This window comes from Molothrus aeneus (assembly GCF_037042795.1).
Source record: "Molothrus aeneus isolate 106 chromosome Z unlocalized genomic scaffold, BPBGC_Maene_1.0 scaffold_33, whole genome shotgun sequence".
NCBI lineage: Eukaryota > Metazoa > Chordata > Aves > Passeriformes > Icteridae > Molothrus > Molothrus aeneus.
In genome coordinates this window covers 3,247,260-3,391,438 of record NW_027098761.1, presented here as the reverse complement: position 1 = coordinate 3,391,438, position 144,179 = coordinate 3,247,260, and the positions used below count along the sequence as shown (strand labels likewise).

The 144,179-nt window shown below is 47.0% G+C and overlaps 1 pseudogene; it reads right to left on the bottom strand.

Annotated features, from left to right (window-relative positions):
- Positions 1-36,551: 36,551 nt before the first annotated feature.
- LOC136569490 (serine/threonine-protein kinase PAK 3-like) lies at positions 36,552-84,792 on the bottom strand (annotated as a pseudogene).
- Positions 84,793-144,179: the final 59,387 nt, after the last annotated feature.

Sequence of the window (144,179 nt, the reverse complement as noted above, 5' to 3'; positions counted from 1 at the left end):
TTGTGGCCATTATGTAATAGGCTTGAGAGACCCTTTTTTCACCCTTTCTGGGGAAACACAGGAGAAATAAAGGCAAGTAATTTTATTCAGAGATGATGAATGAAGTGGCAATCTCAGCTGAAAATAGCTAAAAGCCAGACAGCACCAAGGGGGAAAAGCTAAACCCAAACTGAAAACTGGGGAAGACCAGGTCCAAGAAATAAGAGTTATGGAAAGAGTAACCATTTATTTGGTCTGTAGGCAGCAGGGGAGTCATTTGGCTTTTTTAAAGCTGGTAAGATTTAATACAATTTTCATGGAGACCACACAGAATGAAAGCAAGAGAATAAGCACTTTTTGTAAAATCATTTAAGGCTTTCATTAAATTACATTGGTTTGTGTGGCAGCCAGAGATAAATAAATCTGTTTCTTCCAGCTTTCTTATTAAATATCCACCAACAAAATATCAAAGTGGAAACACCTACACATTAAAAACTTACTCAGAGGAGAAACTGACTGTACAATTAACTATTCTGCTTAACTGAATCAGGGGGTGGGGGGAATAAAATAACCAAAACCATACCAAGCACAAATTATACAACAACACAAGCATTACAAATTAAGGATGCTATGGAAATGAAAAGTGTATTAGAGCATTAAAACAGAGAACATAATATTAAGTACTGGCAAAAAAAACCCATTAGACACCTTTTTGAAATAGCATTTTATGCACAGCTTCTGAACTCACAAGGCAATTGGTGGAAACTCAAACATATGTATCAGAAAACCTTAATTTTTTTGTCTCAGTATAGAACCAAAAACCCTAAACAAAAAAAAAACTCCCAAAAAACACACAAAAAAACCCCAAAAAAACCAAAACAAAACCAAAACCAAAAATAAAAAACCCAAAACCAAAACAAAAACAAAAAAACACAAAAAAACCCCACAAAAAACCCCAAAAAACAACAACAACAAAAAAAACCCACCAAAAAACAAAAACAAAAAAACCCCCAGCCATCCAGTGACAGAACTGCTGAATTATTACTATGTTAACCACTTCATTTTGGTTGTCTACTTAAACATTTTCAAATAAAATAGAAACTAGCCTTTTTTGTTCTGAAACAAAACCAGCCTGTTTTGTTTTCAAACTAGAATTTTTGTTTCTGTCAAAATTTTGTTTCTGTTACTTTCTTTAATTGTCACAGCATGGCCAGCAAATGCAGTACTTTATGAAAGCTTCCTACTACCACTTGCAGGAGATTTTTCCGTCCATTTTCATGTAACAACTAGAAGTGCTACAACCACAAAGCTCTCAGAAGATACAAAGACAAAACCATACAAACTCCTGGAAAGTTTCAAAGCATGCACAATTTGCAGTCTAACAAAATTCAGAGTGTGTTTTCTACTTCCATTTTCATATATTACTAGCTCATCAACCCTTAGTTGTGAACTGAAATACATTTTCTACAAGCTACAGCTTTTATTAAGACACCATTTTTAGCAGGAGTCTATGAATCTTCAAGAAAGCATTTGAGAAGATGAAATAGCTCCTGAGTTCTGTATTGCAGAAGGTATTTTGGAGCTCAGAAGCTAAATTTTCAGTGTTCACTTCCCAAGTCTGCTGGATACAGCCAACCTTGACCATTGCAGAAAAGCAACTTTTCACTAGCTTCAATTCCACAGCTGGCAGAAAATGCAGAGTAGTTTTGCAACAGGGAGAAATGTTCCTTCGCTTACTAGCTAGAGTATCATTTTGCTAAACTTCTGCACCTGAAGGAGCTGTCTGCAGTCTGATTTTCTAACCAAAGTATGTATTTGTGGAATTTTGTTGTTCGCATATAACTGGTAGTTTTGTACAGACTAAAGAGAGACAAATAGTTCATGCCAAAGATCAAACTCTTACCAACTTATAAAACACAGGGGTCATGGTAAGACTTAAAGCCAACCTCTAACACCTCAATTAATGTGGAACACCCTCCTGTGCCTCCTGGGCAGTGCTCCTGCTTGCTGGCAGAAACCACCTCTACCTCCTGATGACTCTATGACAGCTTGCATGTGTGACACCATATCTGGTTCTTCCTCAGCCTGAATTGCATCATTTCAGGCATCCAGAAAATAAATAAGCCACAAAAGCAGGAATTAAACTGCTACACTTAAAAATCCAGAACTGGACCTCACCGGATAGCTTTCCTGGAAGTGATGCTGTTTGAAGAGGGGAAACTCATGGTAGTCAAACTGCAGTTTTTTAAGTCTTACAAACTGTGGAGAAATAAGAACACAGTTAACCATGTATACTTTTACTTGATGAGCTTCAAAGATTAGTCTCCTATATCATAAAACCATTAAGGCCTCTAGCAGAGATGTGCTTTACTTTACTTGTCAATCTACTAAAATAGTTTTTTTTTTAGCCACTCACAGTACCATGTCATGTGAACAATTACCACAGCTGCAATTTGACGCTGGCTTTAGAAAATGGAATTGTACTGCTAGTCCTCTAAGCCTGAACATTGTAGAGAAATATATATATATATATATATATATACAGTAGAATATCAACTGTCAGAGTTATCAGAACATCAATAAAAAAATGTTATGTTTGTGTAGATTGAGATACATTCTCCTAAGCCTCCTAAGCAGATTGCAAAATCTGCTTCTCTGCAAAACAATTGTAAGGGCGATAAATGAAGGTACTATGATTTTTTAAGTAGATCAAATATCCAAGGTTGCCAGTCTAATAGAACACTTGCTATGTTAAAGGCTGCTAAGTCTTTCACAAATTGCACAAAATGTTTGCATTAAGAAGTAGCCCTGAGAACTAAGAAATTAGTTTTACACAACACCATTCTTTGCAACTTACACCAAAATCTCATCATGAACAGCAAATAAAAATAAAATTTTTAAAAAATTGTAGTTTCATAAGAGAATGAAAATGTTTTCTGTCACATCCACATCACTTTGAAGTTTTAAAATTCTTTAAATTACTCTGAAGTCATAGAGGAAAAGAAAAAAACTAAATCTGAAGACTGTCACCTGGGAATGCTAAAGATTTTGAACATGCAATATTCCTCTGTAATAAAGCCTCTGATTTGGCCTTATCATAAAGCAGAGCACTAGGGCTCAGGAGCTCAGTCCCTGGGTAGAGACTGGGTGCCCGAGGCTAGCTCTCTCATGCCAACGCCGCGGGGCTACCATCTAGCAAGCATGGTGATTATCAGCTCTATAGTGATTGAAAGCTCTCAGGATTTCAGCTCTGCTTGCTAGGTAGTGGTGCCCTGGGCTGGAGGCTGCAGCAGACGGAGAGAGAGGAGAAGGAGACGGCGCAGGCTGTTCTACGGAGATGGCTTTATTTGGGGAGGTCCGTGAAGGGTCTCTGCTCTTCTTCTTTCTCCCCTAATGGGGTACAGTATGCTTCTTTTATAGTGTTGGGAAGGCTCCAAGCTTGACCAATGGGTAAGGGGTTAACATGACATTGCCTTATAGGGTTACAGAGATAGGTTAAGGGTAGAGGACAGGGAAACAGGAATTTTCTTTTGCTGTTTCAGCATTCCTATTGTTCATATTCTCCATGGTGCTTTTCCTAAATCTATGGGGTTTACTACACCTCTGTTAAAATCCACATCAATAGCTCACTAGCACATAGAGTGATAAATGCAAAAAACATGCTATTTCTTAGGAAAAAAAATCCAGTGCTATGGACTGGCATGGGGGAGCACCATAATTAAATAAAACAGCAGAAGAAGTTTTTCCTTGGGGAATTATGTTTGATGTATCATTAAAAACTTGTGTCAGCTTCTTCTTGCAAACTTCTGATTATATGCTGAATACTTCAGAATAGGCCACTGATTTAGATGTGAGGAAGAAAATCTCCTCAGTGAGTGGTGAGGAGATGGCATTCCAGGTTCGTCTTCTCCATGGCTGTCTCCTACATCTCCCCCTTTTTTGTTTATTAACTAAATATTTCCTTGTGTTTTGTCAATTGTTTTTTAAAAATACATCAGCTGCTTGAAACAATAACAACTATGAGAAGGACCCGCAATAAACTCTTAAGAATGGGGGCCACCCACCCAGGAATGCCCCACTGCATGAGCATTTTGTTCATCATGTCCACAACTTTATCTTCAGTAAGAGGAGTCTTCATTTGCTCTTGCATTTGTTTGATGTTGGCCTGGATCGATGTGCTTTTTGATGACAGGTTAAAACAACAAGGTCCTTTGAAATCCTCACAACGATGGCCATGGGAGAGCAGCAGGAAGTCGAGTGCCACCCTGTTCTGAAGGGTGGCTTGTCTGGTGGTTTCCTCCTCTGCTAGAAGTTCTGATAGGACAGCGGACGTAGCGTTGGTCTGCTTACTAAGCCAGCACTCCAGGTGAGAAAGCTCACCAAGGGCCTTCGCAGCTGCAACCTGTGGTAGAATGATGGAAACATCGACCATCTGAGTCTTGCCTCAGTTATAAATTTGGTCATCACAATTTTGATCCAGTTGGGAGTACGATCTTTTTTTGCGCGCCAATTGAGTTTCTCGTTTCCAATGTTTAATTTGGGTAGTGTTTGGAGTGAGGGTAGTAAGCTGACCAAGGCTGCAGGGGCCCCCTTTGATCTTCAAGGGGATCCCTGCCCACACCCTGTCACTGCAGATGAGAAACACTCCCTTGGGAAGCACTCTGGGAAATGGAGAGGACATAGATAATGTTTTGGCAGTATAATTGCACCACCCAACAACATTGTATCTCTTATCATTTGGTGATATATCTTTTCTCACTATCATCTGTGGTTTGAATTTCTTATGCCAATTTTGTTGGGGTGGCTCATAGAAAAAGTTTACACAATTAGTAGCTTTTGAGGAGCCCAGCAGGTCTAGCTCCGGGGGCTCCTGTGGTACATGTGTTATGATCTTCGTCCACTCATCCCAGGTGTCTACTGGGCTGAGCTTCTTACCTGCATGGGGATATTCATTTGGTGACAGGGGGATTCCTACCAGACATGTAGACAGCGGGTCTTTTACACCTCCCATGGCCATGCAAAAGTTATCTTGTTTGAGAGATTGTGACAATGTGACCCATACGTTTTCTGTTGGTTGTGACACGACCCATCCAACCACTGTTCAGATGCACAGGAGGACAATGAAGGTGGCAGCAGCAGTTAAAGGTGTGTTGGGGTGTCCTGGGAGTGGCCATCTGGTCCTCAAGTAAGTCAGTTATCGACTGTTTGAGCACTGATAGAAATGTGAATGGAAAAGCTATTTGTCGCTGTAATTTTCTTTGGTTTGTCTCTACTATGCATTAGATCTTTGGTTTTCCTATCTGTCTCTTCCTTGTGTTTAACTTAATAGGTTAAAGAAACATATAATGGGGTTATGGGGGTAATGGGTAGGGGTTATGGGAGGGATCAAGGGAATTGGTATGAGGAGAATGGTAGTGGAATTTCAGGAGAGAGTATAAGGGGATCTCTAGGGTTACTGGCTATGGGGAAAGATCTCCGGGAAATTAAGAGACTGGTGATGATATTTGGCTGGGTAGACTTCTTTCTTCGGTGTCACCAGGCAACAGCGTCCTCTGAAGCGTTCTGCGGCGGGGGTATGTCGAGGTAGTCTGTTGTAGTTTTATCATCTGTTGCGGCGTTCAGGTAAGTTTGGACAAATTTTCCTGAGATCCACTGGGGGCCTTGCTCTGTGGAAACACACCCATACCCTCTTCCCCAGGTTATCAGGGGATACAGACCTTTGATACATTTTGAGTCAAGGTCTTTTATTAAAACAGGAGGTCTCTCTTTTAAATGGACATAAGTGTTGTTACGGAAGTGTCTGAGAATGGGTGGGTTTGCCTCCTTTGGAGAGCAGTTCAAGAAGTTCACGACATGAAATGCTTTGCAAAGTCTTTCTGCTGGGGACATGGTTAACTCAGCATTGTGCTGTTGTTCAAGCATTCTTTTTATTTCTTTGTGAACTCTTTCAACCACTGACTGGTGGGTGGGGTTATGAGGAATGCCAGTACAATGGTTGATGCCACATAATTGTAGGAATTCTTTAAACTTTTTTGAGGTGAACCCAGGGCCATTGTCTGTTTTTATAACTTTTGGGACGCCTAAGGTGGCAAATGCCATATAAAAATGCTTTATGATATCTTTTGATTTTTCCCCTGTATGAGTGGAGGCGAACACTGCTCCAGAGAACGTGTCTATTGGCAGGTGTATATATTTCAAGCATCCAAATGGGGTATAGTGAGTCACATCAGATTGCCAGAGTTCTAAAGCTCCCGAGTCTCTTGGGTTGACTCCTGATGTTATGGAAGGGAGGGCGAGGGATTGGCAATTGGGGCAGGTGGAGATAGTTGCCTTGGCTTGGTCTCTGGAAATCTTAAATTGACATTCCAAAGCTGGGACATTCTGATGGAAGAATGCATGGCTTAGACAAGCCTGTTGAAAGATGTGGTACAGTGGGGGAAATGCGAGTGGCACTCGCTGCCATTGCTAACAAGTCTGCTTTCCAGTTGCCCTCAGTGATGTATCCTGGCAGCTCTGTGTGAGGCTGGATGTGCAGGATGTGATAAGGTTGCTTTCTGTAGGAGATGAGGCAAATTAATTCAGAGAGGAAGCGGTATAATTTTTTATTTTGGACTTCTTTGAGCAGGGCATGCTCTGCCCGCTCTGCTATCCTGGAGACACATGCAGAATCTGTGACTAAATTGAAGGGTTGTTGGAATTTCTGAAATGCTCTCACAACTGCAGCAAGTTCTGCAATCTGGGGGGAACCTTCAACAACTTGGACATCAGACTCCCACTTCTGAGAGTCCGGGGCTCTCCAGGTGAACACTGACTTGTGAGATTTGCCTGAACCATCAGTGAACACTCTGATAGCATTTTTAATATGAGTTTTATTTTTATAGGATTTTGGGGCCAAATGCAGTGAATCTTTAAAAAGTCTGTGCTTAGGATAATGAATTGAAATTTGTCCAGGATAGCTGTCTAATGAAATTTGCGGATGTTCATTTGTTTGTAATAGAGAATCCAATTGTCCCAAAGTATAAGGGAGGTAAATGTACACTGGATCGCAAGCTGCGAGGGTCCGGAGATGATGTCGGCCTTTAATAATAAGTTTGGCTACAAGTTCTGGTGGGGTGGTAACTGTTTTATGTGGTTAGTGCGACAGAAAAAGCCACTGGATGATGATGAGTAGGTTTTTTGAAGTATCATCCTACTGAAAGAGCAATGCATGGAAGTTCGGGCACTTACCAAAAATACCAAGGTTGAGGGGGAGGGACTGGTCTATCCGATGTGCCTGGCGGTGCTTGATGGCGTTGGCGACTCTCTCCAAAACTTCACAGGCTTCCAGCATTAATGACGTGGGGAAGCCAGGTCGCTGTCTCCTCGTAGAAGGTTGAAGAGTGATGTCAGCTCTTCTGTGGTGAGGCCCAGGAGAGGTCGGATCCGCGTGATGGTGCTGCACAGCTGTTGCATGTCTCTTAATGTCTGGGGGTGCTTGTTGATGGACAGAGTTTGAGGCACAATGGTCCTTCCCGTAATTAAAAACCAGAGGTACTTCCACGGTCTCGATATTTGGATTTTTTCCTGAGCTATCTGAAACCCCACGCTTTTGATAGCTGTGACAGTCTTGGAAATTGCTGCGTCTAAGTAAGACTTGGTGGAAGCACAGATTAGTACGTTGTCCATGTAATGTAGGATTATAGCTTCAGGAAACATCTTTCGCACTGGACATAGTACTTGTGTGACAAAAGTCTGGCAGAGCACCGGGGAATTTTTCATTCCCTAAGGCAAAGTGACCCAATGGTACCTTTTGAAGAGTTCTTTACGGTTGACAGATGGGACAGAGAACGCAAACCTGGGAGCATCTCCAGGGTACTGCGGGATGTTAAAAAAGCAATCTTTGATATCAAGGATTGCGAGCTGCCAATCTCGGGGAAGCATGGAGGGAGACGGGAGGCCGGGTTGTAGGGGGCCCATGTCCTTGATAACCTCATTGACCTTACGTAGGTCTTGAAGCAGGTGCCCCTTGTCTTTGCTAGGTTTTTTAATAACAAAGACGGGGGTGTTCCAGGGACTAGTGGATGGTATAAGGTGTCCCAGGCACACTTGCTCTTCCATTAATTCATGGAGCGCAGACAATTTTTCTTCTTGGAGGGGCCACTGGTCCACCCACCCACACTGGTGTGTTGGTCTTCCATTTGAGAGGTGGGGTGGTGTGCTCTGCAGTGTCCCATACTAAAAATCCCACGGAGGGTCCGGGATATCGAGGCGGGCTCCCACTGGGAGAAAGCACCCCTACCAAGTAATTTGATGTCAGAAGAAACAACCAAAGGCTGAGTGGTGCCTATATGCCCTTCGGGCCCCTCCAGGCTTACCAGGTGTTTGCTTCTCAAAGAATAGACACCTCCCCCAATGCCAGGAATTGTGGCACAAAGGGGCACCAACTCCCAGTCACGAGGCCACTCTGCCTTGGGAAGGATGGTAATGTCCATACAGGTGTCTGCCACCATGTTCAGTTCTATAGACTTTCCCTTTTGGGAAACAACAGAAGAAATGAGCGATCTTTTTTTACTTAAACTCTTAGAAAAATAGACATGAAAGTCATGATCATCATCGAAATAGTCTTGTCCAGATAGGATATACATTTGGGCAAAGGGGGACCCTTTGCACAGGGTATAGGGGGAGATGGTAACATTTTACTGTAACAGTGATTTCATTCCCAGGATCCATAGTTACTACTTCAGGGAGGATGGTAAGCTCGTGTGGTGTATGACGAGTGTCTCCGAGGAGGAGCACGGTGGTGATGCGATCATGGTGAGGGGGACTGAAGTATCTTGCAGAGACCCTTACCAGATCCTTGTCGGCAAATAGCAGCTGGATGGAGCTATATGAAATTCGACGAGTGTCTTGGTTCAGGCTGCAGGTTCTCCCGAAGAACCTGAGTCCCTCTTCATGGTTCCGATCCTGGGAAATGAGCCATCGGGGAATTGGGTCTCCTGGATGGTCGGGAGACTTTGGCGATAGGGCCTGCCATTTGGTGTCTCCGCGCGGGGCTGCTTTGCGCTCTGCCATCTATTTCCTGGACAGTGTGGGGGCTGGTAATTTCCAGGCATTCTTGGAGAAGGCATACATGGTTGATTAAAGTGTGTGGGGGGAAAATGAGGGCAGTTAGCTTCGAAATGGCCTAATTGGCCACAGTCAAAACACCTCACATTGTTTATGTTCACCACTGCCTCCCCCACTCCTTTACTCCTTTACTAACAGCCAATGCCAAAGTGTGTTTGAGAGACAAAGCTTTAGTGCAAGCATCGACCATCTGGGAGATGGTCGGCTCAGGCTCTTGCGGGAGAGCTCTGAGGATCTTTTTCATTTCTACGTTAGCATTGGTCATGGCCATTTTCCTTTAAGAGTGTATCCCTGGCCTCAACATTATCAATTTGGTGCCCAAAGGCTTCTCAGAGGCCGTCAACAAACTTAATAAATGTCTCGTCAATCCCTTGGTGGATTGAAGAAAAGTTCTGGAGGGGGCTAGTTCCATCAGGGATCTTTAAAAGAGCAGTCTTTGCAGCAGCTTTGACATCATCTAGAACATCAGCAGGTAGCATGACCTGGTCTTCTGGTCTGGAGAACTCCCTCTTCCCCACTAAATCCTCAAGGCCTTCTTCCCCTTCTCCTAGCACAGTGCTTAAATCATATTTAGAAAGAATGGGCTTTAACAGCTTTCTCCATTGCATCTCCATAATAAAAATTCAGTGGGAGAAAGTAACCCAGGGGCAATATATCCTAAGTCATGAGGGATTAAGACATGTCCAGTAAAAATTAAGTCCAGAATATTTTTAAATTAAGGTGAATTGTGGCCATAATCTTTGGCCACATTTCCCAACTCCTTCGCCTCGGTGTAAGGTATTTGCTCCCATTGTGGATCCCTCCCTCGTTTTACAATGCCCGGTACTGCAAAACAATCAAGGTCTCGCACCAAGCCCAAATCACCGTCCCGTAAGGCTTCCTCCCTGATCTGCGTCCAGCTTCCTCCCGGTTTGATCATGCTGCCAGGGGTGTTGGGGGTGTTACTGTTCCCATCCTCCTCAGAGGATGAGACCGGGCAGGCTGGGGCGTGGAGTCCGACTGACCGGCAGGACCTGGTGCCTTGGGTCCCGGCAGGCTAAGATGGCCTGCTTCCGGCCAGGCCTACTTCTGGTTCTGAAGGTGTGGGATTTGGAAGAGGCTGAAGAGGGAGCGGCATGGCCTGGTGGTAGGCCTGACCCACCCACTGGGGTGTGGCCTTCCTGGAGGCCAGCACAACCCACAAGAGGTTCCCTCCAGGGTGTGGTGGAAGGGACGGAAGGGGTGGGTCCCAACAGTGACACCATCAACGCATTTGCAACCAAAGGGAAGGGACCCGATTCAGGGGCGGGGCTCGGCGCACAATAGACGGGAGGTGGAGGGGCCAGAACATGAGGGGATGAAGGAGATACACCAATTTGTGGAAAATATTCTGGGTGCCTGACCGTGTGGTTGGCGCCATTTTGTACCTCACTGTTAACACTTTTAGAGCTGGGGATTGAACTGGGAGCCATGGAGTTAGGGACAAGAGCGTGGACAGGGCTCAGGTTGGAGTGGCCAGGTCCAGCACGAGAGAGGGACTGAGTGGGGTGGGAGGCAGCAGGGAGTAAGTGACAGCCCTGTGCCTGTGGGCAGGATCTGGCTCCCATCCCACTCATAGGGGAAGCAGGGTTAGGATCAGGGAGGGAGGAACACAGGAGAGGAAAACCAGGGACCCTGTATTCCCACTTAGATTTTACTAATTTAAGAATTGAATCTAAATTAGGATTAAACTTGCCTACCTTATAAATCCCCTTAACTTGTATATTATAAATGCTTCCCCCAACTTTTCCCCAAAATGAAAGCAGAGAAATGTCATCCTGAGGAATCTTGGGAAAATGTTTAAACAAAAAGCAAACAATAGATTTGAGGTCCCTCTTTGAAAAAGAAACATCTCCCAAAATCAGGGTAGCTTTAACTTGGACATAGAACTTTCATTGGGCTGGGGAGAAACGATTACCCATCTTTCCCCAAAACCCAAAATCTTCCCCCCACAAGACAAAAGAAATAACTTAAAAGGACAAGGCCGTGTGTGGTGCCCTCTCCCAGCCCTTGCTGCAAGTACTCACCAATTGAAGACACACAGGTGAAAGGAAAGTGCCTCGGAGGGGCTGGGGGGTTCCTGTCAGGCCTTTGGCTTCTGGAAGCCTCCTCCGAAGATGCAGTCTTCACTCAGAAAAATCCAAAGAGCTGCTGCCAACAGGCCAGGAGTAACAGTCCTCACAAAACAAAGGAAAATCTCCTCCTGGAGCTGGCCCCAAATGGTGCTTTTTTAGTGACAATCCAGCATCACAGATCCATTGACTCGAGAGAGACACTCTGCCAGACTGGACACCTGCCCATGGTCCCTGTTTGGGCGCCAGCACCGGGTGGCCAGAGTAGCTTTTCTAGGCAGGTGCTGTTGGGGTGCCTGCAGCACTGAGAGTGTCTGCACTTCAGGCTGCCTTTACAGACGTTTGAGCCCACATGGTGAAATCAAAGCCTCACCAGAGTGACGAGAGGACTCTTCGCATGGCAGATCCAGCAGGGTTTATTGAGGGAAAATCCAAGGGTCCAGGTGAGGTGAGGGTGAGGCATTCCAGGTTCATCTTCTCCATGGCTGTCTCCCACACTCTGGCTTACTGCATGACATACTGTGGGTCAGGTCAATATATTTTATTTCTTCTTGTGTCTCCTTCCTGCGGTTTCACATGCTCTGATAAGGGTTTAGTATGTCCTCCTTAAATTTAACATGGTATTCTCGGATTGTTCTCTGGTGCTCTGGTTTGTGTCAGGGTTATCTTATCACTTGGACAGGTTGGTCAGTGGATGGCCTTACACTGGTTTTAGTTACACACAACCTTTTTTTTCCCCCCTTATGATTAGGGTCTGTAACACAATACACTCATCACACAATTGTTTCCATAAGTGATGCATAGATATTCTAGTCATTACACTACTATTTCTATGAGGAGCACAGTGCACACTTAAGCTGATAGATTCTATTACTTTAACAAGCAGCTAAAAGAGTTCTAACTGATGCTATTTCTAAATACTTATAATCACCAACAACATGCAAAAGCTAATACATAAATGTCAAAGCCAATATTATCTGGTCATTTGTCACCCAGCTGTTCATCCCAGAGCTGCTGGTTGTTTTGGAGGAGCTGCTGCTCACTGCAGAGGGCAGGTTGCACATGGCAGGGAATGGTGCTAGTTCATAACTCAGCTCCCAGCACCTTCAGCTTCAGCCATTTCAGTGTGGACTGAGGTCTCTCTGTCAGCACAAAGAACAAGGCTGGGCTTCTTTGTGGCAGCTGGGACTGTCTGTGTTTCAAGCTCTCGTGGGTGCACTCTTTGCAGTGCAAGGGCTTTGAGTGTATTGGGATACTTCAAAACTTCAGAAGTTTTGAACACTTGGAAGGAGTCTGGCTATTTGAAGAGCAGGCTTCAAATTATCAGGTGAGAGTTTGCCTTTCCAGTCATCTTTTACAGTCTTTGATAGAAGGACAGTTACTTCCAAAGGGACAAATGATGCACAGAGGCCAATATTGACCCAGCGTTCCCTTTGCTTCCCAGATTTGCACCTGATCTGCCTTGCCAGGATGGCTGCCCTGCATGGGAAGAAGGATCAGAGGGAGAGCCTGTGACCATCAGGCAGGTGGAATCCCTTCGTGTATACGTGGATTTATAGATTTCTATAATTCTATTTCCATATCCATGTAGTTACATTTATGGATTTTTAGAGGTGTGTTTATGTCTGCATATATATACATCTATATAGTTAAAAAGATCTATATTGTTACAGATGGGATAGTTACATTTTTAGTTACATTTATAGATAGTTACCTTTATAGATATGAGATTTACATTGAGTGTTACATTTAGACATCTGCATTTAGATGCTTACATTTAGACACTTACATTTAGATGCCTACATTTAGATGCTTAGATATAGATTTAGAAATGTGTGTAGTCATTTAGTTAGAGGTATGTGGAAGTTCAGATGCATAGATTGAGCTGTGTAGGCCTAGGCTGAATTTGTACCTCTTTCCCCCCTGGGCTACCTTTTTCACCTCTTGCTTTCCCCCCGGTGCCCCCTGTGTCCCCCGTCCCTGTGCTGGGTCCCAGCTGGCGGCCGGGCCGGGCGGAGCAGCACTTCCAGCCCCGGCTGTCCCTGGAGTGGTGGGAGCTGCTGCTGGCCCCGGGCACTGTCCCCTGAGGAGCTGTGGAAGGACGGTGAGACAGAGGGGGCTGAGGGGGCTGAGGGGACGGTGACCCTGAGCTGCTGCTGGGGCTGAGGGCTGTGGGGCAGCCGACGGCCATGGTGGCACTGAGGTGACAGGGAAGGGCACAGGCTGAGGGGCTGGTGGGTCTAAGGGGACGGGATGGCTCAGAAGGGACTGAGGGAGGTGAGAGGACTGTGAGGGGCTGAAGAAACTGAAGGGGGCTGGGGCTTCACCGAGAGCATGGCGGGGCTGACGAGATGGAGGGGGCCAGCAGGGATCACAGCAGGGATTGCAGCTGTGCCAGGCCTTGCAAGCAATTCCAGAGCCTCCGTTTTTGCCACAGCTGCAAGGAAGATCTTGAGGAGAGCTGGAGACTGACGGGAGCCAGCAGGGAGGAGCTGAAGGCCGGCAGCAAGAGCAGTGAACGGGGACCGGCTGCTGCCAGCCTGGAGAGAGCCCGGCTGAGGCCACAGGCCCGGGGAGGCAGGCTGGGGCTGAGGCTGGCGTGGGCTGTGGCCGTGGGCACTGCCCGGCGGGGCAGGAGCGGGCCCTGCCCGTGCTGGGGCTGCTCAGCGCAGCTGCTGAGGCTGGCACAGGGGCTGTCCTTGGGCAAGGCAGCTGTGCCGGCAGGGCCCGGCAGCTGTGCCGGCTCTGCCGGGCTGCCGGGGCTGCGGGACAGTCCCGCCGCGGCTGCGCTCACCACAGCCTGGCCCGCTCGGCTGCTTTCTCTTTCCGACCGTCCTGGGGAGACTCTGACATTTCCTCTTCCCTGATGGAGGTGCAGCTGCTGCCAAGGGAAACGTCCCCATACTCACTCTGTGTTCCCTTTGCTTGCCAGATGTCCCATCTGCTGTCGCTGTCCAGGAGAGCTGCTCTGCACGGGAGGAGGAGACCGAGGGAGAGCCTTTGAAGATGCGGCAGCTGGGATCCCTCTGCTTGGAGCTCTGTTTAAAGATACACGGACTTGCGTGTGACAGGGATTGTTATATGGATATATACATATGTAGCCTGCTATTTGTACAGGCATATTTCGATATATATGGCGTTATATTTATGAATGTACTATGTATATATGTCTGTACAGGTACCTGCATACATACGGGTTTGCAGTTACATATTTGTATGTATATGTGACATTGCGTCCAGGTCGTGGGAGGCGTACGGCAAGCTCACCAGGAGAGGTCACATCCTGCCTTAGCCACCGGCAGGAAGGGTCGCGGTACGGCCACTGGCTGGGATCCTAAACCATCGGGCAACTGCTAAGCTTGTACCCAACGCAGAAGGAACAAGGTAGAGGAAAAAGGAAGGACTCTGTGCTGGAAGGACTTCTTCAAGCTGCTTTCTTTCTTTCCCACGCAGAAGCAGTGCCGGGGCAGTGCCGCTTGGAACCAGCAGCGTGGCACAGGAGTTATTCCTTCCTGCGGCGGGCACAGTGCTGAAGCGAGGCAGCTCTCTCTCTCTCTCTCTCGCTCTCTCTCTCTCGCTCTCTCTCTCTCTCTCTCGCTCTCTCTCTCTCTCGCTCTCTCTCTCTCAGCACCGGGGAGGGAGCGTGGGAGCGGTGGCGGCTTTCCCGTCGCTGGGACGGGGCAGCTGATGCCGCGTGGGCGATCTTCTCTCTCAGCAGAGAGCGGTGCTGGCTGCAGAGGGCTGCGCTGCGGCGGGTGCCGGTAGGCTGCGGGAGCAATGCAGCTCGAAGGGGGCAGCAGCAGAGAGTGGGGAAAAGAGGAAAACAGCGGCTTTTATGCAGGAGGGGGAGGAAATCCGAGAGGGAGCTGTCTGGCTAGCTGTAAACATAACCTGAAGAAGGAAGGACATAGACCGATGGCAAAAAGGAAAAATCCTAACTGACAGGGAACTCTCCAGACAAAGGGACAGGATCTTTTAGGATAGACAGGGAAGAATCTTGAATTATTAACTGCCACAGCAAGACTGGGGGAAAACAACTTCAGACAGAGACCAAACATCTTCAAACCACCAATGCCACAGGCAGGGAGAGACCGAACATCCCCAAACCAACACTGCCGCTGAGGCAGAGTGGAAATTTTGCGGAGTAGAAATCCATTTTGATTTAGGTGAAATGTACATCTTTAAGTCTGTAGCTTGCTGTTTAGTCTGACTGCCTGTTCTCACAAAGGGCCTGTGCTTGGAGGGACTGCTTCAGCCAAAGGACAAGAGACAAGGGGGGAGTGGGGGGGCAGACAGAGCAGGGCAACCTGACCCAGGAATTCTTCCTGATAAAGAAGAATTAGCGGCAAGCGTCATGCCACAAAATCAGTGGAATGAATTGGTATGAACCTATTGTGAAATAGCATGCATATGAATTTGAGAAGGAAATAAAAGGGGATCTGGAGTTCCCAGAGGTACGCATGTCATTTTAGGGGAATGATTCCCCCATGCATCCAGGGCTGTAATAAACATACCGGCTCTACAACTTCCACAAAAGTTGTGGAGTTTGTTTGCTTCTGCAAATCACCACAGGCAGGGCTTCAAACCCTCACTGCCACATATATGTATCTAGTTCTTTATGTATGATGTAAAATCTATGTTTAGATTTCCATATATTGTATATAGTTGTGTAGGTATCTATTTGTATTGATGTAGTTTTCTGCATATGTCTTTTTAAATAGCTATACTGGTATTTGTATCGGTATATATGTCTGGTTTTATATTTTTAGCTGTATCTTGATCTATTTCTAGAGATGTTCTATTTACATATATATCCAGATGTAGAGCGGTATATTTGTATCAATGCAGTTGTACAGATATTTAGATTGGTAGTGCTTTTTGTCTCTTTATGGATAGGTTTGTTTTATGTATCTGTTTCTGGACTGTAATACATAACCTTTAATCTATATTCACATCTGTATATTGTGGTGGTTATATATGTATTCAGTTCTATGTAAATGTGTATGGAGTTGTATAGTGATGGAATTCTATTTGTTGAGTTCTTGGTATTGCAGAGATGAACTGATATTTTTTGTATTTCTATATGGGCTCTATGCTTGTCAAAATATGCAATAAATTAAGTTCTGAACTTTCCATTGATCTTTGTGTATAGTGAGTGTTTGTAGAGGTTTGCAATAAATTAGTTTTTGTGAACAGAAGTTGATGTTTGTATGTTTTTGAATAGTGTGGTGTAACAATGAAATAATTTTTTTTTTTAACTTTAACTGAGATCTGTAGAGTTCTATGTTGTCAGCACTGGTGTAGCAATTTGTAAGAAATGCCATTTGTCAACTGAGATGGGTGTCTTGCAATTTGTGCTATCCAAAGCCATGAGCAGATGTAAATGCTGGAGGATTTTGGCCATGAAAATCTCCAGCCATGCCCAGCACATGCCCCACCTGCACTCAGGCTGGGCAAGGGAAGCACAGATTTGGGCTGGCAGCAGAGCCACACACTGGCTCAGAACTCACTGCAAGGGCCTGCTGGCTTTGAAAAAGATCAAGGATACATTTTATATATTTTATTTATTACAGTATTATATAGTGCTGTAGTATCATCTATTCTATTTATTACACATATAAAAATTTGTATTATGTAGCATATTGTGGGAATCCTTAAAATCAGAGGGTTTTCAGAAAGCTTCTCCTCAGTTCTCAGAATCTCTGCTGGTCAGAATGACCCTGAGATGTGTTAGAAAGTCTCTTTTCCCAGCCCAGCAGTCAAAGAAGGAGTCAGGATTTTTTCTGTCCTCATTCTCGAGGTTGTTTATTGTTTCTTATCTATGAAATCCTTTCTCTGACCCACCGAGGTCTGTCTGGCAGGTTGGGTTGAGGCACACTGCCCACCTCAGAGGCGGTGTTATCTTTTTATACTAAAATCTACGTGTGTGCATTATTTACCCTCGCTTCCCAATAACTATCACCTATGTTAGACAGTGAGTTTCTACTCTAAACCAAACTAAAAGTGCCAGCACCACAGCAGAAAATGGAGGCCAAGAAGAAGAACAAGAAAGGCTGGACATGCCCAGATTCCCCAATCTTTCCTCCTGAAACCCCATTCTAAAAACCCCAAAAAATCTATTTTTCACTCTGTGATAAATTTATATCATTCTACTTAAAATTCCATGGCTTGTAAATCCTAAGATAAGGTTGGTAATTGTTTTTCCCATGGGTCAAGATCAAAGACACAGGGCTCTTGGGCTCTGTGCCAAGGTCTCCGAGCCCCCTGACAGGGTTTTGAGTCCTCCAGGGCAGTCAGAGGAATTTCTTGGGTTCCGACACTCAGTGGGGAGGATTTCCAGCCTAGAGGAATATAAAAATAAAAAAGACAACTATGGACAGTGCCATTGCCGGAGGTCCAGGCTGTTAAAACGAGGAATGGATCGTCCCCTTCATCGTCTGTAGCCGATACCCTTGTAAGTAATAAGTAGCTACTCCAGGGGCTCCTGGGCAACAAGATGGGAAACAGATTTGTAGAGAGTTCTCAGGGCGTGACAGGAGGCCCACAAAGAATGCATCTGTATGCAGACTTTGAGACAAGAAATGCTGACTTAGATATGCCATGGAATAGGACAGATATTGTTGAGAGAGAAATGGAGCTAGAAAAAAGTTTCAAAGGATGGCCTTGCAAACGAGACTAGATACTTTAGAAAAATAGAACTTTGAAAGATGCATTGTAGTGGGATCCACGAGGGAAGTTTTTGGTGATTGGCTTTAAGGCATGGTGTGGCAAAAAGCTGATAGGCCAAGAAATGCTTCTAGTGTATTGGAATTAGGAAATGGTTGGCTTCTGATTGTGATGGCATCAATTTTAACATCTGTATTGTCTCACCTTTTTCATGAGACTAAAAATGGAATAGAAGTTTTTAAAACGCCTCTCAGTTGCCCCATCTCTGCGTCAGGAATAGGGTATTGTCCCACAGGGCTGGAGACAAATCTCTTGCCACAAATTATTGACAAATAGTGGGCAAGTTTTTCATTCCTTGCGTTAAAAAGACCCAGTGATACCTTTGCAGTGGTTCTACTCTATTGATGGCTGGAACCGAAAAGGCAAACGAAGGAATATCCTCTGGATGAAGTGGAATGTTGAAAAACCAATCTTTTTAAGTCAATGACAAGAAGAGTCCAGTCTCTTGAAATCACTGAAAGAGAGGGAAGTCCAGGTTGCAGAGGCCCCATGTCCCCTATGATCTCATTGACCTTTCTCAGCTCATGGAGCAATCTCCAAGAATCGGAAGTCTTCTTATGAATGACAAAAACTGGGCAATTCCAGGACTGTTTGTAGGTTTGATGTGGCCTTTTTGTAGTATATATTTACTAATTTTTTGAGAATATTCAATTTTTTCTGCTCAAGAGACCATTGATCAATCCAAATTGGCTGATTGGTTTTCCATGGTAATTTCAGAGTGGCAGGCGTTGCTGTGGTTTTTGTCAAAAATCCACTTCTATCTTTGCTCCCCACTGGGACAACACGTCTCTCCCCTGTACTGTGATGGGCTTCTGCACCACGAAGGGACGGATGGTTGCCGTCCTTGCCTTGGGACCTGTAACAGTAATCATGAGTTCACTCTGCAGACACAAGATAGCTCCTCCAATTCCTGTGAGAGCACCCATGGCTGTCACCAAATTCCAATTGCACAGCTGGGATGCACGAGAAATCGCAGTGATGTCCGCCCCTGTGTCCAGCATACCTGCAATATGAACGGTTTGACCAAGGTGTGTTAGACTGCACGTCAGCTCTGGTCCTTCATCGCTGACATGTTTTATCCAAAGGACATTAGGCACCAGGCCAGAACTCTCAAAAGGCATTTCTCAGCATACAACTTGCTTATTTCTGTTCATTGGTAATGCAATAGCTATTGTCATTTTTGGTTCAATTACCATTGGAGCATTGTAAGCAAGAGTTGAAATCATCAGCTCTTCATTACACTTTGCTGAGATGATAACTGGAAAAACTGAAAGTCCAAGAATTTTATTACTGTCCTTGCCTATAATGAAAAAGTCTTGTCTTTGTTGTGAAGTAACAATAACTCCTGTGGGAATGCATTAATGGCAAAAGTTTTTAAAAAATACATTATTTTGGAATTTGCTAGGTCACATTGTGCCCCTGGAGGTAATAAGTTGGGGTCGCTTGGGAGATTGCTGGTGACTTCACAGATTGCATCTGGCCCAGGTTTTCCCCAGGTACCTTCAAGTTGTTTGAATGTACTTGTGATTGAGCTGCCATCATTTGTTTCTTCATGCGACGGCACTGCGCGCTCTTTTTTGGGTTTCCCATCTCTCTCAAATCTGGAGTGGCAAACATTGGCAAAACGCCTTCCTTTCCTGCACCGAGGGCAAACATTAGGTGTTTTTCTATTTTTTGTAGCCTCAGGACAGTCCTTTTTCAAATGTCCAAGCATATGACAGTGAAAACATGGGCCTTGAACTGAATCAATTTGCAAAGCAGTGAGGTTTTTCTCAGTAGCTTTTGTTTGCCTTTCAAGGGCTTTTGCAAGCTGTTACCCCAGCATATTAGCTTGCATCCTAGCTACATGTCAAGTTGTGCCAGCTTACTACAAGCAGACAGCATTTGGGGAACTGTGGGGAGTTGTTCTGGTAGAGCTAAAATTGTTAGCGTTCAGAAACACATAATCATGGAGTGATTATATGCAGCTGCTTTTATTGAAGAGCTCTGAGTGTCAGGGGTACAGACCCAAATCTGACTCTGACATGGGTTCAGGATGAACACGTTTTTATACCCTTATTTTTATATAACTACCTATTATTTGTTGTTGTTCTAGTATTTCTCTAGAGTCCCATGTTGTTATTAGATTTCTAAAGTCCATACCTCTTTGGCATGTTCTCATGGCTGCAGATCTTCACTGACTCCTTCTGCTGCATGCTGTTCTCTCGCAGGCCAGGGCTCCTCCAAGGCTCTCCCTGACTGGCTAACCCACCCCCTTTTGTCCCGGTCATCTTCATTGGTTACAGCTGAAGCCCAATTAAGGACATCACAGCTGCAGCCCATCAAGGGCAACCGGGACCTCTGGGGAAAAGCCTCTGTACAGATATTCTAATACATTTCCTCTACTATAATTATTATTGAACTTATATTGTGCTATTGTATACATTGATTTCATCCAAGCATGGATTTTGGAATTGCCATCAAACCAACCCCCAAACATCGTTTCTCATGATTCTTGTTATGATTCAACAATAATTATTCCAATTACCAAACAATCATCACATTAATCAATCATATCATTTATCATAGTCATTAAATGATTATACAGGTGCAGTTTCACATGATCCAGTAAAGCCTAACATTTTCCCAGGGCCTACTGTAACCAGGGCCTACCAGGCCCAACCTTTCTTTCCAAGCCCCCTGAATATCCCATGATTTTAGAAACATTTTATCCCTATACTATCAAAGCGACTTTTTTACAATCATCGTTTGCGTTTGCAAAAGCAAGGCTTTTAATTAAAACTGGATGGGCTGCCTCATCCAGACATTGCCTCTGAACAGCCTGGATTAAACAATCCAGAAAAGAGCCACAGGATTCAGTTTCTCCTTGCCAAATCAGAGAATAGGCATTCTCATCAGTTCCCACAGGCTGTACAGTTAAAAGGGCCCTCCAGGCTGCTTTCTTAATATCTCCGAGAACAGCCCAAGACAAAGCCTCAGCCTGGTCTTTGGCTCTGTCATTTGGAGCATCACCAGCTAATACACCAACTGTGAGCTGAGCATTAGGACCACCAGCGTAACTCTCCACCAATTTGTTAAGATGCTTTCACCATTCTAAATCCCATAAAATATACTACGAGTTTGTCAAAATCAACAGAGAAAATATCATTACAATCTGACGGTGTTAGGTCATAAGAGTCAAATCTACTTTTCACCACATAGTTAAAATACAGGGAACTCAAGCCACTATCTTTGATTTCTTTCCTTAACTCTTTGATATCATAATGTGAGACGGGCTCCCATCTGGGGTTAGCATTATTCCTTCCATACCTCACTGCATTACAAGCAAGTCTCCGTTAGGTGAATTGACATCTTATCTCAGCCCAATCAGCCAGTCTCTTTGAATTCTTTCCCAAATCAAAATCAGGTAGACCAAGCTCCCTTTCTGGTTTTGCAGGACCAGCAGCTAAAAGGTTAACGTCTTCTTCTGAAGACTCACTGGAATCACTAGAGTTACTGTTCTCCTTCTCCCCCATGACCTCATAAATCACAGACTGTCTCTGAGGAATTTCAAGGTGACCAGAGCCTGTTTGCTTTGTAATGTTACCAGAGAAATCATCCTCCCTTTTGCTAGCAGAGACACCGGTACTGAGAAATTTTCCCCTCTTTCTCTCCTCCTCCTTTTTCTCACAAGTGGCAAAGAGTTCTCGTTCTGGGGGGGCAAAGGGGGGACCCTGACACGGCTCGGAAAATGGTGAAAGTTGGGGGCACATTGCCGTGGTAGGGGTGGAGGCGTCACAGCCCCAGGCTGAATGTCAGGGTCTTGAGTTACAGCTGAAGCAGAGGGGGGCCTGGGGACTCAGCCTGAGTGTCAGGGGTAGGCGCAGACGCAGCTGAGGAAGTGGAGGGTTTAGTAGAATGTTTAAACATATCAGTCATGGTAGGATACACCAGATGCAACTTAGCAGCTGTTTGATCTCTGTTTATGGTAAAAGCATTGTATAGTTTCAGTCCTAATAGTTCTCAAAGAGGGAGTGAAAACACAGAAGCTTCATCCCAGCTGGAAACTGCTTCTGAATGCATAATAGTAAGTCATTTAACTCAGTTTTTGAAACGCTACAAGAATTAGATTTGACCAGATCTTTAAGGTTTTTATAAACATCTACATCTCTAGGCAAATTGGACATCTTGTGTCCTATCATGTTCCCTGAGGCTTATCTGATCTTGAACAACAGGCAAGTATTGTCAGATCTCTGTCCTGATCAAGCCAGCAATGAGAGTAGAAATCCAACTTCTCTCTTCTTGCAGGAATTATAATCTCAGGATTCGTGCTTCTTTCAGCAGCACTTTACAAAAAATACCTCAGGTCTTTCCTACAAGTCAGACACATTTGCCAATTTATCTGCCTCAGCTGGGGCACCAATTTCTTGGACAATACCCAACAAATTATGTGACTTTTTGAGAATGTTTAGTTTCCCCTGAATGATAAAGAGACCATCTTTCTGGTATTTAATCTGGTAAGCTTCCTCTATATGGCCTTCAGCTTCTCTAGAATAAGAGCTGAGATGTCCAGAGGAGCTGATGAGACCCATGACCCAGAAGGAGATGCAGGCATGGAAAATCCTGAGTGGTGTGGAGAATGAAAAAATATAGGCCCAACCCTGAAAGAATTTTCTGATCCTGTAGACTGAGATTTTCCATGTGAACAAATCCAGAACCCAGCTGAGGTGGGGAAATACCTGAAAGAGAAGTGCCGTGATGACTCTAAGGAGAAAAGGCTCATTGCAATAAGCTGAGCCCTGGCCTATGCTTATTGCACTCTGTTAGATACTGTAGGGCAGCAGACAAAGGCAGGAAGGCAGGGAGGTAAAGCAGCAGCTACCACAGTCACTCAGGTTGCAGCCAACAGCCCAGGCTCAAAGCCAGCAGCCAAACCAGATAGTGAGCCTAAGGCACTGGCAATTGCTGCAGGAAAGAAGCACACGAGCAAAACCAATCGGCCAGTGACCGACGATGCTGATCCAGAGGAAAGACCCTCAAAACCAATTACTGATACAAAAGTCAAAGTTAACACAATTGACACAGCATCAGAAGCCACTATCGAGTCCTATTCCCTGGAAGACCTTGGTGGCTAAGAAAGGATTACACTCGAAGACCTGATGAATCCATAATTAGTTGATTAGTCCATCTCTAAGATGCTGCAAGTGAAGCTACAGTTTTAGATGGTAGTGAAGTGAGGCATTTAAGATCCCTGTCACATGATCCTGTCGTTGACCAAAGAATGATGAGAGGGGCTAACCCTCACAGCCTCTGGGCACGGGTCCTGGGAAGTGTAGCACAAAGATACCTGTGTGCAGACCATCTCTATTTGCAGCAAACCCAGTAGAAAACCACAGAACAAGAGATTCAATGCTTGAAAGAAATGGCAGTGGCAGAGATTGTCTTCTCGGATGACGTAAACACTGTAAATCCAGACTTAGTACCATGCACCTCTGTGATATACGACTTAGGCCACAAGAATACGCTTCTGCTTTAGCAATAATGAAGCAAGATGACAGTTAGGAGACTGTGCTTGATATGGCAAAGAAACTCTGAGCATATGCAGATGCTGTACGTGGCCCAGAATCACAGCGGTGGAAACATGTCTGCACAAATTAGAAGACAACATGGAGAATCACAAGAAACTGAGGGAAGAGATTAAAGAGAGCTTTCTCCAAATCTTGGCAGTACAGATCAGAAGTTCTAGTACCCAATGCAGATGTTCCCAGCATGGAGAGAGAAGGTACACCCCATGAGCTGAGCTGTGCATCTTCCTGTGTGATTGTGGAGAAAACATGGGGAGATGGGATGGAAAACCTACTGCTGCTCTGGCACAACGAGTGCATCAACTGAAGACTCAGAGAAGTTCCAAAAGACAAACAGCTCCAGTAACCAGTAACTGAACTGTCATATATGATGATAATGACAATATTTTCCATTGTCTTGAAAGAACCTCCACGACATATGCCCAAGGAAAGAAGCATAACCAGGCTTAGAGGGGCCCTGCCTCTAGCCAGGTAGAGGCTAAGGAAAACCATGTTTTTTGGACTGTGTAGATTCGTTAGCCTGGCACATCTGAACCACAAGAATACAAAGCTTTGGTCGACACTAGTGCGCAGTGCACATTAATCCCATCGAGACATGTAGAGACAGAGTCTGTTTTTATTGCTGGTGTGACAGGGAGATCACAAGATTTTACTTTAGTAGAAGCTGAGATGAGCCTGACTAAAAATGAGTAGAAGAAACACCCTATTGTGACTGGCCCAGAGGCCCCATGCATTTTAGGCATAAACTTCCTCTGAAGTAAGTATTTCAAAGACCCAAAGAGACTCAGATGGGCATTTAGAATAGCTACTGTAGAAACAAAAGGCGTCAAGCAGTTGAACAGCTTGCCGGGACTGTCAGAAAATCCATCTGCAGTAAGACTCCTGAAAGCAGAAGAGCAACGAGTGCCAACTGCCACCTTGACAGTGCACCGCCGGGAGTACCGAACGAATCGAGATGCCGTGATCCCCATCCACAGAATGACCCGTAAGCTAGAGAGCCAAGGGGTGATCAGCAAAACCCACTCACCCTTCAACAGCCCCATTTGGCCTGTGTGTAAATCTGAAGGAGAATAGAGATTGGCAGTAGACTACCGAGCATTGAATGAAGTGACTCCACCACTGAGCACTGCCATGCTGGACATGCTGGAACTGCAGTATGAGCTGGAGTCCAAGGCAGCAAAGTAGTATGCCACTATTGACATTGCTAATGCATTTTTCTCCATTCCTCTGGCAGCAGAATGCAAGCCTCAGTTTGCTTTCACCTGGAGAAGTGTGCAGTACACCTGGAACCGACTGCCCCAAGAATGGAAGCACAGTCCTAACCATCTGCCATGGACTGATCCAGAGTGCACTAGAAAAGGATGAGGCTCCAGAACATCTGCAATATATTGATGACATCATTGTGTGAGAGAAGACGGCAGCAGAAGCGTTTGAGAAAGGAGAGAAAATCCTCCAGATTCTCCTGAAAGCCAGGTTCGCCATCAAGAAGAGCAAAGTCAAGAGACCTGCTCAAGAGATCCAGTTTCTGAGAGTGAAGTGGCAAGATGGATGGCGTCAGATTCCCACCGATGTCATCAACAAGATCACAGCAATGTCTCCACCATCCAGCAAGAAGGAAACACAAGCTTTCCTAAGCGGCATAAGTTTTTGGAAGATGCATATTCCTGAGTACAGTCAGATTGTGAGCCCTCTCTACCTAGTCACCTGTAAGAAGAACACTTTCCACTGGGGCCCTGAGCAGCAACAAGCCTTCACCCAGATCAAGCAAGAGATCACTCATGCAGTAGCCCTTGGCCCAGTCCAGATGAGACCAGAAGTGAAGAATGTGCTCCACTCTGCAGCCGAGAACCATGGTTTGTCCTGGAGCCTTTGACAGAAAGTGCCTGAGGAGACACGGAGTCGACCACTAAGATTTTAGAGTTGAAGCTACAGAAAGTCTGAAGCCAACTATATTCCTACAGAGAAAGAAATTTTAGCAGCCTATGAAAGAGTCCAAGCTGCCTCAGAGGTAATAGGCACTGAAGCACAACTCCTCCTGGCACCCCGACTACCAGTACTGGAGTATGTTGCAGTGTGATGCCATTTCCTGTTTCAGCTAACCCAGTAGTTTCCCAGGTGTGGCAATGCCTTCTCCCTTCCCTTCCCCTCCCCCTCGCCTCCTTGCTAAGTGCTGTCAGTCAATCTTATCATTCCAGCAGGGGCGTCCTGTGATTGGCAAAAGTTCAAAAGATGCCCCTCAGCCCTGGGGTCATTGGCTTGTCCAAGTGTCATTGTCCCCTGAGCCTTCCCCCCCTCCCACCTGGTTGGTGGCTCACCTGTCCCTTCCCTCCCCCTGCCCCCAAGCTTAAAAGACATGGAGACCATGCGGTCAGGTTTCTGTGGAGCTGTTACAAGATTCAGACATATGTGACTTTGGAATAAACTCTGGATTAAACCCCCTGCAGAATCTGTCTCCTTTTCCTCTTCACGTAGCCTGGAGCCTTTCCACCAGAGGTAAACTGAGTTTCTACCATGCCTGGACTTGTTCTGAGTGCCTAACTGCAACTTCCAGCCAGCCAAAGGTGTCTCTGAGGTGAAATACCACAGCTGCCGCCTTTGGCCCAGCAGCAAGGGTCAGACGAGCCCAGGCACGTTCCACCTGGTAATATTGGGATAATATTCCAATAGAGTAGGTGTTCAAAGCAAAGATTCCCTCTACACACCATGCCAACAGTGCTACATAGAGCAAATAGATTGCTCTTATCACACAGCGTGCCCGTATTGGAAAACTGAATCACCCTGAAATTCTGGAAATAATTACAAACTGTCCAGAAGGTGAAAACTTTGGTCTCGCTGATGAAGAGGAACAAGAAGTGACATGTGCTGAAGAAGCTCCACCATACAACCAACTGCCAGAGGAAGAAACACGATACGCTCTTTTTACTGATGGTTCTTGCCGCATTGTGGGAATGAAACAAAAATAGAAAGCAGCCGTATAGAGCCCCACACGACAAGTTGCAGAGGCCACTGAAAGAGAAGGTGAATCAAGTCAACTTGCTGAACTCAAAGCTGTTCAACTGGCCCTGGACATAGCTCAGAGAGAGAAGTAGCCAAAGCTCTACCTCTACACTGATTCATAGATAGTAGCCAATGCTCTGTAGAAATAGCTGGAGAGGTAGAAAGAGACTAACTAGCAGCATAGAAGAAAACCAGTTTAGGCTGCTGATGAGTGGAAAGCCATTGCTACCAGAGTAAAGAAGCTACCTGTGAAAGTCCGCCATGTAGATGCCCATATCCCCAAGAGTAGAGCCAATGAAGAGCACCAAAACACAATGAGCAGGTAGACCAGGCTGCAAAGATAGAAGTGTTCAAGATAGACCTAGACTGAGAAGACTAGAGAGAGTTATTCCTAGCTCGATGGGCCCATGATGCCTCAGGCCATCAGAGTAGAGATGCCACCTATAAGTGAGCACGAGACCGAGGGGTGGATTTAACCATGACAGTATTTCTCAAGTTATCCATGACTGTGAGATGTGTGCTGCCATCAAGCAGGCCAAGCAAGTAAAGCCCCTATAGTATGGTGGGCAGTGGTCCAAGTACAAGTATGAAGAGGCCTAGCAGATTGACTACATCCCACTGCCCCAGACACACCAAAACAAGTGCTATATGCTGACCATAGTAGAAACCACCACAAAATAGTTAAAAACCTACCCTGTGCCTCATGCTACGGCCTGTAACACCATCCTGGGCCTTGAAAAGCAAGTCCTGTAGAGACATAGTACCCCTGAGAAGATTGAGTCAGACAACGGGACTCATTTCAAGAACAGCCTTATCAACACCTGGGCTAAGGAACATAGCATTCAGTGAGTGTACCATATCCCCTACCATGCACCAGCTGCAGGCAAAGTAGAGAGGTACAACAGACTGTTAAAAACAACCTTGAAAGCATTAAGTAGGAGATCTTTCAAAACTGGGAGCAGCATCTAGCAAAAGCCACCTAGTTAGTTAACACCCGAAGCTCTACTAACTGAGTAGACCCTGCCCAATCTGAGCCTTTACATAAAGTAGATAGAGACAAAGTCCCAGTAGTACACGTCAGAAGTTTGTTAGAGAAGACTGCGTAGATCAATTCTGCCTTGAGTACAGACAAACCCATTCGTGAAGTTGGTTTTGCTCAGAGACCAGGTTGCACATAGTAGATAATGCAAAGAGATAGAAGAACACGATGTGTACCTCAGAGAGATCTGATTGTTAGTCGAGACCTATGTGTAAATATCACTGTTTGCTGAATGTTACTACCATTGTCCGCGTATAGCTGTATATTAGAAGTATCATGTATGTGTTTGTAAAGTTAGAATATATATACTAGTTTTAGTAGTAAGCTGACGATATAAGGATAAGGGGTGGAATGTCCTGGCTTGACTACATGATGCTTTTATCCCCAATCATCTGTTCTGTTTATGCTGAATAATAGGCTTTGCACCTTTAAAACTTGTTCCAGAGAATGAAGAGAGGAGAGAAAAAGCGCACAGTTTATTTTCAGACACGGCACTCATTCCTGCACGTTCCTGCTCCTAGACTGTGTTGTCTGTAGATAGACAGACAGCGAGACAGAGCTCTCCTTTGCTTTTAGTTTAGCTAGCTGAGGCAAAGAAGTTCCCTGAACTGTAGATGTTTTTTCCTTTTTCTCTTTCCTTTAGACCTGTTCAAACCTGCTCTGGACTGAACACCAGAAGAGCTCTGGTAGCTCGCACCTGTGGCCCACCGGGCCGGGCCTGGGCCACGGCATTTCCAGCACCGGAAAAACTGATAAGAGACTGAGTGAGCTGAGCTGCAGCCTAGGGAGGGGGCTTTCTGAGTTTGTCATCTCTTTTGGAGCAGCAAGGAGTTTTATTAATTAATATTGTTTAGGTTTTATTGCTTAATAAACAGGTTTTTCCACTTTTCTCCAAAGAGGTATTTTCTCCCAGACCAGTTGGGGAGAGAAGCCAATTGAATCTGCTTTCCTAGAAGAGCCCTTTTAGAAGTTCTTTTCCAAATTGCCCTGAGCCAAGACATCCCCCTATACTAAAAGATATGCTTCTAGTTTGTAACAGGAAAGTGCCTCTGACGAGTGTTGCTGAAGACACCAGACCAAAGCTGCTGCCAAGACCACCACAGAGAGTCGCCGTTGGCAGCCCTGCGCCCATTCCCTCAGCACAGCGGCACACTGGGCAGCAGCAAAGACCAGCAATGCTTGACCCCACAAGCCATGCCTGCTTTGCAACAACCTTGGGCACTGGAGTAACCAGTGCCCCCTGAAAACGCAGTTTGATGAATTTAGAAATAGCAAGGGAGGAGAACTACAAGCGCTCTCTGGGGGTCAACAACAACAAAAATCTGAATGTGGAGTGCCAGGCAGGCAGACACAAAAAGAGCAGCCCAAGGGAATAAGGGAAGCAAAAAAGACCAAATGTGCGGTAACATCCCTATGTCTCTGAGTGAAGCAGATTCTTCAAGGACCAAGTCTGCTGGTCCACCGCTGAAAGTGAAACCAAATAACCTTGGCTATGACTTAGGTGAACCTATGTTAACCACAACTTCTGTTACTGAGCCTTTCAGGTTGCAGCTGACAGAACCACTCCACCTGAAAGACACTGACTGGCATTTTGTCTCCATCAGCCCACAACAGCAGGGTACTTGGCACAGAATTTGCTCTAAGTACATCATAATCGGGGACACCAAATACACACCACAAGAGATCAAAATTGCTCCAGGAATGACAACATCAGATCCTGAGCAATTCGTTCTCGGCCTGCACTGTTTCCACCCACCCCTATTTCTTCCCAAAGGACAAATCCTTGCACAAGCTATCCCAGTGCCAAGTTTACCTGAGGGCACCGAAAAACAAGGGCCCACAGTCACCCTGGTCCAAGCTGTTGGGAAGGACAAACCCAAAATCTGGTGTAATGTCAGTGGGGGTGGAGAGTCAAAACGCTTTGAGATGCTCGTAGACATGGGTGCTGAGTGATCCCCTGCACAGTGATCCCACCACAGGACTGGCAGGCACACTGGCATTTGCAAAACATGGCTGGTCACATTTGAGGTGTAGGGGGCATGCAATTGGCGAGACAATCCAAAAGTGTCATCCAAATTGAGGGGCCAAATGGACAATGGGCAAATATACGTCTGTTTGTGTTAGATTATCCGGAACCCTTGTTAGGGAGAGGTTTAATGGCTCCGTGGAAAGTCACAATTGATATTCCAGACTCTCCACAGGATTTTTGGGCAGCGGTCACAGAAAAGCACCTTGCCCAAAAACTGAATTGGAAGACAGACACACCAGTTTGGGTAGAACAGTGGCCACTCAGTAAACAAAAACTGAAGGCGCTCAAGGAGCTAGTGGAAGAGCAACTAAAAAAGGGTCACATTGTGGAGACCACGTCTCCGTGGAACTCTCCAGTGTTTGTCATCCAGAAAGCTGACAAAAAGAGGTGGCAGCTCCTCCATGACCTCCAACAAATTAATAATGTCATTGAAGATATGGGCTCTCTCCATCTCTCCAACCTGCTATGACATCCCCAGCAACAAGATTGGAAATTGGCTGTTATTGATATAAAAGATTGTTTTTTCCAAATTCCCCTACACCCTGGCGATGCACTACATTTTGCATTCTTGGTCCCCACTATCAACAGGCAAGCCCCGATGAAAAGGTACCATTGGACAGTTCTTCCTCAGGACTCAAAGCCTCACCATCGATCTGCCAGTGGTATGTCTCTTCCTTGCTGTCCCCAGTGCATGCAGCCACAGAAAAGGCCACCATCTATCATTATATGGATGATATCCTTGTGTGTGCCCCCAGTGATGATTTACTCACCCATGTGCTTGACCTAACGATCGATGCATTGATTGTTGCAGGGTTTGAGTTCCAGGAAAGGAAAATTCAAAAGATGCCACCTTGGAAGTATTTGGGAATATTCCAGTTCCTTAGAAATTGGAAATAGGACCATTGTTCCTCAAAAATTAGAAATCAAAACGAAGATCGAGATCCTTGCAGATGTCCACAAGTTGTGTGGGTCTTTAAATTGGGTAAGGCCCTGGCTATGTCTGACCAACGAAGACCTTGCCCCTCTTTTCAATTTATTGAAAGGGGGAGAGGACCCGAGTTCTCCTATGGCTATTACCCCAGAGGCACAGAAAGATCTAGAAAAAGTTCAGACAGCAATGTCCACAAGACAGGCCAACCAATGTCGGCCTGACCTGCCATTCAAATTTATCATCTCAGATAAGCTGCCACACCTCCATGGAATCATTTTCCAGTGGGAGAAAAAACAAACCCCTAAGGCAATGGAAACACCTAAAAAGGGCCAGGACCAGAGGGACCCTCTCTTGATCATAGAGTGGGTTTTCCTCAGTCACCAAAGGTCCAAGAGAATGACAAAGCCCTAAGAGCTGGTAGCAGAACTGATCCGGAAAGCTAGGACCCGAGCTTTTCCACCAACATGCACCTGGCCTGGGTTGTCAGTCTCACATCACTCAAGAACAGGCCAAAGCAATTGTGGCCACATGCACCAATTGCCAACAACATGCACTCTCTACAATGAGTGCAGGAGCAAACCCAAGGGGGTTGAACAGTTGTGAACTGTGGCAAACAGATGTTACACACATACAGTCATTTGGACAACAGAAATACGTTCATGTTAGTGTAGATACCTTTTCTGGAGCGGTCTATGCCTCTGCCCACACAAGAGAATCATCTTCCGATGCCATAAAGCACCTCTTACAGGCTACTTACAAATCCAAGGAATTCAGGAGTTTCCTGCAACAATGGGGAGCAGAGCACAAAACAGGCATCCCCTACTCCCCTACAGGTGAAGCCGTAGTAGAAAGGACTCACCATGATATCAAAAGAGTCCTGGACCAGCAACATCGGGTCCTGAAAGTAGAACCTCCCCACATCCGGTTGCCCAGGGCACTGTTCACAATCAATTTCTGAACTGTTCTTTTGACAGCCTGAATCCGCCCATCATACGCCACTTTGAGGGGAGCAGTCAGATGTCAGTGAAAGAAAAGCCTTCAGTCTTAGTAAAGGACCCTGAGACTTGGAAGACAGTGGGACCTTATAAATTAGTTACATGGGGACGTAGATACACCTGCGTGTCCACCCCCTCTGGTTCAAAGTGGGTCCCTTCCAAATGAGTAAGGCCCTATGTCCCCAAGGCCTCAGGGAAGTCTACAGAAGCGCCCCAGGTTGCTAATGCTGCCTGGAGAAGGAAACACCACGGGTGTTCCCTGGAAGAAATTTTATTTAAGCCTCCTATCTGGAATAGTTTGCAATATATGTTTGTCTTAAGTTCCTTGTACCAGTTTAGATCCCACTGTTTGTGTGCAGTCTCGAGACACCATGAGACCGAGTCTGCTCTTCTCGATCATTGCACCAGCAATCTCCTGGATAGTCCATCAGCCCAAAGCAAACGTATGGACCACCCTGAAATTATGACATCAAGAGAGAAACAGACAACTGGCTGATAAGACTGTTCAAGGGCTGGGGACTCTCAGGCTGGGTGGGATCTATTCTGAAAACTGTATTTTTAGTATTGTTTATTCTAGTTATTGTTATTGTAGTCGTTACCATTGTTTTCAGACTAATCAAGCGCATGGTTCACAAGTTAATTTCAAGCTCATGTTCCCCTCCTGAAGTCCACCATTTGGAAGCCCTTAGTGCTCCAGTAAATGACATGGAAGCCGCAGAAGAAAACACTGACCCTCCTGAAGAGGAGGAACCAATTTACCAACCATGGTTTGGCAAGAATTTTGCCCCCCAAACCCAGTCCTCTTCATTTTAAACAAAACAAGGGGGAGATATTGCGGCGTGATGTCATGGGTTGCCTCAGATACCTCAGGTTTCTCCCTGTAGATTTCTTCCCCAGGTGTGTCAATCACCTCTCCTTTCCCCCACCCTGACCCCTGCTGAGTGCCGTCTGTCAGTCCTGGCATTCCAGAAGGCCATTGAGTGATTGGTAGAGTTCAAAAGATGCCTTACACCCCTGGAGGACATTGGGCCATCCTGGTGTCATTTGACCCCTGAGACTTCTCCCCCTGCACCTGGTTGGTGGGAACCCTACCCCTTTCCTCCCCCTCTCCCCGAGGATAACAGGAACAGCAACCACGTGGTTTGAGAGGTTCTGTTAGAGCTGTTACTGCATTCAGAGGCCTGTGGGCCAGGAATAAAGCTCTGGATTGAAAACCTCTAGCAGAACCCGACTCCTTTCCTTCATCCTCGCCTTAGAGCTTCTCTGCCAAGCAAAACCTGAGCTCCTGCATGTCTGAACTTGTCTCTAGCGCCCAGCTGCAGCATCCAGCTTAGCCAAAGGTGTCTCTGAGGTGAAAACACCACAGCTGCCGCCTTTTAGTCAAGCAGAGAGAGTCGGACAAGCCCAGGCACGTCCCTTCTGGCTATATTGGTAATTCCAATACCCACAGATTGACCAATACACTGTTTCTCTTTCAAAGGTTAAGTTCCTACTCATTGAACAATACACTTTCATCATTTCTCATTGACCTGCTCAAACATGGATCAAATATGACAGGGCCCAACTCCAGTCCCTGCCACAGTTGTTTGCAAAATATCCCACTCCTCAAATTCTCCTTTGCTGGTCAAGAGCCTCCTAAAAGCACTTTCTTTCCCTTAAATGCATTCCAGCTACCTTCTTAGAAAGAACACTCTCTCCAATCTCGATGTTAAGATAGCCACTTGCACACATTAAGTACTGCAATGGGGGAATACAGGACTAAGCACTGCCTGCTAAAGCTCAAGGAATTCACAAGACTAAGTCCCATTTCTTACACTTAAATATTTTCCCAGCGCCTCTCCTTCCTATTCTGGGAATCAAACACAAACATTTTGTCATAAAGTCCTGCAAGTGCTACTGATGAGTGAAGACACATTACAACTTTCTTTCTGAAATTAATGAATAAAACATAGATTGCCTACTGAAATTATTCTGCTCCCTTCCAAATCACTACTCAAGCAAAATCCTCAGGCACATCCCTGATTCCCTCTCTCCCAGCAGCTCAGAGCTGCATTGCACAGCGCTTGCTGTGTGCCAGACAGCAAAAAGCAGGCTGGCCTGGTGGCCCTGAATATTCCTGCAAAATCCCTACATCTCACACCTTTACTCTGGCTCAGTGCAGAACTGCAGGATTGCAGGCGCTTTCTCCCAGAGCTGTGTGAGGCGCTGGCTCCTGCAGATGTGCCCTGCCAAGCTGTCCCTGCCTCACGCTGGCCTCAGTTCAATGGTGGATCAAAACGCTGTGCATCTCATCCTTCTCACCCCTCCACCCCAGAACCAGGCCCTATATCTCCTGCTCAGGAGTGGAATTTTCCCAGTTACAGCATCAGCCCACACATGGTCAGCGTGTGAGATGAGGCCATGATGGCTCAGGATACCAACTCCCTGCCAGCAAGGGCTCCATTGCGCACTGTTCCCCTTTCAAAGCTTGACTGCCCACCGATTGACCAATACATTGTTTCTCTTTCAAGGGTGTCCTGGCTTGGCTATATCATGCTTGTATCTCCAGTCATCTGCTCTGGTTTTGATGAATAATAAGTTTTGCAGCTTTAAGACAAGTTCCAAGAGTGAAGGGAGGGAGAGAAGAAGCACGGAGTTTCTTTGCAGAAACTGCACTCACTCCTCCACATTCCTGCTCCTGGACTGTGATGTCTGCGGATAGACAGAAGGCAAGACAGAGCTCTCCTTTGCTTTTAGTTAGTTTTAGCTAGCTGAGACAAAGAAGTTCCCTAGACTGTGGGGAGGTTTTTCCTCTTTTCTTTGGACCTGTTTAGACCTTCTCCAGACTGAATAACAGAAGAGCACTGGCAGCTCACACCTGTGACCCACCGGGCTGGGCCTGGGTAGCAGCATTTCCAGCACCACAGGACTGATAAGAGATTGAGTGAGCTGAGCCACAGCCCACGGAGGAGACTTTGTGAGTTTGTCTCTCTTTTGGAGCGGCAAGAGGTTTCATTGTTTAATATTGTTTAGGTTTTATTGCTTAATAAACAGGTTTTTCCACTTTTCTCCAAGGAGGTATTTTCTCCCAAACTGGTTGTGAGAGGGACCGATTGAATGTGCTTTCTAGAGGAGCTCATGTGGAGGGTGTCTCACAAATTTGCCCTAAACCAGGACAAAGGGTCAAGTTCCCATTCATTAAACAAGATATTTTTCTTCATTGCCTTGTCAACCTGGTCAAAAATGGATCAAATATAGCAGGGTCTTGGACACAGTTGCTTTAGAAATACTCCATTCCTCAAATTCTCCTTCACTAGTCAAGAGCATCCTAAAAACACTTTCTTCCCCTGAATGCAGGGAATTGAATTCCAGCTACCTTCTTAGAAGGACCATTCTCTTTATTCTCAAGGTTAAGATAGCCACTTGCACACATTAAGCACTGCAATGGGGGAATACAGGGTTCAGTACTGCCTGCTAAAGCTCAAGGAATCCACAAGATTAAGCCTCATTTGTTACGCCTTAGCATTTTCCCAGCGCCTCTCCTTCCTACTCTGGGATTCATACACAAGCATTTTGCCAAGGAGTCCTGCAAGCGCTTTTGATGAGTGAGGACACATTGCATCCGTCATTCAGAAATTAATGAAGAAAACACAAATTGCCTACTGCAACCCTTCTGCTCCCTTCCTAATCAGTTCACTACTCAAGAAAAACCCTCAGGCACATCCCCGACTCCCTCTCTCCCAGCAGCTCAGAGCTGCATTGCACAGCGCTTGCTTTGTGCCAGAGAACACAAAGCAGGCTGGCCTGGTGGGCCTGAATATTTCTGCCAAACACTCTGCATCTCACACCTTTGCTCTGGCTCAGTGCAGAACTGCAGGATTGCAGGCGCTTCCTCCCAGAGCTGCGTGAGGCGCTGGCTCCTGCAGACGTGCCCTGCCAAGCTGTCCCTGCCTCACGCTGGCCTCGCTTCCCCTGGCAGAAGTGCCATGCCTGAAGGAGGCTGCCCTGTGCTCCAGCCTGCTGAGCAGCCCGGCTCCCTGCCCCGGTGCCCAGAGTGCTGCACACACTGCTGACCTTGGCCAGGAGTTGCAGGGCAGCCGGCAGAAGAGGAGGAATCCTCCTCAGCCAGCCCAGCGGCCCTCGGCTGCCCTTGGCCTTTCTCTGCTCCTGGGCACACTCCAGATGGCCAATGCCTCCACGCCGGGCTCTGCCCAGCACGGCTGCGCTTCCCCTCGGCAGCAGCCAGCTGCCACCTGGGCTCTGAGAGTGCAGGATTCGCCCACTCCCAGGAACAGGCACCCAGGGCTCGGCTGCTGCCTCTTGCAGCTCCAAGGGCCTCCTTCCAGCCTGCCTTTGCCGGGGCTCAGCCTGCTCCCGCCTCTGCTGGGGCTCTGCTGGGGCTCCAGCCCGGCCAAGGCCGGGCCCGCTCTCACCTCACAGGCGCTGACAGCTCTGCACCACAGGAGACCTTGCCGAGCACCCTCTCTGATCTTTCTGCTTTCTCACTTGAGCAAGGCAATCTCTTTGGCTCTTCTGCCAAGGAGATTGCACTTAGGGATACAAATCCAAGTGGCAGGAACTCAAATGCTCTTGAGTCATGACTGAAGGCCTGAATCCACACAGTGTGTCTTGGCTGCCTCTCCCCTCCTTTGGTTTTTCCTGCAAATGCCATTACCTTTTCTGCCTCAACTAGAAATATCACAGCTGTGCCAAAACCAGACAGTGGGTCATATTCCAAAGGCAGTGTGGTCTGGAGAGGATGAATGAAGAAGATCCTTCTCCACTTACAAACCATACCAAAGAAGCCATAAGTGTGAGTTAGCACCAGTAAAAAACAACTGGTAATTCAGAAGAAAATGTCGAGCTGTCTGAAGGGGGTCCGAAGGAGGGGAATCTTCCAAATGAGTTGATGTTTGAGAAACTTTATTTAATAATAATCCTACTCTATAAACCTATACTATACTATACTATACTATATATATAGCTACTATACTATATATATAACCTATACTATACTATAAACCTACTCTATAGAGCAAAACTACTCAACAATCCTACTCTAGAGTCCTACTCTACAATCCTACTCTAAGTTGGTTATGGCGAAAACATCTTCATTATTACATTCTTCTTCTCCACTCCTCCTTCTTCTTCTTCATCTTGATTGAGTTGATGAGTGGGGCCAGGCTGGACGCTGGCTTGGCTGAAATTACAAATGGATGCTGTCCACCGGAAAAAAAAAAAAAAAAAAAACAACAAAGAACATTGAACCATGACTTTCCAAGCTTAGTGCTTCAGAGAGTCAATCAGGATTCCTCTGGGTCCTAAAAAGACCCAGAAAGAGGAGCAATGGGACAATCTGCTCCCCAATCATCATATCATGACCTTGCCATTGCAGGCAAACCTGGCTCAGAATCCCACTCATCCATTTATTGTGATGTCTTCATCCTGCTGGGATTTTTGCCCTGCCAGTGCTCTGAAATGGTGCTTTCTGTCCCTGGCCTTTCTTCCTTGCAGGAAACTCCAATGGCTCACATAGGTCCCTGCCTTTGTAAGACAGGCACTGTGCAAATTCCCACAGGGACAGAAAGCAGTGTCTGCCTTTCCATGACCTGCCCCTTGTGTGCTGGATGGCACCTTCCTTCCCAGCAGGGCCAGCCCAGTGGCACTGGGCCCTGCAGCTCCCTCTCTGCCACACAACCTGGCAGTAACCCTGGCACAGTTCCCGTCTGCTTGGGCGTGCCAGGCAGCAGATGGGGCTGGGACAAGTCCCTCCCAGCTGTCCCTGTTTGTGTGGCAGAAACCTCTAAGGGTGGGCTGGGGGGCACAAAGCAGGGCCCCTCAGAGGCTCACAGTGAGCCCCCCACAGCCCCTCCAGCCCACAGGCAAATCTCTGACTGCTCAGCTGGGACTGGCTTCCTTGGGTTCCACCACCACCATTTCATGTCTCTGTAGCCTGCATTGCTCTACTTCAATTCTTTTGCCATTAGATAAAACTCAAGACCCCACCAAATTACAAAAGAGGGCGACAGAAACAGAAAACAGAGCAGCTCTCCTCTCAGGAAATACGGAGGGAGGTGGAGTTATTCAGTTTTGTGAAGAACAGGCCCCAGGGAGACTTTATTGCCACTTCCCAAGACTTCAGAGTGGCTTTGAAGAAAGTGGGGACACCTTTTTTAACAGGTCCAGTTACAATAGAAAGTGATGAATATTTTTAATCAAAATGGGGATCAAGTCAGAGTAGGTCTAAGGAAGAACTTTTTTACTCAGAGCATAGTGCAATACTGTCACAGGCTGTCCCATGAGCTTGTAGGTGCCCCGTCACAGGTCAAGTGGCAAAGGGCTCTGAGCAACCTGATCTCTTTAAAAATGTCCCTGATCATTGCAGGACACTTGCACCAGAGGACCTTTACAGGTCCCTGCCAGCCCAGCCCAGTCTAGGATTCCTCACCATTTTCATTTGAAGAGCAGCAAGAGCGGAGGGGGGGCTCATCTGATGCCTTGGACTTGAGTGGAGAAGGAGCCCATCCCTCAGAGCCTGTTTCACCTGCAGCCCCTTCACATTTTACCTTCAGGAGCTCCCTGGCAGACCAGCGACACGTCACATCTGTCTGCAGGCAGCAGCTCAGGAAGTCACGCAGGCAAGACGAGAATCGGTTGGGCTGCCGCAGCCGTGGTCTCTCTCCCCTGGCTGTCAGGAGTTGAGCCTGGATAAAAAGGAGACACCAGGCTCTACCTGCTTCTTTCCCATCTGTAACTGCTCTCCCGCATCCCATTGGTTAAGCTCCATTCTGCAGTGGCAGTTTCTGCCCTGGCAGAGACCCAGAGATGACTTTCCTTTACCAACCAAAAACCCAAATCCCGATGCAGCCACAGCTTTTCCAACATTCAGCAGATCTTGCCTTGGCAGCTGATTTCATTGACTGACCTAGCTAGTAGGAGCTACATCAGCAAAGTACGTTCCCTTCCCTAAGGATTCACACCAGCTTGAGAGGCTTTTTGGAAGAGGGACTGCTATACTAACGCTACAGTTTCCAAGGATTAGTACATGAAAGGCATCTCTGCAGTGCTTATTGGTCCCTGAAGCACAACTGCCATAAAACAAATCTCATTGAGCTTCTTTTCCTCTTCTAGAAAACTCTTCCAGTGGTAAGTGGAAGGAAAGAAAGGAAATCCACCAGCTAGTCCTCAGGAAAGGAAAGCAAACATTTGGGATCTCATATTCAACACAGACACATTAAGATGCACGCACAAATATATTGAGATGAAAATGCCTGCTTGGGTGCACAGGAGCCATTTGTAGCTCTGTCTCTCAGCTGCACGTTTTTGCTTCTTTATGTGGCAAAAGGAAACCTTTTCATGGTCAAATCAGAAGAAGTGCCATGCCTATGGTCACCCTCTGCTCATTTGGATACTCAATCGCAGAAAGTGTCGGGTAAGAAATGGGAGGTTTGGCAGGATCTCCATGACCCCAGGCTGTGGCCTGGTCTCCATAAAAGTGCCCATCACAATACTAACAGCTCTGTGCTGGTGGCACTGAAATAGATAGTGACCAAAGAGACTTTGTTATTATCCTCTTCAACCCAAAGGAAAATTTCCAAGCCTAAAACAACAAACACATTCCACTTGAGTATAAATAATTAGTACAGCTTTCTTTCCTTTTCCCACACCACCAGAGGTCACAAAGGGGGTTTTATCCTGTCCCTCTGCAGCTGTGCTCAGCCACTGGACATGGTGGGGAGCTGGTGTCCTCCCTGTCATTAGAACTGTGCAGGCCAGGGATGGCCCTGCTCCTGTGGTAAAGAAACACAGCACCTGTGTCAACTGCCCACGTTGGATCCCAGCCCAGGCACCTGGCTGCAAGCTCATCAACTTGTTAAAGTACCAAGAAATAGCCAAGGGTTTGGTGTACAATTCTAACTGCAGTCGGAGAAAAATGCATCCTGAACTTATCCAGGCCTCCCACACACATGACTGAACAATGTACAGATGACTTGAAAGCCTGAAAGTTTCAAAGACCCACAGGATTTGGAAAAGATGTTATAGTATGGAGGAAAATTGATGTGCTGTGGTTCAAAAGCAAAAAAGCAAGCAGAACTGCTTGGGCATTGCTTTGCTGGTTGTTTCTTTTTTGCTTTTTCTTTTTCTATAAAACTGAAACTGGGAAGACTCAACCTCCATTTTGAAGGATATTTATCACACATCCAACTGTTCCACTGAAAAATTCTTGTCCTTCAGAGCCAGAGCTCCAACAGGGTTCAAAAAGCAATGTCAGGCCTGGCTGGAGGCCAAAATGGCAACTTTCGGAACTGGTTAGGTTTCTGAACTGCCACTTCCCTTTCTGATGCAACCAAATCTACAGCGGATGCTGATGTGATGCAGGGACATTTTTAGAAGGGGACCTTGGTGGAAGTGGTGCCAGCAGATGGCAACGGGATTTTGTCCAATGGCACACAGAACATGGGACAGATGAGAAAGACAATGGGATCAGTGAGTATTTGCTCCTTACCGAAACAGGAGTTGCATTCCTGCAAGGAACTTCTCGTTCCACCATTTCGATGCCCACAATTCCAAAAGACCATATGTCCACTTTGGGGCCATATGGTTGACCTGTCACCACTTCAGGCGCCAGCCACCCAGAAGTGCCGGCCACGGAGCTCCGTCTGCTCTGCTCAGGGGTGAGCTGAACAAAGAGGCCAAAGTCAGCTGTGGAGAAAACAACAAACATGAAAGCCAGCTCCAGTTAGGAAACCAAGCAAAAGAATTCCCCACTCTCAGTCTAAGAATGTGCTCTTGAATCTCCCGGAGAACTGTCCACACTCAGTTTCCATGGGGCTTTAGCCAAGGTAGTACGGAATTGGCCACATCCAAAAAAACCCAGGTTTTTTAACGCTGCTCACAGCAGTGGACTTTATTCCCCTGAAACTTTAGATTGTAGCTCCCTCCCTCTGTAAGGGACACACACAGACCAAAGGCAGTCTTGACTTCTTGTAGTTCCCTCTCATACCTATGTTCGCATTGCAACTGTGCCCTCAGCTTACAGTAGGGGTCCCTGCGCTGCCACCAGCACCATTTCTGGGGAGCTGGCAGTCACTCAAAGCAGCCTACACCCCACATCCCTGGCACACTGCACCTGACCAAGAATATACTGACCCAGCTTGACAGAACCATTGGTTCTGAGAAGGATGTTGCAGCTCTTCACATCTCGGTAGATCACATGGTTTGAGTGGAGAAAATCCAGTCCTCGCAGGCACTGAGAGAGAAAACAGAAAGAGGAGGGCAAAAATAAGTGATGTGACTTCATCACACAAGAAAGGAAACAAAGAGGGGAGTAATGGCAGAACACAGTGCCACCAAGAGGAAGAGCTTGCTGCTCCAACACTTGCAGAGTGGGACCTTTCTGAGGAAAGGCGTGTCAGCTTTTAAAACAGCAACAGCACCTGCTCTTGTAGACTGCCCCCTGCAAACCAGCCAGAATGACTGCTGCTGCAGTGGACATGCTATCTCCATGCAGAAGACAAATGAGGGTCTTGCCAAGAAAGAAAAAGCCCCTCCCTTTGGTGTGAAGTGGATCACTTTTGGGTGGGAGGCTGCATGACAAAGGTTTTATTGCTGGCCTCAGCACAGACTTGGAAGTATCACATCAGTCACCTTCCTGAAGCAAAGAGCATTTTGGCTGCACTACTATCCTTTTCAGCTGAGGACTGTGAGAAATGAGTCTCTCTTTTTTCTTTGTTTTAAATCCTGCCACCAGCACCTCTGCTTTCACAGGCAAGGAACGCAGTGAAGACAGGCTCCAGGCAAATGTTTAGAGAGGCAAAATGGAGAACAGCAAATACAAATAAATACATGAGGCAGAGTGAGAATACAACAGCAGGAGATAAGAGTACTGGCACTGAGTACAGTGAGTGCAGGGGCACTGGCAGGCCTTTCACTTGGGATGCTTTTACTTGCCCATAGCATAGCAGCAACACAGAAAACAAAGCTTGGCACATGAAACCTCTCCTGTTCTGAGCCCCTGCTCCCCAGACAATCCTGCCCAAGCCCTTGGAAACACAGATGGCATTGCTGACCTCCCGGCTGATGGCTGCCATCTGGTCTTCAGACAGGCAAGTCTTGCTGATGACATCGCTCAGAGTGCCTCCATCCATGTACTCTATAACTAGCCAGAGTTCCTCGCCCAGAAGGTAGCTGAAAGAAGGAAACAAGCGTGTGGAGATGAAGGTGCATGGGTACCTTGATTTTTTACTTCTGGGTTTCTTGTTTCCAGGTTCCTCTGTGACTAGGACAGAATCAAAGGAATAGACATTCCCTCTCAGCTATGCATTGTTTGCAATCTGTGCAGTCTCAAGAAGAAAGGCACAGCTGTGAAAAAGGAGATGTCTTAAATGGCCAGCAAGTAAAAAATGGAGTTTAGTAACAGATAAAAAACCTATCACACTGTGTGTTTCTGGAAATAAGCACCTAGTCTTCCTAGCATGCAAAGCAATGGAAAAGGGGACATTTATGTTAGTTTATCTGGACATAAAAAGACACTTGAAAAGAATCAAGCCACAGAAAAAAGTGGTGGCTGTGAACTTACAGGCTATTGATTTAGTAAGATATGACTGGCCCAGGTTTTTGAGTAATTTTCAAACTATGTATGCCAGAGAAGACTCATGCAGACAAAATGCACTCTCTTCCCATCCATTAGAGATGAGCAGAGCAATAATAATTAGCCAATAATTGCAGCTCTATTTTCTGCCACTGACCAAAGTGGGATTTTAGCTGGCATGTTTGCAATATGTAAAGAAACATTGACAACAACTCACCTGTCTAAATAGTTGATCAGGTTGGGATTCCTATTAATTTTCATGACCATGAGTTCATTGACTTTTAATTTCTTCTTCCTCAGTCCTTTTAGATTTATTTTCTTTATGGCCACCTAAAATGGCATTGAAAATCAGTAACTTGAGAAGTTGGTGGCACAAGACCACAACGCACATGGAGCGAGTGATTTTGCAATGACCCAGCTGAGCTGTGCCAAACTTCCATGTGATTAGGCACTGCACTAATTAGGAACTGACATTCCAACAGCCCATTTCTCTGCTCCTTTGGGGGCCAGTTACAGGACACATGGGGCCACTGACATTTTGCCTTGTCCACTTGGTAACAGTGGTGTCTCAGCTATCACCCACAAACCTCTGACCACAATCTCTGCTGCTTTGGATGGGATTCAGAAGAAGTAATCCATGCCTTAATACTCTGTGGGTACATCTTGGGCTACAGGCAGGGCTTAGGGCTTTTAGGGACACCTTGCAGATCTCTCCCTACGTGCAGTTCCCAAGTGCAGCACTGCAGGTGGCTAAGGAACTACCAGGAACTTTCAGATGTATTTGCTGGCAGCCAGAAATGAGAATTCAGGACTCTGAAGCTGTAGCCCCAAAGAGCAGTGAGGTGCTCGAAGGCACCACCTTTGTTTTAGCGATGGAGAGCGAGCGAGCGCGTCCTTCTCTGAAAGGAACCGCTGCCCTCCGTGCCTTCCTTCCGGCAGCTGAGGAGGACAAAGTCCCAGATGTATTTTGCAGGCTGGCACCAGTCTGTGCTTCTTGTGCCTTTTCAGCACAGCTCTGCCCAAAGCTCCAGCCACAGCTCACACCAGAGGGGAAAGCCCCTCAAGAGCAGCGGAGACTGCAGATGCTGTTGACATTTACCTCTCTCCCTGTGGCATTGTCGAGTGCTCTGCAAACATCTCCAAAAGTCCTAGAAACAAAAAAGCAGCAAAGAAAGTAGAAGCCATTTAGATCTTGCAGTGAAAGCCAGCCCACACAAGAGATCTCTGCTGTGAGTGCAGAGATGCAGGAGAGCTCTGCCAAAAGGCAGATGGTGCTTTTTCCTCTCAAGTGCTTGGACACTGGGCCTGTTCCTGAAGTGCTCGGGTTTACTGCCTTAGCTCAAAAATAGAGATGCTTCTTTCACCTCAGGTTTCAGTTTCTAAACTGTTCAGTTTTTATCCTGACCACAGAGTATTTCCTTCAGCAAACTCTTGGAAAGAAATGTTCCTGAGAACTGTTATCTCACAGCTATCACGGAGCAGGTTGCTCTTTCAGGCAAGCAAGTTTCTTTCCTCTTTATTAGTGTGGCAGTATGATTTAGAAATATACAAAAATACTAAGGAAATTAACACAGAAGTGTCTCACACTTGAGAGATGAGATTTTCCAGATCCTGTTCCTTGCTGCAGGCAAGACCTCGGCAGCATGGAGGTGTCTCTGACAATGCCTTCTGAGCACACACACAAATTCTGAGCAGCACTGAGAGATGGGACAGTCTATCCCCAGTGTGTGAACATGGGGATAGATGTCTGTTTTCAGCTGGTCTGACTTCACGCTGGATAGACATTCCACCAGAAAAACACCTGGCCCATGCTTATGTAGCAGTAACTGTGGTTGGACTCACCCGCTGCCAATATCTTCCAGTTTGGTGTATTTCATCCTGGGATTTTCCTTGTTTACTATTCTCTCTGAGGGAAACAAAATGCAAGATGCTGACATTAAAGCAGAGATCCCAGCTTCCAGGAGATACAAAAGGCAGCCCCAGTGTCTGGAGCTCTGAACCCTTTGTGGTCAGCTGGGTAACAACAACAACAACCAGGCAGACAGCTCTGCAGCACAGGTGGCCAGCACAGAGACAGATTTTCTACAGCAGTTCCTGTGGGGCTCCTAAATGTCCCCGTGACACCAAACTCAGGAGAAACATTTGGTACAGCTATGCTGACACCTGCACACAATGCACTGTCCCTCGGACAAGAAATAGAGCAGACGTACTCAGCAGCTCCAGGGAGTCACCCTCGATCTCCTGTTGCTGAGCAGCAGCTGGGTCAGCGCGGGAGGTGAACAAACTGCCCCGGCTCCACTTCTCAGATCGGGGAGAAAAGGCTCCTTTAGATGATGCTGCTGCTGCTGCAGCAGGTTTGGTGACAGAGCTTGTGTAGATCTGGGACAAGAAATGAGTTGATGTCAGAAAGGTGGCTGGCAGAGATTACCCTGAGATCCCTTTTTGAAATGCAGGCCCTTAGAAAGGTGCTGTCAACCACATGCAGGGCTCTTCAATGGCTTTTTTCTGATGTTCACTTCTCAAACTGGATGGATCAAAACCAAAGGCAAGTTTTACTTGAGTTCATGGCCAGATTCATGTTCCATTTTCATGGATTTTCCAAAGGATGACTGCCACAATGATCATTCTACCTCCTCTCAAGGATTCCTTTCCACCTCCAAGGGCTGCAGACACACTTGCAGCTCCTTGTTCAAGTGTTCTGCCTCCTCCCACTGTGTCCTCTTTTCCTGCACCATCTTCAGGTCATGCTTAACCTGTAGCACTTCTGGTGGGGATGGTACCTGTGCCTGACTCCTAACTTGGGGCTCTTCATTGCCAGACATTCGCTGGTAGTCTTTGCAGGCTGCCCGGTGAGATGCCAACACTTGCACCTCAAATCAAACAGAACAAAGCAGTCAGAGACTCCAGCTTGTCCCTGTCAGCCAGGAGTCATCGACTGTGAGGAAAGGCAAAGAACAGACTGACAAGGGATACAGACAGCTTGTTTCAATCCTCCATCTGAGTCACCACGTTCCCCTTTAAAAACACCTCAAGAAACAAGGAGAGCAGGAATCAATTTGGATGACTGCTGGCCAAAAGGCCAAAGGACAAGTCCCACTACCCATGGCAGCAGAGGCACTTCAGCACACCAGGAAATGTCCTTCAGAGTGACTGTGATACACACTACAGCAGGACGGCACTCCGAGGCATCACCCCACTCCATGCAGCTCTGAGTGGAAAGGCAAGAAAGACAGAAACCACCAGTTTGGTCACTGCACTGACTGCATCCCTCTTTCACTCACTTGCTTTTGTAGAGACTGAGGGAGGGGATTAAGTTTCTCTCTGATGATTTTCATTTCTTCCTCCAGCCTCTTCTCCCTTGCCTTCATCCTAGTGTGAGCTGTCTGAAGCTCTGCATTCAGCTGTTCCTTCATCTTCTCTAAAAAACAAGAGAGAGGATGTTTCATGAGTGGAGTGCCTGCCACTCTTTCACTTACCTGGTTTGGTTGATCGCCCCTCTGCTGATGGAGATTCTCCTCATGAATGCTTCTCAAGTCTTCCTTCTTCTTTCTCTTTACTGCCACGATGTCACTCTGAACTTCGGGCAGCTCTGCTTGTGGCTCTGCCTGGATCTTCTGTACACACAAATGCAGAGCAAGTGACTGGCAGCTGCCATCAGGCTCAGCTTTTTCCTCTTGCAGCCTCAAATCACATTTGTTCAGCCACTTCTTTCTGCTTCCCTACCCACATCTGCTTCCAATGTAAGCCTCCTGTCCTAGGGCTCATCTCTGCAGATTCCAAGGCTCTGTGCTTCCAGTGCCTGTGGGACTCCTGGCCTCCTCAGTCCCAAGAGCTCTGCTTTATGCCCCTCTTCCTGCCCTTCCCTCTGTCCCCTGGCCAGTCAGGCTTACCTGGCCATTCTCCTGTGGCTCTTCCACCTGCTGCCTGAGCTGCTCTTCCTGCTCTCGGCCTGGGAACAGCTCTCCCTGAGTCTGCCACGGCATCTCTGTTGAAGCAATCTGCTCCTGCTCTTTCTCTAGAAGGACCTGCACAGAAAGCAAGAGAAGATGGGTTTCAACTTCCCATATAACATTTGTGGGCCAAGACTCAAAGACTGCTGGGCTCACACGTTCCCAAAGCACTGTGCTGCTGCTCTGCTGGGTCATTCTCTGTTTGAGGGGAGGCACAGATTCCAAAGTGACCCTGGCCCTACAATCAGGGTCCATCTGGGGTTGAAGCTCCAACAGCCTCTCAGGCAGCTGACAGGGAAGGTGTGGCATTTCTCAAGGGTCTGCTGAGGGCCTCCCTCTGCTTCTGCCATGTCCTGTTTGTCTTTTAGTAGTGACTGACACCCTGCCCTGTCCCACTGCTTCATCCTGGCTCTGCAGGTGGCTTCCTGGGTGAGCTCACTCCTTGTGAGAGACACTTCTAGAATTCATGTTGTCTTCACCACCTAAAACATGGAATACTTCACCACTCTAGGACAGGCAGAAAATTAAAGAATTAACGGGGGACTTCAGGAAAGAACAGGGTGGAGGAGAAAAACAGCTCTGAGGGGAAAAACCACAATATCCGAACGGGGAAAACATCTAGGCCTGCTCTGAATTGGTTGACGGAACATGTCTCTAATCCACTCCTGAAAGGGATGCTTTAGGTGAGCTTTGCACCTCCAACTGCCTTGGACCAGAGTCAGGAATATTCAATTATGCAAATGTTACACAGCGTAGATAGATAGAGAGATAGATAGATAGATAGATAGATAGATAGATAGATAGATAGATAGATAGATAGATAGACAGATAGATAGAAAAATAGACAGACAGATAGATCTCACCTCTATAATCTCTCTTTATTGCCCTTTCTGTTGTTACACATATCAACACTCGGTAGCAGTGCCCTGATCAGCAGCAATCCTGAGATTGCTTTCCTGTTGCTCAATAAACCACACTCTTGGGGAATCTGGAGTGTGTAGGTCCTTATGGAAAGGGATCAGACCCAGAGCATTGAACTGGGAACTTCACTCTTTGTGCATCCGTGCTGGGGCACGTTCTTCTCTTGGACTCGACCACACACATGGTGCATAAGGAAGTGCAATCAGAAATACATCCCAGCCCCTCCTAGCTCCTCTGATCTCTGAGCACCAGCTGGAATGCAAGGGCATTGATTTCCTGACCAAATCCCAAACACAACAAAAACGGATTCCTTGGGTAGCAAAAAGACAGAGGTACTGTTAACCTGAATGGGAAGTGCAAGGTGTAAATAACAAGCCTGGCAAAAGAAAAGTTCCTTCTGCACCAAGATGCATGCCCCAAACTATGTGTTCTCATGCAAATATATTGCATCTTCAACTGCCAACGTGTACACTAAAATTCAAGCACAATTTCTCATGGTGCTGCAAAAGGGCAGGAAGGATGCAGGAAAACCAACACAATCATCACCGTCCACCTTACCAAAAGCCAAGAGAAAGCTTGGCAAAAAGACTTTCTAGAACTGAAGAATTACTCAAGAAAACTGCAGACCAGACTCACAAGCCAAACAAACCTTGCCAAAACAGGAAAACAAAAAAACAAAACCCCGTGACCTCAAGCACTACCACGTGTGCCCTTGGGCACAGTGCTGCAGAAGCCGAGGGATAGAGCTTCCCTGAGCCAAGCAGCCAGATGCTCTCCCAGAGGCACCAGCCCTTTGGGGCCTCAACACCACAGGTCAAAGGCCAAGTTCTACTGACGCTGCCCGCAGGAAATCCCGAGCTCCTGGCAGGACTCCAGCACTCAGCATCCTCAGCCAGCAACAGGAAGCGCTGGCTGCTCTGAAAATTGCACCTCGGCCTTGCACTAAAGACAGCACCACCCACAGCTCGCACTTACAGGCTCAGGATATCCAGGCTCTGGTGTGAGCACTGATGGAGTCTGGCGCTCATCCATCTCAATTTGCTCCTCTTTGGCTTCTTCTCCAGGAGCAGCGGGAGCCAGGGGAGAGACGGCTGTTGGTTCTGTCAGCTGTGGCAAGAGAGAAGCATGAGGAACAGGCTGTCACCGATCATTCAGAACCTCATTTCTTTTCAGATCTTCCACTGCATCTTCTAAGGAGAATTCATAACAGTTCATAGCCATATAGGGATTCTAATTCCCACTGACCAAATTAAAATATGCCACTGTGGTGGTTTGACAGGAAATGTGTTTTTTTTGGGATGCTGTGTTTTTGGCCAATGGATATTCAGACTTTAATATTGGCATTTAACCTGACCATTGAGACATGGACACGCCTCGGAGAACACGGGGTTAAAAGCAGAGCTCTCCCCTGGGAGGGTCCTCTTGGGTTTCCGGCGGGAAAGAGTTCGGGTCTCTCCCCCGGCCCAGCTGCTGGCTGGGCAGGGGGAGGGGAAAGCCATGTGGCCGGGAGAGGTAGGCCTGAGCCCGGGGGTGGAAGGGTGGAAGAGAGAGAGACCGGGAGCCGTCGGGCAGCCCCCCCTGAGAGACACAGAGAGAGAGAAAGAGCCGCTGCCTGGGACTGTAACCTTGAAGCTTGATAAACATGGGCCTGTGCTGGCAGCACGGCTGGGACGGAGAAGGGGGGGGGTTCAGCCGGCCGCTTGTAGGAGCTTTTAACCCCTTTTTGGAGAATGAGAACTTTACAGAACATTGACCTTTCCTAGAAGATAGAGTGGAAGATGAGGAAGGAAATGGGCCAGTGTGAGAGAGGTCTGGGCGAGTGAGAGATAGTAGAAGAATAGAGAAGAATCCTAGTGGGAAGAGATGATGGAGTGGCTTTTGCTGGACTCTTTTTGTATAGCCATGGACAGAACCATGTTCCTTGTGATACAGAGACTGCATTCTAGGGGGAGGCAATGGCCTCAGAACCAAGAGGGTTCAGTGTTGATGCCCCTCGGCCCCAGGGGGTGAAAATATGGGGGGACAGGTGTCCCAAAGGAGAGATTATTTGTGATACAGAGACTGCTCAGTGTTGATGCCCCTCGGCCCCAGGGGGTGAAAATATGGGGGGGACAGGTGTCCCAAAGGAGAGACTGTGCCTTTTTTTGGATCGGGACAGAGCATCCTTAAAAAGACAACCCTAGAAGCAGTTCTGCTCCGTGTTCAGTGGTGAGAGCACTGGACATGAAAAGGAAGAAGTCACAACGGCAGATGTACTCCGGGCGGTGCCACGAGTGACACAGAAACACACGAGGCTTCAGCTGTGTTTCCAGGGGAAGCCCATGGCACAAGAAGGACTCCTCTCCTCTTGATGAACTGAGGATTGATTGTCTAAAAGGTGGTGCTGGACCGAGAGTTGGTGATTTGAGGAACCAAATGTATTGTGTTGGAAATTTGGTGGGGGGAAGAGGAAATGCACTTGTGAAGTTTTCATTTTCCCTGTGTGTGTGTTCCTTTTTATCTGTAGTTGTAGAGTAGTTAATAAAGTTCTGGTTCTTTTTCCCTAAGTAGGAGCCTGCTTTGCTTATTCCTGGTCACATCTCACAGCAGCTACCAGGGAGAATGTATCTTCAGGGAGGCACTGGCATTGTGCCAGTGTCAAACCATGACAGCCACTTAAAAACAACACTAGATGGAGATAAGGTTGATATGCCTCCCTGGCTGCTATCATAAAGCAACGTTGTCTCTGTAAAACAGAATTTTAAGTATTGAAAGCTCTGAATTGGAAAAGTAGGAAAGAGACACCAACTCCTTTGCTACTGCAGCTGCAGACGCGGAAAATTCAAACTAGATCGCAATCTCATCTACTGTTGCAAAAGGGGAGGAAACCCTGTGCAGAGGCATCATTGCTTGCTGGAAAAAGAGAAAATGAAGAGAGTAATTCCCTCATAGCAAACCAACAAGCCAACCAGGCACAATATGGAAGTGCCTCCCACTCCAGTGGCTAAAGCACTTGGATGTAGTTAGGGCATCTTTAGTAGAGAACTGGCCCATGTGCTGAGCACTGTCAGGCAGGGATTGATGGAAGTCTGCCTGAAGGTCCCTCAAGAGCTTCCCGTTGTCCAGGCTAAAGTTCCCTCAGCACCTCCTCACTGGCCTTGTGCTGCACCCCCTTGCCCAGCTCCCCTGTCCTTCTGTGCACAGGCTGCAGCCCCTCAAGGACTTTCTGCTTCCCAGGGGCCCACAAGTGCACCTGGCACTGCAGCGGTGGCCGCAGCGCTGCCCAGCACAGGGCCACGCTCACTGCCCTGCTCCTGCTGCCCCACTGCTGCTGACACAGGCCACCATGCCCTGGGCCTTCTTGGCCACCTGGTCCCAGGATGGCTCTTCTTCAGTTGATCATCTACAGCACTCCTGGGTCCTTTTGACCCGTGCAGCTCCCCTGGCACAGAGTTGCCCATTTGACTTCAAATACAGCATCCACCATTTCTAGATGGCCTTCATGTTCTGAGAAACACAAGACAGCTGTCAAGGACTGGCAGCTTCACCCCCACTCTGGCTCCAAGGCATTTGCCAAAGCAGCAGGCTTCATCACTAAATGCATCAACAGAATTTTGCCCCTTCTGATTTCCTGCCTCACCACGAGGCTTCATAACTACTCACTTTCATTCTTTGGCCTCACGGGAAAAGAATGGCCCGCAACAGCTTCATAGACAACACAACCATCTCCTTGAAGCTAATCAAAAGCCAAAAGTCACCTGGCCCAAAAGACTTTCTAGAACTGAAGAATTAATCAAGAAAACTGCAGAGAAGCCTCAGAAGCCAAACACAACATTCCAAAAGAAGAAAACAAACAAACAAAGCCCCATGACTTCAAGCACTACCACCTGTGCCCCCGGCCACAGTGCTGCAGAAGGCCAGGGATAGAGCTTCCCTGAGCCAAGCAGCCAGATGCTCTCCCAGAGGCACCAGCCCTTTGGGGCCTCAACACCACAGGTCAAAGGCCAAGTTCTACTGATGCTGCCTGCAGGAAATCCCGAGCTCCTGGCAAGACTCCAGCACTCAGCATCCTCAGCCAGCAACAGGAAGCGCTGGCTGCTCTGAAACTTGCACCTCGGCCTTGCACTAAAGACAGCACCACCCACAGCTCGCACTTACGGGCTCAGGATATCCAGGCTCTGGTGTGAGCACTGACTGAGGCTGGCGCTCATCCATCTCAATTTGCTCCTCTTTGGCTTCTTCTCCAGGAGCAGTGGGAGCCAGGGGAGAGATGGCTGTTGGTTCTGTCAGCTGTGGCAAGAGAGAAGCATGAAGGACAAACTGTTTAGAACCTCATTTCTTTTCAGATCTTCCACTGCATCTTCTATGGAGAATTCATAACAGTTCATAGCCATATAGGGATTCTAAGTCCCACTGACCAAATTAAAATATGCCACTTAAAAAGAACACTAGATGGAGATAAGGTTGATATTCCTCCCTGGCTGCTATCATAAAGCAACGTTGTCTCTGTAAAACAGAATTTTAAGTATTGAAAGCTCTGAATTGGAAAAGTAGGAAAGAGACACCAACTCCTTTGCTACTGCAGCTGCAGACGCGGAAAACTCAAACTAGATCGCAATCTCATCTACTCTTGCAAAAGGGGAGGAAACCCTGTGCAGAGGCATCATTGCTTGCTGGAAAAAGAGAAAATGAAGAGAGTAATTCCCTCATAGCAAACCAACAATCTAACAAGGCACAATATGGAAGTGCCACCCACTCCAGTGGCTAAAGCCCCTGGATGCAGTGAGGGTGTGTTTAGTAGGGAAATGGCCCTTGTGCTAAGCACTGTCATGTAGGGGTTGATAGAAGTCTGCCTAAAGGTCCCTCAAGAGCCCCCCATTGTGGAGACTACAGCTCCCTCAGCACCTCCTCATTGGCCTTGTGCTGCACCCCCTTGTCCAGCTCCCCTGTCCTTCTGTGCACACGCTGCAGCCCCTCCAGGACTTTCTGCTTCCCAGGGGCCCACAAGTGCACCCAGCACTGCAGCGGTGGCCGCAGCGCTGCCCAGCACAGGGCCACGCTCACTGCCCTGCTCCTGCTGCCCCACTGCTGCTGACACAGGCCACCATGCCCTTGGCCTTCTTGGCCACCTGGTCCCAGGATGGCTCTTCTTCAGCTGATCTTCTATGGCATTCCTGGGTCCTTTTGACCCGTGCAGCTCCCCAGGCACAGAGTTGCCCATTTGACTTCAAATACAGCATCCACCCTTTCTAGATGGCCTTCATGTTCGGAGAAACACAAGACAGCTGTCAAGGACTGGCAGCTTCACCCCTGTCTCTGGCTCCAAGACATTTGCCAAAGCAGCAGACTTCATCACTAAATGCATCAACAGAAACTGGCCCCTTCTGATTTCCTGCCACACCAGGAGGCTTCACTCACTTTCATTCTTTGGCCTCACGGGAAAAGAATGGCCCCCCACAGCTTCATAGACAACACAACCATCTCCTTGAAGCTTATCAAAAGCCAAAAGTCACCTGGCCCAAAAGACTTTCTAGAACTGAAGAATTAATCAAGAAAACTGCAGACCAGACTCACAAGCCAAACACACCATTCCAAAAGAAGAAAACAAACAAACAAAGCCCCATGACTTCAAGCACTACTACGTGTGCCCCCGGCCACAGTGCTGCAGAAGCCCAGGGATAGAGCTTCCCTGAGCCAAGCAGCCAGATCCTCTCCCAGGGGCACCAGCCCTTTGGGGCCTCAACACCACAGGTCAAAGGCCAAGTTCTACTGACGCGGCCTGCAGGAAATCCCGAGCTCCTGGCAGGACTCCAGCACTCAGCATCCTCAGCCAGCAACAGGAAGCGCTGGCTGCTCTGAAACTTGCACCTCGGCCTTGCACTAAATACAGCACCACCCACAGCTCGCACTTACGGGCTCAGGATATCCAGGCTCTGGTGTGAGCACTGATGGAGGCTGGCGCTCATCCATCTCAATTTGCTCCTCTTTGGCTTCTTCTCCAGGAGCAGCGGGAGCCAGGGGAGAGACGGCTGTTGGTTCTGTCAGCTGTGGCAAGAGAGAAGCATGAGGGACAGGCTGTCACCGATCATTCAGAACCTCATTTTTTTCAGATCTTCCACTGCATCTTCTAAGGAGAATTCATAACAGTTCATAGCCATATAGGGATTCTAAGTCCCACTGACCAAATTAAAATATGCCACTTAAAAAGAACACTAGATGGAGATAAGATTGATATTCCTCCCTGGCTGCTATCATAAAGCAACGTTGTCTCTGTAAAACAGAATTTTAAGTATTGAAAGCTCTGAATTGGAAAAGTAGGAAAGAGACACCAACTCCTTTGCTACTGCAGCTGCAGACGTGGAAAATTCAAACTAGATCGCAATCTCATCTACTGTTGCAAAAGGGGAGGAAACCCTGTGCAGAGGCATCATTGCTTGCTGGAAAAAGAGAAAATGAAGAGAGTAATTCCCTCATAGCAAACCAACAAGCCAACCAGGCACAATATGAAAGTGCCTCCCACTCCAGTGGCTAAAGCACTTGGATGTAGTTAGGGCATCTTAGTAGAGAACTGGCCCATGTGCTGAGCACTGTCAGGCAGGGATTGATGGAAGTCTGCCTGAAGGTCCCTCAAGAGCTTCCCGTTGTCCAGGCTAAAGTTCCCCCAGCACCTCCTCACTGGCCTTGTGCTGCACCCCCTTGCCCAGCTCCCCTGTCCTTCTGTGCACACGCTGCAGCCCCTCCATGACTTTCTGCTTCCCAGGGGCCCACAAGTGCACCTGGCACTGCAGCGGTGGCCGCAGCGCTGCCCAGCACAGGGCCACGCTCACTGCCCTGCTCCTGCTGCCCCACTGCTGCTGACACAGGCCACCATGCCCTGGGCCTTCTTGGCCACCTGGTCCCAGGATGGCTCTTCTTCAGCTGATCATCTACAGCACTCCTGGGTCCTTTTGACCCGTGCAGCTCCCCTGGCACAGAGTTGCCCATTTGACTTCAAATACAGCATCCACCATTTCTAGATGGCCTTCATGTTCTGAGAAACACAAGACAGCTGTCAAGGACTGGCAGCTTCACCCCCACTCTGGCTCCAAGGCATTTGCCAAAGCAGCAGGCTTCATCACTAAATGCATCAACAGAAATTTGCCCCTTCTGATTTCCTGCCTCACCACGAGGCTTCATAACTACTCACTTTCATCCTTTGGCCTCACGGGAAAAGAATGGCCCCCCACAGCTTCATAGACAACACAACCATCTCCTTGAAGCTTATCAAAAGCCAAAAGTCACCTGGCCCAAAAGACTTTCTAGAACTGAAGAATTAATCAAGAAAACTGCAGACCAGACTCACAAGCCAAACACACCATTCCAAAAGAAGAAAACAAACAAACAAAGCCCCATGACTTCAAGCACTACCACGTGTGCCCCCGGCCACAGTGCTGCAGAAGGCCAGGGATAGAGCTCCCCTGAGCCAAGCAGCCAGATGCTCTCCCAGAGGCACCAGCCCTTTGGGGCCTCAACACCACAGGTCAAAGGCCAAGTTCTACTGATGCTGCCTGCAGGAAATCCCGAGCTCCTGGCAGGACTCCAGCACTCAGCATCCTCAGCCAGCAACAGGAAGCGCTGGCTGCTCTGAAACTTGCACCTCGGCCTTGCACTAAAGACAGCACCACCCACAGCTCGCACTTACGGGCTCAGGATATCCAGGCTCTGGTGTGAGCACTGATGGAGGCTGGCGCTCATCCATCTCAATTTGCTCCTCTTTGGCTTCTTCTCCAGGAGCAGTGGGAGCCAGGGGAGAGATGGCTGTTGGTTCTGTCAGCTGTGGCAAGAGAGAAGCATGAAGGATAAACTGTTTAGAACCTCATTTCTTTTCAGATCTTCCACTGCATCTTCTAAGGAGAATTCATAACAGTTCATAGCCATATAGGGATTCTAAGTCCCACTGACCAAATTAAAATATGCCACTTAAAAAAAACACTAGATGGAGATAAGATTGATATTCCTCCCTGGCTGCTATCATAAAGCAACGTTGTCTCTGTAAAACAGAATTTTAAGTATTGAAAGCTCTGAATTGGAAAAGTAGGAAAGAGACACCAACTCCTTTGCTACTGCAGCTGCAGACGTGGAAAACTCAAACTAGATCGCAATCTCATCTACTGTTGCAAAAGGGGAGGAAACCCTGTGCAGAGGCATCATTGCTTGCTGGAAAAAGAGAAAATGAAGAGAGTAATTCCCTTATAGCAAACCAACAAGCCAACCAGGCACAATATGAAAGTGCCTCCCACTCCAGTGGCTAAAGCACTTGGATGTAGTTAGGGCATCTTTAGTAGAGAACTGGTCCAAGTGCTGAGCACTGTCACGCAGGGATTGATGGAAGTCTGCCTGAAGGTCCCTCAAGAGCCTCCCGTTGTCCAGGCTAAAGTTTCCCCAGCACCTCCTCACTGGCCTTGTGCTGCGCCCCCTTGCCCAGCTCCCCTGTCCTTCTGTGCACAGGCTGCAGCCCCTCAAGGACTTTCTGCTGCCCATGCGCCCACAAGTGCACCCGGCACTGCAGCGGTGGCGGCAGCGCTGCCCAGCACAGGGCCACGCTCACTGCCCTGCTCCTGCTGCCCCACTGCTGCTGACACAGGCCACCATGCCCTGGGCCTTCTTGGCCACCTGGTCCCAGGATGGCTCTTCTTCAGCTGATCTTCTATGGCATTCCTGGGTCCTTTTGACCCATGCAGCTCCCCAAGCACAGAGTTGCCCATTTGACTTCAAATACAGCATCCACCATTTCTAGATGGCCTTCATGTTCTGAGAAACACAAGACAGCTGTCAAGGAATGGCAGCTTCCCCCCCACTTTGGCTCCAAGACATTTGCCAAAGCAGCAGACTTCACCAATAAATGCATCAACAGAAACTGGCCCCTTCTGATTTCCTGCCTCACCACGAGGCTTCATAACTACTCACTTTCATTCTTTGGCAGCACGGGAAAAGAATGGCCCCCCACAGCTTCATAGACAACACAACCATCTCCTTGAAGCTTATCAAAAGCCAAAAGTCACCTGGCCCAAAAGGCTTTCTAGAACTGAAGAATTAATCAAGAAAACTGCAGAGAAGCCTCACAAGCCAAACACACCATTCCAAAAGAAGAAAACAAACAAACAAAGCCCCATGACCACAGTGCTGCAGAAGCCCAGGGATAGAGCTTCCCTGAGCCAAGCAGCCAGATGCTCTCCCAGAGGCACCAGCCCTTTGGGGCCTCAACACCACAGGTCAAAGGCCAAGTTCTACTGACACTGCCTGCAGGAAATCCCGAGCTCCTGGCAGGACTCAAGCACTCAGCATCCTCAGCCAGCAACAGGAAGCGCTGGCTGCTCTGAAACTTGCACCTCTGCCTTGCACTAAAGACAGCACCACCCACAGCTTGCACTTACAGGCTCAGGATATCCAGGCTCTGGTGTGAGCACTGACTGAGGCTGGCGCTCATCCATCTCAATTTGCTCCTCTTTGGCTTCTTCTCCAGGAGCAGCGGGAGCCAGGGGAGAGACGGCTGTTGGTTCTGTCAGCTGTGGCAAGAGAGAAGCATGAGGGACAGGCTGTCACCGATCATTCAGAACCTCATTTCTTTTCAGATCTTCCACTGCATCTTCTAAGGAGAATTCATAACAGTTCATAGCCATATAGGGATTCTAAGTCCCACTGACCAAATTAAAATATGCCAATTAAAAAGAACACTAGATGGAGATAAGGTTGATATGCCTCCCTGGCTGCTATCATAAAGCAATGTTGTCTCTGTAAAACAGAATTTTAAGTATTGAAAGCTCTGAATTGGAAAAGTAGGAAAGAGACACCAACTCCTTTGCTACTGCAGCTGCAGACATGGTGTGGTGGTTTGACAGGAAATGTGTTTTTTGGGATGCTGTGTTTTTGGCCAATGGATATTCAGACTTTAATATTGGCATTTAACCTGGCCATTGGGACATGGACACGCCTCTGAGAACACGGGGTTAAAAGCAGAGCTCTCCCCTGGGAGGGTTCTTTTGGGTTTCCGCCGGGAAAGAGTTCGGGTCTCTCCCCCGGCCCAGCTGCTGGCTGGGCAGGGGGAGGGGAAAGCCATGAGGCCGAGAGAGTTAGGCCTGAGCCCCGGGGTGGAAGGGTGGAAGAAAGAGTGAGAGAGACACCGGGAGCCATCGGGCAACCCCCCCTGAGAGACACAGAGAGAAAGAGAAAGAGCCGCTGCCTGGGACTGTAACCTTGAAGCTTGATAAACATGGGCCTGCGCCGGCAGCACGGCTGGGACGGAGAAGAGGGGGGGGGTTCAGCCGGCCGCTTGTAGGAGCTTTTAACCCCTTTTTGGAGAATGAGAACTTTACAGAACATTGACCTCTCCTAGAAGATAGAGTGGAAGATGAGGAAGGAAATGGGCCAGTGTGAGAGAGGTCTGGGCGAGTGAGAGATAGTAGAAGAATAGAGAAGAATCCTAGTGGGAAGAGATGATGGAGTGGCTTTTGCTGGACTCTTTTTGTACAGCCATGGACAGAACCATGTTCCTTGTGATACAGAGACTGCATTCTAGGGGGAGGCAATGGCCTCAGAACCAAGAGGGTTCAGTGTTGATGCCCCTCGGCCCCAGGGGGTGAAAAAATATGGGGGGGACAGGTGTCCCAAAGGAGAGATTGTGGGGACAGGTGTCCCAAAGGAGAGACTGTGCCTTTTTTTGGATCGGGACAGAGCATCCTTAAAAGACAACCCTAGAAGCAGTTCTGGTCCGTGTTCAGTGGTGAGAGCACTGGACATGAAAAGGAAGAGGTCACGACAGCAGATGTACTCTGGGCGGTGCCACGAGTGACACAGAAACACACGAGGCTTCAGCTGTGTTTCCAGGGGAAGCCCATGGCACAAGAAGGACTCCTCTCCTCTTGATGAACTGAGGATTGATTGTCTAAAAGGTGGTGCTGGACCGAGAGTTGGTGATTTGAGGAACCAAATGTATTGTGTTGGAAATTTGGTGGGGGGAGGAGGAAATGCACTTGTGAAGTTTTCATTTTCCCGGTGTGTGTGTGTGTTCCTTTTTATCTGTAGTTGTAGAGTAGTTAATAAAGTTCTGGTTCTTTTTCCCTAAGTAGGAGCCTGCTTTGCTTATTCCTGGTCACATCTCACAGCAGAAACCAGGGAGAAGGTATCTTCATGGAGGCACTGGCATTGTGCCAGTGTCAAACCATGACACGCGGAAAACTCAAACTAGATCGCAATCTCATCTACTGTTGCAAAAGGGGAGGAAACCCTATGCAGAGGCATCATTGCTTGCTGGAAAAAGAGAAAATGAAGAGAGTAATTCCCTCATAGCAAACCAACAAGCCAACCAGGCACAATATGGAAGTGCCACCCACTCCAGTGGCTAAAGCACTTGGATGTAGTTAGGGCATCTTTAGTAGGGAAATGGCCCAAGTGCTGAGCACTGTCACGCAGGGATTGATGGAAATCTGCCTGAAGGTCCCTCAAGAGCCTCCCCTTGTCCAAGCTAAAGTTCCCCCAGCACCTTCTCATTGGCCTTGTGCTGCACCCCCTTGCCCAGCTCCCCAGTCCTTCTGTGCACACGCTGCAGATCCTCCATGACTTTCTGCTTCCCAGGGGCCCACAAGTGCACCCAGCACTGCAGATGTGGCCCCAGCGCTGCCCAGCACAGGGCCACGCTCACTGCCCTGCTCCTGCTGCCCCACTGCTGCTGACACAGGCCACCATGCCCTGGGCCTTCTTGGACACCTGGTCCCAGGATGGCTCTCCTTCAGCTGATCTTCTACCACACCCCAAGTGTCTTTTCACCCACGCAGCTTCCCAGGCACAGAGGTGCCCATTTTACTTTCTGGAAGACATCCACCATTTCTAGATGGCCTTCATGTTCTGAGAAACACAAGACAGCTGACAAGGACTGGCAGCTTCACCCCCACTCTGGCTCCAAGGCATTTACCAAAGCAGCAGGCTTCATCACTAAATGCATCAACAGAAATTTGCCCCTTCTGATTTCCTGCCTCACCACGAGGCTTCATAACTACTCACTTTCATCCTTTGGCCTCACGGGAAAAGAATGGCCCCCCACAGCTTCATAGACAACCAACCATCTCCTTGAAGCTTATCAAAAGCCAAAAGTCACCTGGCCCAAAAGACTTTCTAGAACTGAAGAATTACTCAAGAATTCTGAAGAGAAGACTCACAAGCCAAACACACCATTCCAAAAGAAGAAAACAAACAAACAAAGCCCCATGACTTCAAGCACTACCACCTGTGCCCCCGGCCACAGTGCTGCAGAAGCCCAGGGATAGAGCTTCCCTGAGCCAAGCAGCCAGATGCTCTCCCAGAGGCACCAGCCCTTTGGGGCCTCAACACCACAGGTCAAAGGCCAAGGTCTACTGACGCTGCCTGCAGGATATCCCAAGCTCCTGGCAGGACTCCAGCACTCAGCATCCTCAGCCAGCAACAGGAAGCGCTGGCTGCTCTGAAACTTGCACCTCTGCCTTGCACTAAAGACAGCCCCACCCACAGCTTGCACTTACAGGCTCAGGATATCCAGGCTCTGGTGTGAGCACTGATGGAGGCTGGCGTTCATCCATCTCAATTTGCTCCTCTTTGGCTTCTTCTCCAGGAGCAGCGGGAGCCAGGGGAGAGACGGCTGTTGGTTCTGTCAGCTGTGGCAAGAGAGAAGCATGAAGGACAAACTGTTTAGAACCTCATTTCTTTTCAGATCTAGCACTGCACCTTTTAAGGAGAAATCAGAACATTTCATAGCGACAAAAGGGTTCTAAGACACAGACATCAAATTAAAATGGGCCAATTCAAGAGAACTCTAGATGGATATAAGGTTGATATTCCTCCCTGGCTGCTATCAAGAAGCAACGTTGTCTCTGTAAAGCAGAGTTCCTTTTCGTTCCTGAAAGTTCTGAAATGGAAATGCCGGAAAGCGACAGCAAGGCCTTGGCTACTGCAGCTGAAGACGTGGGAAACTCAAACTGAAACACAATCTCATCCAGGGCTGCAAAAGGGCAGGAAATGTTATGCAGAAGCACCTTTGTTTGCTAGGAAAGGAGAACAAGATCAGGGCAAACCTCTCCTAGCAAACCAACAAGCCAACAATCTAACAAGGCACAATATGGAAGTGCCACCCACTCCAGTGGCTAAAGCGCCTGGATGCAGTGAGGGTGTGTTTAGTAGGGAAATGGCCCTTGTGCTAAGCACTGTCATGTAGGGGGTGATGGAAGTCTGCCTAAAGGTCCCTCAAGAGCCCCCCATTGTGGAGACTACAGCTCCCTCAGCACCTCCTCATTGGCCTTGTGCTGCACACCCTTGCCCAGCTCCCCTGTCCTTCTGTGCACATGCTGCAGCCCCTCAAGGACTTTCTGCTTCCCAGGGGCCCACAAGTGCACCCAGCACTGCAGCGGTGGCCGCAGCGCTGCCCAGCACAGGGCCACACTCACTGCCCTGCTCCTGCTGCCCCACTGCTGCTGACACAGGCCACCATGCCCTGGGCCTTCTTGGACACCTGGTCCCAGGATGGCTCTTCTTCAGCTGATCATCTACGGCACTCCTGGGTCCTTTTGACCTGTGCAGCTCCCCTGGCACAGAGTTGCCCATTTGACTTCAAATACAGCATCCACCATTTCTAGATGGCCTTCATGTTCTGAGAAACACAAGACAGCTGTCAAGGACTGGCAGCTTCACCCCCACTCTGGCTCCAAGGCATTTGCCAAAGCAGCAGGCTTCATCACTAAATGCATCAACAGAAATTTGCCCCTTCTGATTTCCTGCCTCACCACGAGGCTTCATAACTACTCACTTTCATCCTTTGGCCTCACGGGAAAAGAATGGCCCCCCACAGGTTCATAGACAACCAACCATCTCCTTGAAGCTTATCAAAAGCCAAAAGTCACCTGGCCCAAAAGACTTTCTAGAACTGAAGAATTACTCAAGAATTCTGCAGACCAGGCTCACAAGCCAAACACACCATTCCAAAAGAAGAAAACAAACAAACAAAGCCCCATGACTTCAAGCACTACCACCTGTGCCCCCGGCCACAGTGCTGCAGAAGCCCAGGGATAGAGTTTCCCTGAGCCAAGCAGCCAGATGCTCTCCCAGAGGCACCAGCCCTTTGGGGCCTCAGCACCACAGGTCAAAGGCCAAGTTCTACTGACGCGGCCTGCAGGAAATCCCGAGCTCCTGGCAGGACTCCAGCACTCAGCATCCTCAGCCAGCAACAGGAAGAGCTGGCTGCTCTGAAACTTGCACCTCTGCCTTGCACTAAAGACAGCGCCACCCACAGCTTGCACTTACGGGCTCAGGATATCCAGGCTCTGGTGTGAGCACTGACTGAGGCTGGCGCTCATCCATCTCAATTTGCTCCTCTTTGGCTTCTTCTCCAGGAGCAGCGGGAGCCAGGGGAGAGATGGCTGTTGGTTCTGTCAGCTGTGGCAAGAGAGAAGCATGAGGGACAGGCTGTCACCGATCATTCAGAACCTCATTTCTTTTCAGATCTTCCACTGCATCTTCTAAGGAGAATTCATAACAGTTCATAGCCATATAGGGATTCTAAGTCCCACTGACCAAATTAAAATATGCCACTTAAAAAGAACACTAGATGGAGATAAGGTTGATATTCCTCCCTGGCTGCTATCATAAAGCAACGTTGTCTCTGTAAAACAGCATTTTAAGTATTGAAAGCTCTGAATTGGAAAAGTAGGAAAGAGACACCAACTCCTTTGCTACTGCAGCTGCAGACGCGGAAAACTCAAACTAGAACGCAATCTCATCTACTGTTGCAAAAGGGGAGGAAACCCTGTGCAGAGCCATCATTGCTTGCTGGAAAAAGAGAAAATGAACAGAGAAATTCCCTCATAGCAAGCCAACAATCTAACAAGGCACAATATGGAAGTGCCTCCCACTCCAGTGGCTAAAGCACTTGGATGTAGTTAGGGCATCTTTAGTAGGGAAATGGCCCAAGTGCTGAGCACTGTCACGCAGGGATTGATGGAAATCTGCCTGAAGGTCCCTCAAGAGCCTCCCCTTGTCCAAGCTAAAGTTCCCCCAGCACCTTCTCATTGGCCTTGTGCTGCACCCCCTTGCCCAGCTCCCCAGTCCTTCTGTGCACACGCTGCAGATCCTCCATGACTTTCTGCTTCCCAGGGGCCCACAAGTGCACCCAGCACTGCAGATGTGGCCCCAGCGCTGCCCAGCACAGGGCCACGCTCACTGCCCTGCTCCTGCTGCCCCACTGCTGCTGACACAGGCCACCATGCCCTGGGCCTTCTTGGACACCTGGTCCCAGGATGGCTCTCCTTCAGCTGATCTTCTACCACACCCCAAGTGTCTTTTCACCCACGCAGCTTCCCAGGCACAGAGGTGCCCATTTTACTTTCTGGAAGACATCCACCATTTCTAGATGGCCTTCATGTTCTGAGAAACACAAGACAGCTGACAAGGACTGGCAGCTTCACCCCCACTCTGGCTCCAAGGCATTTACCAAAGCAGCAGGCTTCATCACTAAATGCATCAACAGAAATTTGCCCCTTCTGATTTCCTGCCACACCACGAGGCTTCATAACTACTCACTTTCATCCTTTGGCCTCACGGGAAAAGAATGGCCCCCCACAGCTTCATAGACAACACAACCATCCCCTTTGAAGCTTATCAAAAGCCAAAAGTCACCTGGCCCAAAAGGCTTTCTAGAACTGAAGAATTACTCAAGAAAACTGCAGACCAGACTCACAAGCCAAACACACCATTCCAAAAGAAGAAAACAAACAAACAAAGCCCCATGACTTCAAGCACTACTACGTGTGCCCTCGGCCACAGTGCTGCAGAAGCCCAGGGATAGAGCTTCCCTGAGCCAAGCAGCCAGATGCTCTCCCAGGGGCACCAGCCCTGTGGGGCCTCAACACCACAGGTCAAAGGCCAAGTTCTACTGACGCTGCCTGCAGGAAATCCCGAGCTCCTGGCAGGACTCCAGCACTCAGCATCCTCAGCCAGCAACAGGAAGCGCTGGCTGCTCTGAAACTTGCACCTCTGCCTTGCACTAAAGACAGCACCACCCACAGCTTGCACTTACAGGCTCAGGATATCCAGGCTCTGGTGTGAGCACTGACTGAGGCTGGCGCTCATCCATCTCAATTTGCTCCTCTTTGGCTTCTTCTCCAGGAGCAGCGGGAGCCAGGGGAGAGACGGCTGTTGGTTCTGTCAGCTGTGGCAAGAGAGAAGCATGAGGGACAGGCTGTCACCGATCATTCAGAACCTCATTTCTTTTCAGATCTTCCACTGCATCTTCTAAGGAGAATTCATAACAGTTCATAGCCATATAGGGATTCTAAGTCCCACTGACCAAATTAAAATATGCCACTTAAAAAGAACACTAGATGGAGATAAGGTTGATATGCCTCCCTGGCTGCTATCATAAAGCAATGTTGTCTCTGTAAAACAGAATTTTAAGTATTGAAAGCTCTGAATTGGAAAAGTAGGAAAGAGACACCAACTCCTTTGCTACTGCAGCTGCAGACATGGTGTGGTGGTTTGACAGGAAATGTGTTTTTTGGGATGCTGTGTTTTTGGCCAATGGATATTCAGACTTTAATATTGGCATTTAACCTGGCCATTGGGACATGGACACGCCTCTGAGAACACGGGGTTAAAAGCAGAGCTCTCCCCTGGGAGGGTTCTTTTGGGTTTCCGCCGGGAAAGAGTTCGGGTCTCTCCCCCGGCCCAGCTGCTGGCTGGGCAGGGGGAGGGGAAAGCCATGAGGCCGAGAGAGTTAGGCCTGAGCCCCGGGGTGGAAGGGTGGAAGAAAGAGTGAGAGAGACACCGGGAGCCATCGGGCAACCCCCCCTGAGAGACACAGAGAGAAAGAGAAAGAGCCGCTGCCTGGGACTGTAACCTTGAAGCTTGATAAACATGGGCCTGCGCCGGCAGCACGGCTGGGACGGAGAAGAGGGGGGGGGTTCAGCCGGCCGCTTGTAGGAGCTTTTAACCCCTTTTTGGAGAATGAGAACTTTACAGAACATTGACCTCTCCTAGAAGATAGAGTGGAAGATGAGGAAGGAAATGGGCCAGTGTGAGAGAGGTCTGGGCGAGTGAGAGATAGTAGAAGAATAGAGAAGAATCCTAGTGGGAAGAGATGATGGAGTGGCTTTTGCTGGACTCTTTTTGTACAGCCATGGACAGAACCATGTTCCTTGTGATACAGAGACTGCATTCTAGGGGGAGGCAATGGCCTCAGAACCAAGAGGGTTCAGTGTTGATGCCCCTCGGCCCCAGGGGGTGAAAAAATATGGGGGGGACAGGTGTCCCAAAGGAGAGATTGTGGGGACAGGTGTCCCAAAGGAGAGACTGTGCCTTTTTTTGGATCGGGACAGAGCATCCTTAAAAGACAACCCTAGAAGCAGTTCTGGTCCGTGTTCAGTGGTGAGAGCACTGGACATGAAAAGGAAGAGGTCACGACAGCAGATGTACTCTGGGCGGTGCCACGAGTGACACAGAAACACACGAGGCTTCAGCTGTGTTTCCAGGGGAAGCCCATGGCACAAGAAGGACTCCTCTCCTCTTGATGAACTGAGGATTGATTGTCTAAAAGGTGGTGCTGGACCGAGAGTTGGTGATTTGAGGAACCAAATGTATTGTGTTGGAAATTTGGTGGGGGGAGGAGGAAATGCACTTGTGAAGTTTTCATTTTCCCGGTGTGTGTGTGTGTTCCTTTTTATCTGTAGTTGTAGAGTAGTTAATAAAGTTCTGGTTCTTTTTCCCTAAGTAGGAGCCTGCTTTGCTTATTCCTGGTCACATCTCACAGCAGAAACCAGGGAGAAGGTATCTTCATGGAGGCACTGGCATTGTGCCAGTGTCAAACCATGACACGCGGAAAACTCAAACTAGATCGCAATCTCATCTACTGTTGCAAAAGGGGAGGAAACCCTATGCAGAGGCATCATTGCTTGCTGGAAAAAGAGAAAATGAAGAGAGTAATTCCCTCATAGCAAACCAACAAGCCAACCAGGCACAATATGGAAGTGCCACCCACTCCAGTGGCTAAAGCACTTGGATGTAGTTAGGGCATCTTTAGTAGAGAACTGGCCCATGTGCTGAGCACTGTCACGCAGGGATTGATGGAAGTCTGCCTGAAGGTCCCTCAAGAGCCTCCCGTTGTCCAGGCTAAAGTTCCCTCAGCACCTCCTCATTGGCCTTGTGCTGCACCCCCTTGCCCAGCTCCCCTGTCCTTCTGTGCACACGCTGCAGCCCCTCCATGACTTTCTGCTTCCCAGGGGCCCACAAGTGGACCCAGCACTGCAGCGGTGGCCACAGCGCTGCCCAGCACAGGGCCACGCTCACTGCCCTGCTCCTGCTGCCCCACTGCTGCTGACACAGGCCACCATGCCCTGGGCCTTCTTGGCCACCTGGTCCCAGGATGGCTCTTCTTCAGCTGATCATCTACGGCACTCCTGGGTCCTTTTGACCCGTGCAGCTCCCCAGGCACAGAGTTGCCCATTTGACTTCAAATACAGCATCCACCATTTCTAGATGGCCTTCATGTTCTGAGAAACACAAGACAGCTGTCAAGGACTGGCAGCTTCACCCCCACTCTGGCTCCAAGGCATTTACCAAAGCAGCAGGCTTCATCACTAAATGCATCAACAGAAATTTGCCCCTTCTGATTTCCTGCCTCACCACGAGGCTTCATAACTACTCACTTTCATCCTTTGGCCTCACGGGAAAAGAATGGCCCCCCACAGCTTCATAGACAACCAACCATCTCCTTGAAGCTTATCAAAAGCCAAAAGTCACCTGGCCCAAAAGACTTTCTAGAACTGAAGAATTACTCAAGAATTCTGAAGAGAAGACTCACAAGCCAAACACACCATTCCAAAAGAAGAAAACAAACAAACAAAGCCCCATGACTTCAAGCACTACCACCTGTGCCCCCGGCCACAGTGCTGCAGAAGCCCAGGGATAGAGCTTCCCTGAGCCAAGCAGCCAGATGCTCTCCCAGAGGCACCAGCCCTTTGGGGCCTCAACACCACAGGTCAAAGGCCAAGGTCTACTGACGCTGCCTGCAGGATATCCCAAGCTCCTGGCAGGACTCCAGCACTCAGCATCCTCAGCCAGCAACAGGAAGCGCTGGCTGCTCTGAAACTTGCACCTCTGCCTTGCACTAAAGACAGCCCCACCCACAGCTTGCACTTACAGGCTCAGGATATCCAGGCTCTGGTGTGAGCACTGATGGAGGCTGGCGTTCATCCATCTCAATTTGCTCCTCTTTGGCTTCTTCTCCAGGAGCAGCGGGAGCCAGGGGAGAGACGGCTGTTGGTTCTGTCAGCTGTGGCAAGAGAGAAGCATGAAGGACAAACTGTTTAGAACCTCATTTCTTTTCAGATCTAGCACTGCACCTTTTAAGGAGAAATCAGAACATTTCATAGCGACAAAAGGGTTCTAAGACACAGACATCAAATTAAAATGGGCCAATTCAAGAGAACTCTAGATGGATATAAGGTTGATATTCCTCCCTGGCTGCTATCAAGAAGCAACGTTGTCTCTGTAAAGCAGAGTTCCTTTTCGTTCCTGAAAGTTCTGAAATGGAAATGCCGGAAAGCGACAGCAAGGCCTTGGCTACTGCAGCTGAAGACGTGGGAAACTCAAACTGAAACACAATCTCATCCAGGGCTGCAAAAGGGCAGGAAATGTTATGCAGAAGCACCTTTGTTTGCTAGGAAAGGAGAACAAGATCAGGGCAAACCTCTCCTAGCAAACCAACAAGCCAACAATCTAACAAGGCACAATATGGAAGTGCCACCCACTCCAGTGGCTAAAGCGCCTGGATGCAGTGAGGGTGTGTTTAGTAGGGAAATGGCCCTTGTGCTAAGCACTGTCATGTAGGGGGTGATGGAAGTCTGCCTAAAGGTCCCTCAAGAGCCCCCCATTGTGGAGACTACAGCTCCCTCAGCACCTCCTCATTGGCCTTGTGCTGCACACCCTTGCCCAGCTCCCCTGTCCTTCTGTGCACATGCTGCAGCCCCTCAAGGACTTTCTGCTTCCCAGGGGCCCACAAGTGCACCCAGCACTGCAGCGGTGGCCGCAGCGCTGCCCAGCACAGGGCCACACTCACTGCCCTGCTCCTGCTGCCCCACTGCTGCTGACACAGGCCACCATGCCCTGGGCCTTCTTGGACACCTGGTCCCAGGATGGCTCTTCTTCAGCTGATCATCTACGGCACTCCTGGGTCCTTTTGACCTGTGCAGCTCCCCTGGCACAGAGTTGCCCATTTGACTTCAAATACAGCATCCACCATTTCTAGATGGCCTTCATGTTCTGAGAAACACAAGACAGCTGTCAAGGACTGGCAGCTTCACCCCCACTCTGGCTCCAAGGCATTTGCCAAAGCAGCAGGCTTCATCACTAAATGCATCAACAGAAATTTGCCCCTTCTGATTTCCTGCCTCACCACGAGGCTTCATAACTACTCACTTTCATCCTTTGGCCTCACGGGAAAAGAATGGCCCCCCACAGGTTCATAGACAACCAACCATCTCCTTGAAGCTTATCAAAAGCCAAAAGTCACCTGGCCCAAAAGACTTTCTAGAACTGAAGAATTACTCAAGAATTCTGCAGACCAGGCTCACAAGCCAAACACACCATTCCAAAAGAAGAAAACAAACAAACAAAGCCCCATGACTTCAAGCACTACCACCTGTGCCCCCGGCCACAGTGCTGCAGAAGCCCAGGGATAGAGTTTCCCTGAGCCAAGCAGCCAGATGCTCTCCCAGAGGCACCAGCCCTTTGGGGCCTCAGCACCACAGGTCAAAGGCCAAGTTCTACTGACGCGGCCTGCAGGAAATCCCGAGCTCCTGGCAGGACTCCAGCACTCAGCATCCTCAGCCAGCAACAGGAAGAGCTGGCTGCTCTGAAACTTGCACCTCTGCCTTGCACTAAAGACAGCGCCACCCACAGCTTGCACTTACGGGCTCAGGATATCCAGGCTCTGGTGTGAGCACTGACTGAGGCTGGCGCTCATCCATCTCAATTTGCTCCTCTTTGGCTTCTTCTCCAGGAGCAGCGGGAGCCAGGGGAGAGATGGCTGTTGGTTCTGTCAGCTGTGGCAAGAGAGAAGCATGAGGGACAGGCTGTCACCGATCATTCAGAACCTCATTTCTTTTCAGATCTTCCACTGCATCTTCTAAGGAGAATTCATAACAGTTCATAGCCATATAGGGATTCTAAGTCCCACTGACCAAATTAAAATATGCCACTTAAAAAGAACACTAGATGGAGATAAGGTTGATATTCCTCCCTGGCTGCTATCATAAAGCAACGTTGTCTCTGTAAAACAGCATTTTAAGTATTGAAAGCTCTGAATTGGAAAAGTAGGAAAGAGACACCAACTCCTTTGCTACTGCAGCTGCAGACGCGGAAAACTCAAACTAGAACGCAATCTCATCTACTGTTGCAAAAGGGGAGGAAACCCTGTGCAGAGCCATCATTGCTTGCTGGAAAAAGAGAAAATGAACAGAGAAATTCCCTCATAGCAAGCCAACAATCTAACAAGGCACAATATGGAAGTGCCTCCCACTCCAGTGGCTAAAGCACTTGGATGTAGTTAGGGCATCTTTAGTAGGGAAATGGCCCAAGTGCTGAGCACTGTCACGCAGGGATTGATGGAAATCTGCCTGAAGGTCCCTCAAGAGCCTCCCCTTGTCCAAGCTAAAGTTCCCCCAGCACCTTCTCATTGGCCTTGTGCTGCACCCCCTTGCCCAGCTCCCCAGTCCTTCTGTGCACACGCTGCAGATCCTCCATGACTTTCTGCTTCCCAGGGGCCCACAAGTGCACCCAGCACTGCAGATGTGGCCCCAGCGCTGCCCAGCACAGGGCCACGCTCACTGCCCTGCTCCTGCTGCCCCACTGCTGCTGACACAGGCCACCATGCCCTGGGCCTTCTTGGACACCTGGTCCCAGGATGGCTCTCCTTCAGCTGATCTTCTACCACACCCCAAGTGTCTTTTCACCCACGCAGCTTCCCAGGCACAGAGGTGCCCATTTTACTTTCTGGAAGACATCCACCATTTCTAGATGGCCTTCATGTTCTGAGAAACACAAGACAGCTGACAAGGACTGGCAGCTTCACCCCCACTCTGGCTCCAAGGCATTTACCAAAGCAGCAGGCTTCATCACTAAATGCATCAACAGAAATTTGCCCCTTCTGATTTCCTGCCACACCACGAGGCTTCATAACTACTCACTTTCATCCTTTGGCCTCACGGGAAAAGAATGGCCCCCCACAGCTTCATAGACAACCAACCATCTCCTTGAAGCTTATCAAAAGCCAAAAGTCACCTGGCCCAAAAGACTTTCTAGAACTGAAGAATTACTCAAGAATTCTGAAGAGAAGACTCACAAGCCAAACACACCATTCCAAAAGAAGAAAACAAACAAACAAAGCCCCATGACTTCAAGCACTACCACGTGTGCCCCCGGCCACAGTGCTGCAGAAGGCCAGGGATAGAGCTTCCCTGAGCCAAGCAGCCAGATGCTCTCCCAGAGGCACCAGCCCTTTGGGGCCTCAACACCACAGGTCAAAGGCCAAGGTCTACTGATGCTGCCTGCAGGATATCCCAAGCTCCTGGCAGGACTCCAGCACTCAGCATCCTCAGCCAGCAACAGGAAGCGCTGGCTGCTCTGAAACTTGCACCTCTGCCTTGCACTAAAGACAGCCCCACCCACAGCTTGCACTTACAGGCTCAGGATATCCAGGCTCTGGTGTGAGCACTGATGGAGGCTGGCGCTCATCCATCTCAATTTGCTCCTCTTTGGCTTCTTCTCCAGGAGCAGCGGGAGCCAGGGGAGAGACGGCTGTTGGTTCTGTCAGCTGTGGCAAGAGAGAAGCATGAAGGACAAACTGTTTAGAACCTTATTTCTTTTCAGATCTAGCACTGCACCTTTTAAGGAGAAATCAGAACATTTCATAGCGACAAAAGGGTTCTAAGACACAGACATCAAATTAAAATGGGCCAATTCAAGAGAACTCTAGATGGATATAAGGTTGATATTCCTCCCTGGCTGCTATCAAGAAGCAACGTTGTCTCTGTAAAGCAGAGTTCCTTTTCGTTCCTGAAAGTTCTGAAATGGAAATGCCGGAAAGCGACAGCAAGGCCTTGGCTACTGCAGCTGAAGACGTGGGAAACTCAAACTGAAACACAATCTCATCCAGGGCTGCAAAAGGGCAGGAAATGTTATGCAGAAGCACCTTTGTTTGCTAGGAAAGGAGAACAAGATCAGGGCAAACCTCTCCTAGCAAACCAACAAGCCAACAATCTAACAAGGCACAATATGGAAGTGCCACCCACTCCAGTGGCTAAAGCGCCTGGATGCAGTGAGGGTGTGTTTAGTAGGGAAATGGCCCTTGTGCTAAGCACTGTCATGTAGGGGGTGATGGAAGTCTGCCTAAAGGTCCCTCAAGAGCCCCCCATTGTGGAGACTACAGCTCCCTCAGCACCTCCTCATTGGCCTTGTGCTGCACACCCTTGCCCAGCTCCCCTGTCCTTCTCTGCACAGGCTGCAGCCCCTCAAGGACTTTCTGCTTCCCAGGGGCTCACAAGTGCACCCAGAACTGCAGCGGTGGGCGCAGCGCTGCCCAGCACAGGGCCACACTCACTGCCCTGCTCCTGCTGCCCCACTGCTGCTGACACAGGCCACCATGCCCTGGGCCTTCTTGGACACCTGGTCCCAGGATGGCTCTTCTTCAGCTGATCATCTACGGCACTCCTGGGTCCTTTTGACCCGTGCAGCTCCCCTGGCACAGAGTTGCCCATTTGACTTCAAATACAGCATCCACCATTTCTAGATGGCCTTCATGTTCTGAGAAACACAAGACAGCTGTCAAGGACTGGCAGCTTCACCCCCACTTTGGCTCCATGACATTTGCCAAAGCAGCAGACTTCACCAATAAATGCATCAACAGAAACTGGCCCCTTCTGATTTCCTGCCTCACCACGAGGCTTCATAACTACTCACTTTCATTCTTTGGCCTCACGGGAAAAGAATGGCCCCCCACAGCTTCATAGACAACACAACCATCCCCTTTGAAGCTTATCAAAAGCCAAAAGTCACCTGGCCCAAAAGGCTTTCTAGAACTGAAGAATTACTCAAGAAAACTGCAGACCAGACTCACAAGCCAAACACACCATTCCAAAAGAAGAAAACAAACAAACAAAGCCCCATGACTTCAAGCACTACTACGTGTGCCCTCGGCCACAGTGCTGCAGAAGCCCAGGGATAGAGCTTCCCTGAGCCAAGCAGCCAGATGCTCTCCCAGGGGCACCAGCCCTGTGGGGCCTCAACACCACAGGTCAAAGGCCAAGTTCTACTGACGCTGCCTGCAGGAAATCCCGAGCTCCTGGCAGGACTCCAGCACTCAGCATCCTCAGCCAGCAACAGGAAGCGCTGGCTGCTCTGAAACTTGCACCTCTGCCTTGCACTAAAGACAGCACCACCCACAGCTTGCACTTACAGGCTCAGGATATCCAGGCTCTGGTGTGAGCACTGACTGAGGCTGGCGCTCATCCATCTCAATTTGCTCCTCTTTGGCTTCTTCTCCAGGAGCAGCGGGAGCCAGGGGAGAGACGGCTGTTGGTTCTGTCAGCTGTGGCAAGAGAGAAGCATGAGGGACAGGCTGTCACCGATCATTCAGAACCTCATTTCTTTTCAGATCTTCCACTGCATCTTCTAAGGAGAATTCATAACAGTTCATAGCCATATAGGGATTCTAAGTCCCACTGACCAAATTAAAATATGCCACTTAAAAAGAACACTAGATGGAGATAAGGTTGATATGCCTCCCTGGCTGCTATCATAAAGCAACGTTGTCTCTGTAAAACAGAATTTTAAGTATTGAAAGCTCTGAATTGGAAAAGTAGGAAAGAGACACCAACTCCTTTGCTACTGCAGCTGCAGACGCGGAAAATTCAAACTAGATCGCAATCTCATCTACTGTTGCAAAAGGGGAGGAAACCCTGTGCAGAGGCATCATTGCTTGCTGGAAAAAGAGAAAATGAACAGAGTAATTCCCTCATAGCAAACCAACAAGCCAACCAGGCACAATATGAAAGTGCCTCCCACTCCAGTGGCTAAAGCGCCTGGATGCAGTGAGGGTGTGTTTAGTAGGGAAATGGCCCTTGTGCTGAGCACTGTCATGTAGGGGGTGATGGAAGTCTGCCTAAAGGTCCCTCAAGAGCCCCCCATTGTGGAGACTACAGCTCCCTCAGCACCTCCTCATTGGCCTTGTGCTGCACCCCCTTGCCCAGCTCCCCTGTCCTTCTGTGCACACGCTGCAGATCCTCCATGACTTTCTGCTTCCCAGGGGCCCACAAGTGCACCCAGCACTGCAGCGGTGGCCGCAGCGCGGCCCAGCACAGGGCCACGCTCAATGCCCTGCTCCTGCTGCCCCACTGCTGCTGACACAGGCCACCATGCCCTGAGCCTTCTTGGACACCTGGTCCCAGGATGGCTCTTCTTCAGCTGATCATCTACAGCACTCCTGGGTCCTTTTGACCCGTGCAGCTCCCCTGGCACAGAGTTGCCCATTTGACTTCAAATACAGCATCCACCATTTCTAGATGGCCTTCATGTTCTGAGAAACACAAGACAGCTGTCAAGGACTGGCAGCTTCACCCCCACTCTGGCTCCAAGGCATTTACCAAAGCAGCAGGCTTCATCACTAAATGCATCAACAGAAATTTGCCCCTTCTGATTTCCTGCCACACCACGAGGCTTCATAACTACTCACTTTCATTCTTTGGCCTCACGGGAAAAGAATGGCCCCCCACAGCTTCATAGACAACACAACCATCCCCTTTGAAGCTTATCAAAAGCCAAAAGTCACCTGGCCCAAAAGGCGTTCTAGAACTGAAGAATTAATCAAGAAAACTGCAGACCAGACTCACAAGCCAAACACACCATTCCAAAAGAAGAAAACAAACAAACAAAGCCCCATGACTTCAAGAACTACCACCTGTGCCCTCGACCACAGTGCTGCAGAAGGCCAGGGATAGAGCTTCCCTGAGCCAAGCAGCCAGATGCTCTCCCAGAGGCACCAGCCCTTTGGGGCCTCAGCACCACAGGTCAAAGGCCAAGTTCTACTGACGCTGCCTGCAGGAAATCCCAAGCTCCTGGCAGGACTCCAGCACTCAGCATCCTCAGCCAGCAACAGGAAGCGCTGGCTGCTCTGAAACTTGCACCTCTGCCTTGCACTAAAGACAGCACCACCCACAGCTTGCACTTACAGGCTCAGGATATCCAGGCTCTGGTGTGAGCACTGATGGAGGCTGGCGCTCATCCATCTCAATTTGCTCCTCTTTGGCTTCTTCTCCAGGAGCAGCGGGAGCCAGGGGAGAGACGGCTGTTGGTTCTGTCAGCTGTGGCAAGAGAGAAGCATGAGGGACAGGCTGTCACCGATCATTCAGAACCTCATTTCTTTTCAGATCTTCCACTGCATCTTCTAAGGAGAATTCATAACAGTTCATAGCCATATAGGGATTCTAAGTCCCACTGACCAAATTAAAATATGCCACTTAAAAAGAACACTAGATGGAGATAAGGTTGATATTCCTCCCTGGCTGCTATCATAAAGCAACGTTGTCTCTGTAAAACAGAATTTTAAGTATTGAAAGCTCTGAATTGGAAAAGTAGGAAAGAGACACCAACTCCTTTGCTACTGCAGCTGCAGACGCGGAAAATTCAAACTAGATCGCAATCTCATCTACTGTTGCAAAAGGGGAGGAAACCATGTGCAGAGGCATCATTGCTTGCTGGAAAAAGAGAAAATGAAGAGAGTAATTCCCTCATAGCAAACCAACAAGCCAACCAGGCACAATATGGAAGTGCCTCCCACTCCAGTGGCTAAAGCACTTGGATGTAGTTAGGGCATCTTTAGTAGAGAACTGGCCCATATGCTGAGCACTGTCACGCAGGGATTGATGGAAGTCTGCCTGAAGGTCCCTCAAGAGCCTCCCGTTGTCCAGGCTAAAGTTTCCCCAGCACCTTCTCATTGGCCTTGTGCTGCACCCCCTTGCCCAGCTCCCCTGTCCTTCTGTGCACACGCTGCAGATCCTCCATGACTTTCTGCTTCCCAGGGGCCCACAAGTGCACCCAGCACTGCAGCGGTGGCCGCAGCGCTGCCCAGCACAGGGCCACGCTCACTGCCCTGCTCCTGCTGCCCCACTGCTGCTGACACAGGCCACCATGCCCTTGGCCTTCTTGGCCACCTGGTCCCAGGATGGCTCTTCTTCAGCTGATCTTCTATAGCATTCCTGGGTCCTTTTGACCCATGCAGCTCCCCAAGCACGGAGTTGCCCATTTGACTTCAAATACAGCATCCACCATTTCTAGATGGCCTTCATGTTCTGAGAAACACAAGACAGCTGTCAAGGACTGGCAGCTTCACCCCCACTTTGGCTCCATGACATTTGCCAAAGCAGCAGACTTCACCAATAAATGCATCAACAGAAACTGGCCCCTTCTGATTTCATGCCTTACCACGAGGCTTCATAACTACTCACTTTCATCCTTTGGCAGCACGGGAAAAGAATGGCCCCCCACAGCTTCATAGACAACACAACCATCTCCTTGAAGCTTATCAAAAGCCAAAAGTCACCTGGCCCAAAAGGCTTTCTAGAACTGAAGAATTAATCAAGAAAACTGCAGACCAGGCTCACAAGCCAAACACACCATTCCAAAAGAAGAAAACAAACAAACAAAGCCCCATGACTTCAAGCACTACCACCTGTGCCCTCGACCACAGTGCTGCAGAAGCCCAGGGATAGAGCTTCCCTGAGCCAAGCAGCCAGATGCTCTCCCAGAGGCACCAGCCCTTTGGGGCCTCAACACCACAGGTCAAAGGCCAAGTTCTACTGCTGCTGCCTGCAGGAAATCCCGAGCTCCTGGCAAGACTCCAGCACTCAGCATCCTCAGCCAGCAACAGGAAGCGCTGGCTGCTCTGAAACTTGCACCTCTGCCTTGCACTAAAGACAGCGCCACCCACAGCTTGCACTTACGGGCTCGGGATATCCAGGCTCTGGTGTGAGCACTGATGGAGGCTGGCGTTCATCCATCTCAATTTGCTCCTCTTTGGCTTCTTCTCCAGGAGCAGCGGGAGCCAGGGGAGAGACGGCTGTTGGTTCTGTCAGCTGTGGCAAGAGAGAAGCATGAAGGACAAACTGTTTAGAACCTCATTTCTTTTCAGATCTAGCACTGCACCTTTTAAGGAAAAATCAGAACATTTCATAGCGACAAAAGGGTTCTAAGACACAGACATCAAATTAAAATGGGCCAATTCAAGAGAACTCTAGATGGATATAAGGTTGATATTCCTCCCTGGCCTCCCTGGCTGCTATCAAGAAGCAACGTTGTCTCTGTAAAGCAGAGTTCCTTTTCGTTCCTGAAAGTTCTGAAATGGAAATGCTGGAAAGCGACAGCAAGGCCTTGGCTACTGCAGCTGAAGACGTGGGAAACTCAAACTGAAACACAATCTCATCCAGGGCTGCAAAAGGGCAGGAAATGTTATGCAGAAGCACCTTTGCTTGCTAGGAAAGGAGAACAAGATCAGGGCAAACCTCTCCTAGCAAACCAACAAGCCAACAATCTAACAAGGCACAATATGGAAGTGCCACCCACTCCAGTGGCTAAAGCCCCTGGATGCAGTGAGGGTGTGTTTAGTAGGGAAATGGCCCTTGTGCTAAGCACTGTCATGTAGGGGGTGATGGAAGTCTGCCTAAAGGTCCCTCAAGAGCCCCCCATTGTGGAGACTACAGCTCCCTCAGCACCTCCTCATTGGCCTTGTGCTGCACCCCCTTGCCCAGCTCCCCTGTCCTTCTCTGCACATGCTACAGCCCCTCCATGACTTTCTGCTTCCCAGGGGCCCACAAGTGCACCCAGCACTGCAGCGGTGGCCGCAGCGCTGCCCAGCATAGGGCCACGCTCACTGCCCTGCTCCTGCTGCCCCACTGCTGCTGACACAGGCCACCATGCCCTGGGCCTTCTTGGACACCTGGTCCCAGGATGGCTCTTCTTCAGCTGATCATCTACGGCACTCCTGGGTCCTTTTGACCCATGCAGCTCCCCTGGCACAGAGTTGCCCATTTGACTTCAAATACAGCATCCACCATTTCTAGATGGCCTTCATGTTCTGAGAAACACAAGACAGCTGTCAAGGACTGGCAGCTTCACCCCCACTCTGGCTCCAAGGCATTTACCAAAGCAGCAGGCTTCATCACTAAATGCATCAACAGAAATTTGCCCCTTCTGATTTCCTGCCTCACCACGAGGCTTCATAACTACTCACTTTCATTCTTTGGCCTCACGGGAAAAGAATGGCCCCCCACAGCTTCATAGACAACACAACCATCCCCTTTGAAGCTTATCAAAAGCCAAAAGTCACCTGGCCCAAAAGGCTTTCTAGAACTGAAGAATTACTCAAGAAAACTGCAGACCAGACTCACAAGCCAAACACACCATTCCAAAAGAAGAAAACAAACAAACAAAGCCCCATGACTTCAAGCACTACCACCTGTGCCCTCGACCACAGTGCTGCAGAAGCCCAGGGATAGAGCTTCCCTGAGCCAAGCAGCCAGATGCTCTCCCAGAGGCACCAGCCCTTTGGGGCCTCAACACCACAGGTCAAAGGCCAAGTTCTACTGACGCTGCCTGCAGGAAATCCCGAGCTCCTGGCAGGACTCCAGCACTCAGCATCCTCAGCCAGCAACAGGAAGCGCTGGCTGCTCTGAAACTTGCACCTCTGCCTTGCACTAAAGACAGCGCCACCCACAGCTCGCACTTACAGGCTCAGGATATCCAGGCTCTGGTGTGAGCACTGATGGAGGCTGGCGCTCATCCATCTCAATTTGCTCCTCTTTGGCTTCTTCTCCAGGAGCAGCGGGAGCCAGGGGAGAGACGGCTGTTGGTTCTGTCAGCTGTGGCAAGAGAGAAGCATGAGGGACAGGCTGTCACCGATCATTCAGAACCTCATTTCTTTTCAGATCTTCCACTGCATCTTCTAAGGAGAATTCATAACAGTTCATAGCCATATAGGGATTCTAAGTCCCACTGACCAAATTAAAATATGCCACTTAAAAAGAACACTAGATGGAGATAAGGTTGATATTCCTCCCTGGCTGCTATCATAAAGCAACGTTGTCTCTGTAAAACAGAATTTTAAGTATTGAAAGCTCTGAATTGGAAAAGTAGGAAAGAGACACCAACTCCTTTGCTACTGCAGCTGCAGACACGGTGTGGTGGTTTGACAGGAAATGTGTTTTTTGGGATGCTGTGTTTTTGGCCAATGGATATTCAGACTTTAATATTGGCATTTAACCTGGCCATTGGGACATGGACACGCCTCTGAGAACACGGGGTTAAAAGCAGAGCTCTCCCCTGGGAGGGTTCTTTTGGGTTTCCGGCGGGAAAGAGTTCGGGTCTCACCCCTGGCCCAGCTGCTGGCTGGGCAGGGGGAGGGGAAAGCCATGAGGTCGAGAGAGGTAGGCCTGAGCCCCGGGGTGGAAGGGTGGAAGAAAGAGTGAGAGAGACACCGGGAGCCATCGGGCAACCCCCCCTGAGAGACACAGAGAGAAAGAGAAAGAGCCGCTGCCTGGGACTGTAACCTTGAAGCTTGATAAACATGGGCCTGCGCCGGCAGCACGGCTGGGACGGAGAAGAGGGGGGGGGTTCAGCCGGCCGCTTGTAGGAGCTTTTAACCCCTTTTTGGAGAATGAGAACTTTACAGAACATTGACCTCTCCTAGAAGATAGAGTGGAAGATGAGGAAAGAAATGGCCAGTGTGAGAGAGGTCTGGGCGAGTGAGAGATAGTAGAAGAATAGAGAAGAATCCTAGTGGGAAGAGATGATGGAGTGGCTTTTGCTGGACTCTTTTTGTACAGCCATGGACAGAACCATGTTCCTTGTGATACAGAGACTGCATTCTAGGGGGAGGCAATGGCCTCAGAACCAAGAGGGTTCAGTGTTGATGCCCCTCGGCCCCAGGGGGTGAAAAAATATGGGGGGGACAGGTGTCCCAAAGGAGAGATTGTGGGGACAGGTGTCCCAAAGGAGAGACTGTGCCTTTTTTTGGATCGGGACAGAGCATCCTTAAAAGACAACCCTAGAAGCAGTTCTGGTCCGTGTTCAGTGGTGAGAGCACTGGACATGAAAAGGAAGAGGTCACGACAGCAGATGTACTCCGGGCGGTGCCACGAGTGACACAGAAACACACGAGGCTTCAGCTGTGTTTCCAGGGGAAGTCCATGGCACAAGAAGGACTCCTCTCCTCTTGATGAACTGAGGATTGATTGTCTAAAAGGTGGTGCTGGACCGAGAGTTGGTGATTTGAGGAACCAAATGTATTGTGTTGGAAATTTGGTGGGGGGAGGAGGAAATGCACTTGTGAAGTTTTCATTTTCCCGGTGTGTGTGTGTGTTCCTTTTTATCTGTAGTTGTAGAGTAGTTAATAAAGTTCTGGTTCTTTTTCCCTAAGTAGGAGCCTGCTTTGCTTATTCCTGGTCACATCTCACAGCAGAAACCAGGGAGAAGGTATCTTCATGGAGGCACTGGCATTGTGCCAGTGTCAAACCATGACACGCGGAAAACTCAAACTAGATCGCAATCTCATCTACTGTTGCAAAAGGGGAGGAAACCCTGTGCAGAGGCATCATTGCTTGCTGGAAAAAGAGAAAATGAAGAGAGTAATTCCCTCATAGCAAACCAACAAGCCAACCAGGCACAATATGGAAGTGCCACCCACTCCAGTGGCTAAAGCACTTGGATGTAGTTAGGGCATCTTTAGTAGAGAACTGGCCCATGTGCTGAGCACTGTCACGCAGGGATTGATGGAAGTCTGCCTGAAGGTCCCTCAAGAGCCTCCCGTTGTCCAGGCTAAAGTTCCCTCAGCACCTCCTCATTGGCCTTGTGCTGCACCCCCTTGCCCAGCTCCCCTGTCCTTCTCTGCACACGCTGCAGCCCCTCCATGACTTTCTGCTTCCCAGGGGCCCACAAGTGTACCCAGCACTGCAGCGGTGGCCGCAGCGCTGCCCAGCACAGGGCCACGCTCACTGCCCTGCTCCTGCTGCCCCACTGCTGCTGACACAGGCCACCATGCCCTGGGCCTTCTTGGCCACCTGGTCCCAGGATGGCTCTTCTTCAGCTGATCATCTACGGCACTCCTGGGTCCTTTTGACCCATGCAGCTCCCCAGGCACAGAGTTGCCCATTTGACTTCAAATACAGCATCCACCATTTCTAGATGGCCTTCATGTTCTGAGAAACACAAGACAGCTGTCAAGGACTGGCAGCTTCACCCCCACTCTGGCTCCAAGGCATTTGCCAAAGCAGCAGGCTTCATCACTAAATGCATCAACAGAAATTTGCCCCTTCTGATTTCCTGCCTCACCACGAGGCTTCATAACTACTCACTTTCATCCTTTGGCCTCACGGGAAAAGAATGGCCCCCCACAGCTTCATAGACAACACAACCATCTCCTTAAAGCTTATCAAAAGCCAAAAGTCACCTGGCCCAAAAGACTTTCTAGAACTGAAGAATTACTCAAGAATTCTGCAGACCAGGCTCACAAGCCAAACACACCATTCCAAAAGAAGAAAACAAACAAACAAAGCCCCATGACTTCAAGCACTACCACCTGTGCCCTTGACCACAGTGCTGCAGAAGCCCAGGGATAGAGTTTCCCTGAGCCAAGCAGCCAGATGCTCTCCCAGAGGCACCAGCCCTTTGGGGCCTCAGCACCACAGGTCAAAGGCCAAGTTCTACTGACGCTGCCTGCAGGAAATCTCGAGCTCCTGGCAGGACTCCAGCACTCAGCATCCTCAGCCAGCAACAGGAAGCGCTGGCTGCTCTGAAACTTGCACCTCTGCCTTGCACTAAAGACAGCGCCACCCACAGCTTGCACTTACGGCCTCAGGATATCCAGGCTCTGGTGTGAGCACTGATGGAGGCTGGCGCTCATCCATCTCAATTTGCTCCTCTTTGGCTTCTTCTCCAGGAGCAGCGGGAGCCAGGGGAGAGACGGCTGTTGGTTCTGTCAGCTGTGGCAAGAGAGAAGCATGAGGGACAGGCTGTCACCAATCATTCAGAACCTCATTTCTTTTCAGATCTTCCACTGCATCTTCTAAGGAGAATTCATAACAGTTCATAGCCATATAGGGATTCTAAGTCCCACTGACCAAATTAAAATATGCCACTTAAAAAGAACACTAGATGGAGATAAGGTTGATATACCTCCCTGGATGCTATCATAAAGCAACGTTGTCTCTGTAAAACAGAATTTTAAGTATTGAAAGCTCTGAATTGGAAAAGTAGGAAAGAGACACCAACTCCTTTGCTACTGCAGCTGCAGACGCGGAAAACTCAAACTAGATCGCAATCTCATCTACTGTTGCAAAAGGGGAGGAAACCCTGTGCAGAGCCATCATTGCTTGCTGGAAAAAGAGAAAATGAACAGAGAAATTCCCTCATAGCAAACCAACAATCTAACAAGGCACAATATGGAAGTGCCTCCCACTCCAGTGGCTAAAGCACTTGGATGTAGTTAGGGCATCTTTAGTAGGGAAATGGCCCAAGTGCTGAGCACTGTCACGCAGGGATTGATGGAAATCTGCCTGAAGGTCCCTCAAGAGCCTCCCCTTGTCCAAGCTAAAGTTCCCCCAGCACCTTCTCATTGGCCTTGTGCTGCACCCCCTTGCCCAGCTCCCCAGTCCTTCTGTGCACACGCTGCAGATCCTCCATGACTTTCTGCTTCCCAGGGGCCCACAAGTGCACCCAGCACTGCAGCGGTGGCCGCAGCGCTGCCCAGCACAGGGCCACGCTCACTGCCCTGCTCCTGCTGCCCCACTGCTGCTGACACAGGCCACCATGCCCTGGGCCTTCTTGGACACCTGGTCCCAGGATGGCTCTCCTTCAGCTGATCTTCTACCACACCCCAAGTGTCTTTTCACCCACGCAGCTTCCCAGGCACAGAGGTGCCCATTTTACTTTCTGGAAGACATCCACCATTTCTAGATGGCCTTCATGTTCTGAGAAACACAAGACAGCTGTCCAGGACTGGCAGCTTCACCCCCACTCTGGCTCCAAGGCATTTGCCAAAGCAGCAGGCTTCATCACTAAATGCATCAACAGAAATTTGCCCCTTCTGATTTCCTGCCTCGCCACGAGGCTTCATAACTACTCACTTTCATCCTTTGGCCTCACGGGAAAAGAATGGCCCCCCACAGCTTCATAGACAACCAACCATCTCCTTGAAGCTTATCAAAAGCCAAAAGTCACCTGGCCCAAAAGACTTTCTAGAACTGAAGAATTACTCAAGAATTCTGAAGAGAAGACTCAAAAGCCAAACACACCATTCCAAAAGAAGAAAACAAACAAACAAAGCCCCATGACTTCAAGCACTACCACCTGTGCCCCCGGCCACAGTGCTGCAGAAGCCCAGGGATAGAGCTCCCCTGAGCCAAGCAGCCAGATGCTCTCCCAGAGGCACCAGCCCTTTGGGGCCTCAGCACCACAGGTCAAAGGCCAAGGTCTACTGACGCTGCCTGCAGGATATCCCAAGCTCCTGGCAGGACTCCAGCACTCAGCATCCTCAGCCAGCAACAGGAAGCGCTGGCTGCTCTGAAACTTGCACCTCTGCCTTGCACTAAAGACAGCGCCACCCACAGCTCGCACTTACGGGCTCAGGATATCCAGGCTCTGGTGTGAGCACTGATGGAGGCTGGCGCTCATCCATCTCAATTTGCTCCTCTTTGGCTTCTTCTCCAGGAGCAGTGGGAGCCAGGGGAGAGACGGCTGTTGGTTCTGTCAGCTGTGGCAAGAGAGAAGCATGAGGGACAGGCCGTCACCGATCATTTAGAACCTCATTTATTTTCAAATTTACCAACACATCTTTTTAGGAGAAATCAGGTACTTTGACAGCAATGGGATGCCAATTGAAATGCATTGTATATTGCTCTTATTTATATATTCCACCCTGCCAATTATCAGGTAGAAATATTCTTTTTGTAAAACAATGCTTCTAGTTCTTGAAAGTTTTGAAGTGGAAAAGGAGGAATCAGGCAGTGATGCTCTTTTTTTTGATGATGCAGTCATCAAATGGATTTTTTTCTGGCCTTCGTAGCTGGTCTTCTACACTCTACTGCTACTGGCCAAGCTCACCACTTGCTCTTCGATTCTTCATCACCCGGAACATGAAATGTTTCTTTCTCACTCACCTCATGATCAGCACCGCTGAATACACGCCCGAGGTGACCTGTAGTGGGGAAGGGAAAACGAACAAGATGCTGTGAGAAAACTGCTTGGGCTACTGAATCCCACAGAACAAGTCAACCCAAACAGAGATGATTTCCCATTTCACAAAATCCCTCCAAAAGACACATTTCATTCACACAGCCAGCAAGAGATCAGGACAATATTCTTGCTTGCGCCTACTCTTTGGCCTGTTTTGCCAGTAAATGAATAAAAACATGATCAAGAAAATGCAAATTGTTTTTTAACACTCAGTGCTCCTGTTCTACCAAACACATCAAGCAGCATTTTTATCCTCTCTCTCCAGTACATTTTTTTAAAAATCAGTTGCATGCATTAATTCTCATTAATTCTCTTGCTGGAAACAGTTGCCCAGAAAAGCTTCCCCAAAATCCCCCTGAGCTTTGGCAGTTCTATTGTGAAACAGCACAGCAGCAGCTCCAGGGTTCTGGAGCAGACATTTACTGCTTTGGAGATTGCACTTCCTTGCAAAGTGAATCGCTGTTTTAGCACTCAGTAAAACATCAAGTTAGGCAGTCAAATCCTTTCAGGAGAAAATTTAGAAAGAAAGAAGCTTTCCCTGAATTCTGGGAACAACTGGAGAGTTTTTTTCCAAGAAGGTCTCCCGGTCTACATTTTCAAAGGTGTCTTGCTATCCCAGTAAACTGAGGAAATGACAGACTCTGCTGCCACAGACTCTCCCATGGAGGGAACGGAAGCCCTGCAGGTTCCCTTGCAAATGCTGCCCCTGTGGCTACTGACACCCACTTTTTAGCTGAACTACTTGAAAGGATGTTTACCAAACCAGTGGCATTCTAATGTTCTTTCTGTTTCAAAATCAGAAACTCAATCACTAAGAAAGAGCAGGAAGACATACAAAAGCCAGGTTAAGTTACACCAGGGAAAACCTCTACTTACTAGCCAGCTGAGTCAGATAATAGCCGGAATAATAAACCGTGTAAGCAGCGAAAATTGCAGCCCTGAGTTCCTCCATCCCTGTGGCGCTGCTCTACAAGTGTGCAGGCAGTGCTCACACAGTAGAAAAAAAAAGGCTCTCGTCAGTGCACAGCTACCCCCTGACAAATGCCTTAACCAGGAGGATGCGCCTGCTCTCAGCAAGACCTACGGCTGCTCTGACACTCAGGCCTTCCTTGCACCAAGGCAACCTTCTGATGTCACCACGACGACGTGGAAACCATGCCCTGACATCACAAAGGAAACGTTCTACGTTTGTCTGTGAATTATGCCAAGCAATAACCAACCTCCCCTACAGCAAACACAAAATAGCCTGCAAAGTTCTCCTCTGTCACAAAGCAGCACAAATTCCCCTCATGGGCCAAAGCCTGTTGTTCAAGGGATCCAAGAGTAACTCCAAGAGTGCACAAAGCACCTACAGCCTGGACCCCAAATAAGCACTCAGATGGGACTCAAGCAAAGGAAACCAGACCAGGAAAATGGCCCACAGCATTGCACAGAACCAGGAGAGAAGCCACTGTTAGCATAACAGCTGAAATCATTCCTAAAAAATCTCCCCACCTATCTGCACATTTATTGGACATGCCCAGGGCTCCGGTGCATGTACATCTCTGCCTTTATTCCCCTTTGGAAGCAGTCCAACTGGCAGCCTCTGCCCGCCCGCAGGAGCTGCTCCAGGCTGGGAATGCGACTGGCGGTGCTGATTTCCAGAGGCTTCTGTGTCCCAGGGGAAGCCAAGGCAGGAGCGGGTTGAACAGTGCTGCTGCTGCTGCTGCTGCTCTGTGCCGGAGAGCCCCGGCTGGGCAGAGCACGGTGCCCACTGCACTGCGGGCTCCTTCTCCTGCCACAGCTGGGCGCACCTGGGAACAAGGCATGACAACTTGTGGGGAAACCAAGGGGTTTCTGGGGCTGCACTGCTCTGCATATACCCAGGCCAGCCTTGGCTCCCAAAAAGGTCAACCAGAGGAAAACAGCTGGAAAATGTTTCATTTTGATCTTTCTTACCTGCTGACGGAAGTTGCCAAAATGAAAGTTACCAAGCAGGGCCCGATCCCTGCTGCCAGCTCTGGGTTAGAAAGGAGGCATTACTGTATTTTAGTACTCAGTGCATAGGGAATCACTTCTCTGACATATGCACACCCAGTAATCGCACCTACTACTTTGTATCCATGGAATTAAGACATATTCAATAAGTTGTGGAAACTCACAGGCTAAACATTACCCCAATTTATCTGACACATATCAATCACTTCTCAGAATTTATTGACATCAGAGTAGGAGTGTCCTGTAGGTCCCTGGTGGTCACTGTCACAGGTTCAGGAGGAGACCCATGCACAAAAGAACCTAAGACACAACCAGGCCGGCAAAGCAAATAATACATACCAACCCCTGGATTCCCAAAAATCTGCTGAGCAGGAGAAGGATGTGGAGCATGGTGCTCGGCGCCAGGGGCAGGTAGGCAGTGCACTTCCAGGACATCCCCTGGATCAAAGCGCTGTGCATCTCATCCTTCTCACCCCTCCACCCCAGAACCAGGCCCTATATCTCCTGCTCAGGAGTGGAATTTTCCCAGTTACAGCATCAGCCCACACATGGTCAGCGTGTGAGATGAGGCCATGATGGCTCAGGATACCAACTCCCTGCCAGCAAGGGCTCCATTGCGCACTGTTCCCCTTTCAAAGCTTGACTGCCCACCGATTGACCAATACATTGTTTCTCTTTCAAGGGTGTCCTGGCTTGGCTATATCATGCTTGTATCTCCAGTCATCTGTTCTGGTTTTGATGAATAATAAGTTTTGCAGCTTTAAGACAAGTTCCAAGAGTGAAGGGAGGGAGAGAAGAAGCACGGAGTTTCTTTGCAGAAACTGCACTCACTCCTCCACATTCCTGCTCCTGGACTGTGATGTCTGCGGATAGACAGAAGGCAAGACAGAGCTCTCCTTTGCTTTTAGTTAGTTTTAGCTAGCTGAGACAAAGAAGTTCCCTAGACTGTGGGGAGGTTTTTCCTCTTTTCTTTGGACCTGTTTAGACCTTCTCCAGACTGAATAACAGAAGAGCACTGGCAGCTCACACCTGTGACCCACCGGGCTGGGCCTGGGTAGCAGCATTTCCAGCACCACAGGACTGATAAGAGACTGAGTGAGCTGAGCCACAGCCCACGGAGGAGACTTTGTGAGTTTGTCTCTCTTTTGGAGCGGCAAGAGGTTTCATTGTTTAATATTGTTTAGGTTTTATTGCTTAATAAACAGGTTTTTCCACTTTTCTCCAAGGAGGTATTTTCTCCCAAACTGGTTGTGAGAGGGACCGATTGAATGTGCTTTCTAGAGGAGCTCATGTGGAGGGTGTCTCACAAATTTGCCCTAAACCAGGACAAAGGGTCAAGTTCCCATTCATTAAACAAGATATTTTTCTTCATTGCCTTGTCAACCTGGTCAAAAATGGATCAAATATAGCAGGGTCTTGGACACAGTTGCTTTAGAAATACTCCATTCCTCAAATTCTCCTTCACTAGTCAAGAGCATCCTAAAAACACTTTCTTCCCCTGAATGCAGGGAATTGAATTCCAGCTACCTTCTTAGAAGGACCATTCTCTTTATTCTCAAGGTTAAGATAGCCACTTGCACACATTAAGCACTGCAATGGGGGAATACAGGGTTCAGTACTGCCTGCTAAAGCTCAAGGAATTCACAAGATTAAGCCTCATTTGTTACACCTTAACATTTTCTCAATGCCTCTCCTTCCTACTCTGGGATTCAAACACAAGCATTTTGCCAAGAAGTCCTGCAAGTGCTTTTGATGAGTGAAGACACATTGCATCCTTCCTTCAGAAATTAATGAAGAAAACACAAATTGCCTACTGCAACCCTTCTGCTCCCTTCCTCATCAGTTCACTACTCAAGCAAAACCCTCAGGCACATCCCCGACTCCCTCTCTCCCAGCAGCTCAGAGCTGCATTGCACAGCGCTTGCTTTGTGCCAGAGAACACAAAGCAGGCTGGCCTGGTGGGCCTGAATATTTCTGCCAAACACTCTGCATCTCACACCTTTGCTCTGGCTCAGTGCAGAACTGCAGGATTGCAGGCGCTTCCTGCCAGAACTGCGTGAGGCGCTGGCTCCTGCAGACGTGCCCTGCCAAGCTGTCCCTGCCTCACGCTGGCCTTGCTTCCCCTGGCAGAAGTGCCGGGCCTGAAGGAGGCTGCCCTGTGCTCCAGCCTGCTGAGCAGCCCGGCTCCCTGCCCCGGTGCCCAGAGTGCTGCACACACTGCTGACCTTGGCCAGGAGTTGCAGGGCAGCCGGCAGAAGAGGAGGAATCCTCCTCAGCCAGCCCAGCGGCCCTCGGCTGCCCTTGGCCTTTCTCTGCTCCTGGGCACACTCCAGATGGCCAATGCCTCCACGCCGGGCTGTGCCCAGCACGGCTGCGCTTCTCCTCGGCAGCAGCCAGCTGCCACCTGGGCTCTGAGAGCGCAGGATTCGTCCACTCCCAGGAACAGGCACCCAGGGCCCGGCTGCTGCCTCTTGCAGCTCCAAGGGCCTCCTTCCAGCCTGCCTTTGCCGGGGCTCAGCCTGCTCCCGCCTCTGCTGGGGCTCTGCTGGGGCTCCAGCCCGGCCAAGGCCAGGCCCGCTCTCAGCTCACAGGCGCTGACAGCTCTGCACCTCAGGAGACTTTGCCGAGCACCCTCTCTGATCTTTCTTTTCTCACTTGAGCAAGGCTCTCCTTCTGCCAAAGAGATTGCACTTAGGGACACAAATCTAAGTGGCAGGAACTCAAATGCTCTTAAGTCACAGCTCAATGCCTGAATCCACACAGGATGTTTGGGCTGCCTAATTCTTCCTTTGCTTTTTCCTGCAAATGCCATTGCCCTTTCTGCCTCAACTAGACATATCACAGATGTGCCAAAAGCAGCCAGTATTCCAAAGGCAGTGTGGTCTGGAGATGATGAATGAAGAAGATCCTTCCCCACTTTCAAGGCACACCAAAGAAGCCATAAATGTCACTTTGCACCTTTAAGAGACAACTGGTAACTCAGAAAGAAATGCTGAGCTTATTCACAAGGTGAGAAAGAATGGAATCTTGCAGATGAGTTGAAGTTTCTGAAACTTCATTGATTTACAATCCTACTCTATAATCCTACCCTACAGTCCTATTCTAAGCTAGTTATGGAGTAAATGGTCCTGATGTCATTATCACAGTGTTAACGTCTCCTTCCTCCTCTTCACTGAAATGATGAGTGGCACCAGGAATGAAGCAGGCTTGGCTGATGTTACAAATGGATGCTGCTCACAAATAAAACCCAAAACAATAAAGAACAGTGAAGCATGACTTTCCAAGCTCAAGTGCTTCACAGGCTCCATCAGGATTCCTCTAGTTCCTAGAAAGATGCAGAATAAGGAGCGCCGGGACAATCTGCACCTCCATCTTCATATGCAGGACCTTGCCATCACAGGCAAACCTGGCCCAGAAACCCACTCATCCATTTATTCTGGTTGCTTCATCTTGCTGGGATTTTTGCCCTGCCAGTGCTCTAGAAATGGTGCTTTCTGTCCCTGGGGTTTCTTCCTTTCAGGACACTCAGGGTGACAAAAACAAAACAAGGCAACAGAAACAGTCAGAAAACAGAGTACCTCTCTGTGGGAATCCTCAAAACAGGGTTTTGGGAAAGCTGCAAAAGGCAGGCCTCAGAGACAGCAAAACTTTGATTAGAGTGGCAGGGCGCTATTTACAAATCCCAAACAGAAGGGGACTGCTTTGGAACATGCCTTGAGCTGTTCTATTTTTCAGGATCAGTCTCATTCCATGGTTATGACAATGGGAAGATGCCAGCAGCTCACATCCCAGGCAGCAGACCAAGAACTTAATGGTACAACTTACTTTTTAAGTTTCTTGACCAATCACACAAAGCAAAAGCATATTGACGGTAGTTCTAGCCAATCACCATAAGCACACATACTTTTGGTTAAAACAATGCTTGCTTATTTCAAATACAATACCTACTTGTAAGCCTTAAAACACAATGTACAGAGCTCCATTATTAAGCTTCAACCTTCCTAATATCTTGCTAGATAAACTTTTCTGTAGTTTAGAGAGTTAGTCTAGACAAGCGGTAATACAGAGACCATTGTTCTATTTGTCCTTGCTTTTCTACAGTTTAAACAATTTTTCTGCTGACCTATCTCATGGCTGCTGCTTAACTCTAATCACAGTTCTACTGTATCTGAGGCCTGCCTTTTGCAGCTTTCCCAAAACCCTCTAATTTTGTGGATTCCCACAAAGCAGTAGCCATCAGATTTGGCAGCAGAAAAATTATATAAGAAGTAGAAAAGGAAGGACAAATAAAACAATGGTTGGTGTATTAATGCTTGGCTAGAATAATTCCCTAAGTTTCAGAAAAGTATCTCTAGCAAGATATGAGGAAGTTCTAAGCTTAATAATGGAGCTCTGTGCATTGTGTTTTAAGGCTTACAAGCAGGTATTGTATTCAAAGATGTGGAAACCCAGGGCACCAGAACTATTTCTCTGTCTGCTCTGGGGTGCCCGGACCCCCAGGGGAGCACTGACTTTGACCCTCATTCATGGAGAAAGTTTCCTAGACTTCAAGATAGACTGGAATCCACAAAAGTGTGGAATAGATTCTAGAGAGCAGTCTAGGTGTATCACTTGGGGAGAAATTTAGATTTGGGATTTTTAGTATGTTGTGGATGGAAGCAAGATGGAGGGCACAGGGCGTCATCCTAGGTTTCTTCTTCATGCTTCTTCTTCCTTCTTCTTTATGGGTTTGGGTGGCATTTCGTAATTGGGCAGAAAAGTCTGCATTGCAGGCTCTTTGGGATCAGTTCTTGGGTTGAAAGGGAAAATAATCTAGGTGTCAGTTCTTAATTGGATAGTTTAGTCTTAAAAGACCTTATAACAAGAGATTGTTTGCCATTTTTGCCTTCTAAAGAAAAGCTGCCAAACTCACAGTAGTGAGACTGTTTTACTGATTAAGAAATAATAAACACTTGAGTGCGAACATGAACTACAGTCTCAAGTGCCTTCAATCCAGACCCAGAGAAATGAACAACTGGAACCGCCACAGAAATAAGCAAGCATTATTTTAACAAAAGGGATGTGTGCTTGTAGTGGTTGGATAGAAATATTGTTAATATGCTTTTGCTTTATGTGATTGGTCAAAAAACTTTTAAAGTAAGTTATAACATTAAGTTCTTTGTCTGCTGCTGGGGATAAGAGCTGCTGGCATCTTCCCATTGTCATAACCATGGAATGAGACTGATGCTGGAAAACAAACAGCTCGAGGCGCGTTCCTCAGCACTCCCGTCCCGTTCCTGATTTGTACACAGACCCCTGGCAGCAATAGTACATGGATGTTAAATTACATCTATGATAAGTCAATATGTATTATTTCATTCATTTTGATATCTTTTCATTTCATATTGATTTATATCTTTTCATTTCATATAGATTTGCTAAATTCCTCCAACTTGGGAGAGTGAAGATGTACAGCAGTCCAAAACCACCTGCCCACACAGGAGTCAGCCCCCAGGTGTGTGCATGCACACCCACCCACTGTGCTTGCTCTTCTCAGCATCTCAGGGCTGCTGTTTGCACAGAATTGGGATCAATTGAACTCGACAGAGCCTCAAGTGGGGTGTCCAGCTTGTCATGAACACTCACATGGCAATGAACAAAACAGAGCTGAGCACTGCAAAACAGAGCTGAGCACTGAGGAACTCTTAAAAGCACCAAAGACACGCAAAAGTAGTGGGAAAAATTGGCATCATGCTACTGCTGGTATCCTCCTGGAGGAAAATCTCTTGGGTTTCTTAAGTCATAGCTATCCAAAAACTAGGGAAAAAACCTACTGCTCAGCACCAGCAACCCAATTGTGAATGATTCCCTGGAATGGTTTCCTTGACTTGGCAAAAACTGGGGTGTTCACAGTGGACTCCATCCTTGGTCAAATCACCTACACTCAACTGCAGACAAAAGCATCACCACCAGCAGCAGAAGCTACATCAGTCAATGTTCTCAAAAAGCTGTGTTAAATTTGGGAGAGGAAAGGAAAACACATCAGAAACCGCGGATTATTGACAAGACTCTGAGGAACAGTTCCAAAGCAAAGGGCAGCAGCTTCTCTCTGGGGCACTCCTTGTGCTCCAAGGCAGCTGGGCTGCCCTGGCTGCCCAGGACCCTGCGCTCTGCGGGCTCTGCAGAGCTGCACAGCGGGGAGGCAGCTCCGGGCACCTCAGCCCCTGGGCAGGGGTGGCTTCTTGCTCTGGAGGGCTGCCTGTGGGCACAAGCAGGCTGCTGGCCTTCTGCTCTTGGCCCTAGCCTGGCCTTGCAGGGATAATCCTTTTCCCTGTCTCAAATGTTCTAAAGACAGACTTGTTTGTTTCCAGCTCTGCAGGGGTGTGATTTGCACCACAAAATACTGAAGGACTAAGGCCTGAACAACAGACCCTGACTGAAGCCTCAACAACAGGACCTGAGGAAAAGCTGCCCTCTAGATGACCTTTCCAACCCAATGTTCTATGTATCTGCTCCTTAACCAAGTATTACTATCACAAGGATTGTTGCATGCATTCAATGGTGAAACACGTCTTCACCTTTCTGCATGAGGAACATGGACAAGGCCACACCTGGCCTTGCTTCCTCCTTGAGCCCTGGGCAGGCTCGGGGAGAAAACCAAGAGGAGAATGAAACCAGCTGTCCCCCCAGCAGAAGCTCTGGCACATTGCTCGTCCAGCACTGTCAGAGCCGGGCTACTCTCACAGCGCACTCGGAAGCCTCGTGGCCGGCAAAGGTGGAGGCACCGCAGGATTTCCTGGTTCCCAGCCGTGGCTCTGCAGGGCTTGGCTGGGACAGCTTCCCCCAGCTGATGTGCAGCTCTGGATGAAGGGGAAAGCATTGGGGTACCTGGTGATGTATCTTACCTAATCACCAGAGGCAGCCTTTTGTAATAATGCTGAGGTGCATTGCTTAGCTCATCCTTTCCTGACTCTTTTTTGCACTTTTGCATTACAGCAAATGATGCTGTTCCTTTAGCTGGTGTCTGTGTCTGCATCTCTGAGCCTCCCCACCATCAAAACAAACACAGCCAGTTTAGCATGAGACCTGCCTCTCTGCCAGCCCATCTCTTGGCAAACACCCTTGGTGGCCATCTCCGCAAATGAAATTCCCATTTTGCAACTTCCTTTTCTGCAGGCAGGTGAGAAAAGGAGCCACTCCCAGTTCTGGACACCTCCGGAAACCAGCTGCTTTCAGCAGTGACAACCCTGAAATATCAACCTCTTTCCTTAACCTGCCACTGGGAGCTCCCACCAAGAGGCCTTTTGTCCAAGGATACCCACAGAAGAGCTTGAGAAGGGAGCAGTTTGAAACACAACTGCTTCAGAGTTTAAACCTGCCTTTATCACATGAGCACACACCAATCTGTCCCAAAGGGAAAGCAGGCAGGAAAGAGAAGCTTCCCTCCCACAACAGCAAACTCTGTGCTTCCTTCTCTTCCAGCTGGAGAATGGAGGCCATGGACTACATCTCACTTTGGGAAGGAGCCCTGGGAATTGGCCAGATCTGGGAGGGGAGCAAAAAGAATTGCCCAAAAAGTAGAAAAAGATTCTCTGGAAGCAAAAGATGATGACAATATTTCTGCAGAAAAACAAAACTAAGAATAATTGAAGCATTTCAAAAGGTGCCCAGACTGAAATTTGTTTGCCAATACAACAACCCCAAAGTCTCTGTGGTGTGTCAGGAAGCTCAGCAATGAACCTGCAAGGCTTGGATAAACATCGCTGGTGTCCGTCCCCCAGAGCACAAGCAGCTCCCCAACAAGACATCAAGACCAAGGGACAAAGCTTCCCCCTTCAGCAGCTTCCCTCCACAGCAGCTCTAGGGAGTCTCTCTCCACTGCAAGATCTCCTTTGTCAGTCTGCAGTGACAAGAGTTGGCTGCAGGAGGCATTTGCATTGGAGCTCTCCCCAGATGGGGAGAAAAAAAAAGGAGAGGTGATTCCTGAGGAAAGAAAAAGGCAACGCTGTTTGGGAAGACACCAGTGTGAGTTGGCTACAACTCTAGGCCAGAAATCCCTTGAAGAAAGCAACATCCATCCATGGGGCAGCACTTTGGCTTTCATATCAATGCTGACAAAATTGCTGCCCCTTCCTGCTGCTGTAGCTGACTCCAAATCACGAGAAATGTACTAATTCTTCCAAAGACAGGCAGACATGGTGAGATAGAACCAGCTAGTCTGCTGAAAAGGAGTCCAAATGAATGTTTTCTAACCCCCCCCTTTTCATCCTTTCCGCAGCCAAGCCAGAGAAATGTTCATCCTCTCTGTCCCCAATGGTTAGCCAGGCACGGGATGCAGCGTGGGGACAGAGCCTGTCACTGCTCCCAGTGCCCTGCCCTGCCCTTCCCTGCCTGCCTTGCCCTTCCCTGTCCTGCCGGAACCTGCTGTGCTGTGCCGTGCCGAGCCGAGCCTGGCCAGTGGTCATGCATTTTGGGAATGACCCTCCCCTGTGCCACCTGCCGGCTTAATGAACATACCACTTTCTAACTTTGACTAGTTAGAAAGTCTTTGTCCATGATTTTCAGTTTTACCAATTCAGGGAGCTTTTGTTTTCCCCGACAGAAGTACAGTTGCTGCCAAGGGAAACACACCCAAAGACCAAGAGTGACCCAGCCATCCCTTTGCTTCCCTTTTCCTTCCCTCACTGCTACACAGCGCTCTCATACCAGGACCTCAGTGCTGCCTCCCCTGAGGATTCAGAGCTGCCTCCAGGCCCTTCCAGGCTAAGTGCAGGTGCTCAGGACTCTGAGGTTTTCCTAGCTTCTTGGGAGAAGGTGTTTGCTTCATCTGGACTTCTTGGAGTTTCATTGGAGGAGCCAGGAACAGGCAAATTTCATTTCCACCATGAGTTCTTCATTCTGCTTGTTCCCAGGAAGTTTAAATGCCAACCTGAGCTCATCGTTCCTCTGGTTTCCGTAGACCATCACAGCCCTTCCATGGCCTCTCCAGAGAGGAGCAGCTGCACATCTTCAGAGCAGCAGCCCGCAGCCCATCAGGGAGGGAAAGAGCTTCTACCCTTGCTTTCCAAGCAGGTCCTGGTTAATGATCCTTTCAAGTGTTTTCCTACAGTGCTCTATCATGGGTAGATCTCAAGTGAGAATCAGGTAGAAAGTGTCAAATTGCCTAGGAAGGGAGACCTTGAAAACAGAAAGATTCTCTGCCTGCTTTTCCTGTCCTTGCTGCAGATTTGGAGGCTGTTTTGGGCATTTTGCCTCTGTGTAGGGCTACAAGGGCAAGGTGAAAGATACTGCCTAACAAAGTGGTCAGTGTAAGGTGCACTCTCCTCTTTCTTTGAACGAAGCCAAACTAGGAAGGACTCTGATAGGATATTGCGGATGTTTAAGATTGTCTGCCCTGCAAATCAAGCCATGCCATTGAAATGAGCTCTGTGTGCCCCACAACAGCTGCAGCTGCAGAATATGGCGTCACCCTCAAGGTTGTTTTTAGAATAAACTCACAGTACAAGTTTAGCACGCATGTCTGCAGTTCCTGGCTCTTCCTGAGTGAATCCATTTTCTGTGGTCTTTTGTGATGAGAAACCAAATGTAGCCAAATCCCAAAGCTGCTGGGAAAATGCAAAAGGCTGTGATTAGAAGGTGTTTGTGTGTGTCTGTGTCTGTGTCTTTATCAGATTTCCAGTCCATCCTTTAATCCATGTGCATGTCAATTAGGATGAATATTTTTAAGAGGAAGAAATCACTCCTCCAATCCCCTGGGAAGTCTGAATACATTTCCGGAACGGAGGTTGCTGTGTGCTTCCTGTGATGTTTGATGCAAGGCAGCACTAGAAAATGCAAAAGGCTGTCATTATAAGGTGTCCGCGTCCCAAAGACACATCATGGAGCCTGACCAATGTGTTTGGATTTTTGCAGCCACCTCAGGCACTTCAGCCCCCAGCACTCCAGCTGGCAGTGCAGGTTCTGCAGCATGGACAGGCCCCCACTGGCTGTGGAACACTCCTGGGGAAGAGGAATTGCCACCCCTGGATGTGGACATGGTGCTTGAGATGCTGGAGGAGATGTTTTCTCCCTCTGCTCAGGTAACTGCATTGGGCAGGGAAGCAGGGAAGAAAGGGGCGGGACTGAGAGCTTGTGAATGCTGTTGCATGGCTGAGAAGGAAAAGCTTCTTGAGTTCAGCTGTGAATGGACAGGGAAGGCTTTGTTTGGTAAAGCAAGACTTCCTGAAGAAGAGGGAATGAAAATGTCATCCCTGAGTAAGGATGAAAAGGTGTCAGCCTGTGTTGGCCAAGTTTGGGTGCTCCTTTTCCTGGGAAGACTCCCTGGTGCAGGGGCATTTGTGGTGAGGAAGTGGAAGCTTTGTAGGTTCTAAGAGGCTTTGTTTGATGGGAAAGAAGAGAAGAGTGTTTGGAGAAGTGGCACTGAAGGCCAAGTGTCCCGTGCAGGGAGGGGCATGCCAGAGGTGCCTCTGTTGCAGCAGCAGATGTGGGCTGTGCCTCTTTTGGCTGGGAAGGCCAAGGCAAAGCAAGGGCTGGGCTGCAGCTGCTGCTGCTGTGTGAGCCCTGCCGTGCGTGTAGGCGCTCCCAGAGCCATGGCTGGGGCTGGCCTGGAGCTGCAGCTTTCTTGTCCTCTCAGGAAGCTGCTGCCTGCAGCCCAGTTTCCATCTGGGAAATCCTCAGCTGGGCAAACTGGCCAGTGTTGCTGTCCATGTTGCAGAGCTCAGTCCCCTTGCTCTTGGGCATCTCTGTGCAAAGAGATGTGTGTTCCCATGCTGTCCCTGCCCAGCTGCAGCCTGGATGAGACTGCTGTGCTCAGGGCTGTGGAGGGAGGAGCACATCCCTGTGCCAGGAGCTGGCAGGACTCCTTCCTTAGCAGCCATTCCATGTGTTCAGTATCACCCCCATGTTCAACACTGTCACTGTCAGCTTTGACAGCTTTTGGACTGTGTCTGAGAAGTCAAATTTTTTTGACTTTTGAAGGCCTTTGGGGCCCAGAGTTCTTGTTAGGAACAAGGGATGAGGTGTGTGAGCCATGGAGGTGTTGGACCAGGTGTTTTGTGTAACTGGTGAGAAGGGTTTCTTTCTCTTTCTCTCTTTCTCTTTCTCTTCTCTTTCTCTTTCTCTCTTTCTCTTTCAAGGGGAATATTACTGTTGCCCCTGAGTCTTCAGGAGGGGAGCCTGCGGACAGAGCTGCAGCAGAGGGAGCTTTGCCTGGCACCGAGAGCTGCAGGAACAATTCCCAGGAGCCTGAGGAGCTTGGGAAGGACAGAGCCCCCATTGGTTTAGAGAGGTGTGAGATGGCTGCTCTGAGCCTGCCTCTGGCAGGGAGGGAGATGAGAAGGGTTGAGTTCCTGTCTGCAGGCTTGCTGCTCCCTGGTGCCTTGAGTTCAAATCCTGCACTGGCACAACCTGCCTGAGTCCTGCCCTCCACGCTTCTCCAGAGGCTCTGACACTGAGTCCTCTGCTGGGGCAAGAGAGCAGGAAATAAACCTGACCTTGTGGGACTTGTGTCACCAAGCCGGGTGTCCCAGTTTTGTGCTGATGTCCATGGATAAGTTTGCTGCAGGGTGTCAGTGCTCTGAAGGCAACACTGAGTGACTCTTGAAGCAAGAGAGGAAAAGCCCAGCAAAAAATGAATGTAGAAGTCTGAGCTTTTTGTTTCCAAGCATTAAATCATTGTAGTACCAGTCTGCTGATAGCTGTAGTGAGATACAATAAAAATGCAAGAAGCAGAAGCTCTGAGGCCAACAAAATCATTAGTCACAAATCCAGCAGCTCAAGGAAAAACTGAAATTACACCTTTAAATTAGAGAGAACTAAAGGAGAGATAGAGCACTTTGGATCTGCATTCTTGAGCAAGGCTGGGCTTCTTTGTGGCAGCTGGGACTGTCTGTGTTTCAAGCTCTCGTGGGGGCCCTTTGCACTGTCAGGGCTTTGAGTTTATTGAGATACTTCAAAACTTCACAAGTTTTGAATACTTGGAGTCTGGCTCTTTGAAGAGCAGGCTTGAAACTGCAAGTGAGAGTCTGTGTTTCTGGCCATCTTTTACAGACTTTGATAGAAGGACAGTTACTTCCAAAGGGAAAGATGCACAGAGTCCAATATTGACCCAGTGTTCCCTTTGCTTCCCAGACTTCTAGCTGATCTGCCTTGCTGGGACAGCTGCCCTGCATGAGAAGAAGAATCAGAGGGAGAGCCTGTGACCATTGGGCAGGTGGAATCCCTTAGTGCATACATAGATTGATGGATTTCTACAATTCTATTTCTATATGCATATGGTTGCATTTATAGATTTATAGAGATGTGTCTGTATGTGTATATATATACATCTATACAGTTAAATTGATCTTTATTGTTATAGATGGGAAAGAATCAGTTACATTTATAGATTTTGAGATTTACATTTATATATTTATAGAGTTACATTTAGACGTCTACATTTAGACGCCTACATTTAGATGCTTAGATATAGATTTAGTGATGTGCATAGTTATTTAGTTAGAGTTATGTGGAAGTTTAGATTCCTGGATTGAGCTGTGTAGGCCTAGGCTGCATTTTTACCTCTTTCCCCCCTGGGCTGCCTTTTTCACCTCTTGCTTTTCCCCCGGTGCCCCCTGTGTCCCCTGTCCCTGTGCTGGGTCCCAGCTGGCGGCCGGGCTGGGCAGAGCAGCACTTCCAGCCCCGGCTGTCCCTGGCGCGTTTCTAAATAGTGGGGACGTCAGAGATACAGAAGCTATACTCTGTCTGAAACCGACTCAGGCTACAGAATCATGACACCCAACAGAACCTATACTGTGTCTGGGACCGACTCTGTCTTCACTTCGTCACCCAGCAGATCCTATACTTTATCTGGAACCGACTCAGGCCTCCTTAGTATGACACCCGGCAGAACCTTTTCTGTGTCTGGAAGCGGCTCAGCCTTCAGTACGTCACCCAGCAGATACTATACTGCGTCTGAAGGCCACTCACCCAGCAGATACTATACTGCGTCTGAAGGCCACTCACCCAGCAGATACTATACTGCGACTGGAAGCAACGTATTTGCCGGTGTGTCATCCTACAGAACTTTTACTGTGGTTGGAACCTACATTGCCTTTCCTTCCAACTAGAACCATTTCCATTCCATACAACTCCTTGCTTTTTCAAATTTACCATCTCTGAAGTAAATTCACTTTCTCTGAACAGACTCCTCACAGTGTCCCCAAGGACCCATTTCACCTAATGGTCTTGCTCCTGCTATTGATTATAAGTCTGCTGGTGAAAAAATTATTGTCATTTGGATGTGGGTTCAGAGCCCACATCCATGGGGAGTGGTTGATGTGGATGTGTGGGTGTTTGCATTTTCATTTTTTTTATTACTTCTTTTAATTGCATGCTTCTTTCCTTCTGGTTTTTGGTTTTTTTTAAATAGCAAAATTGGTGTTCCTTTATTTCTGTTACAAACCTATCATATTCTGCAATAGGCTTTTTTTTTTAACCATAACCATTTCCAATCGGTGCATTTCCTTCTTTGTAAATCCTATTTTTCCTCAAGAGATAATATTGAGCCTCATGTTTCACCCCAAGCAGCTCGTACACCTCCTGTTTGTCCTGCTCCTTCTCCTTCTTTTAAGTCACTTTTTCAAGCAATTTTAGTCACTGGGATGTGAGTTCCTAGCCAGCATCTCCCTTCATGCTGCACAGCTTCTGCAGGCCAATCCCGCAACACTTAATTATAAACACAATGGAGCGTGAAACCTAATGCAAACAGAAATGGTCTAATACTTTTTAAAGATGAGAAAGGGGATGTTGGAGGCTAACCCAGGGATTAAAAGTAACGCTGGAGGATTTTTTTTTCCCTATGGGTCCTTTATTTGCTTAGATAGTTTTTTATTACTCTGGGTTTAGCTGCTTGGTTGGTTGGATTCTTTTTGGTTTTTCAAAGTGGTCCTTGTGGCTGGGCGGTGTTTTAGTTTGGATTTTTTTTCTTTTATGACTTCTTTGAATTGCATTGTTTTTCACCAAATCCTTTTTCCTTTCTTTCTGTTAGAAATCATTAACATTTTTCTAATAGCCTTTCCTTTCAACCATAAGCATTTCAGTTCTGACTATTTCCTGGTTTTTTCAAACTTACTTTTATTCAACAGGTAATTTTCAGCCTCCAATTTCATCCCAAGCAGCCAGTACACCTGCTGCTCCTACTTCTCCTGATGCTAAGTCTGCTTTTCAAGAAATGATAGTTTCTTGGATGTGGCTTTCTAGGCAGCATCTCCCTTCATGCTCAACAGATCCTGTAGGTAAATACAACAATCCTTGATTTTAAACACAGTGGAGCAGTAAAACGAGTGCTAACAGAAATGTGAGATTTTTTAAAGGAGAGAATGGGGATGGTGAAACCTAGCACAGGGATGAAAATTGGTGCTTTGGGGTTAGGTTGTAATTTTTTTCTTTTTTAAAATTATCTCCACTTTCAACTTTTTTTTTTACTGAAGGCATTTATTTTCTTGATGTGATAAATCATTGTAATAGCCTGCCCTTGCAAACATAACCATTTCAGTTCCATGCATGTCCATATTTTTAAAATGCACCTTCCCTGAAGTACATTTACTTGCTCTACACAGAATCATTTCAGCTTGTCTTCGTACCCCAAGGACCCATTTCACCTCGTACTCCTGATCCTGATGGGAAGTCTGGTGTCAAGAAATTATAGTCACTTGGATGTAGGTTCTTTGCCAGCATCTTCCTTCATGCTGCAACACTTCTGCAGACAAATACAACAATACTTGATTGTAAGCATCATGGAGCAATAACACTATTGCAGACATTTTGAAAGAGCCATTTCTTGCAACGATAACCATTTCAATTCTGTACATTTCCTTGCTTTTAAAAATCTACCTCCTCCGAAGTAATTTTATTTTCTCTGAACAGCCTCTTTTCAGTTTCCTCTTTCAGCCCAAGCTGCTCGTACACCTCCTGCACCAGCACAAGCTCATGATGCTAAGTCTGCTTGTCAAACCCTTGTAGTCCCTGGGCTGTGGCTTCCTAGCCAGCATCTCCCTTCATGCTGCACAGCTTCTGCAGGCAAATACAACAATCCTTAATTGGAAACATAATGGAGCATTAAAACTCTTGCTAACAGAAATATTCTGAGACATTTCTCAGAAGAGAAAGGGGTGGTGAAAGCTAACACAGAGATTAAAATTACTACCGTGCTTCCTCCTATTGGTGACCAATTGCTTGCCTATTTTTGGTTGGGGTTTTTTTTTCAGTTGTTTGCTTGTTACGATTTTTTTGCTTTTGCAGAGTAGCAGTAGTGGGTGGGTGGTTTTTTGACTTTTTACATTTTTCTTTCTTATTTTCTCTTTTTTTTTTTTGCCAAATGCTTCTTCCTTTCATTCTATTATATACCAATAACATGTTTTAATCATCTTCTCTTGCAAACACAACCATTTCAGTTCTGTGCATTTCCTTGCTTTTAAAAATTTACCTTCTCTGGAGTAAATTTATTCTCTCTGAACAGATAGATTTCAGGTGAGCTTTGGACCCAGAGCACCCCATACATCTGCTACTTCTGCTCCTGCTGCTAAGTCTTCTTTTTGAATTTTTTCTTTCTCACTTATTTTAATTGCTTTCTTGCTTGCTTGCTTTCTTGCTTTCTTGCCTTCTTGCTTTCTTGCTCGCTTTCTTGCTTTCTTTTTAAGAGCCAAAGGCTTTTTCCTTTCTTTCTGTTATAAACCATTAACATGCAGAATAAGTTTGTTTCCTTGAATAAAAAACACAGCTTTGGAGTGAATATGATGAGAGGTAAAAGATGTCTTGAAGTGAGTACTTGTAGCACTTGATTTAAAGTGCTATACCACCAATTTATGGGGCAGGATACTTGTGCTAATGTCCTTTGGCCATTAAATATTTCTATCTCATCATCAGGTGCCATGTGTTTCAAAGAAGCATTTAAGGAGCAAACATTTCTAAGTACTTCACATACGTGCCCTTGTGAGCAGCATTTGACAGCAAACATAGATTCTCTCTTGATTTGTTTTTTATCCTTTTCTTAACTCCAGCACAGCAGAGAGTGCCTGGACACAGAGTCCATACTGTGTCTGACACCAACGTACCTCCCGTTGTGCTACCGGCCAGACCCTACAGCGCATCTGATACCAACATTGCCTCCGCTGCGATGCCACAAAGAACAGGTTTTGTGTCAGCAATGGAACCATCCTTTAGTTTCAGACCACGCAGAACCAGTTCTTTACCTTCAGTGCTCCTTTCAGCCGGGATGTGTTACCCAGCAGTAGAAGAAAGAAGGACATTTAATTATCAGATGTGAGACACTTCTTCATTGAAATACTAGCTTCTCCTCAGAAGGAAAATACACCAGCAGTACAAGAAGATCTAAATAAAGTACACTCTTCCCTACCTTTGTATTGTAGTTCACTGTATATATTGGTTTGTAATTTCATATTTTTAGGAAAATGTCATTCATATCTCCACTTTTCTGTGTTTCTAAGTCAAAAGCACTTCTTTGTACAACTCTTTTTATTGCCGTTTTTCATTTTGATGTAGTATATTTTAAAACGTTAGAAAACAACACCTTTTGGGTACTTTTCCCATTCCTAAAGAAAAAATCAATCACAAGCCATTTTAGTCTCTGTCTCTCAAAGTTGTTTCATCCCTGTCTATTCTAAACCAGGATTTCAATACTTTAATAGGATTGGGAGAGGTCCATGAGATTTACACCAGTGATTCCCCTTGTGGAATGTCATGGCCTTGTCTTTTGGTTTGAAAAGACAGGTGTCTGCTAAGGAAGGAAGGAGCCTCCCTTGAAATGGAAAATGCAAACTCCCTCTCTCTGAATTATCAGTTTGAAATTAAGGGGCTCTCAGGCCAAGACATGCGAGCAGGAATAGTAGTTCTTTATTAGGAAAATTAAAATACAAATGCACTAGTAGGAAAACAAGCTACTGACAGAGTCAGCATATGCCCTGCCACTCTGTTGGTTGGGGTGTTGGGAGCAGTCCAAAGATACATGGTGGCTGGAGCTTTCTTGGAGTGGCAGATGTGCTTCTTTTCAAGCAGTGATCCTGGAGAAGGCTGGAGTCTTCCTCTGAAGATCCAGTGGTGGTGTAGATGCGCTTGGTCTTCTTCTGGAAATCTGGTGGAAAAGAAAGCTGCAGGCCTGCCTGTCCTGTTGTTCTTGTGCTTGTTGTTCCCCGGCTGATCACAAAGGGCTCAGAGCCCCAGCGAGTGGGGCTGCCTTTTCTATCTCCTGCAAGCTGGGATCTCTGCTTTCAAGTAGGCATCTTGCATTTTGTTTGCCTCCGGGAAAATAGTCAAGCAGGAAAATGCCAACATGAAATTCACTGAACTGGAAGATATTGGCAGTGGCTGTGCCAGCTCTTCTTCTCAATGGCACCGTGTTCTGCCATTACTGCCCATTGCCCTGGAGAGGCAATCTTTCAGAGTCTTTCTTTCCTTTCTTGTGTGATGAACTCGCTTCATCAATTTCTTGCCCTCCTCTTTCTGTTTTCTCTCGCTGGGCCTGCGAGGACTGCATTTTCTGCACTCAAACCTCCTGATCCACCAAGATGTCTACAGCGCCAACATCCTTCTCAGAATTGACAGCTCTGTCAAGCTGGCTCAGTAGATTCTTGGTCAGCTGCAGTCTTCCGGGCATGTGGCTGTGGGGCTGCTTGGAGTGACAGCCAGCTCCCCAAAAATGGTGCTGGTGGCAGTGCAGGGACACCCGCTGGCAGCTGCTGACACGCTTGCAAGCGTGTACAGAGGCTATGACAAGGAACAAGCAGTCAAGAGTGCCCTTGATCCCAAGCAAGAGCCTGACCCCGCCCCATCCGGCCACATCCAAGTATTGACCTCTCGCCAGGTGACTTTGGCAACAAAAGGTGACCTCTTCATCTGGCCAAGCTGTGCTCACTTCCCCCAAGTGGAGCCATGGAGCTGTGGCACCCTGAGGGAGGGAGGGCGTCCCCTGGGCAGGCAAGGGAACCAAGTGGACTGTGGGCACTGCAGGTGGTTGTGCAGAGACAGTCTGCACGGCTGCCACAGCTTGGAGAGGCCAGGGCCAGGCCTGGGGCAGCTTTTCCCAGTTACATGCCAGCTCTCAGGAGCCTCCGAGCCACAGGCACACGCCAGCTGCTGCTCCTTGCCCACGATGCCACATGCCTCTGGCAGGGCACTGAAGGCCGGGCAGGGCAGGACAGGCTGTGGCAGTGCTGGCCTGGTGTTCTCCACTGACGGCCTTTGCTTCTCTTTCCCTCAGCAGCAGCAGCAGGAAGCAGTGGCAGGGTCAGGACGAGGAGGAGGTGGCTGCCCTGCCCCTTTGCTGCCGGGCCCCAGGCCAGGAGGGCTCTGGCTGCAGCAGGGCACTCTTCGCACAGCCCCTGGCTGCCTCTGTACAGAGCACGGCTCGCTGCCCCGTCCTGCTTGTCTCACTTTTCTTCAGCAATACCCTAGCTCCTCTTCACAAGGAAGAAACTCCAGCAATGGAAAAAGAGATCATTCAAGTCCAGTTCTACCTGCCTTTGCATTGTACTTCAGGGCATCTATTTTTCTCCCTATCATTTCATCATTTGTATCAAAACACCCATTCCTATCTTCACAGGTTTTGTCTTTCTAATTATTCCTATACCAAAAGACTTCTTTTTTAACTCTTGATTTATTGCAGTTGCTCATTCTCAACTAGTCTCTTTTTCATATGTCACAAAACAACACCCACCCTTTGCGTACTTTTCCTCACTCTTAAAAAAATTCCTAAAAGCCATTTGAGTCTCTGTCTCTCCAAGTTGCTTCATACCAGTCTATTTAAAGCAGGGCTACAATACTTTTGAGAGCATTGAGACAGGTCCACAAAATGCACACCACTGATTCCTCTTGTGGAATATCATGGCCCTGTCACAAACCTCTTCTTTCTCTGTTTTTTCTCTCACTAGCTCAACTGCAAACACACCTTCAGTTGCAAACTTCCACAAGATGAGCAAAACAACCCCTTATGTCATGGGCCTTTGGGAACTCCTTGCTCATCTTTCTGCTTCTTCAGTTGAGCAAGGCAAAAAGATCTGCACTTAGAACCATTGGGCTGGAACTCTGCTCATTTCTAGCAACAGCTGGAGGCCTCTATCTCCCCAGGATGTTTTGGCTGAGCCAAGCTTTGCTGCCTTTTGGCTGCAAATACCCTTTGCCCTTGCTTTCTTCTAGCCACAAGTAGCATGGCTGGGCAAAAACTGCCAAGTGGCTCATATTGCAAAGGCACTTTGGTCTGCAGTTGGTCAATGAAGGAGACCATGATCCACTTGCAAAGCACATGAAAAAATTCCTCAAAGACAACTTCCCATCCTTAACAAACAACTGACCATTGACAGGTGGATCTAGAGCTTCTTTACCCAATGAAAAGGAAGGCAATCTTCCAATGCAGTTGTGCTTTCTCCAGTTTTTCTTCTGACTCCCATTCCCAGCTGGCACTGGAAAAGGCACTTCTCTGCAAGTGTCAGTGTCTTCAGTCTGCCTGTCGGGTTCGGTTGTCTGTCTTTGCTTCGACACGGGTAGTGTGGTTCTTGGGTGGCACGCGTTTTAAAGGACGAGTCTGGACTCTTCAGCTTTTCGGTCTTCAGGTTGTTTATTATTTCTTATCTACAAAATTTTCTGTCTGCCCAACAGAGGTCTGATTTGCAAGCAGTCACAGGCACTTTCTGACTACTTACGGGGCGGTCATGTCTTTTTATACTAATATCTACATACACAATATTTACTTTTATTTCTCAATGCTTTTCACTCATGTTGGCAAGTGCACTTTCACTATAAACTAATCTTCAAATGCCAACATCACTACAGGAGATGGAGGACAAGAAGAAGGAAGAAGAAGGACAAGACACGCTTTGATCTCTCTATCTTGTCTCTATAACTTTTTTGTACTTAAAAACTTTAAAGTCTATATTTCACTTTCTAAATGTGTCTATTTTACACCTTTTACTCTAGAGTGATTCTCTTGTCTTCAAACTCTTGTTATTTCTGTGGATGGATCAAAATCAAGCTACTAGACACTCTTGGCAACATTCTAGGATTTTCGAGACCCCCAAGGGTTCTCTTGGCATCTCTGGACATTGGGAACAATGTGCTGAGATCTCACATCTCCCCCTTCTGTTTGCACGAAGAAGACTTCTTTGGCAACTTGATTTATGACACGTCTCACACACAAAAAGATGCATGGGACGATGAGCATGAGGACTAAGAGAATTATTAAAATATAAAATCTCATTTTTAAAAACTTTCTCTATAAGGGAGAAAGATCAAAAAATCTCGCTAAATCATCAATCTATGATCTAGTGACTTCGCTTAGTTTCTTTATACTGTCTTTTATATTTTGAATACTTTCATGAATTGATCTTGAATGATCTGAGAGATTCATGCAGTACATTCTTTCAAACTCTTCACATCTATGTCTATGAGCAAGCAATAGATAATCGATTGCTGCTCTATTTTGCAGAGTTGCTTCTCTCACATTGCTTACGTCTTTTAACATATCACTCAAAGCGAGAGAGATTGATTGAGCATGCTTGCTCAACTAACAACTCATGTGGTCTAGTTGAGTCAAGGCTACTCTCGACGCTGTCTGAGGTGAGAAAATTGCTGCTGCAATTCTCTTTGCTTTGTCTTAAGTGTACACTTCATCATCACAGTTTACACTGTAATGTTGCAAGGACTTTTTTTCTTTGTGTTTTTGCTCTCTTAACACTTTCAAATTTGGTGACAACATTGAAATTCTCTTAATGCTGCATGGACTTCTTTTGGTATTTGTAGGAATGCTGTGCTAAATTTTGTCTCTACAAATTAAAAACAACTTACGTGGTAATTGCACTGGAACTTGGATTGATCTTTTGGCTGTCGTCACAGTGTGATTGCACTAAGCTGATGCATTTTTATAATATTCGTGATTTGGTGTGACATCAACACTTTTGTTTGTCTTTGACACATTCGAAATTTCGAATTTCATGCATAGCTCCATTGTTGTGGACTCAAAAATTTCTAGTTTTTGCGGTTCGGTAGAAGCTACAGGTAAAAGATGTGTTTAAGCACACTATTCATTCACAGGATCTTTGATGACTTGCGAAATCTCCATTGGAGAATGTCTTGGAATTGGCTATTTGCCTACTGGCAACCTAACTATGCATGCTGTGAATGGTTTCTCTGGTTTCGAATGTGTCAGGCAGATACTTTCTAAATTTGCTGCTTGGGCTAACGTTTCTCAAACATTTTGTTTTGGCTGACTGACAGGTAGATTTGCTCTATTGCTTAAAGTAACAGATGAAAGCATGAGCATCATGAAGCTCACGACTTCACTCTTATAAAATTTCATTGTCATGCTCCCACTCAAAGCTACAAAGGAAAAAACTTCTTAAAGTTTTTATTCTTTTCGTTTTTTTTCTGAGTTGCTGTTCACAACTTGAGTTTCTTTTTCTGTCTGCGTACTTGTTTCTCTGCTTCTGGGATCTGTGCTCTCTTGCTCTCTTCTCCGAAATGGTTTCACGTGCTGCGCTGACACCTACTTCAGCTCTCGCCTTGTGGAAACACAAGTGAAACTCTTGCTTCAAGTGATTAGTTTGAAAGGACCCTCTATTTGTCTTGTCTCTGGGTTTTTGATCAAAACTAAAGGATTCTCTCTTAGTTTTGCTTGAGAGCTGTTTGAAAAATGCTTCACGATTGGCGGATTGGGTTCAGAAGATGAGCTGTTAAGAAAATTCAACACATACAATGCTTTGTTTAATTTCATGTGTGGTGTCGCTTCTGGCTCTCCCTTTTTCTGCCTATCTAAAAGGGATTTCAGGGTGTGATGTGTTCTTTCAATGATTGCTTGACTTGTGGGTGAATGTGGAATGCCAAATGTGTGTTTGACACTCCATTTTTTCAGGAATCTGTCAAGCACCCTGCCTGTATATGTTGGACTATTATCTGTTTTTATTTCTTGAGGCACACTTAACGATGCAAATGCTTGTAAAAAATGTCGACAAGCATGTTTTGCTGTTTCTCTTGCATGTGCTGAAGCAAAGATTGCTTCCGAGAATGTATTTATTGACACATGAACATTTTTGAGTCTCCCAAATGATGGATATTTTGTGACATTTGTTTGCTACAGCTGAAGACTTTGCAGTCTTCGTGGATTGACTGCTTTTGTTGAAGCAGGTGGTTGCACGAGTTGACAATCTGGACAAGCACTAATGATTTCTCTCGCTTGAGTTTTTGTGAGACGAAAGGATTCTATCAGCGCTTGTGCATTCTGATGAAAAAATGCATGACTTAGTTGTGCTTGCTCAAAAATGTCTGGAAGTGTTTGTGAAATGGGCATTGTCAATCTGTTTGCTTGAGCATTCTCTTCTGCTAGAAATTTTGGAAGTGTTGTGTGCGCTCTGATGTGAGTGATGAAATATTCTTCTTTTTTGCTTTCTAGCACTGTTTTCATGCTCACTAGATAGGAATGTAAAACTTCATTGCTGACTTCTTTCAAGAGCGAACTTTCTAATTGCTTGACTACACTTGCAACGTATGCAGAGTCTGTGACTAAATTGAGTGGTTGTTGGAACAACTGAAATGTTCGGACAACAGCTGCCAACTCTACAATTTGCGGAGAGCTTTGAACTGTCTTCACGTTTGATTCTCATTCTCTTGTCGTTGAGTTCATCTACGTGATCACTGACTTGTGTGTCTTCTCTGAGCTATCAGAGAACACTGTGATCTTGTCTAGAGGTTCTTCACTTATTTTTGGCTTTGCTCTGTAGCATATTTGCGATTGCAACATTTTATGTTGTGGAAAATTGATTGTGCAAGCTCTTGGAAAAGCTAACAATGCAATTAACAAATTTTTTGATTTCTGCATCGCCCAATCAAAATAATTTTTTTTCAAAGGTAGATAAATCTTTGAAAATTCTCGTCTCGCTATTGTCAGCAATCTTGTTCTTTCTTTTATGATGATTTGTGCTGCTATCTCTAAATCTGTCAGAATTGTCTTTGAAGGCTTATACGGTAGGAAAATCTACTCTATGATTATTAAAGGATCTCTCTGAGATGCGTCTCATTGGAAGATCAAACTATGGAATTGTGCTTTCTTTCTTATCACTGCTAACTGGAAAGGCAACGATTCAACGAATCGATGTGCCTGTCTCTTCTGAATGGCATCTGTAACTTTCTCTAACTCTCTCTTTGCTTCTTTTGTGAGCGTCTTGGGAGATCGAATGTCTGCATTTCTTCTCAAAAGATCAAGTAACGCTGGAATGTCACTGTTTGTGATTCTCAAAATCGACTTCATCTAGTTGATTTCTCTTAGAAGTTGTTGTAAATCATGCAGATTGTTGATTCTTGTGCTGATTTCTATTTTTTGAGGCTTTATTGTTTTCTCTGAGATTTTCCACTCTAGATATTTCTAAGGCACGACTTCTTGAATCTTCGAAACACTGATTTCTAGACTTGCCTTTTGCACTTCTGCAATGACACAGTCACGAGCTTTTTGCAGCTCTTGTTGTGTTGACGCTGCAATGAGCAAATCATCTATATAATGAATGATCTTCACTTTCGGGAACTTCTTCTGCGCTGGCGACAAAGCTCGTGCCACGTACTATTGGCAGATTGTCGGCGAGTTTTTCAGGTTTTGAGGAAGGACTACTCAATGGTACTGTTGCAGAGGCGTTTCTTTGTTGATATTTGGAACTGAAAAGGCAAGCTTCGGAGCATCATCTGGATGAAGTGGAATGTTGAAGAAACAGTCTTTGAGGTCAATGACTACAAGCGGCCAATCTCTGGGAATCATCGAAACAGATGGAAGACTTAGCTGAAGTGGTCTCATGTTTTTGAGGACTTCATTGATCTTCTTGAGATCGTGCAACAGCTTCTATTTGCCTGACAGCTTCTTCTTGATGACGAACACTGGAGAATTCTAAGGGCTGTTTGTCGGCTTGATGTGTCTTTTCTGCAACTGTTCTTGGACTAGGGTTTTCAATGCACTCAACTTTTTTTTCTCTAGGGGCCACTGATCTACTTAGATTGGATCATCTGTTTTCTAAGTCAACTTCAATGTGGAGAGTGTTGCAGTGACTCTTACTAAAAATCTACTTCGATCTTCGTGCTTCATTGTGTTAAGAGATCTCGTCTCCAAACTGTGATTGGCTTCTGCACAACGAAAGGACGAATGTTCGCTGTCTTGTTTCTTGGTCTTGTGACAACGATGGCATTCTCACTCTGCAGACACAGAGAAACTCTCTCTATGCTTGAGAGCGATCTCAAGGGCGCAATCAAGTTCTAGTTGCGAGGCCAAAAGATGTAGGATATTACTGTGACATTTGCTCTTGTGTCGAGCATGTTTTTGACTTCTATTGTTCTGTCTCCACAAGTTAATTGGCATGTGAGCGTGGGTCGATCTCGACTTATGTGTTTTACTCATGTGGTATGTATTTCGACATGTTCTCTCAAAGGAAGCTCTTTTTCATCGAAGATTGACATGACTTCAATGGCGTGTGGTGGCAGAGCAAAAGCTCTCGCGATTTGAGTGTTCTCTGCCACGGTCAATGGTGGACGAAGTGCTTTTGCTAGAACTGTCAGTTCTGTATTTTTATCTGCGGAAACAACTGACGGATAAACAATAAGTCTAAGGATTCTGCTCTTGTCTTGTCTTATTATTAAGAAATCTTGTTTTTTGTATGAATCTCTGCGGATTTCTGTTGGAACTTTTGCATGACTTTCATCTAGAAAGCAAATTAATTTGGAATTTGCTAGTGTGCACTGTGCTTCTGGTGGAAGGAGTTCTGGGTCGCTTGAGAATCGGCTGAGGAGTTTGCTGAGGGCGTCTGCTTGACGATCCCCGATGATTGTCCTGTTGGTTGTTGTGTCACTGCTATCACTTGTGTCGACGCGCGCTGACGGTTTGTGGGCGCGCTCCTTCTCTCGTTTTTCGGAAGCGGTAGAGGATTCTCTTCTACGTCTGTCTGGGAAAAACATTCTTTCACAGAGTGTCTTCTTCTTCTACACTGCGCACAAAGTGGCTTTGCAGGCTTTTGTGTTTGCACTTGTGTGTGTGCATGTGGACAATTCTTTTTCAAGTGTCTAAACGGTCTACATTTGTAACATTGTCTTCTTGATGGAGTGCTCTTCTTCTGGATAGTTGCAAGAACTTTATTTATGTTTTCACTCTGTTGTTGGAGTACTTTTTTTAGCATCTTTTCAACTTTGTTTTGATCTTTTGACTGCTTCTCTGGGTTTCTTCTTATCTGTTTTCCCTATTCTCTTCTCAGTTTATTTCTCACGATCGACGCAACGTGCTGAGGTGTCTCCACTCTGCTGCATGCTTTTACTATCTCTGCTAAGGATGGCCGTCTTGGCATTGCGCTGATGACTCGTTGACAATCTGGGTTGGCATTGCTGAAAGCTAGACTTTCTATGAGAGGTTGCTTCGCCTCATCAATCGTCACTTGTCGATCTACAGCTTGCGTGAGCTGGTCTATGAAAGATGAGAATGGTTCTGTGGGACTTTGCTTGACGCATGAGAATGGGATGTTTGGAACTCTTGCTGGAGCAATCTGCAAGATTGCTTTGCGTGCTGCTTCTTTGATGTCATTCAACACTCGTCGTGGAAGCTGTGCGGCTTGTTCTACCGGATTGTCATCTGGAGGATCTCTTGCTAGCTGTGCTTCTGTGAGGTTTGCGTTTGGCTTACTTTGATAGCTGGCTCTCAACTCTGTGAGATATCTTCTCTATCTTTTGTCTCAGATAAGGCTTTGTGTGTCAGTGAGAATCATCGACACAAGACATCAAATGTCGAATGGCGTGAAATCATACGTATTGAATGTCTTCTTCAGGAGCTGTTTGAAGTACTGCGAATTCAGACCATTGTTCTGAATGGCCTTTGATAAGTCTTTGATCACTTTATGACTTAACTTTTCTCACTTTGGATTTTGGCTTTGTGCATCATACGTCACTGGTATTATTATGTCTCTTGATCTTCTGATCAAACTTTTTTCTTTTGATAATTCATTTCTAATTTCTTTTCAGTCTATCGGTTCTATTGGCTGTTTTTCTTCTTCTTCTGGAAACTCTATTGGCCATTGCTTGCACAATGGAATCGTGGAGGCTCTTGGTGATTTTTCGCTCTATGTTCTTCGACTTGAGGTCTTTGGTTTTGCTCTTAAATCTGGAAATGAAACTTGAGGCTCTCTTGAACGTGTTCTTTTTGCTGCATCAAAAGACTGCAGGAGATTCTTTGCTGCTTTTGCTGCTGAAAGCATCTATGCTGGAATTTTCTCTCTTGCTGTAATGTGTATCATTTCTTCTTCTTGAGGCTGTGCTTCATTGGAGCTGTCTTTAACTTCATATGATCTTGAAGTTGATGGAATATTATCTTTTTGCTGTGTTGTTTTTTTTGTTTTTGTTTTCTTTAATGTAGCTTTCTTTTTATAAATTGTTGGAAAAAATTGCTGCATTGTCGCAGTTTGGCTAGCAGGTGATGTGGTGGCGCTGTCGAGCAGTTTTGACATGTCTTGCAATGTGGTTGTCTCTCTATGAGGTGGCGCTGTCGCCTGCTTGGACAACTTTGATGACGACACGAACTCTGTCGCTTCTTGCTCGGCAGACTGCAACGCTCGCAGCTGTGTTTGAGACTGAGTTTGCATGGCTGTTAACTGAGCTGGCATTGAGGGCTGAATACTTGAATGCTTTTGAGTGGAAGGGGTTTGAACTATGGGATTTGAAACTAAAGGCATCGGTCTCGGAGAGGGGGTGGAGCCCCGGGATGTCGAACTTTGAACGTGGCCCCTCCTTTTCGCCTCAGACGTCACAGAGGATCGGATTTGCCCTTGACTTCGCTCTGCCGGCACTTCTCGCGCATGCGTGCTTTCGGGGACGCTTCTTGCTTCTCTTGTACTGACGTCACTGTTTCTGTCTCGCTCTACTTCTGAAGTCTCTTCTTTATTGTCTGTTTTTGTTCTTCTTTCTTCTTCTTCTGACGCTGTATCTACACCTCCCGCTGAAGCGCGCAGCCCCCCCCCCCGCGGGTGCCCCCCTTCGCGCTGCAATTCGAGCTGATCTCTTGGTCTAGATTTCTGGGTCTGACGTCACTACTGCGCGTCTCTTGCGTCCCTCCGTGGCAGCTCGCTGGAGTTCTGCAGCTGCTCTGCTTTTGCTGCTTGTGTTTGACGCTGCCGCATCGGTTTGAAAGTCTTCTCTGGCTGTCTTTTGAGTCTTGCTCGACTCACGCATTTTTGACACTGCGCTAAATGGAGCTGCCGCTGCTTTCGGCGTTGTGCTCGCAAAAGCTGCACTAGAACTCGTGTCTCTTATTGCTTCTACGCTCTCTCTGCCGGCCGCCGCCGCTTCTGCGCCGCCGCGCATGCTGCGAGAGAGCGCATCTCTCTTCTTTGCTTGTTCTTTTTGAACTCCTTTCTCTGACTCTGCTACTTTTTCTACTTCTTCTCTCTCTGCTTCTTCGATATCGCTAGGAGAAAACTTTATTTCATTAGGGAGTAGAATGGCATCATCTGTGTCTGAGTCAGAGTCTGAAGCTCTTGCACTCTCTGGAGTTTCGGGGCGCTTTGGGGTTCTCTTGGGTTTTCGGGATGGTGGGACTGAAGGCAATGACATTTTTCTTGGTTCCCTTTTCTCGGGCACTTTTCTCTCCGGGTTAATTGAGATCAGAGCTAATCTTTGCTTGGAGCCTTGCTCTGGTCTCTCTGTCTTTTTGGGACTTGCAACAATTTGTTGCTTGGCTGACTTTCTTAACTGAGTCGAGGTCGCCTCTAACATGATTCTTGCTGAAGACAGCAATTTCAAGGCTGTCTTATCATCATTGGTGGCTAGAAAATATAGGTGTCTGTTAACTTCTTGCTAAAAGTTTACTTCAAATAACAACTGTGTTTCTGAGTACGGGTAATTACACCGCACCCACAGCAATAATTCTCTAAGCTTTTTCTTTGGGATCTTCTTTGTGTGTGTGTCTGCTACGCTCTGTAGGTCGGACAGAATTTCTATTTGTTCTTGGGAAAGTGTACTCTCCATGTTCTTAATTCTTGACTTTCTTACCGAATTCTTGTCGTCAGAGCAGTCTGAAGGCTCTTGGTCTCTGGCCTGCAGGTCACAGGAGATGGATTCGGAGGCGCCTTTTCTGATTCTGATCTGGGCTGTCTTGCTACGAACTTTCTTCGGTGGAGGTGGAGTGCGGTGTTCTCTGCGGTCGCTGCTTCTGCAGATTCTGCTGGCTGCTTTCTGGCTGTTTTCTCAAGGAGTTATCAGTGCTCTCTTGGGAATGAGTCTAGTTCGGGAACTGCCTACTCGGAGCTTCAAGGTTGCCTTTGTGCAAGAGGTGCACAACAGAGCTCACTGTGGCTCAGCAAATGCTGCTGGATGCTGCTGGATCGCTGGTTGCTGCTGAGTAGCTCACTGGGTCGTTTGCTGGCTTCCCACCGGGTGCTCACTGGGTGCCCACCCAGGGACGCCAAATGTCGGGTTCAGCTGTCTGTCTTTGCTTCGACACGGGTAGTGTGGTTCTTGGGTGGCACGCGTTTTAAAGGACGAGTCTGGACTCTTCAGCTTTTCGGTCTTCAGGTTGTTTATTATTTCTTATCTACAAAATTTTCTGTCTGCCCAACAGAGGTCTGATTTGCAAGCAGTCACAGGCACTTTCTGACTACTTACGGGGCGGTCATGTCTTTTTATACTAATATCTACATACACAATATTTACTTTTATTTCTCAATGCTTTTCACTCATGTTGGCAAGTGCACTTTCACTATAAACTAATCTTCAAATGCCAACATCACTACAGGAGATGGAGGACAAGAAGAAGGAAGAAGAAGGACAAGACACGCTTTGATCTCTCTATCTTGTCTCTATAACTTTTTTGTACTTAAAAACTTTAAAGTCTATATTTCACTTTCTAAATGTGTCTATTTTACACCTTTTACTCTAGAGTGATTCTCTTGTCTTCAAACTCTTGTTATTTCTGTGGATGGATCAAAATCAAGCTACTAGACACTCTTGGCAACATTCTAGGATTTTCGAGACCCCCAAGGGTTCTCTTGGCATCTCTGGACATTGGGAACAATGTGCTGAGATCTCACATCTGCCATCAATTGTTTTGCTGCAACAATCACAACAGGCAGCAGGCTGCAGAGAGGCTCAGTTGACATTAGGAAAAGGAGCTGCCCCAAGGAGAAAAAAGAAGTCACTTTTACCTCCCAAACCCATCTCCCCAGAGGCTCAAGCAGGATTCCTTTGCTTCCCAGAAATACAAAGAAAGAGGGCTGACAAGACCATCTGCAGCTCGTTGTTTATGCCCAAGACTTTGCTGATGCCATTTAGCTTTTACCCTTTTTTTTTTATTGTTGGGTTTCTGTATTCTTTGCACATCTCTTTAGAGCTCTGTAGGCCAATCTATTTGTGACTACTTTTCCCAGTACTTTTCCATGGCCTTTGCCTAAGCAGAAAGACAAACTTGCAGAGCTCCAAGCGCTGGGGGGTAGAAGGCCCCAGTGTTAGCTAGGGTCTCCCTGGACAGAGCCCTGCAGGGAGCTGGTGGACTCCCCATCCCTGCAAGCCTTTCAAACAAGACTGGATGTGGCACTCGGTGCCATGCTTTAGTTGAGGCGTTAGGGCATGGCTTGGACTCCATCATCTCAAAGGTGCCTGTCTTCCAAGGCAGTGATTCTATGCATCGGTGACTGAGGCAGCTTTTCCTGCAGCCCTGGGAAGAGCTGCAGGGGCCCTTGGCCAAGGACGGCCATCAGGGCTCATGGAAAAGAAGCAAAGGGCTCAAGGCGAAGGCCGAGAGGCCCAAGCTGCCCCAGCGCGGCCCAGAGCGAGCCTCATGTCCTCCTCCTCCTCCTCCTCAACCTGCACCCTCTGCGCTGCCCTTTGCGGCGCAGGCGGCTCCTCTCGCTGCGGGGCTCCAGGGCGCGCCGGGGGCGGGGCCCCTCGTCTTCGGCAACCACCAGCGCCTCGGAGGCGAGCGGCTGCTGCTGTGGCCGGCAGGGGAGAGCTGCGGCTGCGGCCCTGGGCACGGCCAGCTGCTGCTATGGCCGGCCCCGCCGCGCTGCCACCAGCCTCTGCCGCAGCCGGGCCCGCATGGGAGGCAGCACATTGCGGCCGGCTCGGAAAAGCCCTGCCCGCAAAGCGCCCGCCACGGCCTCGGCCTCAGTGCACAGGCTGCCGCCGTCCTCGCAGCTGCGAGCCGGCCCGGGCCGCCTGCCAGCCTCGGCAACAGCTCCCACCTGTGTCTCCATGGCCGCGGCTGCTCGGCCCAGCTGGCTGAGCACAGCGAGCGCCAGCAGCAGCAGCTCCTGACGGGCCCAGCCTCCGCGCGCTCCGAGCCCGCCCTCCCCCGAATTCCAGCCCTGAGGGCCTTGGCGTCCCAATGCATCCCCTGCGGGCAGCAGAGTCGGCCGCTGAGCTCAGCCCATGGTGACACCACCAAGTGACCAATGGAAAATTCACCAAATCCTCAGCAGAGACAAGACAAAACTCCCATGCTGCCTGACAGCCTGAAGCAACTGCCAATTCCACCACATTCCATCCATGTGAGAAAAGAGACTTCTGCATTAAAGCAGAAAAGAGTCATCTAAAAGGAGGCCAGGAACAACCAACAAAGTTCTTTGGACTCACGTTTCTTCTGGCTGTTAGGAAGACCAAGAAAATGCAATCTTTGCTCTTCTGACACAGCTCTCTCTTCATCATGTGGGATAGCGAGTGCTGATGTGCAGGAGAGTTCCAGCGAATATGGGTGAAAGGTATGGGAAATAAAAGTAAATATGATATAGGTAGTTTTTAGTATAAAAAGACACGACTGCCCCGTGGGTGGTCAGAGTGCCCTTGGCTGCCTTGCAGGTCAGACCTCTGCTGGGCAGAAACAAAATTCTGTAGATAATTAATAATAAACAATCTGAAGACTGAAAAAGTGAAGAGTCCAGATTCATCCTTTGAAGCGCGGGCCACCCCAGAACCACCCTACCCATGTCCGGACAGAGACAGACAGCTGAACCAGAAACCTACCAGCAGACAAAAGGAAAAAAAACCAAAAAAAAACCAAAAAGGGGACCCAAGATGCCCGTGATAAATGCTCTTTTTAAACTTACACTACTTCAGCTGGGTGTGAGTCAAGGGTCTGCTGGAAGCGGTCTGCTGTTGTCAGTCTCCTCGAACACTCGTTCAGATGTCAGCTGTGAGGGTCGACTGACCCCCCCCCCCTGCAGAAGAGGCCTGCTATAATGGAGGCTTTTCTTCGGGGGTCCTAGCAATCTGAAGGCAATAAGGATTTCAAAAGAAATGCTGCTCCAGAGTTCCTTCTATTCGGTGCGCCATTTATTGCGGCCTTTTGCTGGGTTTCGGGGTGTCTCCAGCAGGCTGCAGCGGCCCAGGTAGCGCAGTCCGGGTCAGGACAGACTGTCTGAGCTCCCAAGCAATTCTTAGCTGCAGGCCACCTTAGCAAGTTTAAGTGATATCAGCTCTTTAGTGACTATCAGCTCATTGTGATTGCAGCCCTTCAGCTTGCTAGGTGCCTAGGCAGGCAGACACAGGGAGAGAGAGGAGAAGTCTCTGTGGGGTTCCACAGGAGAGTCTTTATTGATTCACCTGTGAAGTTCCCAGTAACAGCTGTTCTGCCCGAGCTGGGCAAAAGCAGCTCTTTATCTAGGGTACAGGGGTATGAGAAATTGTCCAGTAGAAAGGGTTCAAGGAAAGTGACCTATAGTCTTACAGAGAGATAAGCAGGGGTCCGAGGGCAGAAGAGAGGGGCTTCTAGCCCAATTACCATGACTTGGCATTTCCTGTCTTAGGCTTCTGCATGCCAAGGAGCCCTTGCAGGCCCTATGCCTGCTACATTGCTTATCATCTGCCCAGTCACAAGTTACTGCAGCTGGCAAAAGCAATCAGTCGGTCCTTACGGCCAAATAATAGTTGAGTGCCAGTGCAGGGACCCACCGTCTTCACTGACGGCTCAGGAAAAACAGGGAAGGCTATTGTTACCTGGAAGGATGAGTCCGGATGGCAAGTGCTGGAAGGCCACGTGTCCGGCTCGGCCCAATTGGTTGAACTAAAGGCTGTTGCTATGGCATTCCAGAAATTTTCTCAGGTGCCTCTGAATTTGGTCACTGACTCTGCCTATGTGGCAGACATAACCAAGCATTTGGATTGCTCACTTCTGAGAGAGGTCAAGAAGGCAGCTTTTTTTCAGTATTGAAAGCCTTGTGGTGTGCAATTGAAAGCCAGGTTCATTTGTATTCCATCCTGCACATGCGGAGTCTCACCACTTTACCAGGTTTCATAGCAGAAGGTAATGCAGGCCTGACAGGTTGGCTAACCCTGCATGGGTAGCGCTTCAGCCTGACAAGATTGCGCAAGCCAAAGCATCGCATGATTTTTTTCCTCAAAGTGCACCTACTCTGCAAAAGCAATTTCAGTTAATGTTGACTGAAGCTCATGACACTGTCAGTTCTTGTGCTGACTGTCATGGACTTGCTGCACCTTTACCAGCAGGGCTGAACCCCAGAGGCTTAAGGGGCTTGGAGCTTTGGCAAATAGATGTTACTCACATTGCCGAGTTTCCTATGTGCTTGTGTCTATTGACACCTTCTCCTCTGCTGTGACCGTGCTCACAGGGGTTTTCAGGTGAAAGAAGAGATGAGAATGTTGACTCCATGATCAGAAGGCTCGATTTCTTATTTGATTATATATATATATTACATTATAACTATACTAAAAAGAAAAAGAAGGACAGGTTTTCTCAGAAGCTAGCTAAGCTAAGAAAAGAAAAGAAAAGAATAATAACAAAGGCAGCTCTCTTGGACTCTGTCCGAGATAGCTCGGTCCTTGATTGGCCATTAATTATAAACAGCCAAGATGGGCCAATCTCAGGTGAACCTGTTGCATTCCACAGCAGCAGATCAGCATTGTTTACATTCTGTCTCTGAGGCCTCTCAGCTTCTCAGAAGGAAAAATCCTAAAGAAAGGATTTTTAGGGAAAAGATGTCTGCGACACTCTGCCACGTGGGCATCTGCTCAAAGGGGTTGCAACGTGATTGCCCATTGGAGGATGGCTTTTGCAGTTTTGGGGCTACCTTCTTCTGTGGAAACTGACAATGGCCCTGCCTTGTCTCACAAGAAAACACGTCATTCTGTATGCTTATGGGGAGTCTCACATAAACTTGGCATTCTGCATTCCCCAATGGGTCAAGCTATTGTTGAACGCGCTCATGCACTTGAAGCATGTTCTGGAAAAATGTAAAAGGGGAATGCCGGGAGAGACTTCACACAGTCGACTAGAAAAAGCTTTATATCCAATTAATCACCTTACAGTGCCAAAGAATTCAGAGATTCCTGTAATTCTGAATCATTTTCTCTCGTTGAATTCAGCAGGTGAGACGCACCTGCCTGGAGCCAAGGTCTGGATATGGGACCTTGCCACCAAGAAGTGGGAGGGCCCGTGCCACCTTATGGCCTGAGGCCGCGGGTATGCATATGTCTCCGCAGGTACCGGGGTACGATGGATACCTGCAAGGAGTGTTCACCCTGACTTGCAACATCAGAAACAGAATGTGGCCAGCAGGCAACCTTCAAGCAGTGGCCAAAGTGCTGACCATCAGTCATCAGTCTGTGAATGATGATCAAGACACCAACCATCAACAAGCTGAGCCTTCTACAAGTGGGGAATGAACATTTTCTCTTTTCTTTGTTTCCAGAAAGAGATTGTTGACAAGTTAGACTCCAGTGTTACCAGCAGATTAACAATGTTACTATACTAAAAGTTGGTAACTGACTTTTACAATTAAGAGTTAAAGTTTATGGAATGTAATAGAATAAGTATGAGATCTCTTTGACCATTCTGAGCCAATGTCTGATTGAGGTTTTGATTGGTAACTGATAAACTCTGGAGCTGTGTTTATTCTCTTTCCTGCAAGGGATCGCACAGGATCAAACAAACACCGCCTCCTCCTCTAAACAAAAAGGGGGAATTGTGAATATCCTCAGTTCAGTTGAGGCAAGAACAGAGAGAATTTCTCCCAGGCCAAGCCTGGGAAAAGAATTAAAACAATTATTATCTCTCCTTCTGTACCCCTTGTTTATAGATATGGTTCTCCAGAGTGTGCTATTTGTAGTTCACCAACAGTGTGAGAGGTTTTTACTTTGAGACCAACCAAGTCCCGCCTTAGCAAGTCACATTATAAAAGACACACTCCCTTGATTCAATTGCCTTCTGATTCAGCTTCTGAAGACTGGAGTCTTTCATTCCATCTCTGACTCAACAGCATCAGTGAATTATTCTACTCATTCATCTGGAGGCTGCTGAGGCAGCAGCAATGCAGTTCAATATCAAAGATTTGTTATTGTTTAGGCCACATTATGAAATCTCTTGATTATCCGTGTGCAGCATGATTTATTCCTTTGGCTAATATCTCTGCTCTTGGTAAGCAGCTATGGATTGTAGGAGACATTTTAGATCACAGACTCTATGGTTTCCATCTAGGAAAAGTAATACTAAAAAAGCTTTGATATTCTCCACATTTAACCAAGAATCACTTTTGCCTAAGTTTTTGTCTTTGCTCTTCTTGGCTGCTCCAGGATTGTATCTGAAGGCTCATCAAGTCTGTGATAACCAGGTATCTAGAATTTAGAGATCTATAGTTTAGAATATCTAAATATTCTATAATTTAGAACCAGATATCTAGAATTTATCTGTAGTCTCAGCACAGCTGTCTAATATTGTTTTAAATGCAAAATGTCCACAATATGACCCAAGACGTGCAGAACATGCCCTTTGGGACATGCAAAGAAAAAAATTTCATATACCATTAAAATTGATAACAAACACTCTTAGGCAGCTACAGAAAGTCTCTATAGTAGGACTGCATCTTCTTTGCATTCCTTATTGCCCTCCATTCCTTATTTCCACAGGTGTATTGTAGTTAGAGATTTAATCATTTTGGGCTGTACTTTAGTCTCCCATGTACCTGTGCCTCTTTTAGTGTTCAAAAACACATAATCACATAAGCGATTGTATGCGGTGCTGTTTATTTTAGAGCTCTGGGAATCGGGGTAGTTTCCACCCAAATCTGATTCCAACCATACATTCGAGGTGAACGTGTTTTATACTCTATCATTATGTAACTTTCATGTTAATTATCAAACTTATATTGTTCTATTGTATACACAGATTTCATCTAAACATAGCCCCCTTTAAATTTCCAACATAGTGTCTCACTATTCTTCTTATGGTTATATCATAATTATATTTAATTACTAAACAATCATCACATCCAACAATTATATTTTTATCATACTGCTTACGCAGGTGTGGTGATCTGAGAAAACACAAAGCCTAATATTTTCAAAGACTATTTTTAACATTTTCCAGGGCTTCAGTATCATTCTCCCCCCTTTGAAAGCATTTTCACTTTACTATAGGTGTAAATGTTTTCACTTGATACAGTCCTTTAGTCCTCAATTTATACTTGGGGTTCTTCAAATCCAGGGTTGATGTGGATGCTATCACAAACCGGAGAACCAGAAGATGGTGGGCGTGGATCTCATGTCAGTGCCTTTATTATTTTCTGGTTCCAGGATGTTTTCTTCTGTATCTCTCCCTTTAAGATGCTGTAAACTAACCAAATTGCTAAGAATACAATTAGTAAGATTATCACACTCTCAATGATAGATTTAATCCATGAACTCATATTCCACCCTAACCCTTTAAAGATTTTTTCCTAACCAGCTTGTAGTCAAGTCCTTTTGCTCTTTTTTTGCTTCATGCTCTATTTGCTTCAACTGATTGATGTCATATTCTACATCTGCAGTTACATTTGGGATATGAACGCAGCAATGATCAACTTGTCCCTTTAAAATCCACATACTCCATGCTCTTTCAGGAGTAACAAATCTAAGGCTAATCGATTTTGTAAAGTCATTTTTGTGGTGGCTTGTAATCGTACGTTTAATTCTTTAAATCCCTCCCAGGTGACGCTTGCCAGTCTATCTACCTGACCTGTAAGTTTGTACAGCATCTCCCTACTCTGATAGTTTGCTATAGGACCAAGTAAGGACTCTAGGTCTCACCCAAATTTCACTCCGCTAGAGGGTTCTTGCCAAGTGTCATCTGGATTTTCACTGTCTAGGACTTCCCATCTTGCTCTTCTCTGCAGAAGTTCATGTTTTCTGTTAACTGGGGACTTTTTCCAAATTGGACAGGAGGTTGGAAGGCCTAAAGAATTCTCCTTTACTTTCCCATCTACAGGCAGATGTGTTGTCCAGGTGCCATTGCTTGCTGCCCATACAAATTGTCCCGGACCTTGGACTGTGATTCTGGTACATCCTATGACTGCTTTATAATTCACTCTGCCTTGTTTATGTTTGATCCCTCTGCAAGCACAACCAATTTGTAGGGCTATTGCCAGGGGTGGCATCTGTTTTATCTCTGCATCATCAGAAGTGCAGTCCTAAGTTTTATTACATGGCCACCAACTTACTTTGTCTGCCCTCCTTCTGCTCCTAGTGGCAGTGTTTGTTACTGTTAGATCTGTTTCATTCTTGGAGCCTTCCCACTTAATACACCAAGGGGTGTTTGCCATATATTGGAATTTTTGAAGAATACTCATAGACCACGCACTGTCCCAAGGCTCTATCTGATCTTTCTGATCCTTGGCCTCACACTTCCATACCAGAGTGGTTTCTGTAGCATTTTCTATAATCTTTTGATAGTGTGGCAAATAGCATTGCCATTGTGTGATGCCTCCTGATTCTCCCATAGGGGTTCCTAGTATGCCATCACTTAGAATACAGTCTTTCTGGCCCATGGATCTCATCCATGTTCCTATTTTCTCCCAAGTTTCCTTGATTACTTGCCTCGATTCGGGTACCTGTTTACATGTAATTGTTTTGTTCTTTTGTATTTCAGGTAGTTTTGATGTTATGATTCCCCAATTTACTGGGTCTCTTGCTGCCTTTGGTATTGGCAAACAGGCAGTTATTCTACTGGTGTTTGCATTTTGGCAAAGTCTTTGACTAATCCAATCATTACATTCTCAGCCTGAACTGCATTAGAAACCTTTATCACCTGTGTTTCTGTTTGTATCTCTCTTCATTCTAGAATGAAGAGTAGTTGATCATTTTGCATTCCACATCCCAAAGACATTAATGACCATAACATTGGCACAATTACTGATAGCATTCTCAAAGTAATTAAAGACATCTTATCTGCAGCCTTGTTGGTTCCACAGTTTACACAGTCCGTGATTCAGGATGGATTTTCTTCACTCAGGTGTAATGAATCCAGGGGTCCACGCCGGCTCCTTTGACTGCTGTAAAGGTGGTCAGCAGTACCTGATGGGGTCCACTCCACTTTTCTTTCAGCGGTTCTTCGTTCCAGTTCTTGATGTACACCTCGTCTCCTGGATGTGTGTTATGAACTGGGTTCTCGAGAGTCAGTGGTCTATTCCACACGAGGATGCTCCGGAGCCGAGCTAAAGTTTTCCTGAGAGACAGAACATAATTATTCACTTCCTGCTTTCCTGTGACGTGTACATTAGGGTTAGGCTCAGGAGATTCATATGGTTTCCCATACAATATCTCATAAGGACTGCCTGACATCCCACTCCTAGGCTTTATCCGAATCCTCAGTAGTGCTATTGGCAAAGCCTGGGGCCACTGCAATTTGGCTTCTTGGCTTATTTTACTGATTTGCCTTTTTAGTGTCTGATTCATCCTCTCTACCTGTCCACTCGACTGGGGTCTCCATGGTGTGTGGAGGTCCCAGGTTATCCCCAGCAATCTACTTACATCTCTTACTACTGTAGCTATGAAATGGGGCCCCCTATCTGATGATACCCCTAGGGGTACCCCGAACCTGGGAATAATCTCCTGTAGTAACCACTTAACTGTTTCCTTTGCTTGGTTCGTGCGACAGGAGAGGGCTTCTGGCCACCCAGAGAATGTGTCAACCCCCAGTAACGGGTATTTGTATCCTCGAATTCTTGGCAGTTCTACAAAATCTACCTGCCAATAGTCTCCTGGCTCTATTCCTATCCAAATTCTTCCTAGCTGTGCTTGTCGCCGAGCCACTGGGGTTTTTTTCCAGCAGATATCACATTTTGACAATACTGATTTTGCCATTGTTAACATCCGTACTGAAATTAAACTCTTCTTTAGCAATTTTACCAATGCCTCTGCTCCCCAGTGACATTGATTATGTTTAATTTGTAGAACTTCTCTCATTATCAAGGGGGGTACCACTATTTGTCCTTGTGCAGTCACATACCATCCCTCTGAATTCTTTTGTGCATTTAGCAAACGTGCCAGTCTCTCATCTTCTACTGAATATTTTGGTTCTGGAGGCAAATTGAATTGGGATACATTAAGCTTTAAAGGTATCAATGCATTGTTGTTTGCACCCTTCAAGCAACCTGTCGGGCTGCCCAGTCTGCCGTTCGATTTCCCTCACAGATTTTGGAGTTCCCTGATTAGTGTGCTTTACAGTGTATGATTGCCACTTGTTCAGATTTTTGTACTGCTTTTATCAATTGCAGGACTGCATCCTGATGTTTAATGTGCATACCTCAAGAAGATAGTAATCCTCTTTCTTTCCATAGTGCTCTGTGTACATGCACCACTCCAAAAGCATATTTTGAGTCAGTCCAGATATTTACCTTTTTCCCTTCACTTAATTCTAGTGCCCTGGTTAAAGCAACCAGTTCTGCCTTCTGGGCAGATGTATTTGGTGGTAATGCCTTTGCCTCCACTACTGTACTGACTGTTGCTACCGCATATCCAGCGTATCTGGTTCCGTTTTCCACCAAGCTGCTCCCATCTGTAAACAGCTCCCACTCTGGCTGTTCTAGCGGGACATCTTTCAGGTCTTCTTTTGCTGAATAGGTGTACTCTCTTACCTCTCCACAGTCATGCTCTAATGGGCCTTCTTCAGTTGTGGTACTTAGGAACAAAGCTGGATTCAAAAGGTTAGTTGTTTTTAGTGTGACATCATCCTGCTCAGTCAGGACTACCTGGAATTTCATCATGCTGCTTGGGGATAGCCAATGGCCCCCCTTCTGCTCTAAGACAGTGGTGGTACATAGACATCTATGTGTGGTACATAGACATCTATGTGCCTTCCTATGGTAAGCTTCCTGGCTTCTTGTATCAGCATCACAGTGGCTGCAACTGCCTGCAGACATGGAGGCCACCCGGCACTTATGTTGTCAGGTTGTTTGGAAAAGTAGCCCACCGGCCTTTTCCAGCTTCCCAGACGTTGGATCAGGACTCCTAGTGCAAGGCGCAGCCTTTCCTGTATAAAGAGCTGAAAATCTTTAGACAAATCAGGTAACCCGAATGCTGGAGCAGTTGTCAGTGCATCCTTTAATTTTAGGAAGGCTTCTTTCTGTGGTTTGCCCCAGGTGAATGGCTACGTCTGCTGAGCTTCATACAGGGGCTTTGCAATCAGTCCACCAGGCTGGGCCCTGGGTGACCTCAACGGAGAGCCCGGCCGATACGTGCTGCCAAGACCTTGTGGGGCTGCAACAGCACTGACGTTTTTAAAATTGATGGAGAAAGGCAAGCAACATATGATTTATTTACTTGCTTTTTACAAAAGCGTCAGGTTAAGGGCATAGATTTGCAGAAAGAGCTTCCTGGGTTGTTAGCTTATGGGTATGAACAGGGAGTTTTTCAAAATCCTCATACAGTTCATGAATTAACAGAGTGGCGTAAATCTGGGGACAAGCTGTGGCAGGCAGTCATAGATGATGATAAAACTGCAAAAAAGTTGGGAAAGCTGTGGCGAGTTGTGCATGATGAGTTATTCCAATATCAGGCAAAAGAAAAGGCTGCTAAGCAAGCTAGCGTGGCGCATGAAAAGAATAAGGGTTATGGGGGCTGGTTTAATTGTCTGTTACCCCCTGCCACATCTACAGTCATTTTGCCACCAACATCGGCTCCTGCTTCAAGCAGCAGCTCACCCCCCACGTGTGCTACAACAGCACCATCCGCACCGCCTGTGTCAAACCCTCCATCTCCTCCTCCTGGTAATGGCGCCGATCCCTGGGTCAGAGAGTGACCTAGCGAAGGGCATTGCATGGGGGCGAAGGGAGGCATGGGCAGCGGTAGCAAAAGATATCATGGATATGGGGGATGAGGAGGCTATAAAAGCAGCTATGGATGTTGCTTGTCCGGTGATATATTCTCCTGTGGCAGGGGGCGGGTTTCAAGCAACAATAACTGCTTTAGACTGGAAGTTGTTGTCGCAATTACGGTCCACAGTTAGTCAATTTGGGGTAACCGGTGAGCCCACAAAACAAATGCTTGATTCTATCTGGGGGACTCAGGTTTTGCTGCCAGCTGATTGCAGAGGAATAGCGAAGCTTATCTTCACTCAGCATCAGCAGCTCTTGTTTAATGCACACTGGCAATCACTCTGCCAGGAATGAGTAGCAATAATACGGCAGCCAAGCGACCCGTTACACGGAATAACCCTAGAAGAGCTAATGGGTCTAGGGCCTTTTCTTCGAACAGAAGCACAAGCGTTACTTGGTCCTGATAAGTGTCGGGAGGCTATGCATCTGGTGTGGTTGGCTATAGAAGGATAAAAGAGCCAGGGGGGATTCCTTCTTATATGGGAATAAAGCAAGGAAGAGATGAATCATTTGGATCTTTTATAGATAAGGTAGCCAATGCTATTGAGTGGGCAGGAGTCCCTGATTTCATGAAGGGTACTTTGTTAAAGCAATGTGCACTCCAGAACAATAATCAGGCTACAAACAACGTATTAAATGAACGTATTAAATACCCTAGGAGCTAATTGGTCTATAGAAGAAGCTTTAGAACGATTGGCAAATGTGCCCCTAGGGAATCAAGCAATGGTAGTAGATGCTATTAAGGAATTAGGAACAGCATTACAAAAACAGGCAGCAGCCTCACAGAGTCAGGTGTTAGCTGCTCTTGCCCCCCTACAAGCAGCGGCAATAAATACTCCACGGGCTCCATCTACTGGCCGATTCAAATGTTACCGGTGTGGAGGCATGGGACATACGCCACAGGCCTGTCAAGCAGTCAATGTCTGGTGCCAAAATTGTCGCTTGGACACCCACAACACCGGAGCTTGCTGACACCGCTCGGGAAATGGGAAAGCCAGCGCGTCCACCAGCAGCCGCGCCCAGACACAAGTAGCTGCCGTCAACACCTCAGCCCAGCTTCCCTTCAACCAGCCACCGCCGGGAGGCTCGGATTGGACGTGGCAGCTGCAGCAGCAGTAACCTTGATGACCACCCAACTGCAAAAGGTTCCGACTGGAATAATGGGTCCAATCATCATTGATGGATTACCTATGGGAGCTTTACTTCTGGGTCGTTCATCGGCTACCATGATGGGATTATTTGTTTTACCTGGGGTAATAGACACTGATTATACAGGGGAAATTTGTGTTATGGTGCATACTCTTTTTCTACCTATACAAATCGAGAAATGACAAAGGATAGCTCAATTGATTCCTTTGGAACAAATGGCTAAAACTTTACCCCCTCGTCAATCACAGTGGAGAAGGGAGCGAGGATTTGGTTCCACTGGAGGACTTACTTTATTAACAATGACCCTGAATGATCGACCAAAGCCCACTGTAATACTGGTTTATCAGGATGAAAGGCAAACCTTGGAAGGATTATTGGATACTGGCGCGGACTCCAGCATTGTTAGTCCGGATTTCTTGCCCCACAACTGGCCATTACAGCCAACCACAGTGACAATTACCGGGGTTGGAGGCCTAACACTTGCAAGAAAATCACCCATGTTATCTGTAACTATTGATGGAAAAACTTTGTGGAGTGTTTTCTCAATTGTACCTTTGCTCCCTACCGTACAGTGCCTTATTGGTTGGGATATTTTGGCTCAAATAGGGGTGGTGCTGAGAAATGAGCACCCTTTAGGCTAATGGCCATTGCGTGGACTTTCCCAATCCCATTAACTTGGACCACAGATGTTCCAGTGTGGGTTAAGCAGTGGCCGTTAAAAAGGGAAAGTCTGGAACAAGTTCATATACTAGTACATGAACAATATAAGCAAGGTCATTTACAGCTGTCAACAAGTCCATGGAATACCCCTATCTTTATTATTAAAAAGAAGTCAGGGAAGTATTGCTTACTACATGATTTGTGGGCTGTAAATGAACAAATGGAGCTTATGGGAGCCTTACAACCAGGATTACCTAACCCGGCTATGTTGCCAAGGGACTGGCCACTTTTGATTGTAGATCTTTAGGACTGCTTTTTTACTATTGCTCTTCACCCTCGAGACACTCGGAGGTTTGCCTTTACCTTACCGGCTTTAAATAGGAAGAGCCAGACCAGAGGTTTGAATGGCTTACTCTTCCGCAGGGGATGCGCAACCGCGCCACCTTGTGTCAACTGTATGTTGGCAATGCTTTACAACCTTTGCGACCAGCCTGGCCTGAAACAATCATTTATGATTATATGGATGATATTTTATTTGCGCAGCCACAACCTTTTACAGGTCAACAAATTCAAAAAATACACGATGCCCTGAAACTGCATGGATTGGCTGTAGCTCCTGAAAAAATTCAATTATTTGCGCCTTGGAAATATCTAGGATGGATACTTAGTGATCAAATTGTTACCCCCTAGAAATTGCAATTAAATATTAAAATACATACATTGCATGATGTTCAAAAGTTACTTGGTGATCTGCAATGGCTGCGCCCTATTGTAGGCATCCCTAATGAACTATTAGATGAACTTTGACCTTTACTGAAAGGATCTGATCTGGCACAGCCTGTTCATATAACCTCTGAGCAGGTTAAGACACTGCAACAGATACTGGACTGTGTGGCACAAGGCAGTGTTCGGAGACGCGATCTTAACCTCCCCATACAGCTGACAGTTTGGTGTGGAACTAAATTTTTACTGGGTGCACTTACTCAGCAAGACAGAAAAACGGGGGAGGTGTGGGCCTTGGAATGGACATCTCCTCCACCTCAACAGCATAAAACCCTTCTTCAAAAAGTTGAAATTTTGGCTGATTTGCTTAAAAAGGGTCGTGAACGGGTGTTACAGATCACGGGAAAGGAACCTGATCAGATACGTGTGATACCAATGAAGAAAGACACATTGACCTGGTACCTGACAAACAGTATGGCATTACAAGAGGCTCTGTTGGGAGCTGGTAGCGTGATTGCCACTGATGATATTCCCAATATACCGTTGAATTGGATAGGGCAATGGGGTTGGATTCAATGCCCACAAAGATCACAGAAGCCCCTGTTGGATGCTATAACAGTCTATACGGACGCAGGAAGAAAATCCAGAACTGCTGCAGTGACCTGGCAGGAAAAGGGACAATGGCACCATCAGATTCTCCAGGCTTCCGAGTTGGATACTTTCAAATGATGGAGCTGTTGGTTGTTGTATGGGCCATGATGCATTTTTCTGGGCCTCTCAACATAGTGACAGATTCTTTGTATGTTGCAGGGGTGTGTGAGCAAATAGAAGATGCCTCTATAAAAGAGGTTCAAAACTGGAGGTTACATGAGCTGTTTATACAGTTGCAGAGGGTAATTAAGTTGAGGAAGCATTCTTTCTCTGTTATCCATATCAGAAGTCACAAGTGGGATATTGGTCTAGGAGAGGGTAACACGCGAGCAGATAAACTAGTCTCAATCCCACAAGCAACTCCAATTCCCAGGCAGACTATGGCCAGAGAGGCACATTCCATGTTTCACCAAAATGCAAAAGGCCTCCATAGAGAATTTCAGATATCTATGGAGGAGGCACAGGCAATAGTCAAAGCCTGTCCTATATGTAGTCATCATAATGGGGGCTGCGGGTTAGGTCTGGGAGTTAACCCAAGAGGGCTGAACACAAATGAGACCTGGCAAATGGATGTCACACATGTTGCTGAGTTTGGAAGGATGAAGTATGTGCATGTTACTATAGATACTTACAGTCATTTTATATGGGCCACAGCACAGACTGGTGAGAAAGCAGGGCAGGTGGAGAGACATCTCAGTAGTTGTTTTGCAGTAATGGGAGTGCCACAGCAGATCAAGACAGATAACGGACCTGCTTACTGCAGCAAAAGAATAAAACAGTTCATGCAAATGTGGGGGATAGAACACATGACAGGCATCCCTAATTCTCCTACAGGGCAAGCAATCGTAGAAAGAGCAAATGGTACCTTGAAAAGATATCTGGGTAAATACACAGGTATCAGAGAGCCACAAGAAAGATTGTTAAAGTGTTTATTTGTTTTAAATCACTTGTGTGTTTTTGGAGAAAGTAAAGTTCCTGCTGCAATTTGCCACTATGTACAGGAAAAAGATGATGTGAAGCAAGATGTATGGGTAAGATACAGAGATCCTAAAACAGGACAATGGCAAGGTCCTGCTAAGGTGTTATTTTGGGGCCCCGGATGTCTTTGTTTCTACCCCTACAGGATCTTTGTGGGTACCTGCTAAATAGACCCGAGCAGCTGTGTTAGATGGAACACCTCAATCAACTGAGCGAAGAGGATCGTCGGTGAGTGGAGACGAGGCTGTTGATCATCTTTCGACCAATACTTCTTAAACTGAAAGGACAGTGTAATTTTGCCATTGACCAAGCGGTTGATCAGTGCAAATCTGTTGATAATATATTAAGCTTGCTTTCGGTGCTTTCTACATTTGAATTTAGAGGACCTAGGATTTTAACTTGTATTCAGTGTCAAAATAGACATTGTGCTGCATGGATACTGCTTTTTTGCGGGGGTTGGCAGGAAACTAAGTGGGTGCATCAGTCCCAATTACCTGAGTTGTGGTGCAGGAGCTGTGATTTCTATTGGCAGTTCAACTCCTGGCAAAGAGAACTTGAAGCGTTTACAGGGCTACCTGGCCTCCAAGGGTTACAATTGTATGAATCCCCAGAACAGAAAATTCTTGCACGGTTTAGGTGGGAAACCCAGCACTTAGTCAAACGTGCTTTAGGGCAATCTCAGTCATGTATTTTACAGTCTAAGTGTGGTCGGGGTATTCCCCTGTCACAGTCAAGTATAATAGGTCCGATTTCAGGAGATCAAGATCCCAACCGAGCGTGGGATGATTGTTTGAGAGACCTAAAGAGGTTAAATCTGGGCAGATCAAGGGGGAAAAAGAGAAAGGGAAAGAAGAGATATTCTTAATAATTTGTGAGAAACATGCTTATTTCCCAAATGTCTGAGTGGTTCAAAGTAGTGCCTGGAAAAATTAGGGTGATGTGGCAGTCTTATGCTATTACTTTACTAATCTTTGCCCTTTTTCTGGACAGTGCAGACCATCAAGTATAGGTCCCACTTCAGCCCAAGACTAACATCTGGGTCACCCTGGCAAACTTAACTAACCAGGAGGCTATTTGCCTGTCATTATCTTCTCCTGGTACAACCTGTTTGGTTGGGTTACCAGCAGATCCCTGACCATGCCCCTCACATGTACCCACCTGTAGGACCAACAATGCTAGGGCAAGTGTGGATAATTGGGACCAATGGGTTTCCTTTTTTCCCATAGCACCGCAGGAACCCCAAGAATTGGTGCTGTTAGGCTCAGTGATGGCAGATGCGTGTCTTAATTTCAACCATAGAAGCCAGCTGCCAGCCAAGAACCATTCCAATATTGTAACTTCCAGCCTGGCTGTCTACCGTAATGCAACAGCCTGGTGCAATTATACCACAAAGAAAGTGTCAATCTCATCAAATGACCCTATTCAATTGCCAGCAGGATACTTCCTGATATGTGGGGACCGTGCTTGGCCCGGTACCCCATCAATGCTGCACGGGGGACCACGTACAATTGGACGGCTGTCTCTACTCACACCCAACACGTCCATGATACTGAACATGAGCCGCTGCCATCATCGAAATAAATGAATGGCTCATGCATTTGCTGCAGACTGCAGGGACGATGTAAAATTCTGGTCCCCAGGGGCCATAGTTGCAGCATCTTTCTTGACTCCAGGGGTATCAGCAGCAGGTGCTCATGCTATTTTAAACAAGTTGGGATGTTGGCTGGCTAAGCAAACCAATGCCACCTCTTTAGCACTTTCTAGTCTTTTGCTTGATGTTGATTCTATTCGCCATGCAACGCTTCAAAATAGAGCTGCAATTGATTTTCTTTTACTTGCACAAGGCCATGGTCGTGAAGAATTTGAGGGCATGTGTTGCATGAATCTTTCTGACCATTCACAGTCCATTCACTTCCAATTCTCTGAGTTGTGGAGTTTAACTGGAAACCTACAGGTAGAATCAGGCTTTGGTATTGATGAATGGCTCAAATCTTTAGGCCTGGGATCATGGTTACGCTCTATTGTTAAGGCCAGCATTATAGTGGGCATTATAGCTTTGTTAGTAGTATTAATTTTGCCATGCTTTTGCATATGCCTACAGAACATGGTGCAAAAGATGATATCTGCTGCATTTAATCAGACCATGCTTGTTCAGCAGAAAAACAGGGAAAATGTGGAGTGCCTTGTGGAGAGTTGGCTAGCTGAGAAAGGTCACGTTGACATTATACCACTGGTTAAGTTAGAAGGAGACAAGTCTAGGATTCAGCAGTCAGTGTGCAACCACTGAAAAGGACATTATGCCTTTGGTGCAACAACTGGATAGAGGAGAGGATCTTTTGCCAAAACTATGAGGATAGTTTCAGCAGAATAACCACAAGAATGTAGAAGTAGTAACAAAATAACCATAAGAATATAGAAGTAGGCGTGGTTGACTGAGAAGTTATTAACCAATAATGAGCTCAGCTTTGCAATATGTATAAGCTTCATTAACACCAATAAAAATATGTGTGAACTATCAATAAAGTTCAAGACTTGCTGATCACTCAGATTGAGTGATGCATTTCTTCTGCCGATTTCCCACAGCCACCCACTCAAGAAACCTCCCAATAAGAAGAAGGGACAGACTGAGCATGCAGCCTAAGGAGCATGAGAAGTGAGAGGATCGTTACAAACGGCAGGCAGAATACTCATTATGGAGAGAACTAGGGAACTTGCATAAAATAAACACTAATTCCTTTCTTTGCTCAAATGTATAAATACTCAAACGCTCTGGGTTCTTGTGCTGCTGGCTTTGTGAATTTGTCCCTGAGTCCCCCTTTCTGCACAGAACTGTAAATAATTACCTCCACTCACTGGGTGGATCGGCCTCTTGAACAGCAGGTGCTGGAACCAGCCAAGCTGGAGCAACACTCGCTGTGGCTCTGACACCTCCGCTCTCGCTGCAGCCGCCGAAGGATCTGAGCGGTCCTGCCCTGTGCCGGTGACAATGGCCACGTGTCCTTGGAAACGGGGAGTTCCATGTGCCAGGCTGGCTGGGATGTCACTGAGGAGCGGGACAGGACACAGTGGGGGCAGAGGGATTTCACAATGGGCACAGGTAGGGAATGCCCTGCCCTGTCCCATCACTGACTCTGCTCATCTCCAAGTGCAGAAAGGGGCACCCCACCAAGCCCAGTAGCTGCAGCTGTGCAAACCAGGGCTAATGAAGTGTTTCTGCACAAAAGTGCTGCACTTGGCTCTCTCTGAGGCCAAGGAGCCGCTGAACACCTCTCACCAGGGCAGCAAGGTGCAGCCCTGACAGCTCTGGGCAATCCTGTCGTGGGCCCCTCAGTCTGTGAGGATTCCAGCATGTACACGGGCACTCAAATATCATCTCTTTGACACAACCCCCCGGCCTTTCCTCATCCCAGCCTCCTCAAAGGAAACAAGCCAGCAGCATGCCCAGGCCCCCTGGCTGCTCTGCAGCAGGAGCTGATATGGAAAGGCCAGGGAGGACCATGAACACAATTCCAGGCTGACAGTTGTGCTGACTGCACGTGACCATTGAAATTACTGACACATCTGGAAAAATATTTTACATTCAGCTTATGATCATTTGATTTTCATTTTCTCCACACCCAACCTTAGTCCTGATCTCAGTCAGCTGGCACCAACAAAACCCTTGTCCAGTCATTCCAGGGTGAGGTGATAAAGTAGGTAATTGAAAATAGGTTGAATATTGCTATCCAAAGATAATTTCCCATTAAATCTTGTCTTTGTTTTCAAGACCATGTCCATATCTGCCTATGTCTGATCTCTTGGCTGCCACACTCACAAGGACAGTGTAGTTTGAGGAGGGCAAGGAAGGAAACAAATTCTAAAACACCAGAAGCAACATGTATAGAAGAACTGTGCCTCTTTTGGGGAATGACTGGATGGTATTGATTATGGATGCCCAGTTATGAACTATTGGAAAAGCCTTTGTATGAACCATGAAAGGAATCCCATCAGGTGTTACACTGGACTCCAAAATGTCCAACAGCCGTTCCGTATCTTAAAAGGCATTGATGACAGCCCCTGCCCTGGAGTTACCAGATTTGACTGAACCCTTTGTACTGTTGATGCACGAGTGCCTTTGCCTTGCACAGTAACTCCACAGTTAGCTCAAGGGCTGGGGATCTATGAGAGAAGCAAGTTGAAAAGAGTGTATTTCTTAAAAAAGAACTAAACATTGTACTTGAGGGATGACCAGTACACCTCAGAGCAGGAGCCACCACAGGTGAGGCTATTCATTTGATAGAATCGGCTTGAAAATAAATGGGGAGAAAAAAGCAATTGATGTCCTGCACATGGGTATGTCTGGTGTGGAGCAAAAAGGAGCTCACTGGTTTTCCTAAAGTAACAGCTGGCATTCCTGGAACAAAAGACATGGTGCTAAGAACAGCCATTGTCTTGAATCCTGCTGTGCTCCTCAACCCTTCTACAAGGAATCAGCATCTCCAATCAAACAGGGACAGCTTTGGGAGCATCCAGTTCCCTGCTGAAGTAGCAATAATGCACTGCAAAGCTCAGCAGTTCAGACAAGCCCAGAAGACTGATGAGCAGACCAAACTGCTGGAGAGGTGGCAGAACAAAGCATCTGCTTGGCAATTCTTTCCAAAGCTGTGAACCCTTCCAAATCAGACCCAGAACAGCATGATGAAAATAATCATTCCACAAAATCCTTAAATATCTGATTTAGTCCTAAAGCGTGGTAGGTATCAAAAAATCAACAAGTTAGAGTGCCTCAAGCAATGACTCAAACTAGAGAAGACAGACATAAAGAAACCCATTGGGGTGTTGAAGGTACAGTAGACAATTTGGAAAGGCAGCTACTTAGTGCTAGGCTGATAGGGACTCTGACAACTGAAATGTAAAATTGGCTTACAGATCAATGCACAGTTTTACAAAAGACTGCCCTTAGGGATCCCAGAAAATAAGCTTGTAGTGCCAGAGATTAATGCCAAAGACATGTTTCTGAGTTAGCTCAGCAAGAAGGACAAAAGTACTTCTTAGGTTTAGTAGACCCATTTTCTGCATGGCCAGAGGCTTTTTCTTGTCACACCAAATAAAGCTAAAGTACCTCAAGTAACAATAAAAGAAATACTACTAAGACTAGGGATTCCTTTTGGAATGTCATCAGATAGGGATTCTCATTTCATAAACAAACAAATTTATGTGAAACACTCCCAGTTAAATGGGACCTACTTAGCCCATGGAGGTCAATCCCCAGCAGCGAGGCTGAGAGACCAAATCAGAGTCTAATAACAGAAAGGAGTAAAAGTTGCCAGGAAAACTCACTGAAGTGGCCACAAGTGCTTCCTTCCCCTTGGACTACTGAGGATCAGAATTCCAGTGGCTTCTAAAGAAAAATGTGAGCCCTTAGGAAATACTCTATGGAAGACAATACCAAATGACAATCCTTTCTAGAGAAAGTCATATGATAAGAAATTATAATTTAAGTCAGTTTTTACCATCTCTGCGGAAAGTGCTCTCAATTTTGCCCAGGTTTCTGGTGTGAGCATCCATGATTGCTTTGGATGCTCAGGTACATCCTCATCAACCTGGGGACTGTGTCTTATGTCAGAAAGTACAGCAACAAGGCACTTAAGTGGAGAGGAACCATTTCAAGTGTTCCCAAGCACTCCTGCAGCAATTAAAGGGGATGGGACCAGTACATTGATAGACCTTCCCCCAAGAAATGCCAGCCCCAAGACTAAAGGAACTGGATGGGAAAATATAGACAGGAATTTGAAGCCTCAATTTGTTAAAGCATGAAAATAAAACCTTTTTATGCAGTGTAGAATTAGTTAGAAGAAATGTCATAAAAGGAAAGATGAGCCATGAAGGGGTAACTATGAAAAATCCTCAGTCTCTGCCCACCCTCACCAGCAGCACTCCTGCATGCTCTGTCAACCAGCAGCAGCCCCCAGGCCAAGGGGAGGCTCCCCAGCACAATTCACCCCATGTCCCCCACAGCAGCGTTCCTGGGGCTGCTGCACTGCAGAGCTGTAGGAGCAACCCCTGCCCCAGGCAAAAAAGCACCCAAGTCTCAGGGTTTAGGAGGTGACATTTTGTGGAACTTCCCTTGAAGGAGAACAGAAGGGCAACGATGGCTCAGCTGTTCAATCACAAAACACCCCAAGATCTCTCAGGACTGGGGGCTCAACATCACTGGCTTGGAGGCCATTGAGAAATTTGCAGAATACTCTCTAAGGAAGAAAAGGGCATTCACAGCCACCTTTGAGTGTTCCCAAATATTGGCCTCCCTCCTTCAATTTCATATCCTTTCCCAAAAGAAAGTTATGACCTTGTTAGTAACGTCTTCCTTTTCAGCTAAATAAATAAATGGCAGGAAATTTAGGAAAAGGACTAGACTTTAAAGTCCCCATAGGTGTGTGCAGGAATCAGCATCTCGAACTCTCTAGAAAGGCTGGTTGTGACAGACTAGTTTGGACAAAGCTACAAAACTCATAGAGGTCCTTTGGGGACACTTGAACCCCATTTCTCTTTAAAACCCATTGAAATATCTTGCCTCCAACACTTCTCCATGTGTTTTAGAAAACTCTTGCAGGGGGAAAAGACATTTCTGTGCTGTTCTTCTGAGCCAGCAAAGGCTTCTTGAAGATAAGGAAGCCTCATATCTCTCTTGAGGAATCACCAAAGCTATCACCATGACAATGTGAAGAAAGAGAGAGAAAAAAGTGTAGGCAAAATGATCTGGACTGTGATTGCCTTACACTGTGGCGTGGCGCCTGTCACCTGCAGAAAGCTTTGTATCTCTTTTCTGACCACTGGGCAGTGTCTGTGTTGGTTAAGTAAATGTAAACACCTTGTAAAACTGTAAAAGCAACTTCTTCCTTAGATAAATAAATCTAAACAGCCTTCTGAGTGAGTCCTGCTGCTTTGCGCCATGTCGGGCTCAATAGCGACACTTGCAAAGATCTGATATTCCTTGGATCACTGACAAGGTGAGGCCATGATTTACAAGCAGTCCTGAGAGCTGCTACAGCTGACAGCTTAGAGCAGCCCATGTGCACTCCTCTGTAACCCTCCAGAACAAAGTGATTTGAGGACGGTGTTGTACAAACTTCTAAGCCTTTGACCACTCAGGTAAAGAGTTTGCATTAACAAGAAAGGTCAAAAACCATCCCTAGACTTATCTTAACAATTTCCATTTACTGCAATATTTTCTTTAAATGTGCACAACTTCATCGTACAGGTAGTGGGCTTCCAGCCTCTACTGATAACTTTATTTCAGTGGACAAACTTAGGACTTGAAGGACAGAATTGACCAGAAGAAACCCACTCCAAATATGATACAAGCAACAATGAGAGAAGGAATTACAAATAGTGAGATTTCTTTATTGTTAACGTTCAATACTATCATCTTTCAACTTCTTAAACTTATTAAACTTCTTTGAACTAATCCTATATTTTAAAGAAATATTCTATGGCTCAGTGCTAACATAACCTACTGTTCAACACTAACTTAAGAAATCCTAAAAACCGAATCTTCTAGTTGAAATAAAAAATCCAGGGTTCGCAGATTTCACCAGGCTGAAGCAGATGTCTGGTGCCAGGACTCCACTCACTGCTGGTCATATTCAGAAATGCGGCTCTGAATATGGGCCAGCTTGTTGTGGAGGTACAGGCACCTGCTCTTCATTTCAGAGTAGCTGGGGCTACCCTGGGAAGGAGAAAGCAAAAGAAAATTAGGGCATGCAAACACTTCTGCAGAGGCTGGAGTCTGATGTCCTTTGCTTTAAAAAAGCCTTGAGGCAGACTCAGCAGTTACCATGGCCCTGCAGCTCTGGTGTCACACGTACCTGTTGTAACTGCTGATACTCTGCTAGGATTCGATGATGCAGCACCTTCAAGAAAAAAAAACATGAGGAATGTTTCACCATCATCATAAAATGCAAATTTTGGTAAAACACGAAAAGTTCACTCAGTCTTACTCTAGACATTTTCTTCTCTGTCATCTTCCACGCCCAGAAGAATGGTCTCTTCTGGGATGTTTGCAAAAACAAATCTCCATCTCCCAGCATCACCCAAGAGATGCAATTAGGCCTCTCAATAGGCAACAGAAAAAGCCCATGCTCTAACCCTCTGCTTGGGACTCCTCTCCCCCTTACTGTTTCTTCATAGAAAGCTCAAACAGGGGCTTTTGGGCAGGGTCTGGAAAAAAACAGACCCAGCCCAAGCAGTGTCTGAGCATATATGCCAATTCTGCAGGTTCCGTCCTGACTCACTAAGCAGTGACATTCCCGGCAATCCAAAACACTGCAGTGACGATGAAGCACAGTCTTCATGGTTTTATCCTTCTTTACCTGATAGGCTTCAGAGCCGGGAGTCAGAGACTTCCATTGCTCCTGAAACTGTCTGTACTTCTTTGTGGTCTTGTCAATCAGAGAATGTAAATTCCGGTATTCCTCATACTCTGCATTGAAGTCATCCTTGTAGCGCTGCCGTTGCTCCAAGGAGACAATGGCTATATATTTTCTAATGGAAAAAATGAGGCCATTTTTCCATGAGTGAACTCTAAGAGAACATTCCAGTATGTTTCTAGTCCATAAAACACAGGTGTAATTTTACACCAAGCAGAGGGTAATGTCAAACACAGGCACCCAAGCTTTGAGTCAGTTGCTCTGGCACTGACAGTTTCTGCTTTCAAGCTCATGTGCTTCAAGAGAATGCAGTCGGTAACTCTAGGAATCTGCCACATTTCTAGGTGCCTGATTCCTAGTTACTATTAGCTTACATTGTAGAGGTTTTGTTCATTAGCAAGTAGAGAACATTTAGAAAAGATTTGCCCTCATTTCAAATGTCAAATGACAAACACAGCAGCTTCAGGAAGAGGAGATACATTACTAAATTATAATCTCTTCTTATGTAGGAAAAGCTTAAATTAGTTACATTTACCTGTGAAACTATATCTGTGAAACATTTTTGTAATGGAATGCATTTATGCAGTTGAGAGTTGCAAAGAGCTGGACTTTTGAGCCACATTTTTGTATAATGGCAAACAGAGTTAATAACAATATCCGATTCTTCAAGCAGACAGCAATTACATCACGGACCATGGAACTGAGGCATTTGGAAAACAGCCACAAAAGCAAACTCTAAATCAGCCTAAAACTACACTTACTACCCAAACAGCATCTGCTCCTAAAAGGGGCAAGACTCATTAATGCTTAAACCTACTGATGATGGGAGTCAAATCTTCTTCATTCCCTTCTCCCTCAAATCAACAGGCCTGAGGTTTATCAAGCTCATGATACAAATCCAAGATGAAGTGGCAATGAGAACAATAGATACCACTTCCCAGAACTCTCACACCAATGCTTCTGCTCCTCTGGGCCTGAAGACCTGGTTCTTTTTGGATCACAAAAACACTTTCCACGTGGGAATAAACAATTCAAACCATCCTGAGATTAATATTTACAAGCAGTAAATCCTCAACAAGTTGAAGTTCAGCCCCAGAACAGACAACAGTTTGTGCCAAGGATGCATTCCAGGCCAGATACACCTGACTAGCGTGCAGGTTAAGTTTGAAAAGAAAATTGCAGATGCCTTGCAACATTTTGGGAGGCACCGGACTGAAGGCCCATCCGGGCCTAACCCACCTCGGTGTTCATCTCTGCTCTGAGCCTTCCAAGCCCAATTAAACCTGCTCAATCTCATCCTTTCAGCACAGGAAAGAGCTTGACACTGCACCCCACTGACAGGGACAAGGCTGAATTGTTCTTTTACTCACCTCAAATAGTCAGATTCGTTGCTTGTTGCAGAGCATGCAGAGGCAATGGAAGTATCTTTTCTTGTTCCTACAGAAAAGTAGAATTTTGACACTCTTCATCAGGAGATCATTAAAAGGCCAAAAGATCCCCATTGGACAGTCTTGAAAAAGTCTTTCAGAGCATTCTTCTCACAGTAAATTACTGACAAGAAGCAACATCATTTAATAATACAATAGACACGACCTCCACACTATACAGTCCTGGGAATTAGAGAGAGGGAGTGGCCACATTATTCTACAGACTGTGCATTCCCACAGTGTTAGCCCCAGCTCAGCTTTTCTTATTTGAAGGCATGAGGTGGCATCTGCACAGCCATTCAAGTCATGCAGCAACAGATGCAGCTTCCAAAGACAACGGCTGGAGAGAAATCAACATCAAGGTTCCAAAAAGAAATATAGAAGAAAGCTGAAGTTCTTCTCATGCCATGCTTTTATCCCCACTTCCCTGCAAATTCCAGAGGCCCAAAGTTCCAATGAGTGCCTGCACTCTTGTCAGCAGGAAAGCCAATTCCATTCTCTAGGGCTTACTGGCACTGAGGCTCCAATACCCTGCAGCCAAAACCCAGTGCTCCTCACTGACGTGGCAGGATGGGGTTGGAAACAGCTCTGCACTTGGGAATTGCCCTTTGCCTCTTGGCAAAGGGATTTGGCAATGCCTTTTTCAAAGGCGTTTGTGAAGCATAACCTCGCAGCCCTCTTTCCAAAGAAATATTCAAGAATTATGATGATATTAAAAAGAGCTGCCATAAGGAAAAGTCAGCTGATACAGGAAGGAACAATCAAGATCATGGTAGTCTCTCTCTGCTTTCCATTTCAGGTTTTGTTTCAAGCATAAAAAGCCCATCCTTGTCAATTTTTAAGCTACCTGAACTTCAATTCTTGAGAAAAGAGCTGTTCTTTGATATTCCACTTGCTTTTGTTGATTTTAGTTGTATAGCAGAAGTATAAAAATTAGTGTAATTGTGGTAATGAAACTGGACAGAAATATGAATTGTCACAGTATGTTCAATACAACTTGGAAGAACAGCTTTGCTGTGAGCATTTCATTTCCAAAAGTGCATTTGCTCTCTCTCAATCCACATGAAAGCTTCAGCCTAAGTCCCAAACTTCAAACAAAGAACAGATTTTTCCTTCTGCAGCTGGGCAGAATTTGGGAACTGGCTCCTGAAGAAAGCTGCTGATGTGTTTATGGATTCAAGCAGGAATCCTTCCAAAGACATCCGGAGGTTTGCAGGTACCGTGTGTATGTCTAGAAGAAATGTGGAAAGACCATCTCAAAGCCCCTGTCTCTACAAGCACACCACCACTTGCAAGAGGCATCTGCACACTCCAAACCTGCCCCCAGGCTGAGCCCAGCTTGTCATTTGCAAGGTCAACCTCCAAAAGGGAGAACCCACAGATTTAACCAAGCAACTGAACTCTGCCCTGCTGGGTGTATCTCTGTCATCAGAAATCAAGTGTTCTTTATGCATTTCGTTTAGCTTTTCAATGTTGTTTCCAGTCTGTACCATTCCCACAGCTTTGGAAGAATGAAATTCTGCAGCTAGGATGGAGAGGAAACTCCCAGTCCAGTTGAAAGTAGAACTCCAGGAAACCACAGCCCAGGTTTTGTAGCTTTTGCAGTTTCCATGAAAAGGCTGAGTTCAATGAACAACCATGGAATCACTGAGATTTGATCCACAGGTTTCAGTAAACTAGTCTGCAATAAATGTGTGACAGATTTCTGCCTTCAGCATGCAGTCCTGAAAATCTGCTGATGGAAAAAGTGCTGTCTCAGTCAATGCATGTCATTTTACTAGAAATCAGAGGGAAAGGAAAACATCCATTCCCTTTGGCTTCTAGTGTCTGGCTCTTTCTTTGAACCAGATTCTCCCAAGAGCAATCTATTTCACATCTCTTTGTTCTTGATTGGTTTTGCAGTACTTAGAGGGAGAATTTCTAAAAATCAATGTACTTTTAGACAAGGTTCCAGCAGCACAGATTCTGGGCTTTGCTGTTGTCTTTTAAACCAAGAGTTACAATCTAATGTAATGGCAGAAAAAAAAAAAGTCTTTATTTATCATGACCATACAGCAGGGATAATGGTAGAGCAGTCATGTAGAGCAGTGCCTTCGTGTATCCAGTGCCCACTTTCAAAGCTCCCTTTTCACAAGGTGCAAGAGCACAATTAACTATATCAGAACACAGTCAAAGAAGGATTTTCCCGTAAGATAAGCCACCACAACTGGAATTTGAGAGAAGTACAATTGGCAAGAAGAAAAGCACAAAGCCTTTGCATAACAGAGCTGAAGGTTTGGAATTTTGACACCAGACAAAAACCTCCACTGTAGAGACTATGAGTAAGGAAAATCAGTGCTTGCATGGTTTCTAGCCTGGGATGTGGGGACAGCTGTGACCACCCCGTGGATACTCCAATCTTGGAGTGTATAAAGGTGGTACTTCCAGACAGTCTTGGGGATCCCCACCACTGAGAAGACCAAGGGTTTGGTAGGACTGGCTGGACAGCAGAGAGTCCATGTGGTGATGATATCTCCCCACTTAAAGTCTCTCTCTTCCCCTCACCCTGCCTCTCTTCCCTTATTTCTTCCTATCTCCTTAGTTTGCATTTCCTCTTCAATAACATTTTTACTATTGACTGTGGAGAAGAGTTATGCTTGCACCTTAATTTGGGCAGAAGCTTCTCTTAATAAGGAAATCTTTACACCACAGTTATCCACACAGGAGTCAGGAAAACCAGCACATCAATACCTTCATTGAAATCCAAGCGGTGCCACTGCTTCAGCCTCCCCAATTCATTTTTCTCCCCGTTTGAACTGGGGATCTCCTTCTGCTCCCTGGCAGGTGCTGGGACCCTGGAACTCTGAAATTTCTCTGTCGCTTGCACCACATGGGTGCAGGGGGAAAGGGAGTCGGCACTTGGAGCCATGTCCAAAGGGAAAAGAGATGTGGAAGGCAGAAGGAAGGAAGAAAAGTGGCCACCAGCTGCTGGCTGGACATGACTGGTCTGGTTGCCAATTCTCCTCTTCTTGCTCGTCACAGGACTGGTAAAGTCAGAAGCCAGAGGCCGTTTCTGCATCAATAACAAAATAATTCATTCATTAACCTATGATCAGGATCAGCTTTTGCTCCCATTCTGAAAAAGCAGCATTTCTGAACTGGGCCAGCTTGAACACATATCTTTCTCTTCTTTACTAAAAAGAGCATTCAAACCAAGAAGTACTGCAGGTGAATACAGGCTCTGTCTCATTCCTACTTTCCCATCTTAGCACTCAGCAAGTCCTACTTCAAGTCTGTAGCTAAAATGCTTTGGGAGAAAGACATTCCCTTCAGGAGCTCCATCAAAGGCTTCCCCAAAAGGGAAGGTTCTGCAATTTCACATGACAATTTTACACCACCAGCAAATCAGCTAAAATTTACCAGAGAGTCCAGAATGTTAAAAATGCACAAAATACCTGAGCAGGTCTTGCTGGAGCATCTCTCTCAGAAGATCCCAGAAATGTCGCTTGACTGATGTTGGAGGTGTTCTGAGATGGAGTTGATTTTCTGTATGGATGGTCCAACATTTCATGTTACAAAGCCTAAATATCAACTGTCAAAATTCGTTCCTTGCAGGGAAGATAGACCTCCAGCGACAGGACACAAGGAGACAGCATGAAGCTGAGTTGGGGGAGCTTTAGGCAACATATCAGGAAAATGTTCTGCCCCAGAGGGTGATGGAGCCCTGCAACAGGCTGCCAAGGCCTGTGGTCACTGCAAGAGGCTTCAAGAAGTGTTTGGACAACACTCTTGGGCATCTACTGTGATTCTCGTGGTGACCTGTGCAAGGCCAGGATCCTGGCAGGTCCCTGCTACCTCAGCATGTTCTAACAATCTAAGCTTCTTTTCCCAGGGATTTTTTTTTCCTTTCTCTGAAAGACTGAACTTACCCAGAAAGTATTAGCTTCAAATTCTGTCTATTTCAGTGTAGCCAGGCCAATCAGTCTGAAGGGTTTGAAACAGATGTTCCTTCAGACTGAAGGAATTATCCTTTGCATTCCACTTGGCTACCTACAGGCAGACATGTAGGAAAACAAATCTTTATTATGCTTGCTGCATGCAAACTACAGAAATACAATTGGTCCTGCACAGCTGCTTGTGAGCACCCAGCTTCAACTAATTAATGTCTTTTTGTTCAGAGCTTGATTATTCCTCTATCACATGAGTTTTCAGCCATATTAATGTTTCACCAATTGGAAACAACCCAGTAGCTCCATTCATATCTAGCAAGAGTTCCTTTGAAAACAACATTGAGAGCTACAATGTGTAAGGAGAGGGGGTCAGGCCCAGAGTCCCTCTTTATGTGGCAGATCCAGGGTTCATTCCAGCAAAGTTCTGCCATGAGAAGGCTGTGCACATGCCTTGCTGTACCCCTTTGCAAAGAAATGAGGTTCATATCTTCCACAAGACAAATACAGAGTCTACTCACAAAGGTAAATTGAGGTAGTAAAACCTCAAGACCACTGATATCTAAAGTGCAGGTTTAGACTTCATCACCTGACACCTGCTCAGAGTTCCACAGAAAAGCCCATTGGGAAAGTCTCCATCAATTTGACCCCTGCAACACACTGAAAAACTCATCTAACACACCACCAACAGCAGCCACAACTTTGACTTTTCTCCTTGAAAACATGATAAACATTTATAATATGGGTCTCTGTTGATGCCTGTCTGCCCGCAGTTGAATAAGAAATGTAAAAGTGACAATGATACCCAGAATCAGGGATTCACTCCTTGGAAACAGAACTCAGGTTGTGTTGGAAGGGAAGCCCGTGTGTGTGAACCAGATCTCAGCAAGCTCACACTGCCCATTTGAGATTTATACAAAAGAAACACCCACTTGCTCTGATGTCCACAAAAGCCTGAGCAAGGCATTTCAGGCTGCAGGGCTGCTCACACAGAATTTTCAGAATGCAAACCTGGACCCTGAGGCATTTCACACCTCCTCCAGCACCTTGACTCCAAGGAAATCTCAAAGATTGCAATGGAACAGGAGAAAATGTTTACATCCATTACCTTCTAAGGAGCTGAGCTTTGAAAATTTATAATCAACTTGAAATCTAAATGGGCTAATTCAGCTGGGATGGCAGAACATGGCTCTCATTATATTGTGAATGTTTTCAGGGTGAAAAAGCCCTGCCACTGCCCTGGGCAAACCCAGCAAGAAACTTCCCAAGTTCAGGGAATGAGTTTTTAAAAGTCACTGTGGGATCAACTGAAAATGTATCCATATTTCATTTTCCTCCCTTGAATAGGTTCCAAGACACTGTTTTCCTAGCTAAAGAGGAAATGTTCCTACTTGATGTATTAATGCTGGCATAATTCAGCAACAGCCATGGGGAACAGGGAAGATTGAAAAAGGAAGGAAAGAACCACTGCATCTTTCAATGCATGTGCATCCTATGGCTGGCTATAATAAGGAAATACCAGTGGAATTGAGAGGAGCACTGGAGAAGTTACCGAATAAAAGAGTTCCAAGGAAGATGGAGATTTAATTCACATGACAGTAAAGAAACACTCCGCTCAAATTTGGCTACCATCTTTATCAAGGAGGATTTGCCTGGAACATCCTGGGAAGGCAATCCCCACAGATCCCAGAGAAGCCAAGTACCATTGGGAGGCCACCAACACTGTTCAAATGAAATACTGCCCCTCTGCAGTTCCTGATCTCCTCTGCTCTGGAATTTCTCCCAGGAAATTTTAAGTGCCATGACAAACCATTTCACACAATCAAGGAAGCCCTGTGAAGTTACTCCATGAAGCAGTTAAACATTGCACAGAAAAGAAAGAGAATGGAATTAGGCATGAGGAGCAGAACATTACAAAGTGTTACTCATTGCCAGCCATTCTAGCAAAACAACAATGATCCAAAAGTTTTGAAGTTT